General features: G+C 41.3%; 4 protein-coding genes across 5 annotated transcripts in view; 2 read left to right on the top strand and 2 right to left on the bottom strand.

Annotated features, from left to right (window-relative positions):
* The window catches only part of spata18 (spermatogenesis associated 18), a 5,054-nt gene extending 838 nt beyond the window's left edge, over positions 1-4,216 (top strand). The window contains exons 2-12 of one of the 2 annotated variants that reach the window (XM_040129176.1): positions 57-162; positions 297-412; positions 591-709; positions 975-1,070; positions 1,157-1,291; positions 1,422-1,653; positions 1,794-1,952; positions 2,062-2,237; positions 2,687-2,810; positions 2,937-3,011; positions 3,305-4,216. In XM_040129176.1, coding sequence (XP_039985110.1) covers positions 57-162; positions 297-412; positions 591-709; positions 975-1,070; positions 1,157-1,291; positions 1,422-1,653; positions 1,794-1,952; positions 2,062-2,237; positions 2,687-2,810; positions 2,937-3,011; positions 3,305-3,361 — 1,395 coding nt within the window. In that variant the 3' untranslated portion in view covers positions 3,362-4,216. Of the gene's footprint in view, positions 1-56; positions 163-296; positions 413-567; positions 710-974; positions 1,071-1,156; positions 1,292-1,421; positions 1,654-1,793; positions 1,953-2,061; positions 2,238-2,686; positions 2,811-2,936; positions 3,012-3,304 lie in introns of those variants that run through there. The other variant, XM_040129177.1, reaches the window with a different exon arrangement.
* A 15,814-nt stretch (positions 4,217-20,030) lies between these two features.
* On the bottom strand, positions 20,031-31,204 carry usp46 (ubiquitin specific peptidase 46). The gene is made up of 9 exons (XM_040129296.1): positions 30,825-31,204; positions 28,501-28,581; positions 27,935-28,148; positions 25,022-25,260; positions 23,122-23,198; positions 22,921-23,004; positions 22,649-22,846; positions 21,711-21,789; positions 20,031-21,601 (listed from the first exon to the last, which is right to left on the bottom strand). The coding sequence occupies exons 1-9, from the start codon at positions 30,858-30,860 to the stop codon at positions 21,500-21,502; spliced, it is 1,110 nt and encodes a 369-aa protein (XP_039985230.1). The 5' UTR covers positions 30,861-31,204; the 3' UTR covers positions 20,031-21,499.
* Positions 31,205-43,200: 11,996 nt separating this feature from the next.
* On the top strand, positions 43,201-45,591 carry rasl11b (RAS-like, family 11, member B). The gene is made up of 4 exons (XM_040128520.1): positions 43,201-43,506; positions 43,631-43,687; positions 43,788-43,864; positions 44,424-45,591. Exons 1-4 carry the CDS (start codon positions 43,392-43,394, stop codon positions 44,919-44,921), a joined length of 747 nt encoding a protein of 248 aa, XP_039984454.1. The 5' UTR covers positions 43,201-43,391; the 3' UTR covers positions 44,922-45,591.
* A 1,352-nt stretch (positions 45,592-46,943) lies between these two features.
* Positions 46,944-138,657, bottom strand: scfd2 (sec1 family domain containing 2). Its single transcript, XM_040128519.1, has 9 exons — positions 137,717-138,657; positions 137,304-137,472; positions 127,533-127,660; positions 121,649-121,824; positions 98,806-99,100; positions 64,847-64,992; positions 58,502-58,636; positions 52,357-52,476; positions 46,944-47,247 (listed from the first exon to the last, which is right to left on the bottom strand). Exons 1-9 carry the CDS (start codon positions 138,528-138,530, stop codon positions 47,155-47,157), a joined length of 2,076 nt encoding a protein of 691 aa, XP_039984453.1. The 5' UTR covers positions 138,531-138,657; the 3' UTR covers positions 46,944-47,154.
* Between the last annotated feature and the right edge of the window lie 5,522 nt (positions 138,658-144,179).

Raw genomic sequence — 144,179 nt, 5'->3', positions numbered from 1 at the left:
AGCAAAGGTTCGTCTTGTTTACTGGCATATTTTCTTTGCCATATTCATCCTCCCAGGTCAGTTCCTGTGACCAGAATCTGAATAGATGTTGTGAGCTGATTGAATTAACCGCCAAGATCCAGGGCCAGCTGTTTGCTATCCTCAACCTCACAGCTGCTGAAGGTAAGCCTTACGGTAAGCTTGACATTTGCAGTTTAGGACTTTGTTTTCTTCTATAAAGCATTATCCAGGTTATAATGGCACATGAATAATTAAACACATACTCTGTTTTTTAAATATCTGTCCTCATGAATCAGGTGGACACTATGCTGGAGTGGACACTCTCAAAACACGCCTGCTGCCATGGCTCGGAACCTGTTTCTTAATGGCAAGGTCCTCGGTCACTGATGACACCAGTCTACAGCTCATCCAGGTGATTTTATATCTTTTATATGAAAGAATATCTCATTAACATGCATTGAAATAATATTAATTTAGTGTAACACAACTTCTTAGAAAAAAAAAAATGTGACTATGTTAAAATAATTCAAATCTCTTTTCTTCTATCGTGGCATTCTGTTGTTGTAGTTACTGTACGTGTTTATTATCAGGACTCAGTGGAAAAGGACAGGAGGATCAGGGAGCTCTCTGCCTCCCATGAGAAAGACATGCAGAAGATGGAGACTCAGCTGTGCTCCACTCGCTCGCAGTTGGACTCTGTTAGAACAGAGTGAGTCTTACAAATATAGACAGCATGTGTATACTGACTAGGCACAAAACAGGAGAGTTGTGGTAATGGACTGCAGCCAGCCAGAGTTTCCTAACTTAACTTGCACATCTTTTGTATAGATATAATTGATAGATGATTGGTATGGCTACAAGTCCATGGACACACGTTTTTTCTCTCTTTACATCCTATCTCTTTGAAGCCTGAATTACATGTATTGAAATACATGAAACATACTATTACATTTTCTGATCATGTGTTTTAACAGATTGGTTGATGCGCAGAAGGAACTGGATGAGACAAAGAGCAAATCGGCAACCACTCTGCTGGCCACTGAAGATGAAATATTACAGCTGAAGGCAGAGTGGGTGTTACAGTCACAGTAATATACTCATTTTCAGATGCAATATATCTACATTTCTGTTGATTTGAAGTGTGTCTGTGTGTCAGTTTGCGATCCGCACATGAGCAGGAGGAGATTTATAAGAAGAAGCTGGATGCTCTTGATGACAACGAGCATCAGATTCGCCTGCTGAGAGATGAAGTGTCCTACCTGAACACAGAGAAGGCCATGCTGCAGGAGAGGTACTCACGTATACCAAGTGCAATAATGCAAATACTGGATATACACAAACTGACACTGCCACACAGAACAATGTCTTAAATGATGATGTAGTTTTTATGTTTCTCTTTCCTTTCTTTTCCCTTCTTTCAGGCTGGTGAGAAGTCGTTCTCCGAGCCCCTTGCCCAGAATCAGCCGCTCTTCTAGCCCCATGAGGAGTGAGTCACCCACCAGAGCCCAGCTCACTAACTCCTCCCGCCATGCACGCCTCGTATCTCGCTTCAGTGACCTGTATGCTGTGGAGCGTCTGGAGGCCCAGACCCTGCTTCGACGCTACATTGTTGATTTAGAGATGGTCCAGAAAATTATCTTCATTGCTGTCGTGGTATGCTTGTAATTATTTTGAAGCCACCTGTAGATATGAACAGAAAAAAATGAAAGTTAGATCAGGGTTGTATTTGATTGGTGATGTAAAGAATGCTTTGCTTTAAAGTGCTGCTTTTTTTGTGTGTTTTCATCTCTTAGGAATCCTTTAAGACAGCAAAACTAGCCTACCGTCAGTTCAAGCTGCGTGTGAGAAAGACCTTGTCTCCATCCCACTTTGGGCCGGAAAGTCTAGAGGATGCAGCTGTGGACTACATCGTCAGAAATTTGGACCTATATGATGTGCAGGACAGTGTTAATGTAAGGCTAAATTCCTCTCTGATTTGTCCTCTGCATGAGTTATGAACCAATGATATGTACTTTGACACTTAACAAAAGGTGTATCTGACTGTGTATTTCCTCTCCCCAGGGTGTGGTCAATGCCATGAATGTGAACCCTCGGATCTCCTTCCCACCAGAAGTGGACTTTGTCCTCATCAGTACCTTGATCAGGGAGTCATGCAGGGTGGCCTTTGCCATGCAGACTCTAGACCCCCCACTAGACTTGGCCTTTGCCAGTGATGGAGAACTTTACAATGACAACAAGTCAGTCCAATATACAATACTGTGTCTAAATCCTGTATTAGGGCTGCCCAGTTTTTTTGTTTTTTTTGTTTTACAGCAATTTGGCCCTAATGAAAGTCTTTAGAGAGTAAACTGTGGTGTTCATTTGGTCAGTTATGATGTACTTTAATTATATAGTGTTTAAATGAACTTATGTTACATTTCCAAACAATCAGTTTACAGCGGCGCCTTATGAACTGCAGCCTATCACCTCGGTTATTTGATGTCTGTACCAGTAGATGTCACCCTCAACACACACACACACACACACACACACACACACACACACACACACACACACACACACACACACACACACACACACACAAATACAGACGCGCACGCACACACGCACACACACGCACAGCACTCACACATACACACTCATAGCTCTCCCTCATAGTTTTCCCCTCCCTCTCTCTCTCTGACAGGTATTGTCGTAGCTATGACTCAGAGTTCACTGCTCCTCTGGTGATGTACCATGTGTGGCCGGCCTTGGTGGAAGGAAATGCTGTAATAGTGAAGGGCGAGGCTGTCACTAGAAGAGGTGCTCTGGTACTGAATGAATATTACATCAGAAATAGCATTGTTAATTCAAGTGTTGCTCTAGAGATTAATGTAAGAGCATGACATTAGATGGAAAGGCTCATGCATCTACTGGTGATGTGCCTGTTTTTGCAGTGGAGTAGAAGCCAGAGCCGGAGCAGGAGTGCCAGCCCTGCGCGCTCTCGCTCTCTCAGCCCAACTCGCAGTCTTGTAAGTCTTTATAATATCTGACAGTCCAACCAGCCACACTGAAACACAGGCACAGTTTGGGGTTTGGTCACAAAAGTAATTTCCTTACGTTTCGTTGGGCTTAATATTGATCAGATACGCAAATTAAGTTTTATTTCAAATTCAAATGTATCATTTTCCACTTAACAACATGCATTCACACCAATGGCGCTAAGGGTATGTACCTCCAAATCTCTGTTTTATTTGATTGAATTTTTTTAAGCTTAATTTACTCCACAATTGTAGGTATAATCAACATTATTATATTTTTTTAGGCATTTAACAGCAAAAGAAGCCTGTCTCCTGAACGTCTCACAGCTAGTCGCCTGTGAACTCTGGCCTCTCTTTCAACAGGACAAGAAACTACACCTGTACTTCATGTCCATAACATAAGGTCTGACATATTTTCAATTCTGGTTACTCCTATGTCTGCTTCCACCAAATAAAGCAATCAAATCCTTATATACTGTAGTGTACCAACCAAAGACTGTTCACAGTTTACATTGTCAGAGGGCAGTTTTATGGGACTCAGACAACTACAATACATAAGTATATTACAGATGAAGCAAAATAGCCTGGCAGCTAACTGAACAGTTGTCTTAATTTACTATATTTAGTCTTTGACTAGGTTTTTGATAGATACTAAGAGTGTTTTAGTGATAATCAGAAACTTAAAGTACATTTTTCAGGGGAAAACTAGACCAGCACAGTAGCACTTTCTTAGTCTGACAGCAAATTATAGCAACCATATTCAAAATGTAGCCCCTGTCCTTTTCACCAAAACCCAACACCTATGACCTACAGTATGGTGCTAATGATCAGTGCTAACTTCAACTGTGACTGATATTTTAGTATTAATGGTTGCTGTGTTTCTTTTCTTGATTTTTTAAAATTTCTTATTTTCATTTATTGGTGCTGTTGTTTTATATTTTGAGAAATGATATGACATGACCTCGTGAGGCTTCAGAACTTTTATTGCGTCCACAATAACTAGAGATGGTAATGCCTTTAAACTCTGGAAAAGGTGTTTTTTGTGTGTGGTTTTTTTTTCAATCAGATTTTTCCAAACAGTAGTTTGTCATTGTGTACAAGAATATGACCAAAAACTGGTTATTTTGCAGCAATGTCTGGATGCATTCAATAGGACATGCTATATACATTTCTCATTTATAATTCATGTATTGTATATCCCCAGTTACATTATCATATCTGATACTACTGTACTTAATCTGCCTTTTAATGGCTTGACTTTACAAAATATAATAAATTTGATTTCACTATGATTTAATTTGTGTTGTGTGATGAATATATTCTTTGACTGTGCCGTCTATGATTGCTTTTTCAGTTTTGGTTGAATATGTGTTTTATTGACTGGATAACAACACCTGTCAATACCTTTAAACACTGTTCAGAAAGGCAGCTTTACTAATGCTGGTATGGCATCGTAGTGCATCAAGACCAGTTAGAGTTGAACACATGCAGGGAAAAAGAACTCCACAATAGGCTCAATAAATCCCCCAATTCACATTTCCTGTAATCACAGTTTTACTACTATTCTATTTTTACGAAAGATGGCGCTGCTACTCCATCATTAAAGAGAGCCCAAGTGCTAAAACCACTGCAGTGGTTGCATGTAGCCCTCTGCTAGTTAAGTTTCTGAATGTTTAGTTTTCATTTCATAGTCATGTCAAACATTTGGTACATCCCTCATGTTACTACAATACACAACTATATACATGTATGAAACATCAAAAATATAAGAAAACATCTTATGGTAACATATATAAAACCAAATGTTACAACATCGTATATACTGCACAGAAATGCTACAAGCCTAAAGTATATCCTGATAGAGGGCTTTTTTAAAATATGAGAATAGCTAACTTAGTATCAGTTGTGCGCACGAGTGCAAGGGTATGTTTCCATTTGAATGAGATCCTTGAGGGACTCCCAGCAGCAACATCCCTGTCACAGTGGCCTCATAGGTTGTCTTAGCATTCTCAGCCATCTAATTAGGTCTAGCTGTCTCCAGGCCTCGCCAGGCAAAGCAATCATACTGTCAGCTCTTCAAACCATATCTAATATCTGAAATCAGGCATTCGTTCTGTAGAGCAGAAACTGAGCTGCACTATGCCTCCAGAACCCCTGAGTCCTCTTGATTATCAAGAACAGTTTTAAGGGTTCATTCACTGATCGCTGTTGTAGATGAGATATGGTGGTGTTCATTTGTTATTTACTGCTATCCAGGTTCATATCTGTCCATTTATCCATTCCCCATTGTACTGTTGTTTTCTAATTCAATGGCAATCATATTCCCCCACTAGTGGTTACACTCAGCTGGACGGTATTTGTGTTCTGATACTGATTAAAGATTACATGGTTAACTGCTGCAGTGATAAGCATCCCACATCAAAGAATGCTGCTCTCAATGTGATTTTGTGTCTAAAACAAAATATTCTGAATGCTACAGATGGCATAGCTTGCATAATATCAATTTATGGTTTTACCCACAAAACGGTCAAAAATCTGTGTTGTGGTTTCAGGGTCTCTCCGGTGTGAACATGAATCCCACGCTAACGTCTATGCCATTTCTCTAGAGGCAGCCATCAAAACAAAATATATATACGTATCGTTTGTTACCCCTTGCATTAGTGATACTGAGAGATTCAGAGAATACGTGGGAAAAAAAGGGGCAGATTATTCAGAAACCCATGTCATGGAAACTTCGACATACCTCCTCATCACATTCCCACACAATGAGCGTCTTGTCTGATCTGCAGCAGTTCAGAGAGGTCTTGGCTCTTGGGCCACAGGCCCGGTCCGGCTACCATGGTGTAACCGGGAGAGAGCCTGTAGAGCCTGTCTCAGCTCAGTTGTCCTTTTGTGAGCCTGGTGGGGGAGAGTGTTTACTCAGGTGTGCTGTGGTCAACTGTGGTCATTGACAGAGTGACCGGAGACTGTGGACGGATAGAGATGAGAGAGAACGTCACAAACTGTTTTACTCTGTCTATACTATAGACAACAATGATTTAAAGCACCATCACCCCTGTCAGGTCACTGGGACTTCATTTGACAGAGAGAGAAGAGTAAGCCTCCACATCTAGACATAGCCATCTTCTGTCAGCAAACTAGACTGACAGTAGTAGTTGAAGCTCACCCTGAACAGACTCAGAGCTGCAAATCCAGCTAAAATTTCCAGTTTTGTGGCAGAAGCCTGACTCATCGCTGCTGGACTGTGTGTTTCCTCTGGCTCTTCTTAATGTGCTCAGTACTGGCAAGAGTTGAGTTTGTGGAGCTTGAGCATGATGAGCACCCGCCCTGATCCCACAGCCAGACTAGAGGGGGAATATTAATGGGGCTGTATATCACAGCACATGATGACATGGTTATGGGTTACCAGACTGCAGTGTATAAATCAAAGACGATATTAAAATAGAAAGAGGGGAGAAGGAATGAAGGGAATCGAGATGAATGACACAAAAACACAAATCAGGTAAGTGGGGATGTAGTTGGTGACAGAATCACTCATTCCTTGCAAACAGCCACTAAATATGAAGACTTGTCACCATTCTTTCTTTTCTCTGGTAGAGTCACCCTTCAGCTGAGGAGTCAATGAGCCACTGCAGGTCAATAGGGCCTCTGTATTTCAGTGCTGTCTGTGGCCCAGAGAGGCCGTTAAACACATCTGGAACCGAGCAGGATGCAGGTTTTGCAAAGAGGACTTCAGAATTTATGACAGGAGGGACAAAACAGAGGTAGAGAGAAAGGCAGAGCACTCATGACTGTGGTGTCATACATCAACTCAGTGTTGTGTGTGAATAATTGTTAGTGCACCACATGGACAAACCTAACCCCACCCTATTTATTCCAATTCTAAGCCGTGCTGGAACACCCAAGGGTGATCTCCTTGGCACTAACAATGTGTATGAGGTCATAGCGAGGAGCTGGCTGCAGGCATCATCCCGGTGGGTGCTGGGGAGCAAATAGGCACGACTGCTGATCCTCTTGTCAGCTCCAGTGAGATCAGACATCAAGTGACCAGATCCTGTGCCAGAGATACCACGGATAAATACTTCCTTCCTCTCCCTATGACGACAGTCATATCAAATACAGAAAAATGCCTTAGAAGTTGGACTCTCTTTTTCCCAAATCAGACATTTGTCCAGACTGTTTCCTCTTCCTCTGTCATCCATTGCACATCTGGGCTATCACAAACGTTAGCCGGTTAAGAATATTTTGAAATCAAGTGATTTTATTGTCTTCACAGTTTCTCAGAAACTGTGATGTCTGTGTTGATGAACTTCTGATTTCCTGACATCAGACAGATGGATTAAATGTCTCAATTACCACTTTAAGTGCAGAAAAACACACTGTCCTGCTCGAAAATTAATATATTTCCCCCGAAATCAGCTGGACAATGCATTCTACGAGACGTCCAGACCTGGCCTGGTAATCATATGCCCTGCATTTCATGATCTTGAAAGAGCAGTGACACAAAAGCAGGGCCCATAGTGAAGTGATTTGGTTCATGATTTTCCGCGGAGTCGTTTTAAACACATCATTGAATTCTTGGAGTCTGTCATGACCTTTTTCTCTTTCTTGAAGATGGAGGAGATCAACTAGATGTCAGCTTTCTGGCAAAGAGAAATCTCTTTACATTTTCAGATGGAAAATCTCACAGCTAGGATGTCAATCTGAGCTATAATTTCTTAATGGTTTGCTTTGTCAGTTGATGCACCATGCTGAACTTGACCTGCCTCTTGTCCTTAGATAGACAGCCCTGCCTAGATGCTAGAATGCTCCATGTAAAAGCACATCTGGATGATGTGATTAATGTGAATAACAGCCATCCATTTACATTACAGAGTAGCACTGGCAGGGTAAAGGGCCGTGGATGCAGGTGCGAGCTTTGAAGATTACTGCCCCGCCGGGGCTCGTTACACTTAGATTTTCATACTCTGACAGAAACAGGCGATCAAACCTGGCGCCAATCTCGTGTCCGACTGGCCTTGGTGCTGAACAACCCCAGCCTGAACAGGGATGGTGATTAAAGGGGGGAGAGAGAAAGAAAAAAGGAAGAAAGATCTGGTGGATCTAAGAGCTGTAATAACAGCGACCTCGCCGAGATCAAGTACAACTATTAAATATATGGAAACTTTCTTGTGGCTGTGGTTTGAACTCCAGTGGTGTCGAGTCTTTACAGCTTGACTTATACTGACTGAACATACTAGCGTGTCTTTGGATGGGTCTGTCTCTTGTCTTTTGTCTATTTCTGTCTCTCACGCATAGAGGTGAAGAGGTGAAACTGTGATTGGGGGAAAGCAGACAGAAATGAAAACTGTTTTCTGCAAAACAGAAAAATGTAGAATAGAAAAATTTAAGAGGCTGACAGAACAAGTAGAACACTACAATAAGATGTCAGTATGACAACATTTTGTTTTATGATTTCAGTTGTTTGTGTTAAATTATGGATGATTAAATATGAAAAGGTGATTGGTTTGGATCTGACTTTTTAACCCACGGACTTGCAGAAACGTACTTGTAATTGTAATTGTATTTCCCCACTAGATGGCAGTTCAACGCTATATATTACCTCAGTGTGTCCCAGTTTCTTACACAGTGAAATGTAAAGTGAAATGAGAAGTATTCAGATCCTTCAGTCAAGTCAAAGTAGTAATTCCACAATGAAAAAACACTCTATAACATGTAAGAGTCTTAGTAAAAGTTTTACTTAAGTGAAAGCATTATCAGAAAACTGTACTCCAAGTATCAAAAATAAAAGTACTTGCAGAATAATCCCTGTTAGAATGTTATTATATTGTGCACATTGTTGGATTATCTTATGGATGCATTAACAATTAACCACGTATGCATTTTAAAGTTGTACCTTGCTGAGGTGGAGCTAATTTTAAATCTTATATATACAGTTTGGTAGATGGTATTTTTTATGTAAAATCCTGTAAATTAACCGGTAACTACAGCTGTCAGATAGATGTAGGGTAGTAAAAAAGTACAGTATTTGCCTCGGAAATGTAAAGGAGTAGAAGTATGAAGTAGAATAAAATTGAATTGCTCAATAAGTACTGCTCAAGAAGTTGTTTAAAATTGTGCTTAAGTACAGTACTTGAATAAATGGACTTTCTACCACTGGAAATGCAATGCTCACAGTGAGCACGACCTTGTGAATAAGAATATTTTCTCACTTATGGCAAATCTCTTAGTTAACATGAAACTGGCAATCGTACCAGTGGGACAAACATTTTCCAGCAGATCCCCTGTGATATATATGCATGCCTTTCTGCACGGGGCCCCTGAACCAACATCGGGCTGTGTGGGGACGTTCAGTACTTCGCTCCTACCAGATGCCCCTCTGTGTTGCCCAAAAGTCACTCCCCAAGGAGAGGCAGAAAGAGCCATATTTCTCTAGTATGTAGAGGTAAAAAACAGAGGAGGTAAGGAGAGGGAATGATTAGTATGTTGGCTAGAGCAACCAAGACAAAGGTCAAGGTCAGTTGTCACGACTCTGGTCATCAGCAGTCTCAGACTAAGGGCCAAAGCTGCTCTGGTGGTGTGGAAAAAAGTTTTTCAGCTTTGCTGCAAACATAATCCTCTCTCTGTGTACCAGTTTGTTGCCAGTATTTGCGAGTCTTAGTGTTCACCCATAAAACATGTTTTCAGACAATATGACACTATATAATGTTTATAATGAGTGTCTTAACTTTAAAATTCGGTCTGTATGAGAAATTCTGCAGTATGTATGTATGTATGTTGTGTATATGTATATGCAGCCTCATTTATAGATTTTTCATGAAGGACCTTGAATGGACAATAAATATATTTGTGTGCCCACATGGCAGGATTTTAAAATAGGCTGGAAAACAATAAATTAGAATGATTCATAGCAGAAAAGGTTGAAGGCCCAGTCAAGTAAAAACACCTGAATGAAAATAATTCAAATTCTTAACGGTCTAATTGCCCCTGTGAACATCCTGATCTTTTCTCTTTTATTGTTAACAGTCATTCACAGCAGGAGGTCAAGAGACACAACTTACACGTGTTGCCAATCAGAAAAATGCTACGCAACAATAAACAGCGCCAGGGCAATGATGCATCTCAATCTCAACAGATTAATCTTTTTGGCAAAATACTGATTCTTGGTGTGACATATCTCTACTTAGCGCCTTCATTAAAGGCCTTTTCTTGAACAGTAAGCTTTCCTGTCTGACGGCACTGCTCTTCAGTGCCTAATTCGCTCATCACGCTTTGCACTAGTTCCATTGTGCAGAGTGCCTGACTGTGCATACATGTGAATCACAGAAATATAACTCTTTCCATGTCTCAGCTTGTCAGTAGCTGGGCTATGGGTTGCAAGGCTCAGACCATTAAGTAACTTGCTTATGGCTACGGAACCTTTTACAATATGAATAAATCTGTGAAAACTTAACGCATAAAAGAACATTTACTTTTGAGAAACAAGGATCTTAGGATGATGGTTTCCCGCCTTCTCTTTGGAAAATATATATGAATTTTAATTTCATACACACATATATATGTGTATATATATACATATATGTATAAAACTTAAAGGTTACAAGAATAATAGATGACATAACAATAGATAGAATATGAAGAGAATAATAAGTGTGAAATGTGTGATATGATCAGAAGGATAATTGGAGGATAAACTGATAAAATGACAGCAGCCAATACACCGTTATAAGGAATGGAAAATCCGATATGTGATTGCTCAACATTTAACCACAGTATGGAAACACTGAGAAACAGAAGCATACCTGTAGGATTGTTGGATTCCAGGATGTACAATATTTCATAATTCATTGTAATGGAAGTGAAGTGGGATTCTTTTTCTAGTCTTTAGCTTACTCATATTACATCTACACTAGTGGATTCAAGTATTAAAGTTACTATTTAGAAATGAATATATATTGGTAAAATACTTGTCACAATTTTTTAACAACTACACAAACAGATCATGCGTTCAAGATGTTCAGTAGATTCAATCTCTTGCATGTGTTTCTCTAAGTTACTGTAGTTCCCTGCTACATATTTTCTACAAGATAATGTTGTCCTTATGGTGGACTAAAAGTTACGAGCTGTTTATGCCTAACAATGTCCCCTTCTTGATTTCTCCCGCAAAGCAATTGGTCACATTTCCTTCAAGTCTGACTCAGTGGTGAATCAAAACTCAGATTTCTCTGGTACCAGACACTGTAAGAATAATGCTGTTTGGCTGTCCACCCATCTGTTCTGAGGACAACTAGACAGTAAGAAAATAAGCCTCAATATCTCCTATGTTACGTGTTCAGCATTTCGATTTGAAAAAAAATCACTACCAAAAGATATCTTATTAATATCATACAGCGGATGACCCAAAAAATCGGACTCTTCTTTGCCATAAACAAACCTTGTGCAGAGCTTAGATGATTTTAGTGGGTATGCCAAAGCAGAGTTACTTGTATAAATAGAGGATATTTATCCCTGACACTTTGCGTAACATGTTTTTCTTATCCAATCAGTCTACACTCTGAGCCCCACCATCTGGTTCTTGGAATCACAGAGTAAAAGAAACAGGTCAAATCTCCAACACACAGTCAGTCAGGTGTCAGATAGAAAACTAGACCAAGCAACAACAGAGACAACTGTTTATTGACTGACTAAATCATGTGGAGGTAAGGAGGGCATCTGGCACTCATTGCAGATTTTATGCAGCCTAAATGTCCACATTACGACAGCATGAAGTGAGAAATATGCAGTTTACCACTTAAACTGTTTTAAAGACATTTGTTTTAGCATTGAACATTTCCTGCACATTGAAGTTCTGTGGTGATTTAGACTGAAACTAAAGATTGGGTCTGTAACTGTTGCTCACTCGCTTGAACTGTAATGTCATGAAATGTCTTTTGTGAGGTATGTAAGGGACCATGGAAGAAAACATGGCTCATAGTAACAGCAGTAGAAGCTGGTGATCTACTTGGCAGATGGGAACCCAGACTAACTGGAAGTTACTGAGTCCTTCCCTCTCTGGGGACTTTGCAAAGGCATTTGCATCAAACATTTATTTTTAGAGCACTGTCCCAGTAATTAGTTAGAAACACTTGGTTTATTTTGGTCTTTTTTCCTATACAGCTCTCACCAAAATAGCCATGACTGGGGACTGAGGCTTGTGTTGCATGATTATATGGTATAAAGTTATAAATGTTGAGTCCTTTGTACATGCACTGCTTTTCTTTGGAACTGAAGTGCAAATAAGGATGGTGCTCACTGATGCATTGTGAAAATGCTGTTTCTTTTTTATTTAACTGACTTGTTTTTTTATAATTTGAGAGCAATGTATGAGATGATTCATCAGTCCAGTCCAGTTTTAGTGCATCTACACAGCCTCAAAAACATGCACAATGAGGCAAACAAGACCAAAAGCAGTCAATAATGTCAGAGATTGCACAGGTCAAACTAGGATAGATATAGGCCACTTCATGTCCTTTGGGACATCACAGTAATGAAGAGGTTGCACTCATTTGAAAGTCTACTAGTTACTTTGTTTTCTAGAAATGACCTTGTAAAAAAATAGAGCTGAAACGTACATAAATTGTACATTGTCTCATCATTGTTCACAGAGAGTTTCCTGGATTTCTGTTGGTTCACATCTGCTGATAACCAGGATGCATGTATCCTTGTGTACAGCTCTCTGTGGGAGATGAAGTCTTTCTGAGAAGTGCCTGGGATCTTTTCACAGAAACAGAATGAGAGGTCACTATCATGTCCAAGACCACCTGTGGCTTTTCACTGAGGCTTAATTTCTAAATCCTACAACAAATTAGTGGAAAAGACAAACACCCTCAGTCACCCCTCTCCTTGTTGTGCCTCAGATTGAACTAAACACTGGAGAGGCACATTGGGAAACACTGTGATCAACACAATTCCACTCTAGTCATACAGTAGGTGTCTTTATTATTAATGTTACATTGTGATTCCCGCTGATGCCACAAATCACATCCCAAAAAGAGAACACTTTCCTAAGGATGTTTCATGACTGTTGTTAATGCATGTACTGTATCTACTTCCCTGCGCTGGGAGGCAAAATATACAGTAAGCCCAATATCAATGTACAGCAGTAACCTATATTAGCAGTATCTAACTATAAATGGAGGGATATCTGTCTGTCTGTATCTGAATATTGTCTGTCTGTCAAACTTTTTTGGGTGTAATTGAAGAAAATTTAATTTTTTACGTGTGTACAACTGTTCAGAACTATGCTAGCTAAGCATGCGCTGACCAGCATCTTTGAGATAGGCTCAAAATAATCTAAAATTGTCACGACCGAAACGTGGTGAAGTTTCGGTTGCAACATAATTGTTAAAGTAGTGTCAAAAGAAAACACTTCATTCTTTATTTAGGAGAGATAAACAAAATTTTAGCACGTTATGCAAAAAAAAAAAAAAAAAATTATTTTAGTAGAAACTCCATACCAGTTAAAACTTCATAATGTTTTGTGGCTTGAAATCCAGCTGAAATATAACACTTACTTACAGGTGCAGTCCATGAGTCTAGCGAAAGGTTGTTGATTTGAGCACAACAGCAAATCACCCCTCTCTTCTGTGCTCCTGAGGCAACGTGTTGATTGGCTGGAATATTGTAGGGTTCGGTCCGAGTCACTTTCTTTCCCATTTACAAAGCCAAGATTGTCTACGAACACCAGAAGGTTTTCGAGTGCACACACAGAACGGTCAGCTGGAGGACCGTGAGGAAATAGTCGCTGAAATTGACAAAAAGTGTATAGACCTTTTCTTTGTGTTTGTAAACAGCGATGATGTCTTTTGTGGGCTGAGCTGAACTGGTGGCAGAAAGTGACAGTTAGTGGTATCACGTGTCAATTTACACCATAAGAATATGAATCAACTATCAACTAACTCTCTGTAGTGTACAAACACAGGCGCTGGGAACGGCAAAATGCAGCTGTACGAGCAACATAGGAGGAAGGCGCGTGCATTGAGCAGAGGAGATGAAACATGGCTTCCTCCTCAGAGATGTGAGGAGAAAGAGAGAATCCATCCAGAGTTATCACTCTTGACCTGAAGGAGCTAGTGGAACTTTTAGGCGTAAAAGCCGGGTTAGGGCATAAGATAGCCAAGCTGCCATCCCCTGGGATGAAAGGGCCACAGAGAGGGCAGATAAGTCACTGGCTCTCTTTGCTGACATAAGAGCCAACAGCAGAGCTGTTTTAGCTGACAGACTTAGCGAAACCTGATCCACAGATTCAAAGGGGACTTTAACCAGTGTGCGTAAAACCAGCACTAAATCCCAATGTAGGGTGAGGGAGCAAGACACTGGCTTATGTCGCCTTTTAGCGAAACGTTTCATCAGAGGGTAACTAAACACCAATTTGCCACCAAAGCCCTCATGACAGGATGAAATAGCAGCAGTGTAAATTTTAACCCTACTGAATTCCACCCCCCTAAAGACCACGAGCTGGGAGGGAAGAGGACAGCTCCTTCTCCAGTGTATGGCAAAGCCCAGGCTCGACAGATGTGTCACTAGTTTGCTCGTCTGTAAAGCTGCTCATCCCTGGAGCGAGCCAGCAAAAGCAGGTTGTCCAGGTAAAAAAGCACTCCATACCCATCCTGCGTAACGGCTGCAGAACTGTCTCCACACACTTGGAAATCGTCTGTGGAGTCAGGGAATAACTGATTGGCAGGCAGTTGTACTTGTACGGAGTCCCCTGGAACGAGAAGTGAAAGGATTTCCTGTGTTTTGGGTTGATGGAGATGTGGAAGTATATGTCTGTCAGATCTATGGAAGTGAACCAGTCACCCTGGTGAACACATACAAGCACCTATCTGATCTTCAGCATATGAAAGGGCCTCTCCATTATCAATTTGTTCGAGGATTGGTCTCAATCTGCCCTTTTTCAGAACCAGGAAATATCGGGAGTAAACGCCCTGATTTTCCTGTCCCTTAGGAACCCTGGAAAATACTTTCTTCGTCACGAGTTCCTGGAGCTCTGATCTGAGAGCGAGAGACTGCTCCTTGAGTGATGGGACTGTTTTCAAGAATCGGGAAGGTTGAGGCGAACTGCAGTGTGTAACCCCTGCTGATCAGCCCCTCCATCCATCTTTCCATTAAACATATGTGCCGCCACTCTCAGTAATGTCTTGTAAGTGGGTCTGCATTTACTTGATTTGCTGCGACTGCCATGGAGATGAGCCAAGCCAAAGCTCCTGCTGCCCTTGCCTGTGTCAGAGTGTCCCACCTATCGGAGGGGAGAAGCAAGAGGCGACCGACGTGGAGAATCGAGAATCGGAGTTGACTGAATATATATTTTAAATACTCTAGGTTATACAAGGTTTGCAAAGATGGCGCGGTTGTAGGTGGTCACCTTTTTTTTGCTCTGCAGCAAAACTGAGATTGGCTAAAACCTAAAGCCTGCCTTTTATTCGGGTATGTACAGGGGTGGAAGTAATATTTACTCTTGTTACTGTAACAAAAAAATCAGTAATTCCCTCTTAAAGAGGTACTGCACACTTAAACATGTTTTTCTGACCTGTAAACTAAATGATATGACTGTACTGTGATGAAACAAGTCAATGCCGGTGTTGATATTGACATTTCTTTCCAAAGTTATAAAAATTTGCATTTCATGGGTTGAAAATGGCTCAACACGCCACCTACCTTTTGGAACTTATTTAAGTCATTAAAAAAAATGTTAACTCCAATCCAATCAGAGGTGGGCAGCCCACCTCCCCCATCACCCATCCTTGAGTGGGAGTCTGTAAAACCAGGCCCATTTTCAAATATATACTGATTGAGACTCATCATTCACAGGAGTTTACTATATTTTTTGCGAACCCTCTACCTAGTACATTTCAATTTTGGCGCAGTGGTTTAGACTTGTGTTTTTGACGGCTGTAAGAGCACCACTGGACTGCATCTTTCTCTTCAGACGCTCATATGACAAGGCAATAGTTGCAGATGGCAGCAGGTCCCTCGATTGCAAAACACTGCTATCTACATTTGCAGGCAGCATTTTCTTGACAATACTTCTATTTTAACTACATGCTCGACTCCGAAAGGTCCGGCTGCATTAGTGGAGCTGGAGCCAATGGCTTGAATTGGTGCGGCTTGGGACCACCATGGTCCTCCACCACGCTAATCTCCACTTCAGGGGATTCTGGAGGGGAAAAGACCTCCACATCAGAAGAGCCCTATAGCATAGGTGCCTTGAGGTCACAAAGCAACTTCTGCCTCACACATCCATGCCAACCCCCTTAGAGCCCCTTTCCAACCATTTAGCATTTTTCAAAATTATGGTGTGGGTGGAATTAGTGTCAGAGCTTGGGGTGAAGTTACACTGTAAGTAAATTTCTAACTCAAGTATTTATTTTGCTATATTAAATCTAAATCATTACAGAGTAAAAACAAAAGTCACATGATGAAGTTATGATTAACCCTGTGAGAAATGCAACAAAGGAGCCAATTATCAGCTACAGCAGAAGCTGTTGGTGAGTCTCCAGCATCACGGTCTGTGGACGCTGGAGGGCAGAGCTCTGTTCAGAGCGGAGCTGCTAACAGCTCTCAGTTTACACTTTCGAAATGTCCACAGTCGCTGACCCAGGGTCAAGGGTTGTGAGGTGATTTTTAGCATTACCTCATAGATAAATCACCTTAATTAATCACCGATTCAATGCACCACCCGTCGTCCACGGCAAGTGTCCCAAATCAAACACACCTGCGATTGCCTGAACAACAGCTGCATGCTGTTAGCAATGTAAGCAACTCTTAAATACTGGATCCTTCAGCTATGACTTCTTCGTCCACGTTTGCTGCTTTATCCTGCTGTTAATTCTGTAAGAAGTAGCAGCTATTTTATTTATGTAGCTTAATATTGCTACATAAAGTCTGGACACAAGCTGTGGTGATCAGGTGTTACTATTATTTTGTCCACCCTAATTATATCAGTGAAGGTGGGCTAAATAACAGAAACACGTGTCTGTATAACGCAATACAGTTCAACATCAGCAACACACTACATCTTCCAAAATGATCCAACAGTTAAATCAACACCTCTCTAAAACAATTTTAATAAAAACTGAACATTATAACCTTCATGAAGGGAGGATTTATTGCAGGACTGTTGCATTAGACTGCATTAGTTTTAGCTAGTTTGTACGTAATAAACTGCCAACTGAGTGTATATTTGTAATTATCAGGTGTATGCACGGGCTGCAGATTGCCTAACTGGAGTTCACTGAATTTGCTTTCCACGTGTTTCTCATCTGGGAACAGTGTATATGCATTGAAATACCAATATGCCTACTTGAAAGCCTGGTAGCCTAAAGATGGCCTTTAATGTCATAGTTTTATCATATATCATTATTATCACCATATAACATTTTTACCCCTCCCCTTTTAAAAAATGTAACAGTAACGTTTACTCAGAGTACGATGTAACTGACTATGTACTTCTATCTGAATGCATTTTTACACAAGTAATTTGACTTCTACAAGGGTAAAATTTATTTAAAGTAAAAGTACTTCTACTTACTCTGTCCACTCCTGCCCTCTTTAAAAATCACTTATCTTTTCCTCTTGCACAGTATTTTTTGTTCTGTGGGATTGGCTGAGGTTTCAGGGTGACTGAAAGGACACACGCTGATAGCTGTGAAGATAGACATGTCTAATATTAAGTGAAAACCAAAGCAAACAGGAAGTTCCTTTTAGACAAAGACATATTCTGGGCAGACTTGGATGCTGCAGAGTAAACAAGTAGTCTTGTTATTATTCTTCTCTGCTCAGTCTCTTATTGCTGAGAAAACTTTGGCATAACAATGTTTTCCAGGGAATGAACTTGTTTTCCACAAAAGCTGTTACCAGGATGCTCTCATACAGAATGGACACACAGTAAAAAGACAAAAGCTATGCCCCAATTTCTAACTATGTAGTAATTCTAAGCAGATTTTGAATATACTGTGTTCATACTGGAAAACTGAATAAATAAAATACATCCAAAAAAGTCAGTATGCACAATGGAAATTGAGCTGCTAACTGCCGGATAAAATTTAAAAATATAAATTGTGGATAATGGTAAGAGAGATTTGTGAACCCTCCAGAAAACAAAACAAAATAATTAACAAAAATAAAGTTTTGCCAGAGACATTCCATAGTCACAGTTTGATTCACATGCATCGGTGCATGCGTTGTAAAATTTCCTTTTAGTATAAAACTGCAAAAACAGCTAAAAATACTAAGTCAATTAGCATATAGTATACAGTGTATTGTATACAATTACTATGGCATTGAGACACACTAAGAGTTTACAGCATGCCAGCGGCCCTGTGAGCTAAATGCTAAAGTCAGCATGCTAACATGCTATTGATAAGCAGGCATAGTATTTCCCATGTGCTCTACCTTAGTGGGTAAGCGTCCTAATATTTGCACATTTGTGAACCTGTAGTGGAGCTAGAGAAAAATGTCATGGGATCTCCAAAATCATTAGGAAACATCCTCTGGGAACCATGAATGTCAAAATTTTGAGACAATCCCTTTCATAAATGGCGAAATGGGATGAACTACAGAGGACAGGTCAGGGGTCACCAAATCCAGCAGGAGTCACTCTAGGTACCATGAATGTCTGTTTAAAATTTCATTACAAACCATCAAACAGTTGTTGAGATATTTCCATGGGGACCAAAGTGTTGAACAGACTAACCAACAGTGCCATTCCTAGATCAACAACGCTAGCATGGCTAAAAATTAAGGGAGGAAGCCCTTGTGTCTTTTTTTATGGTTCATCCTCCCACTCTTTAAAATAACAGGAAGCAAGCAGGGGACTAAAAACAAACAATCTGGCAAATTATTTGAGTCATTTTATTGAACAGAAGAAAAAAAACTCAAAATGAGTGTGTTAGACTGTGGTTCTTCATGTTAAAGCATTGAAGCTCATCACTAATAAAGTGCACTTTCAGTTTACAGCCAAACGGAGACTCTGATTCATCTCCTCCTTCCCTCCCACAAGCTTTGTCAGATCCCACCTGGTGCAGGACTCTCTGCACCTGAGCTCTCGATAGAATACTATCACAGTAAGATATATAAGACCAAGTGCAACGACTGAGCATCACAGTGAGGGCAAGTGCATAAGTGTTCATGGAAGATCAGCACATAAAGAGTCTCTTCTCCCCTGAGTCTATCTCAGACTATTCCTGCTACTGTTTTCTATCCTGGCTCAGTTCAACCCAGTAATAGCCATAACATAACAGATGTTGACCTCTGCACAGTTCTGATTGATTATGTAATCGAGTGATTGTAAAACAGCACAGTATTTCTTAACAGGGTTTCATTAATGCTCAGCGTTAAGCTAAAATCTTTGCTGTGAGTGTCTTTACATTTTAAGATCTGCACTTTAAAAAAATATTTTCCTATTTCCAGATGTGTCTTTCTACATAATATATATATACACAGTTGTATCTTTACAAAGAAAATAATGTCCTGTTAAAGACCGTTGCGAGGTCAGTATCGATTCCAGTTTGGCACGTAGTACTCGTGACTTCACCCGGTAACAGACTAAATGGAGGAGACAGCAGAAACAAGCGCATACACCGCCCCGGGTTTTGCTGTTTTCACTTTAAATTCTGCCTCTCCTGTACGGACACAGACACTAAACTAGCAAATGAATCCTACTCCTACTTCTTACTTAGATGTGTTTGAAATGGTAATTTCCTCTGATGTGCAACAAATAGGAATGTCATTCACATGAAAACAAGTTCTTTGATGTGGCACTATTCTACATGGCATGACAACAAACCCTGGGGAAAACATCCACAGTACAAGGGATATTGTATTAATTAACAATGCAGCTTGAATTTTACCTCTATGGGATTTGGGATTCCAATATGCTATGTACTGTATGACACACAATTTACATCATCAAAATGAGACAAACCAAGAGAAAACTAATATGCTGTAGTTCAACATAGGAATGGAAAAAAAAAAAAAAAAAAAAAAAGGACAATCCTGTTTTTAATGGTTATAAAAAAGAAAGATGAACATTGTAGCTAACATCCCAGCAGGTAGTGTACATTGCACGTGGTAAACGGGGGCATTTACTTTGATATCACAAGCAATCAAACACACAGCACTGGGAAAAGATCAGCCAAAAACAAACACATCTACTACTAACATTTAAACTTTCTAGATATTAGTCTCACTGGGAAATTGCACGTTGGATAACTTCTCCTCTTATTGCACTATTTTCACTTTTTTCATGTCAATCAAAAGATTGGGCAGTTAAGGGATGTCTCTCACTTGCATCATGTTAATCTGTCTTATATTTTTTATTTAACATGCATACTACAAAATTATACTGATAAAACCCTTTTTTTTTTTAGCTGTCTTATGAAGCTGTGTATTACATATACAATGTCCTTCACACTGAGAACTCAGACATCAGAGTCAAACTACAAAACTCTCAAAAGAGCCATGTTACATAATCACTTTCATTATCTACCAGTCAGTATTACAAATAACAGTAATAAATATGTCGAGTTCAATAAATATGGGTTTTCTATCAGAATAAAAAATTATAAAGATTCAGTTTTGAATGGAGATCCATCTGGCAGAGAAAACTGCAGGGTCTCCTCTCATGTGTAGTGTTAGAGCGTGTGGCTCAGTTTGATTAGGTTAAAGTATTGGATCATGTCTGGTTACACTAACATGAGCTGTCACATTGACAGAAAGCAGCTCATAGAGCGATTCTCTACAGCTAAACAACCCCTATACTGTCAACAAGTTACTTAGTTTAGGTAGTTTTAAGCTTGTGAGTTCTATAATTAATGCTCAGATATTGCTTCAAAATCTCTCATCATATTAATATAGTGTTTATCTCCAACTTCATTCACTTCTCATGCATCCACCAGGGATAAGAACACATCCAAACGACTGGACAGTGATGGGTAAACAGCCCTAATGAAAGGAATATTGAGGGGGAATAAAACCTTATATACATATAAACGACATTTCTGACAATTGTCTGTATGTGCACCAGACCCTTCATCTCGACATGTTCCTGGTAGAGAATCACTTCGATAGGCTTCTCCCGCTAGTCTACACCAGGCATGTGGGACTCGGTGTGGATGTAGACTCCATTTTGTTTCTGTCATGCTGTAGAGCATTTTTGCTTTCGTTTTAAAGTGCAGTCCAGATGCAGGTGACAAAAAGACAAGAAGCAGATTACACAGAGAGAGATGAAGCACAGGTAAACCCAGTGGCGGACACTGGGACTGGCAGAGGATTGGCACATACGTCAGAAAGGACTGGCGTTGAGGACTGGAGCAGGATGGGATGGAGACGGTAGGAATCTGGGGTCTGGGGTCTGGGGTCTGTTAGGCTGAAGGTTAAAAAAAAAACAGAAAAAGGTCTCTCCTATTCAGTCAAAGCCTCTGTCAGTGATTGAGCTCCAGTCACTCCCTGGACTGGTAGAAAAGGATGTATCCTGACTCAGAGTTCTTGGAGATGTCTGAGGTAAGCCCATAAAACTCCTCGATGGCCTGGGCGTCAATTTTCTGCACAACAGAAGTGAGACATGGTTTACTGATAAAACAAGGAAAAGTAAAAGTACAGACAGATGAGTCAAGGGACATTGAGCCGACCACAACAGGCTGAGTGACGCACCTCCACAATGTCATCATCAAACAGCAGCCAGAAGCCATGACTCTTCACTATGGTGATGTAGTGACCTCTATTTGGGCCACTGAGGAAACAGAGACAAAAAGTGACTCTACTGTAGAAATGCTTTAATCTTAAGACCCCCCCCAATATACAACATTCTTCTGTCTACAGTATAAACACAAAACTGACGCTGATAATCAATGATCAGCAGTTTGCCACATGGGTACCTATTGGTATTTATTAAAGATTCTAAAAGGTAGTTAAGTTTTTACGGTAAAACAATCACAAAGTAATCTTTTTTCTTTACCATTACTTTGTGATGCAACGTTAAAATAATATATCGCGCTGCATCTAATCGTCTCTACGGTATCTCAATGTTTGGTGCACACATTTTGTCTCTTAACAATTAATATTCAGTCAATTGACTAAATTCATTTTTTCTATTGCCAAAATCTGCAGAGAAATCTTCAGCAATATGGTGTTACACTTCCATAAAAGTTGGGAGACTCAGCAGAGAGACAGATTAAAAAACAGAAGGGTCAGAAATGAAGCAGCAGAGGCTGAGATATCCCAACTTTTAGTCTCTAGTAAGGGTCAAACTCCAAAAATTGCTGGATCCTACTAATTTGTTGAGTCAGGTATAATCTAATTCACTTCTGCCATCCGACTTGGTTGGAAAAGACATCGCACAAACTAGTTCTTTTCTAGCATAATCTGGCCTTTAGAACGGACCCGCCTCCTAAATGCCCACTTCTTTTCAAACACCACACCTCCGGTTTCTAACGCGTGCTTTAGGTTTAAACTTGGAATCCTCAATGCCAAGCCGGAAAAGCTCCCTCCAGAGTCACAGAAGACATTATGCAACTGAAAGTACGCTGAACTTCATGTGAAAAATGGGTGGAGTGGCCCTTTAATTTGTGCTTGTACTCAATATACCATACCTGCCACAGTGAACCACCACTGCAACTAGATCATACATGCGATCCAGGTTGACTGCGTCTCCAGACGTGTTGAACAGGCGGAGTTCTAGGGGGAAAACCACTCTATAGGACAGCTTGGTGTAGCGGTGCAACTGCTCCATGTACTTAAACCTCTTCAGGTGTAGCGCCAGGATCATAGGAAGCTTCTTCACACGCATCCTGCAGAGAAGTATACATGCTCAGCGTGTTTTTGACACATCACCGCGGCGATGTGAGCTCAGTGCTTTACTGACCGTTTCTGTGCTTCCTGCTTGCTGCAGCACGTCTCACAGTAGTATTTGTACTCGCTGCACAAAGTCTCTGTGTTGCTGAAGTCCCTGTAGGGGAGAGCATGCCACAGGAGGCTCGGTTACTCGATTTCAATCAGACCAAAGGGAATATGGTCTACTGTCAGCCTTTTAGCTGTGAATGAATATGTAAAAACTTGATACTACCTGAGGCAGTGTGTTATTGATGTGTTCTGCTCCACATCCACAGAAAGATCCAGAAAATCCTCATCTTTGCTGCTCACCTGTCAAAGAGAGGGAAAGACACAAAGGAAACTAAACTGTCAGGATAAGCCTGCTGCGCTGTGACAGAACACCCACCCACCCACACCTATACACACACAGCCTGTTTTTGAAATGCTTATTATACTGAGTAGCTTTTGTCTGTGCACAGTGCAGTGTCTTGGTGTTTGCAGGGGTTGTTCAGGGCAACCCGTTCCACTCTTCGCACTTAAAATTGCAAGGACAAAGCCTCTAGCAGCCCTGACGTAAAGTGGGTTGTCAGAGTCCGAGGGGCGTGCTCAGTAAATCTGTTTTGTTCTTTGGTTTTTTTGCATCTCTCAGCATCTCTGCAAAGGGCTAATCCCTTTTTCAGACTTATTTAGGAGGGATCTCTTATTCAGGGTGGGACAAGGACTGGCAGGACTGTGGACAGATAACAACATAAAATGTACTACCCTTCTAATACAGAAAGATTTCAGAAAGTAGTCAGACCTCTTCACTTTTTACACATTTTGTTATGTTGCAGCTTTATGCTTAAATTGTTAAATTTTCCCTCATCAATCTACAGTCAGTACCCCATAATGACATAGTGAAAGCAGAATTTCAGATTTTTTGCAAATTTATTAAAAAGAAAAAACTGAACTATCACATTGGCATAAGTGATAAGACGCTTAGCTATGACACTCTAAATTTAGCTCAGGTGCCTCCCATTTCTCTTGATCCTCTTTGAGATGTTTCTGCAGCTCGATTGGAGTCCACCTGTGGTAAATTCAATTGACTGGACATGATTTGGAAAGGCACACACCTGTCTATATAAGGTGTCACAGCTGGCAGCTGTATATTAGAGCAAAAACCAAGACATGAGGTTGAAGGAACCGCCTGCAGAGCGTTAAAAATAAATAAATAAATTAAATAAATAAATAGAAATTAAATAAATAAATTCTGCTGCATTGAAGATTCCCAACCGCACAGTGGCCTCCATGATTCTTACATAGAAGAAGTTTGGAACAACCAGGACTCTTTGTAGAGCCACCCATCTAAACTGGACTGGACTAAAGGGCCTTGGTACGAGAGGTGACCAAGAATCTGATGGTCACTCTGGCTTAGCTCCAGAGATCCTGTGTGGAGATGGGAGGAAGTTCAAGACACAAAAAGGCCACTTGAGTTTGAAAAAAGCACCTAAAGGACTCTTAGACTGTGAGAAACACGATTCCCTGGTCTGATGAAACCAAGATTTAACTGTAACTTAACTGGCCTCAATTCTAAGCGTCATGTCTGGAGGATACCAGGCTCCGCTCATCACCTGCCCAATACCATGCTAAAGGTGAAGTGTGGTGGTGGCAGCGTTTTTCAGCAGTAGGGAAAAGAAGACTAGTCGTGGTTGAGGGAAAGCTGAACGGAGCAAAGTACAGAGAGATCCTTAATGACAACCTTTGTCCAGAGCACTCAAACTGGGCCGAAGGTTCACCTTCCAGCAGGACAATGACCCTAAGCACACAGCCAAGACAAAGCAGGAGCGTCTTAGGGACAACTCTGTGAATGTCCCAGAGTGGCCCAGTCAGAGTTCTGATTTGATCCCAAACAAACATCTCTGGAGAGACCTGAAAACGACTGTCCACCGACGGTCCCCATCCAACCTGACAGAGCTTGATAGGATCTGCAGAGAAGAATGGCAGAAAATCCCCAGATCCCCAGGTGTGCAAAGCTTTTCGCATCATACCCAAGAAGACTCGAGGCTGTAATCGCTCCTAAAGTACTGAGCAAATGGTGTGAATACTTATGTCAATGTGATATTTCTGGGATATTTCTGATATGTGATATAGGCAAATAAAGCAAAGACACACACCGTCTCACAGTTGAGGCAGCGTGTCTCATTGGTCAGTGTGCCTTGGAAAATATCGTGAACCCATGTGGGCTCTGTCTTGTTCTCCGTCTCAGTCTCCGTGGTGATGGCGGTGCCATTGTTCTTGAGGCGTCCATTCTGCTTTTCCTGCTTCTTCTCCTCCTGCAGGATGTCGGCCACCGTGTTCAGCAGGTAGTTGAGGAATTCGTGGGCATCCTGCTGCATGTAGTTGTCGAACAGATCTGGAGGGAGATGCAGAGACACCATAAAGGGAGAGGACTCATAGAGGGGGACTGAGGATGTCCCGGTCATGGTTTTGGGCCTCTGATCTTCATTAATTATAGTGATTATTTTCCCATTGTGAATCTAATATTTATATTTTTGTACATGACAATTCTGCACCAAGCACACTTAGCCTAAAGCAGGCCTATACTAAAGATATTAAATATACAGATAGATATTTTAGTAGAGCCGAAAAGCTCCATGTTGAAAATATAAGTTTGGCATTTTGGGAAACTGACTTATTTCCTTTCTGATTGAGAGTTTGATGAAAAGATCGATCTCTTTCTCACATCGGTCTGCTAAATACAAGGCTACAGCCAATTGCTGAGCTTTAGAGGTGCTGGGAGGTGGATTTTGCTACTTTTGGACAGAGCGAGGCTAGCTCTTTCCCCCTTCACCCAGTCTTTGTGCCAAACTAAGCTAACCAGCTGCTGGTTATATACTGCATACAGCATACACTGTAGGTTAATGATTTCATACGTTATTTTGTATAGTGTCCAGTCGTATTTTATATAATATCTGTAAAGAGAGAGGTGACAATGTGGATGGCTAACAGTCCTTTTCCACTGACAATATTTGTGACAAACCCAGTTGTTATTAATAACATTTCCTGCTGGCTCACTGGCAAACTGACAGCCAGCATGACTGTGGTTAGTTACATGCGAGCTTTTCCTAATATGAGAATTTTTTTCTGAGAATTTCTCTCTTGAGAAATGTAAATAAAATTGACAGGCTACACCGATGACATCAGCATCCACACACGCTCCTGTTTTGACAGATCTGTATGTGAAAGGTGAAAACTGAGAAGTGGGGGATCGGGAAGGGGGGAAGAGACAGAGAGAGCAGAAGGAGGGGGGAAAAAAAAAAAGAAAGTCCAGAGAGGAGACAGCTGACCAAAGCTGGATCCCAACAGAGATTGCATTGTTCATTCACATAAAGAGCTTCCTCAATATGGCAAGCAGAGAACAGTCTACCTCTCTGTCAGCTCCACTCCAGATGACCTTACCACCAACAAGCACCTGTCCTTCACCTCAAATATTCAGACCATATTAAAGCCAACACAACTACCCAAAGATAACACAGAACCACAAACCTCCACTCTCTGATTGTTTAGGAACACGTATGTGGAGAGGTGCACTTAATGGCTTTGGCAAAAACGAGAACAGAAAAGGGAAAAGGTCCATACAGAAAATGTTTCATGTTCACAGATGTTTTGGTACGAGCTGCTCTTCCGAACGCTCTTTGTCAGACACCAAACTACACACAGAAATACTTTTTTCATGGGACACAATTTAGCTTGTAATAGGATCATTCCATGTCAAATTAACAGAGGCCTCTCGACTGACCATCTTGGATTTGCTTCATACCTCACATAAATGTCATTGTACCCAACGACTAGTGTGCAAACTTTTCAGTTTGTATCTCCTTTAGGTTCTGAGATATGGAGACTTTAAAAAAAGGGGTGGTGGCTCTAATAAACAAGTGCTGCTAAAAAATTGCAAAGTTCCACAAGTCATTACTTTTGAACCATTCATGATACACGCTTGAAATTTTCAGGGATTGTTCTATACTGTTAGATGAACTTAACTTCTAAATGGTTGGCCTACAGTTATTTGCCAAGTCATGGCGTGCTGAAAATTGGATTAAAAAGTTATTTTGTGCTTTGGAGGCCACTATATCTTCACACTGAGCCACATCAGATCTTTTAAATTCTTATTTTTAATACTTGTTATAGTACTTTCTTAGAAGCTATGTGTATGTCTGAAAGAGATCAAAATTTCTGATGAGGCATTAAAAATGAAAAAAAAGATTTCACGTCTAAATTTCAAGTGCACATTGCTCATGTATGACAAAGTCTACCCTAAAAACAATCACACTACTGGAAAGAGCATGTTGTACTTAGTTAATGCACAAAGTACGAAGTTGTTACCTTGAACCAAACTATATTTATTAGGGTATCAAAACGCACCATGTTTTACTACAAACGGACATTCTGCAAATTTGAACAATGCAATGATGTCCTTTTCCAAATCTGGTGGAAAAGGTTTGGTGTAAGTGGTGCAATTAATGAATGAATTACCCAATAGCAAGAATACCAAACGTGCACAGTACCGGGACACTGAAACTGGCTCGCCTGAATGCCAAAACGTTTGCTGTGAAAACTATCCATCGTAGTGATTTACTATGTTATATCAAGCAAGTGTCCTTCTTTAAATCTCTTCTTAAAACAAGATTTTATCTTGTGGCTTTCTGTTATCTGATGGTAATTTGTTGGAAGAGTTTTAATCATTTTTTCATCTCACTGTATCTTTTCCGCTCTTTTTTTATCCCCTTGTTTACTGTAAAGCACAACACGTTTTCAGATTTCGTGATACGCTGTGAACTTTTTCATGATGCTGTTGCTCTGTGCTGCACCAGGTGTATCTTGTCAATTAATTCATCTATTTATAGCTAACAGCTGAGTGCAGTATGTGTGTGTCGACGAAAGGCTGCAATATCCATCCACCACGCAAAGAGTTACTGTTTATCTGGCACATGGCTCATATAATTGTAAGCAATTGCTGAGCTCCAGCAGACTTTTTTTTTTTCCCTCCACTAAATGTAAGGGGTTTTATAAAAGGCATGGACTCTCACCATTCTCTTTCCGTAGGCGGGAGATGAACTTCTTAGGCGGGATGACGCCCACTTTCTTCTTCTGTGTGGCAATGGAGTGGAAGAGGTCAGCCAGGCACGTGAGCAGGTTCTCCTTCTTCTTCTGCTGGGCTTTGTAGGCCAGCACGTTCTCCCGGAAAGGCCGGCAGAAGTAGAGAGCCTGGAGCACTGAGTTACAGTAACATGTGTTTCCAAACTGAGGAAGGAAGGGACCAGAGGTACAAGGACACAGAGCAGGACAAAAAAGGGGTTTCAGTCCGTTAGTCAGTTAGCTGGGTGAAAAAACACCAATGTGCTCTTTTGTTTTCATTCATTTGGCAGGCTAGGGTGTTGAGAAACTTGGGTGTTTATGTAAATGCCATATTAAGAGGCAAAACATCCCTAGACTGGCCTACAGACTCACAAACAACACTGTTGCCTTCAATACCAGCTGTCCAGCAGAGGACATAACTCACCGGGATCCTGTGGCAGTTTGTTCTGAAAAATGACACCAGTGTTTTTTTGGCAATGACCTTTGTTAATGTATGAGAGGATTTAGTGATACTCACGTTGACCAATCCAAAGTAGTGTTCATTGATTGGAAATTGCTCCGGGCCGATGTCTTTCTCCAGAGCAGAGGCATTGGTGCCCTGAAAGGACACAACAGGAAAACATGGGATTCTGCATTTAGTTGTTGTTGTTATCATCACCATCGTCTCATATAACACAAATTTCTGTTTACAGAGAGTCACAAGGCTAAGGTGAAAAGCTAATTTGTTTAGACGCTGTGTATATATATATATAGCCAAATTAATATGGAAATTTGGTATAGTCAGCTAGCACCAACAGGCTAACAAAGCTCTAAAGCCACCGTTATGAGATAAAGCAAAATGAGAAGTCTCCTTTTAATGCAGTATAACTGAAAGAAATGATCCTTTCTGCCCAATTCCAAGGTCTCCGCTTCTCATGGAATGTGAAAAAATCTTGCTCATCTTGATTCCTTTTAGTTTTTACCGAAAAGAAAAACTTCCTGCCAAAATAGGAAAAGGATATGGTCTGAATAGGTAGATCCATGTCAAAAGTCAGGAGTACTTGCACCTGATTGCTGAGACAGACCACTTATCTCGTCAGAGCCTTTTCACTTGTCAGAGCTCAAAGCTTTTCCAAATGAACCACAGCTTTGTTGAGCGAACACAAAAGACAATTTAGTTTGGGGAAGGCTTTGACTTTCAATGACTGTCATTTCCCTCTGTCAAAGCAGACCGAATACCTCTCTGTCCGATTTACCGCTCCCGATCTGAGATACTGTACACGCACAAACAGATTCTTCGAGGACAAGACCGACTTGTTAGTTTTTTTTTTTTTACTTTAGATATAACTTTAACAATCAGAGAAAAATCAATGTAACCCCGACAAACTTTCATTAGTCTAAACTATGGCTTAATTTGTCTGTGAGCACAAGTATCTTTTGGGTCGTGCAGTGTATTAAAGCATTTCTCTCTTTACTTGGCACCTGACGCATTAGCTTATGTGTCTGCAGGCTCATTTCATTTCCTAACTAACAAAATGATTGACTGCAAGTTCTGTTTTTCACATGGGAAGAGTTCTGTCTGATGCAACGCCTCACAGAAGAACACCAGTTGGATTATTTTCTGTCAATTTGCATACTTTTGACATACTGCGATATGTCAATGATTGAAATAAAACTAGAGTTGCAACAATTTCTTTGTTAATCGACAGGAAATCAATCGGCAACTATTTTGACAACTGATTAATAGTTAAGTTAGCCAAAAGATTAACTGGTCACAGCTTCTTACACGTGAATATTTGTTTGTTTTTTTTCCTCTGTTCTACGATAGTAAATTGAATGTGTTTATGTTTTGGACTTCCGGTCGAATGAAATGGGCTGTCTAAACACATCATTTTGGGCTTAGGTAATATTACACTGAGCATTTTTCATTATTTCCTCACATTTTATAGACAACACAATTAACGCATTAGCTGAGAAATAATCAGCAGGCGAATCAATAATTAAAAGAATGGGTGGCTGCAGCCCTAATTGGAAAAATATTCACATTTAGGTTGTGATTTCGACCATATCAGCCAGTCCTACAGTGGACCGGAGAGGCTTACTGTGCAATGAGACACTGGATGTCACAGAGCCTTTCAGGACTGCCTGTGTTCACCATTTAGACACCCTGCTACGTAATAGCGACCAATGTCCAGCCATGGTGAGTCCATTCAAACTTGACTTGATTCACCAGTTCTTCTGCGGTGATAGAGTATATGAACTCAGTGCAGTGTGTGTCATTAATGCACTAAAGCAGCACTGACACAGGCTGCAGGAGCCCTGACATTAGTAACCCGGGGGGGGGGGGCGTTGAAGTCTGTTCTTGCCCACTCTTCTTCACGGCCCCTGAACACAACGTACACACAGATTAGTGCAGATTTCTGCTCTCTGCTAGCGGGATGTGACCAGTCCTCTGCAGCAACGCCACATTATGCAATCACAATAAGCCGTCGGCGCGCGGCTTCATTCACCTGTCAGTCATCGGTGACGGCTAAACCAACCGCACACTGTGTGTCGTCTCCGCGGGGCTGCGACGCACAGTGTCTGCGCCGCCGGGAGGGAGCTGTCACGGAGGTCCACGACACATTAATGTCAAGGTTCGGGATGCGGGCCTGCCTGAGCACCGGGGCCTGCTAAACCAGCCACCGCCAGAGTGAGATTTACTGTGCATCCCTGTCGGAAGGAGCCTGGAGCCTGCACCCTGCACGGAGTGTCGGGCTGCTGGGGGGGGGGGGCTCACTCATGTACATCCTCACACACCGGGTTCAACACAGAGGCTGCAGGCAGATCGACCGCAACGCGCACGACCAGCGAGTTACTCACCATATTACAAATGGAGGCGATGTTTCTGACAGTCATTTAGTTTACAGTGTCCCCCTCACCGCCATCTTTATGAAATAAACATGACTTCAGAGCAAGGCGACGCTGAGAACTGAAGTGAATTCGCAGCCGCGTCTGGAGGCCGGACCGCAGCCCCGAGCGTCAGAAAGCAGGCGAGCGGGACGCGGAGCACCATGCAGCCGGCACGGAGCTGGGAGTCAGACCGCACTCAGTGTCGACGCGGCTTCATCCTCACACACGTCTCAGCAACACTACAGCTGGAAACCCGCCAATGCATGAGGGGACGGCGGACTGGCGAAGTTGCAGGCAGCAGGTTGTTAGCAACGACCAGGAAACAGGCGTGATACGCGAGGAAGAGCAGTGGTCCCGCCCAACCGGGGGAAATTCCGGATCGGATTGGTCCAGAGTGTTTTTGTTTGATTGACGGGATGACAGGCCCGTGCACAATCCTGCACGCTAAAGATGAGCTGAGCTGCATCCAATCAACAGCGAGTACTCGAAGCAATGGCTTTAGGGAAACGTAGTTCCTTTTTCGGACGCGTTTAAAGATATGTAGGCTTTATGCAAATCACCAAAGATGCTCATTCATTCATTCATTCATGATGAATTTGTTGATTTAAAGGTGATGATTCAATATAAATGTATTTATTTTAGTCTATAAAATATCAGAAAAGACTGAAAATTGTGCCTGACAACAGATGTGAGCCCAAAGTGCTTGTTTTGTCTGACCTACATTCCAAAATCCAATTAAATTCAGTTCACAATGATACAAATCACAGAAAAAAACAAAATCCTCACGTGACAAGCTAGAACCAGCAGAATTTTTGCTTGTAATGTAGTAATGCACTGCATAAACAACTAGTAGTCAATTTACTGATTTGTCCATAAGAAAACAGTCTTGGTACTCAGGTGCAACTAATTCAATTAAAGGTGCCCTTCAGTCATTTCGTATTGTATTTCCATAAAGACAGGGAATTCAAAAGGCAGTTGAAAAAAAGAGTGTTGACAATTGAAGCAGCATAAGCTGAGATGCTGATTCCCGCGGTGCGTTCACACAGACGGATACGAAGTAGCTGGCAGTATCCGGCCTCCCATGAATCTTTAGTTCTTGGGTTGAGTTGTGTTGAGCACATACTTTACATCCTTTGCTCCGACTGGACAGTTCTGTTCTGACGTATCCGCCGCCGCCAGACACAAAAACAATGTTGGTGATTTGTTTCCACACGTCGCTCTTCATTTTTATGTCCCAATAACTCCACTACCACTACGTAGAGATTTGGGAGGTCGGAGACCGCGATGATCAGTTTTTTCCTCCATTATTAAAAAGTAAAATAGTTTAAAGTTCCTTCATGTGGTGCTTGCGTTTCCGATGGAATCAAGATGATCACGACTGGCTCTCGCCTGGCTTTCAGTCGCATTGCGCATATCATCAGGGTTAATTTTTCAAAATTGAAAAAGCTGCAGAAGACTTTATAAATAAAAAAATTGGAGTGGCCCTTTACTGCTTACAGACAGCCCTTTACACTCTGGTAGTATATTGGTGGCCACTTCTTATCATCCTTGACATTTTGTGGACTAAAATTAACTAATCCTTTAATTTGCAGGTATTCTGCACTCTAACCTCCGATTAGCTGACCATAACGAAGGGGGGGCATTAAAAGGTAAGTGTCCCCGCTGCAGAGCTCTGCAGGACTCCCGGGCCCTCAGGACACTTCCATTCACCGCCGGCTTTGATGATGCTTTCACAACAATTCCCCAGCAATTATCTCCTTAGCATGTGAACAAAAATAAAGGAAAACAACGTATAATTATGATTAACATACTTCAAAAGGAATGGGAAAGGAGAGAGGAATAAAAGTATTCACAGAAAAACAAAGAACAGAATAACAGGGTTGCCAGTCTGAGCTGTTGAGCATGGGAGAGGTTCATTGTTGATCAGACATTTGGTATGCACCAGGGGTTTATTGGGAAATTTGTTGATTGACGTGTTCTCATAGGTTTATTTATGAATACTTTTGATTGGCAGGATAACAATTACAAGTGTTTGGTGGCTTGTGGGCTGTAGATACAAAACACTCCCAGACTTACTTTCTATTTGAGTCCAGTCAGTACTAACAGGGCTAAGGGGAACTGTGGATGCAGCTGCCCTTTTCTTGACTCATGCTGCTTTTCATTATTGCAGCTCTTCGTGTGCTTACCGGTGGATATGCGGAGATGGAAAATGTGCTAACTGTAAACAGCTACAGTGCATACACATTCATTGTCATCCTGAGACCAAAATAGGCACGAAAACCCCATGAAAAAGCTTCAGTTCTCTACATCTGATGTTTTCTTCCCAGCCTCGTTTATGAGAAAAAATCTGTTCTGTCTTTTTTGTCTCAGGCTTTGTGGGGCAGCTTATGTGTTGACAAGAGGCTTCATATGAACAGAGAGGTTATGTGAATTCAGTCTGTATTTGGAGTTTTCATCTCTCTCATCCACTATGTGTTTTCTTTTGACTTTTGCATCCACCACATCTTTTTTTTTTCTGTTTTTTTTTTGTTCTCCAGCCAGTAGGTGAACCTCAGAGGACCCTCCTCTGTTTGCCTCAGTTGAGATCCGAAGTGGGGCTTAATGTTTGGCCTTTCATGTTTGTGCACATGCATTACACCCAGACAGACAAACGCACAGAGAGAAAAAAAACTCGAGCTGAGAAAATGTTTCCAGTAAATGAGGCTGGCTGCGCTACTAAAAAGCACCAATGACCTTCCTGTCGTTCAGCTGCCACAATGAGAGGTAAATGAATTATGCATCATTTCCGTACCTCAGAGAAAATAATTCTCCAGTTTAGAGTCTGTGATTTATTGCAGCCTAGTGACTTTTGGCACAGGCTTCTGAAACATCAAGGTTAGGAACAGTCTGTTAAGGTTGTTTTATAGGAGTTTACATGCAACAGAGAAACCATTCTTCTTTCCTGTAGCAGAGCTGGTATATGTTCTGGGAACCGGGTGGGTTGGGATTGCTGCAAATTCTAAATGACAAAATTAGTCATAGACCAAGTCCACGTGTTACATTTTTAAACATTCACTTATGAATGTTTGCTGTGGCTCTTTATTGAGTTGCATTTTTTTAAGTCAAAAGTGAAAAAGTAATGCGCCGTTTGACATTTTTACTTCACTTTTGTTGTTCAAAACTTCTCTCCTTCTCAGTGCTCTATAATACAAAAGTCATATTAAATTGACTAATGATCACAGTCCCTACTTTTTTCTGAGTAAAGATTATTACTTGCACACACCAGTTTTGGCATGCTCATTGGCTTTTGGTACACACTGTTCCAAACAGACTCATCTGCACTCGAGTTTACATGTACGGTATCCAAGCTGCTATAAACAGAGGAACAGGGCATGTTGGGAACTGGCAGTCAGTGGTCAGTGGATGCACAACAGGCTCACCCTCGTATTGACACATTGGCATGCTCATTGTCAGTTTTCTGTGTCACCAGTGGCTTAACATGGAACACAGAGAAATAATTTGGGGATACGCACGTGTTGAGTGCATTCCCACTTCCTCTTTGCTAAATGCCACAAGTAAACACACAGATACTAAGACTTCTGTTCATTACTGATTAATCCATTATTTTTTCAGAATAGTCGATTGATTGTTAAGTCTTTATAAAGGTCAGAAAATACAGTGCCTATAAAAAGTATTCACTCCCCTTGGGAATTTTCATGTTTTCTTGTCTTACAACATGAAGTCAAAGTTGATTTAACGTGGCTTTTTTGACACTGATCAACAGGAAAGGGGCCTTTCATGTCAGAATGAAACCAGATCTCCACAAAGTGATCTTAATTAATTAAAACATAAAATACAAAATAGTTATTTAAGTAATCATCCCCTCCGAGTCAGTATTTACTCGATGCACCTTTGGCAGCAATTACCATACAGCCTTGAGTCTGTGTTGATAGGTCTCTAGAGCTTTGCACACTGCAATTTTGCCCCGTTCTTCTTTGCAAAACTGCTCAGGCTGCAGGAGGATTATGCAACCTGACACAGTCTTTAAATCACCTTTCATGAAACACTCCAAAATGAATGCTTTTTATAGACGGTGTAGTGAAAAATGCTCAATACAATTTCCCAGAGCCCAAGTGATGTCTTTAAAGTGCTTGTTTTGTCCAACCAACAGTCAAAAACCGAAAGGTGTTCAGTTTATCATAACATTAAGTCAGAAAAACAAAATCTCTTCACGTTTGAGAAAGTGGAAGCAGTTGATGTTTAGCATTTTGCTTGAAAAATTATGATTAATTTGCATAAGTACATGTAATTGCATTTCTACATTATTTCATTACAAATATATCAAGAGGACTCTACAGACTACCTGATTAACAGACTAACAGTTATAGCAGAAACTCAAACGATACATTTCACAGCAACACACGTATCCAACCACGATCATTCACTTTGATGCGACAGCCCTGCTCACAGGCTCCTCTGCCGTGTGTCTCAACTACCCCAGAATACGCCTGTTCTGCTCAACAACCATTTTCAGTCGGTGAGACGGCGACGAAGGCACAATAGCCGTATTGTTCTTACAATACAAAACAGGGAGCAGAAGAGTTCACTGTGACCATTTAATACCGGCAGCCCCAGAAACTGTATCTGCATGTGTGCGTGTACACGTGTGCAGTTGTGGGAATGCGTGTTATCACATGTGTGACTCATACTGCGATAAAACTGATGTTCAGCACCCAAATGGAAAAAAGGTCACAAATGATGTTTATGCAACATTCACTCAACAGTTCATTGAAACACTCAGGTATATAAAAGGAGGTCAGGAGTGTCAGTGGGTAACAGATTCAGTCAGGCTATATAAAGCCAAGTTTTTATGAACTTTCAAACAATTCACTCATGGACTTTGGCATTCACAGAGCTGTCTTACTATCAGGTCATGGGTGTAGGCTGTGACTCCTTATTTGAAACAATAAAAGGAGAATAAACTGTGGCTCTTCGTTTAGAACTGATTAATGTGTCATTAGCATGTAATGACATGAGAGAAACAGATCTCGTGCTACAGGAGTATTAGCACAAAAGTGACCATCTAAATGGACTAAAATGGGGCGTATATCAGAAATCTGCGTGCCATTTGGAAGACAACACTGCCCAACCACACACACACACACACACACACACACACACGCATACATGCACACGTGCTCATGTAACATATCCCCTGCATATTTTCCTCCATCTCTAACCTCATCCAGATTCCTGGGCTGCCCTTCTCTGGAGGCTCAGAAGCATTTTGTCCTGATCACGGTCAATAACAATAGATCTGTTTGTAAAACTGGATGTCTAGAGTGAGCTAAGATGGCGGCAGAACGCAATGGAGCTTGACCCACTTTCCAGTCCTCTGAACCTCATTAATTCACTCAGCCAGGTGCTTGGGAGACTGGGGGTCTGGTAAGTGATCGTAGCCGTAGCCCTTATCTGCCTTCACGCAGCACAGACCTAAGTTTGAGACTTTGATGTAACTGGGTAAAGGACCCGGGAACAAGTTTTGTTGTAAAACTATGTTTTAAGAGAAAAAAAATAAAATGCAAAGAGTTTGAATGGATGCAGAAGTGCAGTGCTTGAATAGCACTTTCTGATTTTGAGACAGCACTCAACAGCCGCGTTGGTCAAGTACTTGTAAACTGTGAATTGTAATCCATTACCCATTTCATATTACTCATTGAAAAAAGAAATTACATTACTTTACTGACTCAATAGTAAAATTAATTAGTTACATTATTAGTACATTATATTAATTAGTGACTTTTGTTTCGTTCGACAACTTCACATCCGCACCCTGACATCATTCTCTGTATGTAACATGTAGAAAGAGAAAACAAGACCCTAGGTCCGTTTCCGTCAACCTGTTTTTATGCGCATTTCAGTTTGCGCATCAAGAACCATTTATCAGTTTTTACACGTAATATTGCGATCATCTTCTTGCACCACAATAACTTCTACACTGAACAGGCTTGAAGAGTCATTTTCAGTCTGTCAGTGTCATGTGTCAAACATTAGGCAGGGACAGCTCTTTGTATGTATTCAGCTGGCAAGTGGCACACGATGCTCCAGTACTCCTTCCTTCGGGATGTCTGACGCAAATTATTTTTTCATTGTGCCTGGTGCCAATTTTTTGCCTAGAGTACAGTGTGTACCTTTCAAGAACACTGAGACGTATCCTCCATTACTGCCCGAGGCAGTTTGACCTGTCTGTTTTCTTTTTCTCTCTCTGTGGCATCCTAATAGTCCAGCTACACCACAACTCCTCCCTGCAGCAGACATAAAGTTTTTCTGAAAGCCAGGCTGGGGAATGTGGAGGGGGGAAGCAGAGGCATGGACCCTCACAGTTAGCTGCAGTCAACTCGGCAAAGAGGAAATGGGATGATCACATCATGGGAAGCAACACTGAACCACGACACACACTTTACCAATGCGACTGAACACACCTCTTAAGTGTATGGGGGTTTACTTGAAATTTGAATGTCGACAAACAATGTCCATGTGGTTATTAAAAAAATTATCATGTCCCCAGCTACATTTTTCAGAGTCTGCGTGGGAATGTATGTGCATATGAATGAATGCGGGGCACTCAGTCATGTGTGTGTATTGTCATAATGAAACGCGTTGGAAGATGTCTTTGCAGCAGCCCACTGTTCCTGAGTCTGTCTGCACATTCGCAGACTGATGGGGCTTGGAAGACAGTTCTAGCTGTTTTAAAGGGCAGTAAAGAAGAATAAGTCACGATAAACTGTACTATAAACTTCACAGTGTGCAAACTAAAACAAAAACCGACAGAGCTGTGAAAAGGTGCAGGTCAATTACAGGTCACTGGGTAACGGTTTTGGCACAAGAGCATCAGTAATTAAGTGTGAATCTTATGAACAAGGTGAAGACACTCACACTCATCAGTAAAGGCCACATGTGCAGTTTCCTCACTGCTTCTCCAAAACGACTGCTTCAAGGGATCTCTGAGTCAGAGCGCTCACCCCGAGAAAAAAGACAAGTAATTCATCAAGTGATTCATACGCTCTGAGCCTTCTGAAGAAGCACCTCAGGCTTTATCTCATAAAAACACTTTCTTGCCAGGTCAAATGAAAAAAATACTAAAAGGGAAAGCAGATAATAACATTTCACAACAGGGCTGCTGACTGATGAAAAGGTTCTTTTGTTGGTTTATTCCGTTTTCAGCCTTACTTAACATCTAATGCAAGATCTAAACTACCTCTGTGTTGTTGTTTATGTGCTTAAATATGCTTCTCTCATCCGTCTGTCTATGGCATGTTGATGGAAAGTCCTTATGGCACACAGAGATACAAACACACTGTTAACATCCTAATGTTTTTCAGTGTTTTCTATTGGTTTAGACGTGTGTATTCCTGCCATCAGATTTGTGTTCACAGGTGCCTAATCCACCAGTATTCGGGTTTATTCTTCCTGTGAGAGGTAGTGACAGGACTGAGCCTGTTTGTCAGTTTGTGCACAAAACCTTATTTAGACTTGAAGACACCGAATCGACTGAGAAGGTGCCTCAGGGAGGACAAAGGATGACAGACACATGGGTGACCCATGAAAATAACACGGTCATTAAGGTTATCGATATAGGATAATGATAAAGACTGCGGGATAATGACGCTGATATGTTTCTGACGGTGGTCTGCGTGACTGAAAACATAATCACAATAAATATTTGAGAGGCTTTTTTCAGGGTGCACAAAGTCTTCTTCTCATTTTCTGTGTTTACTTTCATACACACCTCAACCTGAATCAGGCAGCACATGCACAGCAGCATTTTTTTCACCCTGTTCATCTCACTGGGCTCTTGTTACTTGTGAGCTGGCGAGCTGAGCGGGTCACTGTGTCCCGCTGAGGATAATGAAGAGGCCAGGGAGGAGCTGTGATAACAGTCACATCCTAGCTGACAGAGCTCGGGCTGGAGTCACATCTGAATTTCACATTTCATTTTCCTCTTTGCTGCACACACAGGCCAAAAAATTCCGTTCCATTCCTCACACATTATTACACGGTACACACAGTATTACTACTATGCATAGACTTTCTCATACTGTTTGTATAATTGCCAGAATGCGAAGCAGGGCTTGGCGACAGCTTCATTTTGGCCACTCAGTAACCACATCCACAAATCAGAGCTCCAGCCCTGGCCAAGAAGCAGCCTCCAAGGAAGCTGTCTGTCTGTATTAAACCACCACAGAGGCCCAAGTCTGAACCAGCTCCATTCAGGCCGGGCAGTAAAACAGGCTAGACGGACAGACAGGGCCCCGGGGAAAGTCTGAATTACCGACAGTGGCCCAAATCCATAAATCTCAACCCATGAACCCCGTGTCCCAACGTGATCTCTCCAGAACAGAGTGTCCCCATCTGTCTGTGTGCCTGTCAAAAGTCTCGGTTATTTTATCTCATTACAACTCGGCTCCCAAGTTTTTTTGTTTGTTTTTTTTACATAGAAATTACATAATAAAAAAATTGTGTGTGTTTGTTGCCATGGATGAACAATAATTATATATAAAAATGAGGCTGAAGCTGAAATGGTTTGTATCAAAGATATCTGGAGATCCATTTATCCACTTCTCTTTAATAAATTAAACAATAATTTGAATTTGATTTTTTAATACAAATCGAAAACTTTCTATTCTCGATTCTCAAGCTCAGTACTGTTGTCCCTGGTGTCTAATGGATGTACTGCTAGGGTCAACTTTGGGCTCCCCTGTTTTAATTTTGACGCCCTTATTTACTCTACACCCAGTGAGGAGGGGCAGAGGATGTTGCATCAAAATTAATAAGTGTCACGGCGAAGGGGGATGCTAAAAAAATCTATCTCTATTTACCCAAGCAAATAGAAAAATGCCAACAAAAAATGAAAACTTAATATAATTTAATTTGTTTTAAAATTATTATTTGGCACCACTGGTATTTAAGAATTGCTACTGGTATTCATAATTTGGCTCTAAAACAATACAGAATGACCTCCATCCACTATCACATCAAACCTTCCACCTAATCTTCCACTTAAGATGGTTAAAAACAACTAAATAAGCACTGCTCAATCTAACTTCACTTTTTTACTCACAGGTTTTGCACGTGATCAGCAAAAACAACTTCTCACTCAGTGAAAACAAGGATAATCCCAGAGTTTAAAGTCTTACCTTAAATACCTATGTCTATGGTCACATGTATGCCAGATGGAAAACAACCCTATCCTCTATTATTACTGCAACACCCCCCCGCCTGTCTCTTCTACATGCACACAGCCATACATGTGCGCATCCTCAGAAATGAGAATGGAAACCAATTGCCCAGCGTTATGCCAGAGATCAGCTGTGGAATGTAAACAGGAGAACGGGGAGCATGAATGAGAGATGGAGAGTCCAGATTGAAATATTTTCCATCATGTTTGTTAAGAAGGCAGCTATGGATAACTGGCTAACTTCAATGTAGAAGCTCAGAGCTGGCATTCCTTGAGGAGGAGGAGGAGGTGTGGTCGGGACTATTGTCATTCAGAGCCAGTGCCATAGCACACATAACACCCCCCCTCAAAAAAAAAAAAAAAAAAAATACCCACCAACGCCACCCCCTAGTACTGTTGACATTCAGAGGTATGCAAATGCTTGAACATGTTGGAAGGTTTGCATTTCAATAAGAAAAAACAACCTCTCTTCCTTTGTGTGGGCCAAGAGCTGCTTGTGCCGGCAGGCCAATACAATTTCCATTGGTCACTGGAAATGCAAATGGTCTTGTAGATATAAACAAATAAGTGAAGAGCTCTATGAAAAGAAGCGTGAATAGATCGGCTTTTCACAGCCGTTTTTCTGCATCTGCATTAAAATCCCGCAAGAAAATAGAACGAATGAACAGCAACAAGGTGTTACATTGCATTATTACTTTATTTCTTCAATAACGGATGAAAATATGGAACTGCCAGCATTTAAAAACTCTACCTGCCTGTCAGTGGATTCCAAATTTGGACGATTAAGCAAGTTTGTTTCGGTTGCATTCACACAGCTTTGAAGTTACTACATGATTACAAAAATCAAAGAACAGAGCCCAGTGTAAAATAATTGTCTCCTAATAAACACCTTCACAAACAATGATTCAAGGCAATGAGGATGATAAGCATCTATCATGATTCTGGTAAACGTAGGACTGTGGCTCATCAGGTTTTGCCCCCAGGGAAGCCTCTAAACTGCCCCAGTTTCTCTGATATCCCAAATGACTGTCCTTTGTGGGATCAGGCCTGGGGGCAAGTGACGGCTGTATGCCTCTTCTCAGCTCCACTGCAAAAGGTGCAGCCACCTCAGGAAATCAGCCCTCACTCCTATGTCAACAAGGACATCCTTCTGAGAACAGCCTCCTCCTCCTCCTCCTCCTCCTGCTGCAGATTTCACCTGCCCCTCGTCCCCTCCGCCAACCCCCAATTAACTCGACATTCCTCTGTTTGCAGTGAATACCCTGAATTCTCCCTGACAATTGTCCACACCCCAGCTAGAAGATTACCCCCCCCTCATTTTACCCTCTGTAACTATCTATTGTCACCTCTGTGTGAATGACACTCTGATCCCAAGTCAGGCCTTGTTCTGCTCTGTTGCAGCTGTAATTGTCAAAGGTAGTTTAATTCACCTCCAGCCCTCCCTCAGGGAAAATAAAGGCAACGCCGACCTGTGGGCGCAACTAATCAGACAGTAGAGTCAAGTTTATTGGAGTTGCTGCGTTGCAGTGTGAAATGTATTATCACCACACAAACATTATTTTTCAGGTATGAAACAAGTGATGTTGCCCTCCATCCGTCATAATGAGTTTAAAGTCAGTGTTAGTGTTAGTTGACTTTTGGTGTGACTCACTCTCCATTTCTGGGTCTCTTGTGTAACAGATGAATGAATCCTGGCCCCTTCATTAAGAGCACAGGCGAAAAACACCTCCACAAGCATCCTCCCGTTATCCGTCATCAATAGCTTTCTCGCCTGGTTGCTACAGGAGGGAATGGCTTTGACGCCTTTTATCTTTCTGTGTCACAAATATGCTGCGGCGTGGGCTGAGGTTACAAAAATGGTGACGCCTCGCTCCCATCGTTCATTTAAAAAGGCAGGAGCTTGAGCTTGATTTGTAAAAGAAAACTCAACCGCAGAGAATCCAGTCATCAAACATGTCATCAAATGCAAGTATGTACAGTATTTACTCCCTATTAGCAAGAAAGCAGGCTGCACCAAAACGCTGCTGGGGTGGAGTTTGCCATGTCGGCTGTGATGTGGTTACAAGGCAGCTCTGTGTGTGTGTGTGTGTGTGTGTGTGTGTGTGCAAACACCTTGCAACCGTGTGTGCTCACGAATCTTGGGCACAAATTTCATATTTCAGCACAGCCGCCTGTCATCGGCGCTCTTATCAAAAGTACATACCAGACCATAATCACAGAGGGACTGCTTGCCAAAATACCTCAGAGCACATGAGCACAAATGAAAGATGGGGAGGGGGAGAGGGAGGCATGTGGGGGCTGTGACAGAGGAGGCGAAAGAAAGTGGGACAAAGAGATGATACAGGTTAAGTCAGAGCGGAGAGCAGCTGCTGAACTGATTAAGAAATGTTTGCTTATGCTGCAGTGCGCCAACAAAAATAGAGTATTCTACTGCTCTTTGTTGCTCTTCGTGGATAGCTGTCTGAAATGTTGTGTTATTCCTGGATGTTGAGGGCCAGTAGCTCTCACGTCCACAGCATGAATGCTTGGTGTTTGTGTGTGTGTGTGTGTGTGTGTGTGGGTGGTGGCGGTGGCGGGGGGTTATTTGTACAACATCACCCCCTGTGTGGAAGATTCACAAGTTTAGGGGCATGTCGGAACAGGTCACCAGCTGCAACGCAACACTAGGAACAGGATTCATCCACATCCCAGATAATTGCACAGGTAAAACTGATTTATCCGACATAAAAATGAAATGAAGGACACAAGCAGTGGCTTGAATGGATGAGCAGGGGATTTGTTGTTTCCTATGAGAGAATAATAGTTTTCCTGTTTACATTCAGGCTTTTCTTTTTAAAGCACGATACCATTCTCTGACAACAGTCATGTCGCCATGAAGCAAGAAAGTACCTTTCTCTCTTTTCCACCTCCAAACGAAAGCGTGTTTGGAGCTCGAGCTCCCACCTGCTGCAGGAGCCCTCTTTTCTTCGCTTGTGTATAAGCTGGCATGTCCACGTTTCGTCGGGGGCGCACAGGGGTGGGTGGTGGTGGTGGTGGTGGTGGGGGGTGGCGGCTTACCAGCGTCCAATCAGACGGGACTGCCGCTCGAGCTCTATAAAGCCCGCGTGCGCTCCTCGCCAGCTACGTTGAGTCCGCGCGCTTCCTCAGCTCCAGTCACCTCGCGCCAGTGTCCACCGCTTCCCCCGCAGCCACGTCGGGAGTGTAACACGGGATTAACGTCAACCGAAGGCTGTGTCCGCGGACTCCTTAAAGACACGGGAAAGATAAGTTTTGTCCCCACTTTGGACGGAAGCGACACACGGCGATCGAGGGGGATAAAAATGCGTCTCATCCAGAACATGACGACGATTGCGGAGTATCCGGCACCCGAATACTCGGTCCCGAACCGGGTCATCAAAATGGCAGTGATAGGAGGCAGCGGAGTTGGGAAAACGGGTAAGGAAATCAGAAAAATGCTCGTGGTGCACTTTACTCGCAGCGGAGTCGTCGCGTGGTGTCTCTTGTCCTGTATTCTTTGACATGTCATCTCATATTCCGCTACGACTGTGCTTTATTTCAGCGCTCGTGGTGCGATTCCTGACGAGGCGCTTCATCGGAGACTACGAGAGAAACGCCGGTGAGTTCCTGGGCGACGGGATATTCGGGGGTGAAACGGGCACAGCGGCGAAACTGTCGGTGTCTAATGGTTATTTCTTTTCCCTCCCGTGTGCGCGCAGGCAATCTCTACTCTAGAGAAGTCCAGGTGGACGGAGAGCAAGTGACCATCCAGGTCCAGGACACCCCTGGTGCGGAGGTGAGATCTCTTTTTTTTTTTTCTTTTTCTGACGGAAACCAGACCCGTTACACTTTATTGTCTCCGTGCTGACTATGAGGTAACAGAGCTGACAGGGTTTTACACACGGAAATCTCTCTGCAAGCTGTGGCTAATCCAATACAAAGATAATATAATCAAATTCGGTCCGACTGTTAAGATCATCTAAGCCTCTTCTGGCTGGGCATCAGTCCAACACTGAAGATGTGTGACTGTATTTTTTTTTTCCCCACCTGAAGCAGAGCCCATCAGTCTGGATGTCTAATCTCCCATTTAGGGTAATGGATGTCTGAGGCCGGGGTAAACGATACTCTTGTCCACATCCACACTCCTCAGTCTCCCACAGCTCTCTGCTCTGGGGGAGTAACCCTATAGCTCCTGTCTGCCTCAGTCAGCATTCCAGTCATTACAAAAGATCAGCTGCATAAAGCCAGGGGAACGTTTAATCTGGTCTGAATTCAGAAAAGTGCTCAAAATGTTTATCTGAGTAAGTGTTCTGGGGCGTGTTTTAATCAGTCTCCCTTCTCTCTCCGCTCGCCAGATGACCGATAATGGCGTCGGTCTACCTGACCACGTGAGCTGCTCCATCCAGTGGGCCGATGCTGTGGTGCTGGTGTACTCGGTGACAGACCGGCGCAGCTTCGACCTGATCGAAAAGTTGCACCAACTGGTCGCTCGTGCCGGCGGTGCCAATGTGCCGCCGGTAATCCTTCTGGCCAACAAGGCGGACCTGCTGCACCTGAGGCGGGTTGACTCCCAGCAGGGCCCTCTGCTGGCGGGAACGCTGGGCTGCTCTTTCTACGAAGTGTCTGCCAGCGAGGACTACAGCCAGGTGCACGGGGCTTTCCACAGGCTGTGCTGCCAGCTAGCCAAGCAGCCGCCCCCTGCCCCCAACTCCTCGAACACCTCTGCAGGCGCTGCCACGGAGAAGAGGCGCTCGCCCCTCATCCCCAGGCCGAAATCTCCCAATATGCAAGATCTGAAGAGGCGTTTCAAGCAAGCACTGTCTGCAAAAGTCAGGACTGTAACTTCGGTGTGAGGGTTGGAAATCGAAAGTGGTCCAGAGCGAGCACAAAAAGAAAGAAAGCATTGAAGGTCGAAGAGAAAAGAGAGCAGAGAAGATTCGCACTTCTCCACTGAAGTCCTGTTCCAGTCTGGCTGAAGAAGGCAGTTGTGAGATGAACAGCGGTGGGCTCTCGATAGTGGGAGGCAGATGAATCTCTACGGAGGTAATGACCTCTAAGTGAGCAGGTGTCTGTCCTGACAGATACCACGAGAGAGGAGACGCAGTGAGGAGGTTCATCGCCTGTTCAGGAGTCGAAAAGACAAGGGAGGACACAGAAGCATCTGTGTGAGGCTGACTGAGCCCCGGACTCTCTCCATGGAAAATCAAAAACTGTAAATCAAGCTCCCCTGGCAACAGCAGCTGTGAGGGACTCTACTGCTTATTTTTAGCTGTGCGGCCCACTGTGGCAGCTCTGTGTTTAGACGGCCACTACATGGCACTGCTAATTGCTGGTATTATCAAACCAGCCACTTGAGCCAGGGCTATGTGCAGCTGTGTGTGTGCGCGTGTGTGTGTGTGTGTGTGTGTGTGCTCAGCCTCTTGTATGTCAATATCTGCAGTATTTTTTTATTTTTATTTTTTATTTTTTTGGAGTATCCAGAAGCATTATTGTGCATAACATAGTGATGCGTAGAGGTGGGAGTTGTGGGGAGGGCGGTGTAGGGGGGCAGCAGACACAGTATGTAGCATGAAGCAGTTATTATCACTGATGCACTTTATAAAAAGGAATAGTCCAAAGGGCCTATTGTTATTTATTTGCTACGAATTCTGTTTTTGTTCACAATAAAATGATGATGAATTTGACTCTGTCTCTGGTTTTTCATTTATTAGTTTGCATATGCGCATGTGACAGCAGGTACTAGCAAACATAGATCTGTGTGGTACATTATTTTTTTTTTCCTTTTAAAACAAACTATAGAATATGTGGAGAGTACATTTCAAAACTTTCACTTCTAAGTCTGTCATGTCCTTGGCTCCATAAGACTCACGACAAATATCACTCCCACTGGGAGGGAGATGACGCACACAGAAAAAGGTAGTCTGACCCATGAATAAACCAATTCTTACAAAATGCTTTGATAACAGCAGCAATGAATAGAACTGGAGACAATAGAAGCCTTGACTGTATAGCCGCTTCTCAGATCTTTAGATATGTCTAAAGCCAGAAACCCAGCGCTATCCTTGACCCCAGAAAAGCAATTTGATAAAAAGAGCTGTTGAAATAGCCTGAGCTGACAGCGCGGGAAGAGTTCATGTTAGTTTTCTCAGAGATGACCTTGTTTCACGAGGGACTCTTCTGAGAATTGCAATCTCCCTGAAGCTGAGGACAAAATGATATGAAGCACTTTTCCAATACAACCTAATTGTGTGTACATTAGGGACGAGCTTATTTACAATTCAAAATCTAATTAGTGAATCCTGAATATCCTGTCCGGAACTGTCGGGCAGGCTAGTGCACTACAGAACACAGGATTTACTGGAATACCACGCTCCCTGTGTGTTTGACAAAATGTGGGAGACCATTGTTTTGCAGAACTAATGCAGGTGCGTAGGTGGGTGAAATTGCTGAGCTCTAGCTACGGTGATTCATGTGGGAGAGAATAGAGTACGGAGAACGAGGGGGGGCCCAGGAGGGTCTAAGTGAGCTCTAGGTGTGAGCGAATTATCAGGCGTATAGGAGACAGTGTGAAGCGACTTGTCAATTATTCTGCTCTTATTCGCCACAATATGATGTGGCCAGGTGAGAGTGGACGCTAACGGAGAGTGTGTATTCTCTCCACCACGGCGGCGGGCCTTCCTCTGTTCACACCTTCACTTGTAATGAGTTCACACATATGGACCTGCTTTTCACGCAGCCTGGTCGAAGCAGCCCACTACTGAGCCTGATGTGCTGCACATGCAAACAAACAAATGATGCAAGCAGTACCTGACACGTACTGTGGTAATTTTACACCTGGTGCTCAGAAAGACAGGGGCTGTTGTCTGTCACACACATTGATGTAAAATTTCTTTACTGTTTCCAAGAAAGATAAAACCAATATCGATATAATTACTTTACAGTTCTCTTTAGAATTAAATTAGGTCAAACAACTGAGCAGGGATGTTGCATTTGCTTATCATTTCCTTGGTTTCCATTTTCAGCTTTTGTTTGTGGTGCACCAGTCCTTCCACGTGTGCAGGTGTGTGTTTCCACGTGATGGCCTTTTTAGACACCGATATCCGGCGCCAGTCTTTGGGTGGTGAAGAGCAGCTCGGGCATATCCGTCGGCCTCAGCAATCTGGTGGACAGAACCAGCACCTGGAGTGGAGAACAACACAGTGTGTAACACGACGCTGATAAATGTAGCAGACATTAATGTACGGGCGAGTTATGTGCGAATTGGCAATTAACAAGGTGCATGGGAGCTGGTTTATTTGCTCAGTTTGATTTAATTACTTCCACCGAGGAGGTTATGTTTTGGTCCCTGTTTGTTTTTAGTGTTTTACTGCTTTTTAGGTGGCGTGTTATCTCAAAAAAATACTTTTTGGCTGGTGATAAATGTGGTCACATGATAAGATCAGGCAGACGTTGCGTTGGAACAACTGTGAGAAAGTGGTTGCTATTCATTCCTTTTCAAACGTAGCATATGTAACATTGCTGGCTTTGTCTTTCTGTTAAAATGGTGGCTTTCTGTCATTGAGACATAGGCGTAAGTGTTGGTTATGGCACTATGCAGACTTGACAGAACCGTAATGGAAAGAACCACAGTGGTTGTCATATTTGGTACCTGGTGTGAAAGATGAAGTGCATTTTTTAACAAGTTAAAAATGAGTGATTTGAAATCAGACAGATGTTCTCAGCTTTCTCATAGGCTGGATGGATGTATTTTAAAACCTATTTTGCTGTTAAAGCCTTAAATTTTAAATGTTCAAATACATTTTTAAAAATCACTTTACATAATTTATTATACTATGTACATCATTTTGCTACATATTATAAAGTCCAATTAGTGCACAAGCGTAGAATGTCAAGCTTATGTAATGAAGCTTTATGGTCAAGCATTTTGCTGGATGTTCTTTAATTCATTCATGTAGCTGGAACGGATAAAAATTCAATACACAGAGAGGGAGGAAATAACGATTACGTAACCTGATCTGAAACGAAAAGAATCTCCATAACTTCAAACAAAAACAATTTTGTTTTTTTGTGCGTAAGAGATCATTTAGGGATCATTTTGAAGGTTTTATTACAGCTTTTAATATGTTTAGAACAAGTATATACAAACAGTAAAAATAAAAAAAGGTTGCCAGAGTAGTAAATAGCTGCACTGGTGGAAATGTCCATATAGGCTGCAATTGGCCATAAACATCACATGTCCCGTCACAGTCTGGGAATGTCCAATGACTATGAATTAAAAGGTAGTTCAAATGAAATGTACATTAAGCCAGACACAAGGTGTCAATTTATAGATACAGTATCAATTCTATTCTGTTTTTCCAGGGAGTCCTGGGCACATGTTTTAAATACAAACAATGAAACCAAGTAAAAGTGACTTGGGTGCCTATTCAGACCATCGTGTAAATGATGTAAAGGTGTCACTACAATTGTGTAAGAGGTGCATGTCTGAAAAGGGCTTAATAATTCACTGGGAATTCAAGCTGTGCAAAGAAGCACACTACTGGTACAAACGTTTTACATTCATCTGTGATGTCTGGGTGGGGGGCTTAAACATTAAAAAGATAGACTTTAGTGAGGGTCACATTACATTTAGGAAAAAAAAATGAAATTAAGTGGAAAGTTTGGCAATTACCCAAGGAACAAGTGAATGACTTTTGGTGTGGATCCACACATTTTTAAATGCTTTTCTTTCATTAACTGCTGCACTTTCTTTGAATGACACAACTCTGACACACAGCACACAGTATACCCCATGATGTACATACTGATACAGGTTTATTTGGATGCAGGTCTGGGCTCAGATGCAGATTAAAAAACATACATCTTGTGTTTATAAATGACAGATTTTGAAGATGTTACAGCATTAGCTGAGACATTCGCTCTCTTAGTAGTTTCTGGTTAGAATCAGAGCTACAGCTTTCTTATGTTGTATAACAGAGAAGCTCTGTTTTTTCTGCAGCAGTGTTGCTTTAACTCTGGGTCAGCACCTAAAATTGGCAACTGGCCTGTTTATAATGGCAGACTGAGTCTGTTTCAGAGGAATTTTGTCCAAGTGCAGTACCAAAACTTTGTAGTTTGTTTTCAGTGGAATTTCAGTGGAAGATGAAGTGGGACTTCATGAATATCTTGTCCACACACAGGCCTTTCCAAAGTATGTTGTGCATGTCTGTGCTAAGGTTAGAGTGTGTCTCCTGAGGTCTCTTTGTGTGTGTGGGCCATCAGGTTATTATCTGAGCTCGTCTTTATTCAGTTTTCCCGATTACAGATGGAAGGCTTTGATCCTCGCCAGACCTTTTACTGACCCTGGCCTCCTTCTAAAAGCCTTTTATTAAGACAGACCCACATCGCCCAGCCTGATCCCCCTCTTCGCTTTCCTCGCACTCCTTTCACCCAAAGAACACGCATTCATATGTATGTTTTACATGTCACTGTGGACTGCATATGTGATCAGCACTTACACCACTCAAACACACAGGCAGACAGACACATCTCAAATATGCAATTAATTAGTGTAAAGACCAGATGGCGCTTTCACCTCTACACCTAATCTGAGCCACCTGTGTATGTAGGTCAGTGTTTATGGTCGTTCATTCTTTGCCAGGACCCGTCTGAATCTGTCTGAAGGTGGACAGTTTGTAAAAGTGCCCTGAGAGAGTCACCTAAATGTGCCATGGGAGTCTCTCCTATGTTTTATCTCTGACCATTTAACTTTTGATGGCTAAAGAGATGACTCAGTTCAATTCAATGTCAGCTGAATTCTGTAGACTCTATTTTCATTTTTTCTGGCTGAATGTATATTTTGATGATCGCTTTACTGGGTTAAACTTTTACAATTTTGCGTTTCTAAGGGAACATGAAATGCTTCTGGAGAAAATTTTAATAACTGACTAGCAACAACTTGTAGCTTCATTTAGACCGTTTGCGATATAATAACACAGATTTATCAAGTGGATGTTGATGATTCATCCACATATAATCTTTGTCTGCAATGTTTTTAAGTGGATACATAATAATGTATCCATCCGGTGGTAAAATGTAATAAAATAGAAAAACAGTGCTCTGCTATTGAGTGACTGGCCTGTTGGGTTGGACCTCTACTGGTTAACAAAACAAGAGCTCTATCAGTGACATGACTTAGAGTATATTTGCCCTTTTATTTATACAAGTCAAACCCTTAAGTATCACACATTGCTTGCTTCTAATTTTGTAAAGTTCTGCACTGGCTGATTCTAATAAAAAAACAGACTGACACATAACCTGCCACAAAAATTCCATTATCTTTTTTTGTCCTTCTAACATTGTTTCAGTTAGTTTGAGCCAGTGGTGATAGAAATTTAGATATTTTATTTAAAAGGCAGGAATGCACTTCCTGTGCCTAGTCTGCCAGAAATCAAAAGAAGAATAAGAAGAAGAAGGAGAGGGAGAAGAAATCAAAACAATACAGACTGGGTCTATTCTCTGACATGTTCAGACAAACCAAATTGCCCAAGATGTTCACTTGTAAATATATCTCTATGAGCTTTTTGAAATTTTCAGACGTCGTGGACAAAGCAAGGTTACGAGATAGGTCGTATTTGTTTGCGAATGAGTACGTACGTCCGCTTATGCAGAGTACGTCCGTTGAGTAGGTGGTCCCTCAATGTGGCCCAGGACACATTGGCGTACACACTGCTAAAAGAATGCGGCCTACACTACCTCTGAAGGTGGTCTAAGCGATCGGATCTCAAAGTGTCCTCAATGCGTCTTAGGTGCATTCACACCGGCACTTAGAGCTGTCCACTTGTGATCGGATCACCCAAGATGCATGTTACTACCAGGTATGAACAGGCCTTTCAAAGTCCTGCATTCAAAATGTTGCATAAACTATCGAGCTATTATCACCAAATGTACTTAATTTAACAAAATTAAAAGTCATTATGCAGGTAGAAACTGCATATGATATATAGTACCGTAGAAGCATAAAGTAGCATAAAATTGAAATACTCCGGTAAAGTACAACTTCCTCAAAACTGTACTTAAAGGGGAACTCCACCAACTTTACATATCAAAGTCCATTTAGAGGTATTGGGGGGTTCCACTGTGTATGTCAAAAAAGTTGTATAAATTCTTTTGTGGGAGCTGCTTGAAATCTGATAGATTTCCTCAAGTGATGTCACTTGAGTCAGTATTGGCTGGGGCGGAAGACTAAAGGTTTGAAAGTGAAAAAAATCAGGGGGTGTGGAGTTAGAAAGAAGTGAGCTCACCAGATCTCTGTAGCCCGTTCCTCATCTCTGTGTGAGGCTAGTGGCTAATAGCTGCATTGGCCGGCACTAGCCTAACACACCCAAGTCTTGAGTGAATGGCGGGTTTGCACTGGGGATAATGTAGGCCTCAGGTGTTGACAAGAAGAAGAATGCGTGGAATAAAAAGGATGCTGCAGGGATTTTGATTTATCACGCTAATGTGGTGGGGTACTCTTGTAAGTACAGTACTGGGGTAAGTGTACTTAGGTACATCCCACTACTGCCTCTCACAGCTGGAGAAGGGCAACAATGCTTGGAATGTTATGCTTTAAACTCAACACAGTACATGCAGGCCTAAGAAGAAAATCTATTTTCAGTACTTATGCTAGCATAACGGAACATACAGCAAGCACATTTAAAACATTATTTTAGCACACTAAGGTACATTACAACTTTTATCAATATAACTTTACATTATTATCTTCAGGATTATTTAAATACGACTTAATTCAGTTAAAAGACAACATACTGTACAGTAATACTTCTAATGCTTTCAGTATTACACCCTATCTTGTTCATGAGGAGTCTGATCATAAGTTGTCCAAAATCTTGGACCTAAAACATTAAAATACAATCAAGTCTTACATAGATTCAGTACAATTGCTCAGAGTTCCTTCCCTTACACCAACTCCACAGGCCTTTCACTCGCACAGTTAACATCCATAAGAAGCTCTGAAAGACTTCACCTGCCCTTTTAAAGTAAGAGTTTGAGAAATTACCCTTGTGTTTAACATTTGCCGGGTTTTTTTTATTTTTTATTTTTTGTATTTCAGGGGTGATGTATGATTTAAATTCTTTATCAGAATAATAGAGCACACGTACAGAGCCCTGTTGGTGTCATGGACATTTACTTGTGCACACAAAATAAGCAATTTGCATTCTCAAATTAACAACAACCATGATTATTCATAAATGGACATCTGTTAGTCACCTGGTGGTAAAAGACAATTGGCTTCTACCTACTCACCTGAGTCCCTGGTTTGTGTGTGGTGACAATCTCTTTGATAAGACGAAGCTCTGCGGGTGTGACACCTCCAACCAGAAAGAGGAAGAGCAGAGGGTTGTCGCTGGGATGTGGACGACTCACCTGGAGGCAAGACGGGACATTGTGATAGGTCAGTGCAGTGTTAGGCTATCTGAGGTTTTGATACGGTTTCCCGTAATAGAACAGTCTGTGATAAACAACCCACATTGTCCAGGGAACACTTAATCATTTCCTCTCCATATTATGTGTCTTGTTGCTGAGTCACTGCTCGGCTGGACCCCTGTGATATTGTGGTGATACTGATGAAGGCAGGCTCTACCAGGAAATAGGTCGCTGCCAGTCAGCAGATGTCCTCTCACCCTGGTGTTAAGATGGCTGACACATGGACATGTAAGCAGACACATAACCTCATACAACACATACAGACACAAACAAATGTCCCAGATCACCTGTGTCAGGAACGTCATACGGACTCAGACATTTGCTACTGCAGCAAAAACAGACTATAAACTGTCAGTCAAAGATGAATTTTGACAGCAGGACAAAGTCTTATGTTTCTGCTGATTGTGACTGGCTGTGGGAGAATAACTGCTTTGTGCTATTGGGTGGCAAACATGCAGTCAGGACACACCTGCAGCCTGTGAATGGTAACCGAGCAATCAGAGCTGCAGGGGGCGGACCCGAGGTGTGAGTGGCTGTACACGTGAAGCGCAAGCAGGCTGGGGTGAAGCGTGTCAAGGATGACTCAACATGTGTTTTTCTTGATAAAAATGTGTGAACAAGTGCTTTTTAGTGTATCTGCTCGTGTTAGATTTTCCAGACAGATTTGGTGGCACTTGTCATCACAAGGCATCACAGACACACCAGCTCCATGTGCAGTTAGATCCACCACCTGTGTGTTTGCTGGATCCAGACACACTGCAGCTGTGAGTGTCTGAACCATGTGTACTGGCATCGGTCAGACGGGGAGGGAGGGGGTTACAGAAGTGTGCGGTAAGGAGATGTGAGATGAAATGTGCTGCCATGTGTTAGTGTGGAGGACAAAACATTATAATTTGTCCTGATGATCGAATATATACACAGGGTTTCTTAAAATGCTGTTCACAAAAATTCTTGGTGTTTTAGACCAGATACCCAGTGGTTTGATATGATATACCAGTGGTTTCCAACTTAGATATTGGATGATGGTCCATACACTTCTAATGAATCTGCTTCCCTTTTTATTTTATTTCAATGAAATAAGAAGCATTGCAAAAAGCAATTAAAGGCTTAAAACTAACATTTTAAAAACAAAAGCAGTGCAATAGCAGTTATAACTAATTCAGGTTGATTCAGGTCAATAAAAGTATTTTGACAACATAAAATGTAAGTTGGCCTGACGGAAAGAATGGGGCAATACAAAAGCTGCAGTTGTTTTCAAGATAGGTTTCAGCCAGGCCATTACTTCACTGCATAGAAAGTTATAATATTCTGTGCAATACCTGCGTTCACTCTGTTGTAGAATGAGCTTGCATACTTATTATAAGGTCTGGGTATGGAACTCAAAAATAGCGCCCAGTAACTTGAATAAAAACTGTGTGCCGAGAGCATAAGATGGAAAAGTTTATCACCAAATGTACTTAAATTAACAAAATTAAAAGTCATTAAGCAGGCAGAAACTGCATATGATATATAGTACCGTAGAAGCATAAAGTAGCATAAAATTGAAATACTCTGGTAAAGTACAACTCCCTCAAAACTGTACTTAAAGGGGAACTCCACCAATTTTACATATCAAAGTCCATTTAGAGGTATTGGGGGTTCCACTGTGTATGTCAAAAAAGTTGTATAAATTCTTTTGTGGGAGCTGCTTGAAATCTGATAGATTTCCTCAAGTGATGTCACTTGAGTCAGTATTGCCTGGGGCGGAAGACTACAGGTTTGAAAGTGAAAAAAATCGGGGGGTGTGGAGTTAGAAAGAAGTGGTTTACCAAGCTTTCGGGTTGGCTTCATTGTGCATTTAATAAATATAAAATCTTTATGCATTAAAAATTCACAATCCAATTGTTTGCAGTCCAAAGTACCCTGTTACCAGTTTCACAGACATCTATATTATAACGGTAGTCTATGTGGGAAATGCTTTTTTAGGCTGCAGGGGATTTTTTCGTTGCAATACCGCGCGTGGCCACTGGGGCGGATTGGTGGTACCATATTCAGCCTTTTTAAAATCATCCATGGCTATAAGCAGCAGACACTCCCTAAAGACCAGTACAGTCAATGGATGTGCAAGTAGTGTTGTCACGATTCCAAAATTATGACTTCGATTACGATACCTGCCTAATTACTTTGATGTGATACTGAAATGATTCCTCTAGCCTTTTCTCATCTATTATCATTTTTTATCTAATTTCACTTAATAGAAAACTACACAATGCACTCAGTAGACTGCAGACCTCCGCACAGGAGGTGTATTGAGTCATTTGTGTTCAGTCTACTTTAGTGCACTACTGAAGCGTGCAAGTTAATGTCATTAAATCCTTATTATTTTCAGGCTCAATAAAATTGTAGTTTATGTGTCGTTAAGTGTTTTCTTGTTTGTTATCTTGCTCATACACGTAGATCTGTTTTTGCCAGTGAATTCATAAATTTATAATATAATTGGATTATTGTAAATAATTAGATCAAGGATCAAGGTGGTATTAATGCTTTACACGGTATGCAGTAATCTGATGTCCCCTATACTACTATATTTTATGTGATTTCTTTGAGAGTTAACTTTATAGTAACAACCAGATGTCCCTTATTAAACAGCGTTTAATAAGACTCAACATACCTCCCTGGCGGACGTCTGTTCTTTACTTACCGCATTTTTCTAGTGACACAAATAATTATTGACAGAAATGTACATGCCATGATTACAATTACCAGTGGTGACTAGGTATAAATTCATCATTTATAATTGCTGTTGTTGATCTGCATTCTTATAAATGGCTGATTTTTAGCAGCTTGCAAGTTATGGTACAATTAATGTTACCAGTCTGAATTTTGTGTTTGCATATAGAGATGTTTGCACATTGGTAAGTTAGCTGAAAAGATAAAACAATTTAAACGTTTGTTTGTCACAAAATAATAAACACTCATTTGACTTATAGTTCAGGGCATGGGCATGATGTAATTACATTATCTATCACATTCCCTTACCTGTCGCTCTTTGAATTCTCTGAACAAGTCAGCATGTTTGTCAGCAAGATGCTTTGCCAAGTTGGATGTGTTGGCTTCCTTGGTCTGCGTAGGTTTTTTTTTTTTTTTTTAACAGACGGGCTTTGTGTTGTGCGAGGGCTTGCCCTGACATGGTTGCTATGTAAGCAAAATGATGTCATATTTTGCTTTGTGCGTCTGCTTTGTCGACAAGCCGTGGACGGTCGTATCTGCAGCCATGCCTCTCGTTGTGTCGCTTTCATGGTGAGTGGAAGCAGAGCGCTGCAAACATACACTGCCCTGCTGTCGTACATCAATTCAACTCAGGAAATACGGCTCTTATTAAAACAATGTCATTCTTAAAGTATCAGCACTAATAAAATGGGGTAAGGTACCGTTCTTAACGGCAGGGTATTGCGATACCTTTCTAGAATCGGTGTATCATGCACCCCTTTGCAAGATGAGGGTCACACGACCGTCAGAGCCCACATCGATAGGCTATTTGTTCAGTAAAGCTATATGTTGTTGTCCTGTTCTCCTGATTTCCTCATGTTGGACATCTTAAAGTAAGTTACAAAGAAACATGCTGCACTGTCAATTTCGGTGGCACATTAAGAAAAACCTGCCTTCACATGAAAGCATCAGTAGAGTGCTAATAAGCAAATAGCAAACTGTGCTCCATATATGTGAGATATCCTGTGACTTTAGGACTTTAAATATACGTATATGTGCTGGTGTTAGCCAGATGGAAGAACTGCGGCTGAATTAACGTTTGAGAGACCAGGAGTCAGATCTCCTGCACAACTGGGAATCTGTTAAACAAGGACTAAACATGGCACACCAGACACACAAAACTTGGTTACAGACAGCTAAGCAACAGTTCACAAGCTTTCAGTGGATCATAATCCAGACCGGGGTCCAGTGTGTTTAATGATAAACTCTGAGTGTGCATAGGTCCTCTGTTTTAAAATAGAAGTTTTATTGGGGTGTTTTATTGCATAAATGGTGTGCACTGTGCTACTATAGAATTTTTCAAGTTCAGGTTTATAGGTTTAGTCTGTCTGAGTTGGTGGTTCGTGGGCCAAGTTCCTTAATTGTGTAAAAACCAGGCCATGGTTACACAACCAGTCTAATTCCTCCCCCTGGGTAATCATACCTTTAAGCAGGCCCAGATGTGGAATAATCAGACCATGGATAGTGAGCTGCTCTGTGGTGGAGATACATTACCCACAAGCCAACGACATGTCTGTTTAAGAAAACAATTTGGCCAAAACATTAGTACAACCCGAAAATTCTGATCTTTTTGTTTCCCCCGATACAATCAGAACTTTATAAGAATGAATAAATACTGTTACTAAATGAATGATTGAAAGAACAAATCAATTGATCATTCAATCAAGCAGGCAATTAACAACAAATGGTGTGCAATTTCTGCCAGCAATTTTCCTTTCTCTGCAAGTCCAACTGCATTGTTTTAAAAGGTGAAATTTTGGTTAAAATGGATGAAAAAGTAATTAAAATATTTTTTAAATCTAAATCCTAGTATTGACTACTGGCTGGCCACAAACAGTATTAGTTTCTCTTCTAGTGTTTCTGTTCCTAATAAGCTTTTGTTCCAAGACCACATACTGGGATGGTGTCATCTGAGGATTATGTTTTGCCTACAAAACAAAACAAATTCTTCATAGCTGTAACCTGGTGTAATGGTTACATGCATTTTATTATCGATAACAAAATATGTTTGATTAATGATTCAGATGATAGGTGCTAGAATGTATTGCCCCCCCACCCTTTTTTTTGGCTGGGCCGCAAAAAGCAACACCATTGATTGACCGGCCGAGTATTGGAGTTTCCCCATTGACCTCTGTTCATTCAAAATGAATTGGTGCAAAGAATTTCTATTGCGTCGTCAGAGTCATTAACAGGCAGTGCTGCCAACTTAGCGCCTTTGTCACTAGATTTGCCAACTTTTCACAACCTTTTAGTAAGTGTTCTTCACAAAAGCACCTAGTGACAAATCTAGCGACTTTTGGACAAACCTTAGCTACTTTCCGTGGAGGAGAATTGCCAGTATTGTCCCGCAAGCGCAAGGTCGCGGTTTCCCTCTGCAGGCACACCTCTCTATACATCTCATTCAGTTGACTGCCGAAATGGGCACAGCGCAGCCGTTGTCTTTAACTTATGTGTGTGGAAAGCGGAGATATATACAGACGTATACAGTGACATAATGACAGGGCTCTATGGTGGCCCTCTGGCCCGTGGAAAGGCAAACCGTTTCTTAGAAAGTTTGCAATTGATCCAACTCCGAACCGGCACTAGCACCTAGGTTTGCGATGGTGGTATGGGGCATTTAATTTAATGAAATTTGGAGTAAAAAGAAGCAGCAGGTGACTCCGTGTGGAGAGACATGGCTGTTTGTCCTATAAAGTGTGATCCTTTTGAAAATGGATTATGTATTGTCTTTTTCTTTCACCTCCCGATGGCAGAATCAGTGAATATACTGTATTACCTGACAATTTTGCAATTATGTTTGATGTGAAGATTCTAATACAGACAGGCTTTTGATCTGGGTTATATTACTGTAAGAAGGGCTGTACATCAAATATAAACATCTATGTGTCTAAGGGCAGAATTCTGGTTTAGGATAAAAGCGGCAGGTAAATACAGGTCACATAGTGGTGCTTTTGATTCTGTAATTGTCCTGCTAGATTAAACACTGAATATGTGCAGACAGGGGCAGCTTAATCAGCAATTTATGAAATCAGGTCAAGTTCAACCTTTCGATGAAGGCACTTCATTGTCCACAGTGGGTGGATGGCAAAGGTTAAGAGGATGTGGCAAAGTTGACCCCATAACATACAAATGTTTGTGTGTGTGTGTGTGTGTGTGTGTGTGTGTGTGTGTGTGTGTGTGTGTGTGTGTGTGTGTGTGTGTTTGAGTAATGTCTGACCTTCATGAACATACTGAAGCCGGTCTTGAGCAGGTCTGTGAGACCTCCGGACATGTGCTCAATGTCGGGACATTCAAGTCTGTCAGGGTGGAAGACTTCCTCCAGGATCTGTCGCAGGAACGGACGATAGGTCGCCTGCAAAACACAAACACCACACAACACACTTGAACGTATTGATTAGTTAACACCCAAAATACCTCCACTCACAACACTGTTTTAGTTTTAGATATACAGATGCATTCAGTGTAAAATTTTAAGGCAAAAAACAAACAAACAAAAAAAAAACTGTATATGAATAATGAACAGCTGTTGGCGCCTGAGTGTTTTCCAGAGTACCCTCCTTTTAGTCCCTGCATTTTTGTGTGAATGGCAGTGGGTGTGAAAGACAGTGGAGTTATAAACAGCTCTGCTTGACCAAACAGGTTGCTGACTTATGAGTCACTTCAGGAAGAGGAGCTTAAACACTAGTGCAATTAGGACAAAAAAATCCTGCACTGCTGGATGTGACTATAGTATTTGGTATAAGTTGTGTTTGGTTAATAGTATTTGGCCAATCAATATCAGGTATTAAGGGGGATAAATCAAATCCAGAATCAAGACCCTCCAGTCTTGCAAAGCCCTGTCAGTATTTCTGAACAAAGCTTTCTTCAATGATACCAAACATAATCCAAACTAACCTTATGCTATGATAATTTTTAAAGTTGTATTGTTGTACTTGTAGATGGCTTGTATGGATTTTTTTTGGCAGTTGTGATGTTTGAGAAAAACACTTTTGAACGCTGAAGGGCAGTCATATTTCAGCTTGTTTTTGATGTAACTGAGCGTGTGTATGTGCTGATGAAAAACATATTTTCTAAAACACAAACAACTGACATCACCATATGACCATGTCCCATTTCTTGGAAACAGTCAAAAGGACAACTGTCTCACTTCTTCGGAGTTATGAGCTGTCTAGCTTTCCCGATCACAACAATTTGTTGTTTTTTTCAATAAAACATTGAAGTCTTCGAAGGAGCTGAAGTGCAGAATCTCAACTCAAGCCTCACAGATGCCTTTTAATATTTTTAAAAGCTTTTTTTTATGAAAAAAACCCTTCTATAACAGTAACAGGGAGTCAGCTTTTTCTGCCCGGCTGCCCGGGACAGAATGTACCATTTATAGCCGTCAAAGCTAGCAGATCAAGAATTCAAGACAGATTTTTTTTTTTTTTTTTTTAAGAGGAATTGCACTGTCTCTGATAACAATAAAGGCCCAGATAAGACTTGGCAGAGCTTTATATGAGTACTCTGAGTAGCAAAAGTCTTTAAATAGGCAGGCTGAATATCTCCCAGCACTGGAGCTCTAGATAACTTTTCTCATTCTACATATGGCTAGAGTTAGTGACACTTTGAAGTTATATGCCAAAATGTGAGTGAGGTAAGAACCAAAACCTTTCCTTTGGATATTGTCAAAGAAATGTCTGAACACTCAGCAAAGACTGCACCTACCAAACTGTTGATTCAAGCATTAAATACACACCTACACACACATAATGTCCAAATACTAATGCATCCAGGTGTTTTTGCCCACAGGCATCTTTTCACCTAAATATTGATTATCAGTATGTATCATTCTTAACAGGAAACTCGGAGCCTCCCACTCCTTTAGTCCCTGGGGAGTAGTCATACTAGGAGAAATCCTGCTCTCCAGGCTGTATAAATCCCAAATTATATAATCTAACATATGCCTCCACCAACATGACTTTGCTGCATGGGTCAGCCTGCACAAACTAACCTGGGTGTAAACACATTAATGATTCACTTCTGGCTAAATAAGCCGCTCACGCACATAAACAACCTACAGCATCACAGGCATAAGCGACAAATCCAAGCCACAGTCAGGCACACTCCAATTTCATCTGCTTTCCAAAAAGCTGAAAGCAATCCCATTAAATCACCACGAACGCCCACATGATAAAAACAATATTAGAATTAGTCATATGATAATGCCAGTGCTTAAATATTCCTCTGCACACACAGACAAACACACAAAAACATGCCAGTATCATTTTCCCTCAGAAGGTTTTCATGGTGTAGAGGTGGATGAACATATTAATTTTCCAAAACAACACAGTGTCAACCTAAATTGATATTGAGTTACGGCCAAAAACTTATTTTGTGGGTTCACCATGACCTCTGATCTTTGACCTCCAAAAGCTAATCAGTTCATCCTTGAGTCCAAGTGGACATTTGTTCCAGATTTGAAGAAATTCCCTCAAGGCGTTCTTGAGATACTAATGAGACGGATGGACGGACCGTCAACGTGTAAACATTATGTCTCGGCCACGGCTGTAGCCAGCGTGGAGGCATAAAAGCAGACACGAAGCTGAGGGCAGAACAGACTGAAAGGTCTTTGGAACTAATCCAGGCAAAAATATAATTAAGTTGTACTGTGCATCTCATTTAAATCCCTTACAAAAAAAACATGCTAAACTTTAATCAGCACGTGTACTGTGTGATTGTCTCAGTTCACTCAAAATATAAAAACACATTTCCTAACTTACCTCTAGTGGTATCTAACCAAGTAGGTGGTACAACTGCCACGAAAGACACTGTCAAAAGTTCCTCCGTGTCTTTAGTAGATAGTATTTGCCATGAAAACTGATTATAGCATATTCTGTGGCTTAACTAGTAACTGTTAATGTTGAATTTCTTCATGAAATATAATTTCTCAATGCTGTAAACTCTTGGAATGAAATTCTGTTCACCACTGCATAAAAACCTCAGAGACGGATATCTCAAAACCTGGCCAAATTCAACCACAACTGTCGTTATGGCTAAGTAAAACTGCAAAAGCCCGACCGGTGCTTGATTTTTGAGGCTGATGCTGATATTGCTAATTGGGAGGTTGAAAAAATCAGATAATTAAATCTATTTTCCAACAGTAATTTTTAAGAATATAAATTACAATCTTGATACAGATGCATTAGATTTGTTTTTTTTAAATAAGAATTGTGACCAAGGTACGTACTGAGTGAGACATTTACCGTTGAAAAATCAACTTGTCTGTGCTCTCTGATGGACAGACTATATAACAAAGACCCCTTTTCTAAATTATCTGGAACCTAGTTTGGTATTTCTTTACTGACATTTTTTCTTACTTTATTGGCTGACGTATACACTACTACCCATATATTTACAATAAGCATATATCGGCCTAGCGTATTTATCAGTCTCGCTCTAGTCTGCACATTAAGTATTAAACTGGAGCCAGGATGTGGATAATCTAGTTTAGCATGAAGACTGGGAAACAGCATGGGGAAACAGTTAGCCTGCCTCTGTCCAACGGTAAAAAATTCACCCAACATCATCTATGTAGCTCACACATTAACACATTATATATTGTTTGTTTAAGCCATACAAAAAAAAATGTGTAAAAATGACAGTTTGTGGTTTTTTTTTACGGGTGATTATGTGCTTAACTATTTCTTGGCTGGGCATAGAGACTTCCTGGACTCTCTGCTGGCTGCCTGGTAAAGTCATGGTGAAGACACGGCTCGAGGGAGTCACCAGTTTGGACAAAAAAAAGTCAAACTATCCCTTTAAAAGATTTAAAAGACGTCTGCAGTACAATTTTATTTTAAATTTGACAAGATAATAGAGGTATATGAGAAAATATGTTTTTTTTTGTAATTTGGGTGAACTGGCCCTTTAGTTTTGCCTCACAGTATTCACAGTTGAACTGTGGTGGTAATGGTTGATGTCTTCAGAAGCCATATTGATGTGTTATATTATATGTATGAAATTAAATATTTTCCATAATGTGGAGAGAAAAGTTATTATGTAGATAAATAAACACAGTCAGAACCTTATCTCAGTACCCTCCTTTCAAACATCTGTGCAGTTTCATGTTGTTAGGTGAAAAATGTGTAGACATAGGTGTGTATGCTCGTCACAATCTGTCAGTGCGGACTACAATGAATCATTTTCGTCTTACTGTGTCTTTTGATTGGCTACATAACTAACTAGTCTTTATGAACCAAAAGAAGAGAACGAAGGCACGCTGCAATGAAACTGCCAAGTGCTCCTCATACGAGCAAGAAATCAAGCCCCTCCCCTCCGGCAAAGTCAGTAGAGTCCAGCTGTTACAGGGTCTGTCACTCATTGATTTCATTGATGTATTTTTTCCAGGAAATTCTGCAGCGTTCAGTTGCTCACAGCATGACGTGTACAGGAAATGCGCGTTTTTCATGCAGCTCTACGACGAGTGTACATGTGACAGTAAAGGCGTACGATTGCTGCTGTCTACCGGTCCGATTGCTTACGACTGAATAAACAGAGCATGATTGGAGCCAATATATATATCCATTGTGAAGCAGATACATCCATTTGCTGTTGTCAATATAATCCCCACTTAAATTAACAGTGAAGGCTTGATTGCTGAACGGTACACAGTACTCAGTGGTACTCATACAAACATGGAGGGATGAAAACATATGATCCCACTGACCCATCACAGTGGTGACAGAGTCTTATTGCAGGCTTTGTGAGAAAAAAAAAAAAAAATCAGCAACTTACACCAGTTACAGTAAAAAAAAAGACAAGAGTGAGAGGTTCTGACCCATGTCAAAACCTCTCATGTCTGACGCTAGGGGCGGGGAGCCTTGCACTTCAGGGAAAAGCTGCAGTTGGAGGAAGACATCTTGACCGGAATGTGTCGGCTTCATAGATGGGGGGTATGCGTGCTGGGAGAGTCTGATGGATTTCTGACGTTTCTCAAGAACAGCCAGTGGCTGGCAGATGTGCTGACATGCTGTTCTCCTTTTATATGAAATCATTCTCTTAATTCAGCAGGGATGGGGACAGACAGTTCTGTCCTAACGGAAACACAATAATGCTCACATCCATGCGCACGCACCCATACAGGCACAGATAAAGGCATCGACCCATTTTGGCGAAGATGATATTATTTGTTCAGCTATCGTTCGGCTGTACTGAGATGGAGATGTGGTTTATGAAAAATCATTACAAGGTTACAACTTTTTGAAGATTAGAAAAAAGATACCACTCCTTTTGCTCCTGAGATTGAACAGAAAATGTAACTTTGATGGACTCAGACTGCATTTATGACCTCACAGCTGCACAGAGTTAGTAGTGTGACATTTTAAGAAAAATACTTATTCCCTTCCCTATTTCTGGGTTGGCACCAGTTTCCCAGCAACCAGCAGAGACTCCACGAAGTTGATAGTCCCAATCTTTGAGCTAAGTTAGCTGGGTGCTAGCTGTAGCTTCATTTTCACCATACAGTCTTCAGAGTGATATCAGTCTTCTTATCTATCTTTCGGCAAGAAAGCTAATAAACTAAATAAACCCAAAAAGACAAACTTTTACTTTAAAGATTACTGTAATTACTGAATACAACATTTAATGTATCTGGCTAAAATAGGATGGAAATGGATGAAATGATCCTAGAACTTATTAAAACATTTTTATCTCATTATCCTGCTGAACACTAGAGTTTCAACTCCTCCACTGAGAATAAGGCTTTGTACCTCATGGCTTTATGATAGGATAAATTATTTATGTAAGAACCGGAAAAAGAAAAAAGGAAAAGGACATTGAAATCCCGACTTTTGCAAAGCGATTGTTCAAGCTCAACTCTAGTTCCAAGAATATTTCTTTCACTCTGCTGCCTGTTTGTCTTTTATTTACGTCCATGTTTTTGGCAAAGAAAATCATTATGACCTCCAAAGGAAAAACAAGTGCCTTTAACTTCCTTCTGCTAACCTTTATGCTCCTGGCCTATAATTCTCTGATAAAAGCTACCCAATCAGAGAGGACAATAGTGGCGGTGAACCTGCCACTGTTGACTGATTTTAAGAAAAGGTAAGAGCCTTTCCATGAGGGCAAAGCTTTCAGATACAGACAGAGACGCCTTTCTGTGTTACATAAGCTCCAAGACACTGAGAGTTTATGAAGAGGCTTTCACAGTGAACTCCTTCTCTGTGCTGTACGCCTGTGTTACGCAAACTGGATGGGGACAAACGCAACAAAGGCCAGAGGTCCTCCGCTGCATCTGTACCTGTGTTACTGGCACAGCGAGAGTGCAAGAAATAGGTCAATCAGACAAGAGAAAGCACTTGTGAGTTATGTACAATTTTAGTTAAATATTCTCCTTTTTCACTTTTTCTGGGGAATACTAATGTGTTGTTTAAGATGTGATGGTGAATGGCAGCTAGCATGTGTGTGACTCATTACTGAAGGGATCAAAGAACAGACCTTTTGGATTTGTCGGCTGAGAGGGAACCGCCTTGCAACAAAAAATGTGTGTGTTTTGATGTTGATGGTATGTTTGTGTGTCTCTGACCTGGTGAACTCCATCGCTGGCAGTGTAGACGGAGCGCAGCTGCTTGAGGTGATCTCTGGCGTGGCTCAAACCTCGGAGGGTCTCAAACATGTCCTCCACTGCAGAATGGGCAACCTCCATGGTCAGCTCCTCGGGATTTGCACAGCCTGACAACACACATATATACAGACACACTCTCATTAAATGAACAAATTCTTATAAAACCATACATGAATGTAAAGAGTGTGACCTAATAGAGGAAAATCAAAGTAGATATTAGTATTTGTGAAAATGCATCACAGTTATGACAATAGTTTGAACCCTACATTCACATAAAATCTGACACGCTACATGTTCTTTCAAAACTGGCCTGAGAGGAAGGCTAATTATGCAAGAAAACATTTGTATCTGCAAAAATTCAGCTGTAAGATGTAGCATGTTGCTTTTTGCAGGTAATTTTCTCAGCTGGGTGCACACTGAAACCAATTATCAAGGTAAACGCATGGGAGCGAGAGGACAAGAGCACCTTTATTCGAGCAGAAACACTGCTGTCTAATCAAAAGCTAATGTTCCCTCCTTTCTGAGGAAGTGAGCAGGGAAGCAAAGACTTGCTTTGAAATAAACCTGAAATGACAGAGCATAAGATCTGGGGGGATGTGCGGGAAAAACAGCATAGGACACAGGAATGTAAAAGAGGCGAGAGATTGAAGGAGGATAGAGGATGGGAGTCAAACAGGCAGTTTCCAGTGCTGTTGGCAAAGTAGGTCTTCTGGCACCTGCACTTCTCTGCTCAGGAATGTGGCTGCCTTTTTGTTAACAAGACGGTCAGCTGTGTTTGAGAAAATATAAAACTGAAAACTGTATCAGCACAGCAGGGTCTGAGAGGCTCTCAGCTAACAACGAGAACATTGATGACTCTGCCATTAATGCTGCAAAAACAGCAAATTTACATAAGAGGGTAATTTTTACACAGCAGTGTTGCATATGTGTCTTTTAAAAGTATAGTCCCATATTCTCAACCTATGAGAGACTTTCATAGACTTGAACTTTAAGCTTATACTTCCTCTCAGTCAGAAACTGTGAACTGGTTGCTGAGTTAAGAAGATTAAGCTGCAGGAGCAACTTCCGGTCTTCTCCTTCTCAGCGCTATGCTGGCTCACTCTGTGATATAACTAGTGTACAGCGCTATTCCACACTGCCTATATGTTTATGTATTTAATTGTCTGTAAGAAACCATGTACAATAATAAACACGAATATTGCATTGGAGTTTCATGGGAGGTAGCGGTTAAAACACAAATGACACAGAAACCTACAACAGTCATGCACATTATTGCATAAAGCCCAGTGATGATTTAAGCTAAAAGCTAATGTCAGCAATACAGCATACACACCATGATAATGCTAATATGTCAGTATGCTGGTGCAGGACCAAGGAGTACTTTAAAAGTAATGAATAAAACCTTAAAAGCACTTCTAAAATCAACTGGAAGCCAGCGCAAATAGGTTAAAATGGACGTTATTTGACCTCTGGCAACCCTGAATGTCTGTACAAAATTTCATGGCAATCCAAAGCAGCATAGTCCAACTATATTGTAAAATGCAGACTCAAAGATTAGCTGCTTATGCCCAATTTTTACATTTTGCTTTGAAGCAAAATGATAAAAAATGTATATTTTAAAATGTATAAGTACGACCTTTATACACTATTGACTGTAGAAGATGGAATATAACAAACAAGGTCACCTCCATCGCTCAGTAACACACAACACTGTAGGCCATTTTCTCAGTAAAAGGTAGCTAGAATCGCCAGGCACTCAGACTTTGATTAGACTAATCAGGCTAGACTGAAAAGGTCATGCATGACTTCTGCCACCATGGGGGTAACCATCAAACCCTGGAAACTCAATTAAAGCTCTTACTTCAAGATTCTATAACAACATATGAGCTCACATATTATACAGCCCCACTTATGCGTGAAAGCAAAGACGGACACATATACGTGAGTTTTTAGAGATAAGATCTAACATTCGCAGGACATGAGGTAAAAAAACTCCCTTTAAGCCCAATGATACACTGACTTTACCTGTAACATACTATAAACTGATGGATTGTAAGGACAGCCATGTCACTCCCACTCCTTCCACCTCAGGACTGTAATGCCAAGATATGACTTTCACAAGGCTGAAAACTGAACTTCATAAATACCCTGCTGAGTTTTATCTGACACATTATATACGTTGAAGAATACAGCAATGTCAGCACAGTTAGATAATGTACATTGAACAGCTTGACTATGTCAGGCCTTAATCTCTGTTATTTGTTCTCCCTTAGTTTCTTTTCCTTCTCCTATAGATGGTATCAAATTTAACACAAGTCGTTGTTTTGAGTCATCGTCTGGAGGAATGTAAAGTGTCTGGCCTGGCGGTTTGCTCTCCCGCACTGCCCTGGCTGTGAGGTAAACTCTTAGGAAAAACAGCAGGGCTATTTGACGGAGGTGAGCGTGAAGACTCAGTCAGATGTGGGTCTTATCTTTCCAGACACCTGCAGAGGGGCATCCTACAAAACAAACTACAACTGAGGTTCGTCTCTGGGAATTTACATTGTCTAACAACTCTATGATACAAAAACATGTTAAATACAACATGCATCTATGCAGTAAATTCAGTCAGCTGATCTGACAGCAACCATCCGTCAAAACCTACTGCTGAGCATGCATAAACACACTGTGCAGGCTCAATGTGTTTGTGGCAGGACTGCACTGGAAAGGGAGCGGCCTGGATAAATTATAAGGGCTGGGTAAGATGAGATGTGCAAATCTGTTTCGAGTGCTTGCGTGTCTGCCGTGAGAGAGCTGGTTGACTTGATGCCAAAGCATACAGTGAAAGTCCCGGGGCTAGGTCTGCTGCTGTGGTCGGCTGTTGGATGCAGGCCCCCAGCCCCCCCCCTCCTCCAGGCAATATGTGGTTTAGATGTTGATCGTGGCACTGCAGATCCTAAACAGGAGCAGGACCAGGTGCTGATCCGGGGAACATCCAGCTTGGCTGTGAGGCTGAACACCTGTATCTGAATTCATCTCACGCGACGCTGCCACGCCACCCACCATAGCACCACACCACATTTACAACACCACACACTGTCTGATGTCTGTCACGCAAACATGTCAGGAGAATTCCGGTTTGTTCAAATCAAATGCATAATAAATGCTTGTGTAACAGCCACCTGACTGTCTTCTAGCATAATTTCTTGTTTATATAATAATTACACTCTTTGTAAAACTGATGGGAAATGCTGAGTAATTACATGTCATTTGAACAGCTCTGCATACTGAGTGCAAATGCCATTTACTTCTACAAAATCACACACATTTACTTCCTGAAATGACTCAGTTTAACCGTCAACAAACTTGTGCAGAAAATTACAAAGTAATATCTGAGACTGACTCGGCACTGCACTGCTAAAAGAGAGATTAGGGAGGGGGATGAAGCCAGAGGTGAGAAATAGTTACTACGAGACGCTTGAGAGAGGGAACCAAGCAACCAGAGAAGCACAGAGAAATGTATCACTGATGAATGGAGCCGGATTGACATTGAAAATAACATAAAGAACTGAGAGAGAAGTGACGCAATCAAAGACAATGATGAAGACTTAATGTTGTCAATTATAAAAAACTGTCAAATTTGTAACTTAAATGAGCATCAAAGTTATATTGCTGTGAAGCTGACATAACTGGTGTTGGTGAATTTCCGTCAAAGATGGTCCAGCTTGCTTCCGCTCCCCCTTTTAGAGACTGCATAATGCATAGATTAGGATTTATATAACCAGCCTTCCAACTAATTACAGCAAAGTAAGGAAACGTAGCAGTATTGTACTGCATTGCTTATTATGCCGCACAAATTATGCACAAACCTGGCTTGATATAAAAGTATAACAACCCTACTTGACCTGAGAAGAGTTTTTGTTCGGTAAGTGCAAACTTTATACGGTAACAAACTGAAACTCCTATAAACAATGTCAAGGGAAAAAAATATTTAAAAAGTTTACTTGAAATGTTTCGAAAACAGCAACGTTCAGTGAAGATTAGGTAGATCTAAAGAGCAAAAACGTAATCAGTGTTCTTGTCTTTAATGAATAAGTCTTGTGTCACTCTATATTTTTGTGATTATAAACAAATTCCATGAAAAGATCAAAACCAACAGTGTGTTACTCTGTCTCTCAGTGCCCTCAGCCCCCACTAGTTCCTCCTGAAGATGTAGGTCATTGAAATGAATCAAAAACATATGGTTTCATTGTTTAAAAAGCCTAAAGAATTTCTAAAAACAGGTGAGCACTGTAGTTTTTAGCATATGTTACTAACACAGGAGTAAAAGGTGTATTTGTTGGGGACTATTTTCAACCACGGATTGATACACGTTTGGCAGTTATTTCAGGCTCACAAGACCAGGTCCCTATCTAAATGAATGGGGAGAGAGCCATAGCTTCACTTTTAATGGTCACCAGTAAATAAAAACTGCATTATAGAATCACCAGTGGAATCTGATAAATTCCGATTTAAAGATTTTGTTTGCGTCAGTGCAACAACACAATTGGCTTGATATGTTTCCCGCTCGGCTGTTATGAAGCAAAGACAACTGGCTTCGGGGGTAGGGGCGAGATATGTGTCATACAGCCGCCATCTGTGGCGTTAAGGACTTTTCTATTCGAAATGCCTTAAGTGTTTTTTTTCCCCTCTTATAACATCTTGGACGGTACTGAAGACACATGTCACCCAGTGCAACAGTGTAGCTCACTGATGTGTTTTTAATAGTTTTTCGAGACAACAATGAAGCTCTATGGCACAGAGGAATACAACATATCAGGCTTTGGCTACACGGACACTTCTTTTTGACATTAAGATAAAGGGAAAACAGAATGTTGCCAGCCATATCCTTTGATGCTATAATTGGATCTTTATTAACACTGAGGCCATAGTGGTGCTGCAACTATATAAAAAACAAAACAAAACAAAAAAATTCTGTCTAGCACTTAATATTTCACAACAATTTGAGAAAACAGAGACTGAACATACAAAAATCATTAAGTTTAAAAAAAAATCAAACAAATGTGGAATAAAAAGGGCATTTGTGTCCATTACCACTGCCACACCATTCTGCTTACAGGAAATATGGCCTCTGCTAAAGAACAAAGGCAACATTAACACAGTCTGTTTCCTCAACAACCCTCAAAACACTGCAACAACTCACCATCTATTCCTGACCCCACAATCGAAACTAATCGCTCCTTACTTATCAGTGGAATGTAGACAACGAGACTACTTATAAATATCCCGGCTTATTTTGAAACCTGATCAAAAATTCTATTCTGGCCTGAGAAAGGAACGAGAGTATGGGATTTTTAGAGGGAAAGAGAGGGACGGTCAGACACACGGAGAGAGGGAGCCATGTAGCAAAGTGATTTTTACAAAGATTTTCTATCAGATGCTCTAATCCTGTGTGGAATGCTGGGGAGGAAAATCTCTTCTCTACTGTACTTCAGGATGAGAGGAGAGAGACAGAAGCGGTGGGTATCCAGAGCTAAATGCTTGTTATGTCCCTTGTCCCTTACATGATGCTCACTGTAACCATGGCAATCACATAATCTCTAGGGCAGGAGGAAGCCACTTGTGCATGGCCTTACCATGAGACTGACATAAGTAAAGCACAGCTGTACTGAGGAAATACGGACATATAGGTTTCTAAGAAGCTACACTGCATTTAGCTTTAGCTCTTGTACTTTCCCTTGAAGAGCCAAACCAAACAAGTGAATGGAAAAATGAAAAACAAACATTGTGTGTTGCAATGTTAAACTTTAACCTTAGATAGAGCTGCAGATTAAAATGCAGCAGAGCAGGGCCCCATAAAACCCTTCACCACTGGTGTGGGGCTGTTATTATTTTGGAATAGGCAATTTTCACACAGTAATTAGTTTTCTTTTGTATAAATACTGGTTGCATTTCTAAAAGGTTCCACAGCCAATTTCACAAATATAGCAAAACATTATGAGATTTAGAATTTCTGTTCATCAGCATGTGCGATGAAAGGTTCGCATTGAAGAGGAGCTGTGGACTAGAGCGCATAAATGCATGCGCATGTATATGCATACAGATAAATTACAAAAAGTGAAACAATGACTGTGCATTAATTTACTAGATCAAGGTGGTTGGTACTGCAGAGAAAGACATCTCCACTCAACAGATGGGACTGTCTCATTTTCACAACATGGGGATGACATAACCCTTTCACTCTTGCCCCAGTTAGTTGTATAACTAACTTAAAAGCCTCTTCAGCTAAAATAAGCCCAATGACTTATAAAAATAACAACTTTAAAAGATTGATATATTTCTAGATACCAAATATAGTATATACTAAAACAGCACGTTTTTGTTTGCACTTTTTGTAGCAAAGATGTGAAGAGCTATCCCATTACCTTCCAGTTAGATCATTTAAAAGAACCTAATGCCTACACCATAACAACCTCATACAACAATTAACGTCAAGCTCCAACTGATCAAACACGATGCCTCATTTCTTCTGTTAAAAGTTGCACTTAAACACACTACAAAGGCTACAGCTGAACTCTACGATGCATGTAAGTTCCCCGTTCATGAGAAGAAATAATTAGTCAGGAGTGTGTATTCATATTCCACAAAAGGGTTGCAGACACACAAACTACCATTTTTGTGCTAAAGTCAATTTCCATCCAAATTTAGTGCAAATTCTAACAGAATCACCAGAAAATCTGTGAAACAAAATGCAAATTAATTCACATTAATTTCCATCCACAAGTGTTATGCAAATATTAGGAGTCGGGCACCTAAAAATACACAGTGGGTGGTGCTAATTCTCCAGTCGGTGCCTTTAAACCATTGAGGGAGGTTTTATAATGAGATGACGTAATTAAAAGCGCGTCAGTCAAACCTCAAATGATGGAAAACCATGTGGAAAACATGTTTGAAATATGGCATTTCTGTTTGTTTCATGAACTAAGGGTATAATAAGGGCCAAACAGCGTCAAAGGTGCTAGAAACTGGAAAAACTAAGTGCAATGGTAGGCCGCAAATGCTCAACGACAGGCAAATGGCAGTGAGCGGTCGGCTTGCTGTGTCAGCGCACTAGAAGTTGTCTGAATTCCGGTGGTGAGCCTTAATCCTCTCCAGAGAGGCCCGGTTGAGAGAAAACACAAGACCTGATAATCTGGGCTGCTTCATAGACGCTTTAGGAAGTGCAGAGCAATGCCCCTCATACGCTGAAACCTCCCTCACTGTTACAAGACCTCGCTGAGCCCTCCCAGAACATAGCGAACGCAACGCAGGGCCAAGTGTGGATGTGTTTCTTCAGAGAATGAAGACAAAGGAAAATGTTAAGTGAAAAGGACACACACACACACACACACACACACACACACACACACACACACACACACACACACACACACACACACACACACACACACACACACACACAGTAGCCACAGCATGCCAGCATCCTAAGCATCAGTCCTCTGCTGGATGTCATTAATCACACGCTGAAGAGGGTGTGGTCTCAGCCCTGTCACTTGTCAGAAAACTTTTCATGGTTAGAGTAGGCCACAGGCAGCATAACTGTGGAGAACAGAGGGATCTTCATGTGAAACACTGTCTCCTGACTGCTTTCATGTCAGCTGGGTGGTTGTGTTAGTGGATGGACATGTGGGCTGCACAGTGGCTTGGCAGCAAGGCGCTCAGATGTTGTGCTGTCTGCTAATAAGGCGTGAGGAGATCAAACAGCAGGCATGTAGGACTCACCCACTGAGGGGGAAAACACCTTGTCGCCACAAAAGGAAGTTTCTGCCTCTGTATAGTAAATGACAAGAATGAGGGTACACGTGTATTGCCATAAGTAGATCAAAGAGCTCTACGTGTGTGTTTGAACGTGTGTGTGTGTGTGTGTGTGTGTGTGTGTGTGTGTGTGTAAAAGAGATGAAGGTGGGGACAGTGGCTTAAATCATAAGATAATGATCTGCTCAATTAGAGAGTGGCAGCCGCTAATTTCCCCATTTGACTTAAAGTCTTTTAAAGCAGATTAGGTGGTATGTATACACACACACACACACACACACACACACACACACACACACACACACACACACACACACACACACACACACACACACACACACACACACACACACACACACACACACACACACACACACACACCACACACAACTGCACACACACAAACATACAGCACACAAACCAAATCAAAGTCTGAGCAAATCCTGACACAGATACTAGATGATTCTGAAGAACTACTGATCATAAAAAAGATGTGGCTGACTTATGACTGAAACAAACTAACCTTAACCTAACCCCCCATTTTTCATTTGAAATACCTCCATTATCCCAGAGAATGGCTGGTTCATGGGCGCAGTATTAACTGCAGAAATGAAAACTTGCATCACTGGGAAAGAAACTCATGCGTCCCGATGCTAACCCAGGGTTCACTCTTTGATATTGTTCCTCATGAATTGTGTTTCACCTCGCTGTCGTCTACTATTAGCTGGACTATCAGACTCGCTGAATTTCACTTTGATCCTTTGTAATTACAGTGCTGTGCATTCGTGAGTGTGTATTAGTGTGTGTGTGTGTGTGTGTGTGTGTGAATGGCGGTGTGTGTCATAATCACGGTGGTTACAGTGTTTCAAGCATGGTTTCGAGGTAGATCTGTGAAATCTGGCAAGGCACAGAGAATGCCACCGACTCCAGACAAAGACAAAATTACAACTCTGCACGCAATGCAACATGAGTCCCCTCCTTCATATGGGATAAAGAGGGGGAGCAGGGGAGAGGGGTTGTGTGTGTGTGTGTGTGTGTGTGTGTGTGTGTGTGTGTGTGTGTGAGAGGGAGAGTGAGAGACAGTGTGTACTATGGTGGGACGTTAAACAAACCCCTTTTCCACATCACTTCTACTGTGGCTGTCTGGCTGACTGGATATACAGTGTTAGCTCTCCTGTCTCATAAATTTCCCAGTAGTTATATAACTACGTCCGAGTGGAACACAAGGTTCTTTTCCATAAGTCTGCTGCAACATAGGCTCCAGCAGATTGACTGGATAGATGGATACAAATCCTGCATACAAATGGTACACTCATACTCAGTGCGAGGTTGCATATAGAGAAATGTGATGGTTGACTGTTGTCACAGTGGAGATACTTAGGCTAGATACAGATTGTGAGTAAATGCCGGGCTCTCCCCAGTATGATGGTGCTATCAGGGGTAAAAACTTTTGGTTCTATAGTGTATATTAAAACTGCTTTTAATCATTCATTCAACACTTTACTGTATGTCGGAGGCAAAATGACTGTGCTAGAAAAGTATTATGGTTTAACAGTGATAACAGTGATATTCCATGTTTTAGTCCAGTTTCTATAGTTTATAGTTTCTATAGTTCTATAGGTTCTCACCTCAAGCAGGTCAAGTTGCCTCCGTAAAGGTCTTAATAAGAAACTGTATAACATACATTTGATAATGCCCAACAAAATATAAAGAAAAATGTTTGTAGTTAAACCTGCAAAAACAGAAGTTTTGTCCACTTGGGGGCAGTGGAAACAAGCTGTGTAAACACAAAACTGACAGATTATCACCTTAAAAAACTTGTTGTCAAACCTTTTCCTATTTATACATTTATACATATATACATTTGGCAGATACTGTGCGGAGCAACATCAGCATTCTGTTGGAGTCGTGTTTATGGTGTACACTAACGGAAATATCTGGATCTTTAGCTGAAATCAGCTGCCTGCCGAGGCCAAAAAGTTAGGCTGATGAGAGCAGTGCGAGTGAACCAAACAATAAAGTTGCGGGCCCAAAAACCAAAACAATATGCTGAAAGAAGCTATTAATCTCTGTAGAGCGAGGGGGAACTGCAGAGTAATAATTCTCTTGAGGGTTTCTCACTACGAGCGACAGTTTTCACATTTTACATGGTTATTTCATCCATTGGTAATATAAAAATATTGATTAGAGCAGCTTTTAAGGATGATAACATTGCTTTTTTACCTTTTAGCCTTTTCACTACAAATCTGGGGAACCATTTTGCATATTGCCCTGCTGTATGTTACAGATTTGAACGTGAGTTGTGTTATCATCACAGCAAACATTAAGTATGCATCAACTTTGTCAAAGCTACATTATCATTGAGCGGTAATACAGTGCAGACTTTGCATTTGTATAAATGCAACTAAAACATAATCATAATGTAATGGCAGGAAAGATTCAGCCAAAATCAGAAACTTTACAGCGTACAGCTGATAATACACATCAACTTGTAAAGAACAAATGTTTTGTATGTAAATGGTTGTAAGGAGCTTTAACTTGCAAAACCCACTGGTAGGAAAGCTACCAAAGCAAAGCTCTGGAAAGTATATGTGCTCTCGTGTACTTTGGGTGTCTTGAGTTTATATAGTGTGTCACAAGGTGCTTATCTGGCCAGTCTGCAGGATTTCTGTTTGTGCGGGTGAGAATGTAGTTGACATGGTAACCCAGTGCCTTCACGAAGGCTGAAAAGGCTTCTGAAAGTACGGCTCATAAAATCTCGGGTTCTCTCTCTCTTTGTGTGACTGTGTACATTAAAATGTGTAAGTGTTTGGGGTACCTTTGCATATACACACATGCATGTGTGTATGAGCATCTGGTATGTTTTGAATTAGCAGCAGTGGCTTTTTTCTGCTATGTGAAATAAGAGAGCTTAAATTAACATGGAACATTCAGGGTGATTTAATTACATTTTAGGAGCCAGGTGTTTTATCATGCAATTGGCTGGCCATGAGGATATTATGTAAGAAAGAAGAAGAAAAAAAGAACCATCTAACACCTGTTTATACAGCAAACCCTTACATAACTATGAAAGAATTAAGTGACGATACTGAAGGTCACCTTGACGTTAAAAAATGAAAACTCAGATTCAAGAAATATTCAGTACACCTTCACCTCCTTTTTTTGAAAACTTTGAGAAATATTATTGTATATTAAGTGTAAAAGCAGAAAAAGTAAAAGTCAGTTCCCTGACGTCTAGCATTGCAGCCACAAAATCACAGTGCTGTAAGTATGTCAAAGACTAACAGATGCTGCTGGAAAAAAGCTTTCTTCAGTATAGCATTTTAATCTACTGATAACCCTATCAAATAACAGAACTCATATTTATAAACGCTGTAAAAATACAAAAACCACTGAAATGACCTCGATTTCAGGAAAAACATCCCTCGCCAGTGGGTCAGGCACTGAACCCAGCTGAACCTGCAGAGTGTTGCTACACAATCATGCCTGCATGTGTGTGAAGGAATGTCATTAACACTGCGATGACTGAATGTGTGTATTTGCTGGGCCAGGACGGAGAGAGTGACTTTTTTAATTTGGTGAAAAAAACTGTGGTTGTGTGCATACGCATGATTAATCGGTGTGCATACGCCAACAAAAGTGTGAATGTGTGTGTCTGTGTGTGTCCGAGTCGGTAAGGAACAGTTTTCATCACTACTCAATTCAAGATCATTCCTGAGACCGGGCGTCCGCGGCTGAGGACACCAGGCCATTCCTCAGAAAAAGTGCTAACAGTCTTTCCTTTTTCTAATCTCCCAGTGGGATCTGGCGGCATCTGAGCTCCTCTAACCGCTGACAAAGACCTTGACTGTAGGACTGTGCTGTGAGAGTAGACATCTCATTTAAACAAGTTACAGTGTGCAGACCCGCCACGAGATAATCACGCTGAGATGACCAGCTCACTCTTCTTTACAAAGAAAGATGACGGGCCATTCAATTCTTTAGGCAACCTGAGGTGGAGACACGCTTTGAGGAAAAGTAGAGTTATTCTGCCCCCTAAAGAACTGCAGTGACAGTGCAGGCAGTGAACTGTACACAGCAAATTGAAGGTGGAATATATGGCAGCTTGTTTTGTAGTCAGAATACAGTATAGCTGAATGAATGGTGTCTACTTTCACTGTAGGACTGCAGCTCCTTCAATAGTCTAAACAGTATAAAACTTTATTACAGTGTATCTGTGACAGGCAAACCTTTATTAGAGTAGAGGGTTTTCCTCTGAGACTAGTAAACATGTTGGCCACTGACAGAGAGCCCTCTGTTGGTCAAATGCAGACCAGCACATAGCAAAGTATGTTCCCTGCCTCTAATCAATGACTGAACTATCTAAAATAAATGGAAAACTGAATCTGTGTGTTGTAGAGCCATTACTCATTAGGGCAAGCAATGGACTTTGGGGAAAGTTGCTTCAGACAAATGTGTCAAAAGAATATAGTTTAGCGCTGATGTAATAAGGCCCTTTCAAATAAGTTCCTCAGCTGATTGAGAGTTTAAATCGATGTAAACCAATTTGTACTGACACAACCACTGCACACTCAACAACACAAGTGGTAGAGGCGCAGACGGTTTTCAACTGTATGGTGATGTAGCAGACCAAGCTTTTACAACACACAGCTGGAGATGCCCTGGTATTCTGCTATTAAAAGACATTGATTGGACACAGTTTTATAGAATTGAAAATACTACACCTACATTACTCAAATAATAAGCTTGCCGTCTACCCCGAATGCCCGAGGTGCCACCTCAGCCCAGCCACTGTAGGTCGTATGTTTTGGTCGAGCCACTCTCTGAAGAGATTTTGGGAGGAAATCTATAAAGCATTTTCACATACATTAAGGAGACCAAGAGAAGTCAGTTTATGACTCCTATGCATATCTATTACTAAATATTTGAAGTTCTCTTATCTTTAACATGATTTTCATGTGAATACACAACTCTTCATTATCCTAGGCAAACACACATTACGTGATCCTAAAAAAAGATGCTGAAACACCTGCGTTGATGTCATAATGCTGGGTTAGTTTACTAGCCTGAGAATAGAGTGAAAATGTGATTTTTGGGTTTTCTTTCTGACGTCATCTTGAGGTGTGAACATGTACTCACTAATTACAAACATGCCGGTACCTGTTTTTTTCAGTGTTTCAATGTGTATCAGTGGGGTTGTTATAACAAAGTCAACATGGTGGAAACCAGTGGAGTATCTCAACAGTTACTGGACCAACGTGACTTCAATAGCACAATGTCTACAGGGTGATAAAGCCTAAAGAAAAGGGAGGTCAGAAACAAGGTTAAATATGAGTAAACAAGGACTTCCTCCCCGAGGGTAAAATCTGCACCTGGACTTCTCATTACTGCTCTGCTCTGAGCCTGCTCAGCACCAAACAGCACATGTGGCCCAGAGGAAACAAGCTCATAGCACTGCTAGTCTCCAAAACTGAATCAAACACACACAGAGACAGAGTTCTGGGAAAATGTACCGGCCAATAAGGGTTCAATGGACCACCTTCAAAGTTTTCATGAATCACTATAGCGGCATTGCATTCTGTAAAAGTGTTAACAAAAATCCATATACAGCTGCTTGTGCGCGTGCATACACACACACACACACACACACACACACAGACACAGACACAGACACACACACACACACACACACACACACACACACACACACACACACACAAAAACACATACACACACACACACACACACACACAGAGGGAGATAGCTGGTTGTTTGGTGTGTTCTTATGCTCACTGCTGTTCAGAATTTGTGTAATCCAACATTGGCTCCATCCATCCACAGAGAGGGACCAGGATTTATTTATGACTCACTGACACTTTGATCCTCTTCAGTTTTGCTTCCCCTCTGCTCCGACTGTCACATTCATCTCCTACTATCACCACTGATACAAATGACTTGCCTTTTCTGTGCCAGTATATGCTTTCTTTTCTTGTTTTGCATTCATCTCTTGTGCAAGACTGATGCGTGTGTGTGGTTAGAACAACCCATGTTATCATCATTAAAAAGCCAGAAGACAAATGTTTGGCCTATAACATGTGTAAAAGCAAATGGGATAGCACTCGTTCTTCACGTGTTTCTCTTATTTTCCTCCATTCCCCTCTCCCTGAGGTCTTCCCATGGGGCCTTGCAAGACATGCATGTAGCTCTGCCATACACTGTGGGGAGCAATACATTCATCAAATGTGTAGCAGAAGGAGGAGGGCAGGAGGAGGAGAGGGTGGTAGGTGTGTCCTGCTCTCCCACCACGTTTTCTTCAACCCGTCCCTCCCTTTACAGGATTTTAAATCTCTTACAGTCTGAGGGACCATCACCCTCAAAGCCCCTTCCCTGTGCTCCACAAGAGTAATGTATGGATGCATGTACAAACACACACATAAAAACAGAATGCGGAAGAAACTAACACCGGATATATTCGAATGCAGGTAAAAAAACATCCTGCAAAACGTTTTTAAGACAGAACAGGTAGTGAGCTGCATATGAATAAGAGAGTCACTGTTGGAGGAGGTCTGGGGGGGCAGCTCCTATTTTGACAGTCCCTGTGTCCTGGAGGAAAATGGCCTCTGTTCTGTTTGTTTTCCAAGGAGAAACATCTGAACATCTGTGGTGTTCCTCCGAGCAACATGCTGGGCTAGAATTACAAGCTGCACCGGTGTACAAGAACGCATAAACACATCTGCACTGTCGGATACACAAAGATGCGCACACACACACATGCACACACACACACATGCACACACACACGCACATAAAGGAGGGAAACATACACGCAAGGATAATGTTAATCTGAAGATGATGTACTGTATGTCTGCTGTAGTATATAATTGCTATTAATCCAAAGTAATGTAAAATCTGCATGTTTTATAATCAGATGGAGTGGAAATACCACAAAACTTCAAAGGCAGACTGAGGAATGTCGCCTAACGTTGGGGCTGCTGGGGCACCACTGCCAGTATGTGTCTGTGGCAGATGTAAGCTTCTCTGAAAGTCTATATAGCTGCACGGACAACATTATTGTCTTCTGGCTGTGGCTAGAGTTTATGTTGTATTACTATGTACTGAACCAAGAAATCCAAGGCTCAAAAACAGCTCTTAAGCAAATATTGTGTAAACGCTAACATATTTCACTTGGCAAGAACATCTGGCCTTTGTCACAGAGCTACTTTTTAAAAAAAAAAGTTCGGTCGCCCAGCACTTTTGGCTTTGGGAAATGCTGGTGAAATGATGGTGTTGTAAAGAATTTCACCTAAACCACAGAGGCAAATGGATTCTAAAAGAAATATTCTGATCACAGAAAGGATCGTATCTGCAGCCTGTCCAGTTTCACACTCGACACTGATGCAGTTTTCAACATGGTCACTAGGGTGTACTGTTACACTGCTCACTGAACCCTGAACCCTACCACACACACTTGCACAGACACAAACACACACATACATCAGCCCCCACTCCTAAACACGCTGCTGCCACGACTGAGCTGTTTTCTCTCGCTGTCCTGAGGGAGATCTACGTCATTTTTTTTTTTCCTATGTCCAGCTTCTCGATCGCAGATAATACAGATAATACAGAGAGGTTGTGGTAAAGATGTGAGGCACAAACCCTAAACCTCCTAAAAACACAGACACTTTCCCTCCTCCTCTGATGTCAATGTGTTTTTCTGTCCATTTTTAACCTCTACTACTACTCCTTAGTTTTTGGTGGTACTCCTTTGCTGTCTTTTGAAGCTAATCACATATTGCAAGAACCACAAAAACAGAAATTAAGCTTTCTGCAGAGCAAAGTTCAGATATACATTTCAATTATATGTGACTAAAATTTGCCCGACAACATAGGCTGGAATAGAAGAAACATAGAAAAGTACAGCTGAGGCAAATACATTTGATTTAAATGGAAGAGGATTTTTGGTTATGACCAGTCATATCAATTCATCACAGACAGTGTTTGACTTTGTTCTGTTCTCTTGCCGCCAGAAAACATGTCAGTTTAAGTGTAGAATGAAGTGACCGTACCCCAAAATGTATACAGCCATAGCCTCAACCTCCTGGATCTTCTCTTTTATTATCCTGGGCTTCTCTCAGTTTACTCTGGTCAAATACTTGGGTTTGAAATGTAAGACGGATAAAGTACAGCATTTTTCAAACCACATTAGGGAGGTGCTTTGCATCATGCAGAAATTATGACCTGTAAACTGGTAATAATGCTTGAAAATAGAGGCTTCACCTGATTTGCAATAGCATGTACAGTACTAATAGACTATCATACTGGACACAGGTTGACATTTGAGAGAGACACTGAGGCATTACAGCACACCCAACCCTTGGAAATAAAGACAGGGTAAACGCAATACTATATAAAAGCCTAATGCCACTCTGTTATACAGATTCAACATGTGAATCTAAATGTTTCAGCTTGTTGGAAGTTTTATAGTTTGTTTCCATTAAGAGACTGAGCTTAATCCAGTTTAAACCAAAAAGTTTTTGAGCAAAATACTGCTGCTGCTGCTGGTCTACAAATCTCCAATGGCCATCAAAATGAACTAAATGAGTCTAGTTATCAGTATCAGTACACAAAGCCCCGCAGACAGTGAGCATGCTGCCTGAAATCTGAAGGGGTATTCAGGTGAAGAGAAAACAACTTTTACAATGAGGCCTGCATCCGACCATCTTAGTAAAGAAACTCTGCATGCTCTGCAGTGGAGCAGGGAAACGTGGTGAACATGGAGGGCTACCTAGTTTCTAGTGCAGCATGTATGAGAGTGTTACAGAAAGGGAGATTGAATTACATCATGTTAAACGTAGTTGGATAAAGATGTTTTATTAGGGTGAAAAGGTGGCATCTCACACTTTGAAGGAAACCTTGTAGAGCTTTTTGACCACTAGTAGCACTGTGAAGAAATGTTTGAAAAAGTGAGTCCCTGTTAAGTTTGTGTTGTGCCCGCCAGCGACACAGTCCTGCTGCAAGTTTCATGCTATCCCACTGACTGACAGTTGGTGGTGGTACCAAGCGAAGAAGCGTAGCAATATGCCAACTAAATGCAGCAAAGAGGAAGACTGCACATTAGCAAACATGGACATAAACACCGCACGATTTAAAATATTTAAAAAAATCTGCTTTGCAAATGTTTTATGAGGAAGGAAATGCATTAAACATCTTTGCCAGGCCTCATGAACACAAATATTGTGTTTCTGTTAGAAACACTGAATGTACCATAAAAACTCCACAGGGCACATTTAAAGGATTAGTTCAACATTGTAGGAAATATGATCATTTGCTTTCTTGTGGAGAGTTAGACGGTAAAGTAAACACCACTCTCATGTGTATATGGTAAATATGTAGCTATAGCCACTAGTTAGCTTAAGTTGGCATGTAGACCGGAAACTGGAAAAACAGCTAGCCTGGCCGCTAGTCCCTAGGCAACCAGGTGAGACTCCAAGAAGTTATTGGTCCCAGCCAAGAAGTAGTCCCATGTAATTTGTATCAATTAACCAAAGAAGATATAATGTTCTTTTGTTACCTTTGGACGGAGCCAGGCTAGTTGTTTCCCAGTTTTTCCAGTATTTGTGCTAAGCTAAGCTAACTGGCTGATAGTTGTAACATCATATTTACCATACAGACATCAGACATGGCATTGCTCCTCTGATCTTACTCTCGGCATGAAAGTGAATAAGTGCATTTCCCACCCTTCTCCTTTAAACATCTTCATGTTTGGAAATGGCAAAGTAAAGCCCACAAGTGTTAGTTAGTGTCCTCCAAATCTGAACGATGGCCCTCCTCCATTTAATCACACTTGTACTATCAAGAGACATAATTAAAACATTGCTGCAAAATCTACAAATCCAACAAAAGGTTGAGCCGAGTGTTGTGTTGTTATGCTACACGAGGTACACATCAATTCTAGTGGAGAAAATGAGCAGTCATCCACAGGAGAGTAGGACTGGTAGCATCCCTCAGGAGGAGGACATCGATGGAAACAGAAATATTAGCTTTTATATATGTTCTGTCGGACTTGTTTGTCAAAATTGAGGTCGTTATACAGTATAAGCAATCTTTATTAATGTCTGTGTGGTGTCATTTTTTAAAGAAATGTGTGTGTAACAACCCTTCCCCATTTAAGTCATTTGGTTGACATACATTATATCTGCCATTTTAAACACTAGAAATATTCCAATGAACACAAGAAACTTTTAGAATATCCAGTCAGACAGACCATAATATATCCAATACACCAAACCCCAAGAGATACACGCTGCTTGATTTATGAAACACTGCACTCATGTACGTTCCAAAGGCATCAACAGCTCTACAACTGCATGTCAGATCAGCGGGTGAAAGTGGTGAGCCTGATGGCAAATGTTCAGTCCTGCACACTAGGAAGCATGATAATGTGGTAATGTGCGTGGCAGCCCTGACTGCTGCGAGTGTAGCCTGGCTGCTCTGACTCTACACCACCATGTTATAATGAAGAGCTGGAGGAGCGGCACGGCTCAAGGCCAACCTCACTGCTGGGGTTATCTTTAATGAACTATGGAGCAGGGGTGCTTTAATTCATGGCAGAATATCATTTCCTCTGCCAAGGCTGCTTGATTAGCCACTGAAACTCAGCCAGACACACTGAAAAACCAACATACAGCAAATGATGGTGGATGTAACTCTTTTTGGTTTGTGTATGACAGGTTAAAGGGACAATCAGTAAAGTTTAATGGCTACACTGAGCGCAGACGCCTATAATTACAAAAATAAGAGGGAAAGAAGCAAAAGGGTAATAATAATTGTAAACCACTCTTGATAAATTCATTATTCACTAGAAGGAAATTGTTAACCTACTTGGTTTCATATCCTCAACTCCTTTCCAGATAATGCATAATTAATTTTCTATTTGTTTTACAAGCACACTGCCTCAAGTGATGATCTGGAAACTCACTCAGAGGAATATTTATAAATATCAACTCATGAATAACTATTATGTTTGAAAACTATTATCGTGAGAGAAGGGCAGAACACAAAACCATAAACCAAGATGTCAAATTATTCACACAGCTATCTCAGAAGAGGAGGAGCTTCCGACAGTCAATGCTCAGGCTGCAGAATCACATCAAATTCAACTGGAGTAAACATCTTTTACTTTTATATCCTTTAAACCTTGAATGTAATACACTCGTTTCCAGCTCTGTAGTATTTCCACAGCCATTTTGTGGCTCTGACCCACTTCGACAATCTCCATTTGAGCGAGCAGAAGAAGGTTGTCTGTAAATGTACACCTTGTGAATGAGTAAGCACTTCCTGTTTCAGTCAGGGTTGGGGTTCACGCAGGGGAGTTAGACTCTGAAATGTCCCCTTCTCTCTCTCTCTCTTTATTTCTCAGCTCCAAAAGAAAAAAAAACTACTCTGTCAAAAGCAGGATTTTCAGTTCACTTGAAGACTCTTAAACACGCAGCTAAAGTCCCATATACTTATCAAATTATAGAAAGGCTCTATTACACGGACTTTATTGGAGCGTATATCAAATTAATAGCCAATTTTACAACAGAAATGCTTGTTCCCATTAAATCAGCTAATGTAAACACAGAACTTTAATTTCACAGGGGGAAAAAAAAAAAAAAAACCAGCCAGGAGATGGAGAAAGAAGAAAACAATGTCAAGAGGAGGACAGGTCTGTTTATTTACTGTGCGCAAACAAAAAAAGTCTTTCCAAAGCGTCCACTTGTGAGGACAGAAATGGTCCCACAACCGCAGACAAACGTCTGCTCTCGTATACACGTACACACAGCCTCACACACACACGCACACACAAACAACCATTAGACAGGAGGAGGACAGATAGAGGAGAGGGTGGTGCAACTGATGAAAAGACATGATTAACTTTTGATCTTCTCTCCGTATCGTGTGTGTATGTGTGCGTGTGTGCACGCAGGCATGTCTCAGAGAGTATGAGCGAGTGTGTGTGAAAAGAAAGAGGGAGAGGGAGAGTGTGTGTGTGTGTTTCTTGAATGATAACTGTGCTATGTGCTCGGCTGCTCCCACAGGAGACAGATAGATAATGTTGACGCTGTTCAGATCTTTTGATAATGGCTGCAGGGATGGAGCAGGGAGGAGGGAGGATGAGGTGGAGGATGGTGGTCACGGCTGTGTATGTTTGTGTTAGTGTGTGTGTGTGTGTGTGTGTGTGTGTGTGTGTGTGTGTGTGTGTGTGTGTGTGTGTGTGTGTGTGTGTGTGATGAGCAGGTGACAAGTTGGTTGGTGTTTGTGTAGCTTCTAGGGCTGCTGGTCTGAGTTACACGCTGCAGATGCGGGGACTGAGCGAAACCAAGCTGACCTGGGACAAAGCATGGGAACATAGTAGCCTTGTATATGTAGAGTGTCAAAATGAGATAGGCAGAAAAAGTGGGCAATGACGGGAAAAAAAGAGGAAAAACAGGAGTGTGTGTCTGTGGGAAAGCAGAGAAGAGAGATTAGTTTCTATACATGCTGGACAATGAGTTGTGTATTTGTGTGAACAAGTTCATGCATGACTGTTTATTGACTCTGCAAAGCTATTACTGCACGGTCAGACCGAGGGAATACACATGTGATTGTGAAAGAGAGTTGCGGGTTTCATTTGATACCTGAAAGCCAAATAAACAACTCAGACCTGCCTGATCTGAACGCAGAGCAATAAACTCCTCTGATATCTGAGACGCTGGGTATGTTTACAGGCTCATCAGTCAACACACCACAAGGGCATACACACACACACTGAGACATCTCAATTTGGCCACTCTTACAATAATCTTTCCAATTTCACAATTTTCCATGAAATCTGATTCTTTCGCTTTTGAGTTTTTCAGACTTGCAATGGTGTAAAAAAGCGAGTACACATTTGATGTGAAATTTAGTCAGACATGACTTGTTTTCAACCACAAAGACGTCTTCGATAGTCCCAAGTCTTTGTGAACGGTAAAAGAGGGGTGGGACGCAACAGAAAGCAGAGATTGAAGCCACATGTTGAGGCGCAGCACACATTACACACACACTATACACAGACAGATTGATTGATTAATCTGGAATGTTTTTTCTTTTCTCTCTAAAAGCACAAAACTATGCAGCAAAGCCAGAGCTCACGACAATGTCCTGCTCATATACTGTAACACATTCAAAAGATTCATTTTTTCCCCTTTATATGTTTCTTTCATGTACGCTCATACACAGTACTGTGACTCACACTCGTCTACTCATTCAGACACACACTATCATGCTGTGGGATGACTCACATCTTCTCCACACAGGAGAGTGATGAGGTGTTGAGCAGGGCTTTGCTCACAAACTGAAGCTCCAGAGAACAAAGAGAAGAAGTCTCTCAGTCCCACTTCCACAAGAGCACTGTAGTAGCACACAGAAAACTGTATGATCTCCCCACTGATAACTGCTTTAAGAGAGGAACAACTTTCTGATGTTGCTGTAAAGGGACAGTAGAATGTAGCAGGAGGGACAGGTTGTATCAGTGTGTAATCCTACAGTGAGGGGGAGGATGAGGCTGCAAAGGGATGAGAAGAGCTTCAAAAAAGATCTCTCAGGTCGTGACGGGCATCATGGGAACTAAAAATCGGCATACTAAGCCACACTTGTAAAAATATAAAAACAGTTTTCATAGGAACAATTTCTTCAGAAGAAAGCAGTTCAAATTACAACTGTTTGCAGAAGTGTCTCCTGATTTTCTGGAGTAACTGGAACATTGATTTTGGAAAGAGGGGGCCTTTCACCTCTCATTTCACTTCACCTTCTCAAAGATCACCTGTTATGAGGGGCATCATGGGAACTGAAAATGGGAATGTAAGAGCACTATGGCATACTCAGTTGTGCCTGTGAAAATATAAAAACCAGCCGCAGAACACACAAAGAGAAGTTTTCATAGGGACTATTTCTTTGGTAGAATGTGGTTCCAATAAAAACTGTTCTGTGTTTTTTCCAGTGTAATGCGGACACTCAGTTTGTTTACATGTTTTTACGGTCAGCTTTCTGCAGTAAGCAGGAGTCATATTCACAAAACATCCTGAGGCTACAAGTGCCTCCTAAATGGCAGAGTTAGGAGAAACCCCTAAAAATAAGGGGCGTCAGTCCTAACTTTATGATTTAATCCTGTTTTATATCATGTTTTTGGTCTAAGAGTAATTTAGAAAGCATTTGAGTGCTAAAAGTAGTTCCTAAATCTGAGAGAAATCGGACCTGCTTACAATAACTCAACTGCTACAGGTAATGGACATCATCATATCAGCAATTTGGAAAATTACAATGGTAATAAACATTTAAAAAGCACATATAGATGGCATTCAAGATAATAAAGAACCAGTCAGCTCATCAACCAAATGAAACAATCCAGTACCACAGGAGTTGATGGTTTGTACAACTCTCCACTACTGCTAATCTGGAAAAATACAGCGCTGATGAATTGGAATATCTCAAATATCTCAGCTGTATGTCAGTATTATTCATCAGACAAAAACTTTAAGCGTAAAAAAACATTAAGTGTACATTAAATAATCACCGACTGAAACAAATAAAGATAATAATGAATAATGATTCTTTTTATTGATTAGTTCCTTGCTCTCATTTATTGATAAATGTTTTTTGTCATATTCGCTGACACAGACCAGACAATTGTCAGCCAATCAATAAGGACATAGTGAGGAAGTTCATTCATTAAAAGTGATGTCCCCCTACCAGTGAGGTCCAACCCGCCCCTTCTCTTAGTTTAGGATCTCTCCCAGTTCTTCGGTAACAGTTGCTCTCAGTAGCTCTTACGGTTCTTACGGCTCCACACTTCTTAAACGTCATGTACACTAAAACCCAGTTTCTTGGGATTTATAAAATCTAGACAAATTTCGCAGCATATTTTATATCAGTGTTTCCAAACTAAGGTTCCAAACTATCAGTGTTTCCGAACTGTAAAAGAGAGTCGTCACTGCCAGATAGAGAGCGGGGGCGAGATAAGGTGGTGAGTCCCACAGACACAGAGGAAGACTCCTATCACAGGAAGCTTCTCTTGCAAATGTCAGATCCTCCTAATCGCTGCTCTGCTTCCTGAGTCCCCCAGAGCTGGACTACATCACACGAGCATTCACAATGATACCCACAACCAATCGGGATCATACATATACTTACCCATCCAGGCGGGCATCCTACACAAACATCACGTCTTGTTGGTGTTGAGGTTCACATCAAAGTGGATTATAGGGTAGATGAGTCCAGTGCTATGGTGAGCACTAGCAGACATACCACGTATTATTTCTGACCTGGATATGTTGACGCCACCCATGGATTAAGGGAACATCTCAAAACAATTTGTCTGCTTTTCTCCTTTACTTTTACACACACAGAAAACACACACAAATATGTAATCTGTTCAATGACCAAATCCCAGCAGGCCATTGTTTTACTGACGTAAAATAGTTTTAAACTGAAGAGTGTGTGTATATCATATTCCAGGCTTGAAGCAGACAGTGTACTCACAATAACCTCTGCTGAATAGATGTACTGCTTACAAATAAGGTTATAATAACATAACTAACACACTGCACTCTTAGTAACACACACTCTTCATACACACCAGCCCCTATAGAAACACAAACGTCATAATCGGTCAAAACACACAACGGGCTAATCCCTTCCCACACTTCGCAACGGAGAGCTGCCACAGATGGGTCAGGAACAGTGTATCACAACTGAAAACATTTGAGGTTTGCTAGTTTTAGAATTATTTAGATCAAGTGAAAGTGTGAAGCAGCTGCTGATGTGTATGTGTGTGTGTGTGTGTGTGTGTGTGTTTGCTCGCTCAGCCTCTTGACTGGTGCAGTGGTGCAAGGAGGCCTACCAGAGGGCAGTTGCTCCCACCTGAGTGACAGATGTTTGCGTTAATGTGTGTCTGTGTGAGTCCATGTGTCGATACAAGCAGACAGGAGAGGGCTACACCTGCCACAGTAATGCTATAAAATGCACATTAGTCTAATAGCACTTCAGGGCAAAATAAAACCCTATGAGCCACTTATATATTCTGATTCTATGATTATTACAGAATCCACTCACATTTCAACAAGTCGTGCCGTATCTTAATTGTAATTCTCAGTATGTTTAACACACTGTATGATCCGCTTCCAAGATCTGAATCAGACATCACACAGCTACTGTCACTTTGTCAACACTTGGTTATAAATAAGTGAGCGTTTCATTAAAGGTTGTGCACAACTACGAGACTCTGGAGTGATGTAGCTAAGGAACTATGAACACCTCCAGCAAAATGTGAGGAGAGAGTCTAAAAGGGGAGGGAGGCATGAAGGAGAGAACAGGAAAAGGAGCAAATTAAAACCTTACATCCCATCCTGGAAATAACACATCCCCTACAGTGGATTTTCTTAGGATTTGCTATTGCTACAGAACGGAGAGGGAAATTAAAGCATGGCCAAAAATAGTGAGTGTTTTCAATGAGGGGTTGCTCTGGCCTTGAGGCAAGGTCCGACAGTTATAAGGGACGTGCGTATATGTGTGTGTTCTATTGTGCTTATTTTCTGGGGGGCTGAGTTTACTCTGGCCTCACTGCAGCAATCCTCGCTGCAGACAGTCATTATCACCATATATATGCCCACGCTGTGCGGATGGCGGCGATAACGGCAGCGACAGTTCTCTTTGCTAAAATGTTTCTCACCTTGTGTGAGACCACAGAGGAAACGTCAACCAGTTCATTCCAGTTCATTCATCCCTCCGTCGCTGGACCATCACAGAGAGCAGGTTACCTGTACTTAGAGTGGGCTGAGTCGGATGCGATAGTGCTGAGCTCATAGACATGGTGCAGACAGCAAGCAGCTGTCTGCATCAAAGCACAGCGTGGTGTGTAAATGTGTGTGTGTGCGAGGGCTGAGTGAATGAGGGAGAGAGTGTGAGAGGCAGCCTATGAGGACAAAGAAGCAGACAAAACTGAGAGAAGATAAGATGAATGAAGGAGAGGCAGACAGAAAATGTGATGGAGAAATACAGTAGCTTCTATTGATAGTAGGATTTAAATGATAGCAACAATCTTCCCCAACAGTCTGTACTTTATCAGACCACTTAGCACTGCAGGAACACTCATCTACCACAGGTAGCCAAAATAGCTGGAAGACCTCACGGTTAAGGCTGGGTATTGAACCTCCAGACTTTTTGATTACCTACCAAAATTGGCCAGGAGCACGGAGTATTAAAAAGTTGGATCTGGAGAGATGATGGTGTAAATGTTTAAAATACCTGGGCCCAGGTAATAGCCGTACACAGCACATAATGACATCACACACATCATATATTTTAGCTTAAAGTTGGCTGATGAGTATTAAAAAGTGTCGAGTGTATAAAGCCGGCATTTAATGACTGACCGAATTCTTAGCCATGCCTATTTATTCTTTTAATGGGCTATTTCCGGATTTAAATCTTTAATTTGTTTTCTTTTTGGGAAATATTCTTTTGCAGCTGCGTTGTGTTAAGACAAAATTAAACACTGAAGCATTCTGGAAGTGTAGTCTGACAAAATTCTTCTGTTAAAATGAAGAAATGGTTTTGTAACAAAGCATGGTCATATTCCTCCAAGTTTAGTATTAAAAAAGTATTGTAAATTTAATTGACATTTAACGTCTACTCTTTCAAAGTAGAAAATACAAATCTATTGCAGTCCGAACAAAACGTGAACATTCTTAACCGTACAAAGACTGCGTTTATTGCAAGGGGATTATATGAAATTACATTATATAGTAGAATAGTTTTGTCCACTTCATCTACACCTTAAGGAATCAGAGTGGCTTTGTACAGTTTCTACAGTATCCAAAAAGACCTGTTTACTGGCTTTACTGTCTTGTTACTGTCTTGTTAAGGTTAAGTGGTTAAAATTAACCTTTGAGTTTTTATCAGGATGTAAAAGTCCTTTTTTAAAGAACAAGCCTAATGTCTGTCTACTGTGATGTTGATGAGGATGTTAAACATTAATGGCTTTTTGTATTCACTTATCGGTGTTTGTAAATGATCGATGACACGTTAAACCTGAAATCACGGTTGCTGAGAAGATGACAGCAGTCATTTGCTTTCCCAGCCATTTGCCTGTTCATCGCTTCTGATATGTGTTGTTCTCCTGCCGTTTCACCGTTGAAACTTTGGGATATGTAAGAAAATATGGTCTATGTGAATAATTGACAATTACGTTCAGATAAAAGTTATTTTTTTCTTAGGTTGTGACCTCTATTAGAGAAAAAGGAAAAAGGAAACAGTGATAGTTTGAACTGCTTGCAGTTATCAAAATTAAATCAATAAATCTGATAATACAGCTACAACTAAAACCAAAACTAATGGAATATTATGTTTTCATGTCAAAGTAGTCCCAAGTATGAGTCCAAGTCTCATACTTGGAGTGATTTTCATACTATGCTTGACTGAAGTTTTTGTGATTCAATTATGTTTTTATGCATCAAACCGAAACTAGGATGCATGAGCTACACATGCATGAGTCAAGAGCCTCCCTGTATGTACTGTAAATAAATCTGCAGAAGAAACACAGCTTGGGCAATGTTTCACCATTGAACACTGGAGATAAGGCACGTAGACCATTAAGTGATTAAGACAGACATAGGAACACTAGGCAGGAGGGATGGAGTCCAAACATTCCCTCTCATGGCCCCCCTCAGTTTGTAGGCCTGCGTCTGGTCAGTGTGGAGGTCAGCTGAGTAGGAGGAGCAAGGAGATAAGCCTATCTTTACCAATAGACACAACAGAAAGTGACCTGACACCAGACCCTATGTAAAGAAAGACTAATTTCTCCTCATTCCTTAGTATCTCCTTCTATCTATAGGCTGGACCTGCAGTCCTCCATGGATACACTTTGATAACACATGATTTACGACCACCTAAAGACACTCAGAGTGGAGTATGACATTTATGAAACAAAGCAGGGGTATGGAATGGAAGACAAAAGAACAGAAACTAAAGGGGGGAAAATGGGGGAGGAGAGAAAAAAAATTGTATTTCTTAGCTTCTCTGCTAGATGAGGGGGTGTAAGAGGAGAGGGGCTATTAAAAAAAAAAAAGAAAAGGAGGAGGAGGCAGGGGAGTAGGGGGCGTTCCTGCTGGCTCAGGCCCTTGATTAACACCAGGCCTCCTGACAGGAAATGACCCGGCCAGCTCATAGCGCCAGGAGAGCTTCCATCTGGTGTCGAGGCCATGGAGAAATTCTCCACCCAGGAGAACTTGGAACCATACAGGAGAACTTCGAACTGAATGAACATGTTTCATTTCCAGGACTGATAGATTAGTCCCACTGCTCATACATGATTCTGACACAGAAACTATCATTCTGTTCCTGTTGTTGTTTGAGGGTGTAGAAGCCAGAAGCAGTGCTGAGCTGCAGCCTTTCACTCCAAGCCTCGAAAATCACAACCACATTGCAAAATGCTAATGACAGCTCATATCGCAAAGGTTAGAAATGGATATTCAGTGAGGTGTATGGGGTAAAAGTTGGTTAGAGACTTTACTCAGATTTTTTTTTTTTTTAAATGGAGGTTGCTTGGGTTGAGGGTGGGAGAGGGTGGAGAGAGTGAGGGGACAGTTTTGGGAGGAAATCGGGCACATTAGGACAGGTCATCTTTCACTGAGGACTGGAATCCTAAATGTAAACAAGTTCTTCCGCACCAACAGATAAAACACAGATATACTGTAAAAAGCAAGGGGGTCTGGTAAAAAACAGACTCACACACACCACGCTTATACACACACTTATGAATATTGTTTGAGCCAAGTCATATGTGTCTTCAGCCATCAGATTATAGAAAAAGCAGACAGAACCATACATCCACAAACAGAAATGGGTGCAAAAACCTTCTTTGAATTCTTTGTGTCTCGGTCTAATTGCTGCAAAGACTGTAAAGTAGAAACTTGTGTATGCAGATAAAGAGGGATTCCTCCCCAAGAGGAGCTAGGGAATGTCCCAGGCAGAAGAAGAGAGAGGCGAGCGGGTATAGCGTGTTGGCTGGACTCCTCTCCTGACCCTCCTTCGAAGGGTCTCAGGTTGACCCCCGCCTACACTGACGCGTGTGCAGGGGCCAGGGGCCGCTGTCTCAGTTAAGAGTCCCTCTGGAGCCGGCCTGTGTGTGTGCCTGGTAAGTATATCTGCCTTTTGCTTTATTGAGCGCACGCGCGCGCGTGTGTGTGTGTGTGTGTGTGTGTGTGTGTGTGTGTGTATGTATTTGCAAGTCTGTGTGGGTTCGTGATAGTGTCCTTTTTCATTCTACAAGCGTAATTCCCAGTGGAGATATAAGTGCTTACAAGCCTTTTATGATGTGCATTTCCTGTCATAAATAAGAAGCAGAGGAATTCTCTTCTGAGCACTAACACACTCCATAAAGCAAACAGAGGTGTAAACTACACTCTGGGCCAGCTCTGTGTAATCTACCCGACAAACCATGGCTACTACTGACTGCACTTCTTTGACAAACTATGGTTTGCTTCTGAATGATAGTACAACAGATTCCTGTATTTTTTTCTGCATACAGTAACACAGTATTTGACAGTTTGAACTGAATGGATGCTCATAAAGAAAAACACATAACGATAAATTCAAGGATTAGAAGTCTCTTTCCCTTCCAGGTTCTTTCATACTTTTTCATTGCCCAGTCAAAATGAATCCATGGACTGAAGTTGTAGAATTGAGGTTTTACTACTTATTCAAGTGGCTTCATCAGTTCTGTTTCTGCCGTGTTTCAGTTCCTCAGTTTAACTTAGACTTGACAATGTACTCTGGATATTAAAATGGACTTTAAAATGTTATAACATTTGCCCAGGTTGGTGCAAGGACACGCCTGTGGTAGTTGAAAATATTTTGCATATAATTGCATAGAATCCTAGGGCTTTATGAATCTAGCTTCATAAACGAGATGAGAGGAAAAAGGAGAGAAACTGGAGGGAATTTAAGAGAAAGAACCAGAGTTTCTGGTGAGTTCTGTGTTCAGTCAGTCAGTATGAGCTGAATATACACACACTCCACCAGACATGATTGCTGTGTATGATGCTAACTAGCCTACAGCTGACATACAGTCGGTACATTGGCTGTTTGGGGAGGAATAAAACAAGCTGTCAAATTTGCACAAATAACGGGAGGGGAAAGTTTTTGCTTTGCATTTTGTCTAAACACACCTTAATAGACATCATTCTCCAAGCCTCATCTTATACTCAAACTAAAATACATCAACAGAAAAACATGGTTTAGTCGAAGTATTTATCACTGTGCAGTAAGAACATTTGTGATGGAGACTCACAATTATGTGTCTCCTTATTTTAAGGGGTGATAGGCTACCTGCACAGTCACCATCTACTTCTGAGTTTGTATCCATTTATCTTGCCTCCCTGTTACCTGCTATCACACTGTCCCTTCAGTCCAAATATGTATAACCTAGAAGAGAAGAAAAAAGAAGGTGGGATGGATACAAGGAACAAGGGTACAGTATGGAGACCCACTGTAACTGCTGACTTTGGAGCAGACATGGAGGGGTGCGAGTCTGGGGGTCTGATCGCGACTCTGTGTGTGGCCCTGCTTGTGAACCCTGCCTGTCTGGCCCGGCAGTGAGGAGTTGATGAGCCTGTTAATTAAAGCCTGAGCTCCATGTCATCAAGCTTATCTGATGAAGCGAACTAGAGAAAGCAATGCCACTGGCTGGTTTGTTCACCCTGGGGTCTACGGTTTTCACCTCATATATCTATGTATGTGTATGTGTCTGTATGTTTGTGTAACAGGGGAGGAAGTAAAGAAAGACCACCAATTAAAAATAATTGGGACTAATTTCATAAACACAGTGCAACAGGGGAAACATAGTTAATCAGGCGCGATCATTAGACTAACTTACGCTCCACTTCCCCCTGTAACCAGCTTCGTGCTTTAGGGCCTCAGAGAGAGGAGAGGAAGAAGAAATGCAGGGAGGTAAAAAGAGAAAAATGGGGAGAAAGAGAGAGAAATGGAAAAGGAAATTAAATAAACAAAGAGAAGAAAAGTTTGAGAAGTAGGCAGACAGAGAGTTGGTGGCCTGAGTTATGTGTGATCCTTTTCATGGCCCTCGACTGTCCCATGTTGCCGTGCCAACCCAAACAGCGGTGTTGGGGAGGTCCGTCTCTCCCACTGCTCCCCTCTTCCTTGCCCTGTGAACACCCCACTGACAGGATGAAAAACAAACCCAATGTGTCAGACATGACATGAAACCACTGTAATTCCAGTTAAAATTCACGTCTTGCTCTAAATCTTATTTTGTTACCTTCTTCCCTTCTTCTGTCACTGCTGTTGGTGAATCACCATCATCAACACTGGGACCGGGGATTTCACATTCTCACTACTGGAACTGTACACCCACACACTGACATAAGTGCAGAAAAACTATGATCCGTCATCCTGAGATAGCTAGATGTCCTAAGATGAAGAATTAGGAACATTTGGGTTGGCCTGCTTTCTTTTTTTGGTTTTTACTTCACCCCAATGCTGGGAGAAGAGATTAAAAAAACAGAAAGAAGAGGGAGGAGCTTTGAGTCTGCACCAACAAAAACCAAAATCCATTAGGACTGACAGGAAACAAATCCATAAAGTAGTCTGAGGAACACTCATTTCTACTCTCTTACCAGCATCAATGTAGTTTTGCCACAACTGAATGAGGGATTAACAGTAACTGCTCTGAGCTATTTACAACCTGCACACATCACACACACCACCCATGTACACCACAGACTGTCTGGCAGCAGCCAATCACACTCCAGGTTTCAGGAGCTCAGTGGGTTCCTTGTCCAATCCCATCGTTCGTTCTTCCTCTACTGCGTTTCTCACGACCAATCCGATCCTTTCGACATGTGGTGTTGGCTGTGGAGGGTTCGGTTTAAGAGCTCATTTCCCAGTCTGCAATAAGTGGAAACATTTTCTTGGATAGATACTGTTTGACCCTTTAATCAGTGCCATACCCTGAGACAACAATACACAGACACACTGTATATTTTGGGTGTTCATTTCACATACACAGGCACACACACTGATGATAGAATTAAATTGAATACACAAATGCAAACATATAGACATAAAAAAATTTTTTTTCTTGCCTTGGAAACGAAAAACCTATTTACACTTTATAGTGTATTAGTACATTTTCAGGAGTCTTAGCTGCTCTGCTGTCCTATCTGCTGTGAAGATGCAAGATGAAGCATTGTGATGAGGCTGGTGATATTCTATATTTTTTTTTATTGTAGACAAATCCTATGATATAACCAAAAGCAATGAAATGATCCTACTAACAAGTATTGTCTGAGGAGCCAAAGTGTAATATATCTTATGTATATGTGCAATAAAGCGCCGCTGTAGTCCAAAAACATTTTAAACAAGCCACACTCTTGCACTGGCTAACATGTTCCTTTATTACCCCAAACCTGGGTAAACATGTAGTTTTTTTTGGGTCAATTCCATATACACTGCCCTGCTGCTGTAAATATTCACTACTGCGCTGAATCTGCCACTGAAAATAATCCCCAACAATTTCTATTTACTCCTGTTTAAGTACTGTTTGCTGAAACTACAATGTAAAGCTGTTTTAGCCATTTAAAAAAAATAGAATAAAAGTATATGTTCATGAGTAATTTTTAAAGATTTCTGTCTACAGTAGGAATCAGTTGGCTTGGGGCTCAGTGTCACAGACAAGGGAAAAAAGTCAGAAAGTATAAAGAGACAAACCAACACATCTCTGTTGATGGTCATTTCATAGGATTTGCTGACAATAAGAAAAATATGAAATAACGTTAAAGTTAACTCTGTAAACCATTACTCTTCTGTTGAGCCGTATATACTCCGACAGAGGAGCCTAAATAAAACTGAATTGTGCAACAGCTATCTTTGCCAATAAGCTATGCTAGCTACTTCCATTTTGGATTCTCCAGCTCTCAGTTCGCTCCATTGTCTATTCTGCTTGCTACTGGCGAATTTGCGGGTCAATATTCACCCAAGTTGAAATTAAGGTGAAAAATGTACTTTGTCCCCATAGAAAAATCCATATTTCTAAATCCATAGAAATTCCACCGGAAAGAATTGATTTCGCCTTGAAGTTTCATCATCTTAAATTCTGGTTTGAATGGGCCTTTATCCTTTAAATATTCCTATAAACAAAAGTAAATATCTACCTCATGGATTATGCAACAAACCACTGCTTGCTGCATGTCACTGTGACAGCAAATTCTGCCTGCGGTATTGTTTAAAATGATGCATTCATGGAAATTTGATGCTGCACTAAAGAAAACTAAGGTCCGCCAGGGCTGACAGGAAACATGGAATACAAACTAAATCTGCTGTGTAAAGTAGTCTTAGGAACACCATTTCCTGAAGATGCTCTTTAATTAAGTTCCCAGAAGGAGGTAGTTATGGAGGCTGGGGTGTGTTGCCTATGCCTGTCCTGCATACTGTCCTAAACTCGCTCGTCCGTGTTTCTTCTTTTCCTTTCTGGCATTCTTGCCTGTGTATATTGTCCTTGTGTTTCTGCACCCCCCTTGTGCTCGAACTGTGTGTATCTATGTATCTGTGGTGTGTTAGCTAAGCTCTGGCTACGTACTGTAGCCAAGGTGAACAAAGTAGAGGAATTTGTAAAAACATTGTTCTCATGGCAACCAGGTTTCATTCAACGTCTGTTTTCAGTTTGAGCCTTTTAACTGGGGAGAATGTCACAATCAATGTTTTGCTCTGGATGCTGAGAGAGACGACCTCCCGTGTCATGTTACTCCAGCCAAGCACTTCATCGGCTGCCATAAAAAACCCTCACACGGGGACTGGTGCGTGCACACACACACACTCGAATTTAAAAGAAAGGTGCACACACTGTTGAATTCCCCTGAATGGGCAAGACATGCGCATGTGTGCACACACACACACACACACCTCGTTTTTTCTGTCTAAAACACACCTGGCACACCATGACAGGGTAATTTTCAATGATGTGTTTATAACAGAGAGTCAGGTTTTTAACATCAGCCACATCTCTCGGCCTGTGCCTGCCAAGAGGCCCCTCACGTCCAAGCTGCACTTAGCCAAGTAGAACAGGAAGAGAGGGAGACAGGGTATGAGAAAGAAAAGTGGGAGAAAGGGAGTGTATAAGAGAACAAGATGGATCAACAATCTTTATTAGTGCTTTTCATAGATTTACCAACCCTATATATACTATATGAGCCTATGTGCAATGATGAAAACCCTAACAGCAGCGTATTATTTCAGGGTGTGTGCTAAGGTACGAAGCGGGCAAAAACTAAAAGTAGCTCTAATTATGAACTATGTGGCAGGGGAGGAGACCATGTGTGTACAAGCTCAAGGTTAAAGACGCTATTACTCTGGGAGGTACAGCTGGCTGTGGTGTGGAGGTAGATGGTTAATTCATCTTAAGAGCTGGCCTTGATCTGCTCTACCACACAGTTACCAGCTCAGCTAAACCAGCAAAGACTCACAAAGGAACCAAAGAAACCAACATGCACACACACGCGCAAATACACGCGTGCACGCACGCACACACACACACACACACACACACACACACACACACACACACACACACACACACACGCACGCACGCACGCACGCACGCACGCACGCACACAGGTGCCATTTCACCACAAATAAAAAGCTTCCCTATATCTGTATGCTTTTCAGATGAAACACGTTGTCATGGCAAAGGGGCTGTAGAGATTAAAGTGAAGGGTAATTTCTCTCTCACACTATTTTTCTCTCATACTTATCCAGATGCACAGGTTCAAACATTCCCACACTTGACTATTTGAGTAGCTGCTTGCCAAACTGACCAGAAAATGTGTGTGTAGGTGTGTGTGCATGAAAAAGTGTGATACAAGGAGAGCCGGAGAAGGATGGGGTGTGAAGAAATCCTCCCATTTACAGCACTGGAGGCAGAGAGAGGAAATAAACATTCAGCTGTTCCCACTTTCTTACTCTAATTTCTCTCCTCTTAGACCATCAGCAAATCTGGCAAACTGTGGATGCTCCTGGAAGTAATCATGAAGCTGTGATTGCATTAACTCTCTCACCGGTAAGTTTCTGGAGCAAAGGGCTGAGCTCTGTCTCTCGGGTGATGAGCAGGGTGAGTGCTCCTATCAACTCCCTCTCCAGCTTCTCCAGCTCCTCCGCCTCGGCGTTCTGCTCTGCAGGCTGCGCCTCGTCGGCCAGGGAGTACAGGTAGACCAGCAGGAGGATCAGCTCATCAGGCCTGCAGTCATCCTTGCTGGACCTCGACCCCGAGGCCGAGCTGTCCTCGCCTCCACGGGGCTGCATCAAGGGCAGCAGCTGCCTCAGCACAGCGGGGAAATCAGAGTCTCCAAGAGCCTGTGACAGTGAGACAAAGCACATGTACAAAAAGAACACAGATGGTTAGTCAGAAGACAGCAATTTTTGTACCTTGTTGAGGTAAATAAAAGGTGCAGTAATATTGAAACTACTCTCATGTCTGTACAAAACATAGGAAATCAGCAACCACTTAGCTTAGCTTAGCACAAACACTGAAAATAAGTTATATCTTCATTTAATCGTTTACTCCATCGTTTGTTGGCGCAGTAACTTCCAAAACAAGACTCCAGGAAGTCAATGCACTCAGCTAAGAAACGGTCAAGCACATACCTCTGTGTAATTAGTGAGATTTGGAGATGCTGGTAGGAAAAGCCAGGCTAGCAACCCCCCCCCCATTTCCAGTTTTTATGCTAAGCCAATTGATTGATTGTTGGTTATAGCTTCATATCTACTGCACAGCCATGGAAGTGGCATCAATCTCTTCATCTATCTCTCAGGTAGAAACCCAATAAGCTATTTTCCAAAGGAAGACTCTCAAAAGATATATATGAACGTGAGGCAAGGGTCACATGACCAAAGGGGGTAGCTGAGCTAGCACTACTGCTTGCAACCTAATCTGTGAGCATGTTTACTGCTGAATGTGTGAGCTGTTACAATGTTATCTCACAGACCACACAGGCTGTAGGCTTGGCAATCTTGTTTTATAGGTTTTTATTTGAAAAAAAAAAACAAAAAAAAAAACTACAACAATTACATTGGCATTAAGCTGCTGGAAGTCTTTAGCTAGTTAAGTGATAGCCCACAGATTTTGAAGAGAAATTCTGTGAACAGAACTGCAGGACAAGTTCACCTTGCAGGCTGTAGTGGTCGTCAGGAATTTCCAATTTTCCAAATTGTTGTGTTCCTCCTTTAAGACCAGTTACTAAGAGTTGTTTAGCTGTTAAAAGTCACTTTTTGACCAATCCCCTTAGTGGAAGACAATGCACAAGCGAAAGCTAAGAAAGGAAAATGAGGAGAATATTGCATTATGATGCAAAGAGTATTTACATCATTTGATGTTACCTATTACCCACTAGTCTACATTCGTATTAGTTGTCTTACTTGTTTCTGTTGTAAAAATACTGTAAGTGTTTAAATTACATGCACAGTGTGAGTGAGCTCATCGTTCCATTCGCTAATTTTATAGCTTTGAAAGTGGCTGAGGTAACGCTTAATTTTGTTTGATTCTTTTGTTGGATTTTTCATGGGTACTGAACGGTTTTCTCTCCCTTTATCTCACACACACACACACACACACACACACACACACACACACACACACACACACACACACACACACACACACACACACACACACACACACACACACACACACACACACACACAAAGTCAACATTTGGGGCAATGTTTAGGTGCAGTGACCTGTTTTAGTGAGTCTGTCTGAGCAGGTCTGAATATTCCCTCACAATTTTTGCACTAGTCCGACATGCTGTGGATCACAGGACCGTTTACAGAACACTGGCCACTCTCACAACAAGGGTGAGCTCATAGACCTATAATACAAGGGTGTGGAGCTAATCTGTTTGATGAACAGCATGAAAATTTAATAAAAAATAGGGCTGAAAAGGGGGGATGGAGTCAACGGGGTCACAAGGGGGAGGGAGAAACTTCAAAAATAAAGTGGGGAAGAAAAGAAGTTGATAAAGATACAGAGATATTACAAAAGGAATTAAGGTTGAGATTATAGTGTAAAAGGGAATGATTGTTGACAGAGGACTGTATGTTTGTCAGGTGGAGCTCAAAATGCCCCTGTGAATATATTTCATTTTAACGAGGGATTCCTCTGGAAAGAGCTTTGTGTTCCTTTCACCAAGACAAACAGGCTCTGAGAATAAGGGGCTTTGGACCTTGTGGTGGGCCCATTGGGGGGATCCAGTGTCTCACCCAGAAGAACTCTTGAGTGAGCCAAAGGCGCAATACAATGAGACCCAAGAATCTTCTGACTGTCCCTTATGAAGTAGTGGCTGAGGAGAAATCTTTTTGGGAAAATGACTATCCCTCATTGAGTGTGTTCATACTGCAAGGTAACCTTTAGTGACTCTGTTGTTATAAAATGAACCTTAACATCACAGTAAAAGTGGCATGAACAAACACTGTTGAAGTCCTCCTTACATGCAAGGTATCACAGGAACACACTCTCCTGTTAGTCTGTTCACTCAAACGAGGCCTACAGCCTGTTTCAACCACCAGCCAAACACTCGCCCCCTGGGGACCGTTCAAACACAATATCACCACACATTTTTCTTCTTAAACGTTGTGAAATCAAATACCTCTCCAAGCTGCACTCATTTGAACTGGCAAACAATGTTTGGGATATTTCCCTTGCTCATGTTGCTGGTGGATGGTAATGAGGAGAAAAAGACAAAGAACATTAAGGGTTTCTCATTGAAATGCAAACCGATGAACACTTTTTCTTTCAACTCTCACTTTAGAACTATTAATCTCCTACATTTCTGTCTGCACACGTCCAGAAGGAGAACATTTATATGATCCTCAAGGTTCTCAGAGAAGTATGCCCTCTGCCAAGAAATTACATTTTCATTTTAACCAAAGCTGGCTTGAGACGTAGCTGCTGCCATGTAAGTTTGGCATCAGAAGCTCCTAGTAAGGGTCAATGGAGAGAGGAGGAGCTGAAAGAGGAGACCTGGGCCTCCTCATCATTTGTCAAGAGGTACTTCGCTCAAACTATAACTAGTGTTACGACCCTGGGCCTCTGAGCACACCAACAGTATATGCCCCCAGCTGTAGGAATTATTTAGAAGTGGTTTGTTAGAATATCACTTAATGTATTACCATTACAATGAGAGAAAAAGGATTTAGTTGAATATATCATTTGAAGCGATCACTTTTTTTCCCCAAATTTAGTTTTCTGGGCCAGTGGTGTCCAACCTATTTGCCTTGTGATCCTTTCAAATGAAGCAGTGTCTGCTTGTGATAAGTATTCACATGTCATGGTCAGAGTGTGGGCATTAAGTTGTGAGCATTTAAAGACAAGATTGAGTTTTCCTTGATTCTTTTGAGGGGTTTTTGGAGGGACGAAGAGGTCTAACACCATGGCTACAGAGAAGGTGTAGCATGAGCAGCACATTAGCAATGCGGTAGCAGCAGCAGCTGATGCTCCGTGTTTGTATTCTCAGGAGATGCTCAGGCACCGTATTGAGTAGTAGGTCACCCGTGTTTTGGAAGCACTCAGAATCCAATACGCAATCGTTGGACTTACGTGTAGAAAACGCAGGAAAATGGACTTCAGGGCTTATAGCGAGAGTAAAACACAAGCCTTCAGATGGCCCGTGTAGACAGCATGATTGATTAAAATAGGAGCGTATCTGTTCCGGCAGACATGCATGAGACAAACGACTGAAAAAAAATGCGGCTGAAATGCTTTCTGTGTTGACACGCCCTAAGTGTCCAAGATTTCACAAGAAAAAAACAAAACACAGAGAAAAGTCAGAAAAATAAACACTAATTTTGTGTTGCAGCAATATATATTTTTATCTCATGATCCCATAGATTTATCTAGGGATCCTTTAGGGGGGCAGTCCTGACCCCCCGATTGGAAAACCACTGACCCACAAAATTAGTTATTCATTGCTCACTTCATAGCAAAAAGTTTTAAGCTGACAAAGTTTCTTGTCAATAGAACAGTCAATTTTATTTTTATTAAGTGTTACTTCTTTATTTTGTTCTTTTCTATACCTGGAAGAGTGAATTTGAAATTGTGGGCAAATTTTTAAATTTATACACTCTAGAAAATATTTTGTGAATTAACATGCAACTCATGTATAATTCCTGCCATCATCAAAAAATCTTTTCATATCTCTCTTTCTGTCTTTTTAGTTAATAGCCCCTTTTTCTTTCATCGTTGTACAAATGCACAAAAGTATACCTTTCTTAAAACTTGTATGTAGTCTAAACTGTGTACTGTTCTGTTCGTGTATATGTCTTCACATGTGAGAGGGAGCATGCACTATAACTGGGTCCCTTCAGGAGATCCATAAAAGCTGCTGTCAGCTGCATGCCATGGCGCCAGAGCAGGAAATGGAGGTCTTTGGTACAGAGCTGAGACTGAACTGAGTGAAGCTGAGTGGGAAGACTGACTAAAGCTCTTTCCAGCACTGAAGCTAAACTCAACAATAGCCAACTCATGGCGCTGGCACACAGGCTCACTGGAACGGTGGTGGACTGTACAACTCGGGGAACAGCATGGAGCAGAATACAGCATGCTTCCCATGGCACTTTGGGTAACACAATCAGGGCATTACACTGCAAAAATTGCTGAGTTTTAACTACCCAACAATAAACTGAGTAGTTAGACTTTGTGCCAATTGGACGACCTATGACATTTAAATACTTCTTACAGGTTTACAGGTTAATGTATCAACACTGTGAAAGGAACCTTTCAAAAACATTTTACAATTAATACTTTCATAGTTTTATTCAGGTAAACTGTAGGGGATATTCAGGATGTGAGTACTTTTTTCACCGCTTTTTTCGTATCTTTCTAAAACCCCATCTAGCATTTTCCCCAGGAAACCCTATAAAAAATTCTCTCAATGACAGACCCTAAAAAATGCAGTTAAATTCCCGTGACGTTCAGGGTCTACTCTAAAAACTGTGCATTTTTAGAGGCAGTGCTTGCGGCCCGAACTACAGCATTACTGCTGTAATAACAGGAAACTAACATTATTATTACACACCATTACTGAATATGCTGATTCTGGTGCCATGCTCTAATGTGACTATTACACACAGTTAGAGAATCACAATGGCATTACTCTGTCAAAACAATGCTAATTTTAGAGCTTGCAATTACTCAAATAATGCCATTACTTTAAATTACTTGAGACAATATTTTCGAAAGATGAAAATACAGAAAATACGCCTTCTTTGTTCTTTGACTAAGCAGATTGGCTGATGCTAAATTTGCAACTGGATTATTGGTATAAGACTGAAGCATCACTGGCTTCTTGCTCAGGCCTTTGCAACAATCATAAGATCTCTCTTGCATTATGTTCTGGTTTGAATCTGTATGCCAGTGATTGACAGATTACTGTCTGGCAATCCCAACCATACTGGGGTCCACAAAGGCTCAATCTCGCCCAATCATAGAGCCGGGCCAAACTCCGCCCCTGCTCAACACAGCCTGAACAGGAAACCAGCTCCAGATGCAACCCCTGGAGGAAGGTGAGTGTTTCAGATGCAGCACAGCTAACCAGAAACAGGCCTCGCTTGCCTCGCTCCCTGCCTGCACAATGAACCTTTTTCTGGGCCCCAGGGCTGGGGGAGGGGCGCGTATTGGAGGTGGAGGTCTTTTTGGAAGCATGAACAAAGTTGGCTATAGGTCAGTTATTCTAGCTGACCAACGACACACTGTCCAGGAGTCACCTTACACGGATATCAGACAGTTCATCATTACCATGGCAACCAGAATAAACTTTGCATTCTTTTGAAAACGCACACATGTGCTTCATTTGTAAATATGTAATCACATCCAATTTGCATTCACAAATAACAACACACAAAGCTGGAAGGGAAACAAGCAAACTTCTAGAAACAAAATATATAAATCTTGTAGTTATAAGACAGCAACTAAACTTCAACTCTAAATTATGTACAGCAAGCTTACTATTGATTTGTAGCAGAACAGCTGGAAAACAAACACGTATGTCTTCACCTTCAGAGAGTCTGGCATGATTTTGAACATGTAAACAACACCAAAACTCAGAGCAAACTCACAAATGCTTCGACAGACCTTTAGTAAATGACTTATCTGAGCCTGCCAGAGCACTTGCACATGTACAGTATCTCAGCAGGGACACATGCTCATTGTAACCGGTGGTGGTGACAATGAAGAATCTTAGAGCGGGTTCACCGGAAAATTTCTGTTTATTAAAAGACGGAAATTTGCCTTAAGTTGAGCGGGAACGGAAAAATAGAGTTTATCTCTGGCACTCTTTTTACTGCCATTATTCTGTCTTGTGTGAAAGGTGTGGACAACGCATCAGGTCTTTAACAAGGAGAGAGGAAATGTAACTCTAAGCACAAAGAAGAGCATATCTGCACACAAGATCATACAGTGGAAGATCACCAATTAATCAAATAACTCAACTTTGTGCCACATATATATTCACATTTCTTTTTGTGTCCCTCATTTTTCCTTCACCCTTTTTCAGACATAAACAATAGATGATTTTAAAGAAGCTGGATAGTTATGTGTGTGTATATATATCTTTCACAACCTGGGAACACACTGGAACACTTTTAAATTCCTATCTGATTATCACAGGACTTTGATTGTCCTTTAACGGCTGACAAAAACAACAGAATCACATTTGGATTTCTTTAAAATTCCATTTATAAAATCACCCTCGATAATCATACAACACAACTGCTGACGGATCTACGGCTGAATTACAAGATGAGATATGTTTATTCGTACACAGTAGAAAATAACTCACTACAGCCCTCACACAACAGCAAAAGGTCTGCAACTGTCATTGCAGCCCTGCCCTATTTTACATCATATGGTGTGTTTGCATCTGTAATGTCTGTCGCTGGTCTTTCCTTTCGAACAATCATCATCCAGTTGACCCGAAGACTAAGCAAAACACTGCTTCAATGCACAGGGAAAACACACCGGGATTTTCTTTTCAACAAATCTATTAATATAAAGTAAACTATGGAATTTACTGAATGTACTAAATCAGCCTTGTGCATGTCTCAACATACACATAAAAAGTTAAGGAGCCAAGTTAGAAAAATAAAAACACAAAGAAAAAAAGAAATTGCAAAAGACAAGACTTCTTGATTAATTGATTGATTGATTGATTGATTGATTGATTGATTGAACAGATAATTGTAAAGCTAGAGATGGAGTGGTAGACAGCGTCTGGCTCCATCAGCGTGAAGGCTGCTATGTTGGGGGGACACCAAGACATTAATCTTTCATTTTAAATGAGGCCTGAATTACCACACAGAGTGTGAGGTGGGTCTGTTTTATTTCTGCCCAGCCGAGCGGCCTGGTCACAGCTCTGCACGCTGGACTGCTGGGACAGAAATCAATAGCATCCTGCACACGGAGACGCACAGCTGAAGATCAGCTTCGCTGGAGGAGGGATGGACGGGCAGCTTCCTCTCAATACATGCAAAAGCTTTCAATACCTTTTACATCACTTCTCCTCCTTTTCACCCTTTATCCCTTTTAGGCCACTGTCTCCACAAGCATCTTTCTGTCTTCTATCTGTGTTTTTTTCCTCCGCTCTGTTTGTCAAAGGTTGGCTTGGCGCAGAGCTTGAGGGCTATAATTTAGAAGAGACGTGGAACCCAATCACAGACGCAAACACACAGTCCCCACGCTCCGCCCGTCACCGCCAGTCAGCCACATGCTGGTCACTGTGGCTGGACTCCGTCTGCCCGGCACACGACATCCTGCGTCCTTATCACACTAAGGCTAAAAGCTGCAGTTCCCTTGGTACTCTACTAGTTGGAAAAATGAGCAAGATAGAAACCTTAGGAGCTTTTAATGGGAAAATTTGCATTAAGGTGGTACATTCCAAGTGTTTGGTAACATAAGGGAATTAATGATCGTTTATTTTTGCCTCATAGGCTGCAACAGATTATGGTGTAATTGACCAAATGAGAGTTGATCTGCAGCCACAAACCCCAAGGCCATGTAAAACCTCCTGCACTTTTCTCACACTGAGAGAATCTGAATCATACGCATTCATGAGTAGGCTAACTCACGCTAAAACACACACATTCCTCTAATACTGCCAAGGACAGTGCATTACATCCACTACTAATTGACCCAGGAGGCTCCAGCAGGGAAAAACATCCTGAGGTAAACAGACGGTTTGTAGACGAAGCAGAAAGCAACAACCACAAGTTATCCGATGGGACTCAAAGCAAAACAACTGTCTTCGACATTTTGCAGTTGCTCAGTTTCATTTTTCACTGTAGCCAATCAGTAACATGGTATGGACACAATGCAAGAGATCTCTTTTCTTTTCTTGTTCCTATTAATTTTATTTTTTTTTTGAAGAAACTAGTAGTGTGAAAGATTAAAGCAGCCCATCTGATTCCTGTTTTTTTTCCCTCACACATGGAGGGGAGGGCACAAAGATGGGGTGGGGGGGTACATTAGTTTAACAAGCACAAAGGAGGCTATTTCAAAATAAGAGTTCAGCTTGACTTAGTAGAAGTAGCCTGAATGCAAATTAGTAAATGTATAGTGGCAATTCCGCGTGATCCTGATCTGTTTTTGAGTTTGATTTATGTGAAGGGAAACAATTTTTTAAGTTTATATGAACATGTTTGCTTACAAGGGAGATGAAGTTTTGCAATTACAGATCCAAAGCCTGTAGAGACTATAAAACATTAGGGGGCACTGTTGCACCACACCAAGCCAAGGGAAGCTTGATCTCAGCCTGCGTCTGCCTTTCTCTTACCCTCCAAAACTCCATCCCTACATCCTGGACAGAGCTTCAACAGACAGGAAATGGGCGGAAGTTGAAGTGCTGGATATTTTTAAACAATTAGCTGTATGTTAGTTGGGTCACGGCTATGCAGTTGTGAGATCTGCATCGTTGACGTCATCTCTGTCTGTGTCAACATTTCTAACCTGGAAGGGTATCATCATAGGCTGCTGTAGTGGATGCAGAGTTCTTTCATAGGTGAGTTTGTGTAGTGACGTTTGAATAAAACATGGAATTCATCATGAATAAACTGAGAGCTGTGTCACTGACTGGTCGACTCAGATGTGAGTCATTTTTCTGAGGTACAGCTGGTACGCTCGCTGTCTCTCAAAGGAGGAGGGTGATATGTGCGTGTGTGTGTGTGTGTGTGTGTGCATGTGTTGAGGAAAGGCTCTTACACTCTTGTGATACATATGGAAGGAGGCTTTGTTAATGCCCACATTAACAAAGAGGGCACAGACTTAGTACTGTATTTATGTGTAAATGAAAAAGAGGTAATGTGGACATCTGTTTAAAGGCAAATGGGTTTCTAAGCCTTAGCAGGGTAGGAGTGCGTATTTGCTGAGTTTTTCTGTGTAAATACGGTTTACATCACAATCTGCACTGTCCCAACAACATGCATCTCTATCATAGACACTGACAAATACGCCTACACATGGCTGCTCTTCCCCAAACATTTAGAAAAACACTCATTACAGAGACGGGAAATGGAAAACAACTAATCTCCCTTAATTTCCCTGCACTCATACACACACCTGTGAGGATGTAGAGATTAATTATGCTCAAAGTAAGAAAGTACTGGAACATGTTAACTAACAAAAAAAACAACCTGAAAGACAAACAATAAGGGGAAAGAAAGGACAGACAACACAAAAAGAGGAAACATGGGAATAAAGTTTGGAATGATGGGAAGGGAATAAAGTAAGATCTGCACCAAGAGTTCTTATCGGTGCAGTGACTGTTGGTGTGACTGTCCTATTGAGCCAGGGGCTAGCATGAGACATAGCTATGTCAATAAAAATCCAAAAAAGTTTAAATATAGATCTGTAGCACTCACACACACACACACACACACACACACACACACACACACACACACACACACACACACACACACACACACACACAAACACACACACAAACACAACCACAAACACACACACACACACACACACACACACACAATGAAATAAAGGCATTATTGGGTAAAGACCACGTAATTATAAGTTACAGGCATATTCTCCTATCCATTTCTTACTGGAAACCCATGGTTCACACATAAAGGAGAAAGAAAATAGTTAGGAAATAGAAGCCACAGTAAGGGGTAGTGGTGGCAGGGGGAGGAAACTTTCAAAATAAAAGCTTAGAGGAGATAAAAAAGATTATTTGCGACACTATTTCCTCCATAATTTCAAAAGTCGTATTATCACAGATAAGACCTGGACCTTTTCAAAAGTTTTACCCACAAATGCAGCAATGCTGTACAGTTAACGATATTATTTTAACAGAGTGACTGGTTCCTCTATGCTTAATGTATCAGAGCAGTGGACTGTGAAGAAAACACTCTTTTTGTGAGTAATCTAAGACCTGAGACAGGGTGGCATTCTGCACACACAGCAGTCCTCTGTCACACATAGAGTACATACAAGCGTGCCACCGTTAGCACAGGTTGTGCTCGTCCTACCAAAACACTCCAACCCCCCCCCCACACACACACACACACACACACACATACTTGAACAGGCAACAGAAGGAATATGTGTTACATTTGTGTTTACTGAAGTGTCATGGCGAGGGCTGCACACAACATGCAGGCTAGAATGAAAGAGAACACAGACATGCAGTGATCCTTCTGCAGACTACATGTCTGCACACTAACACCCATCGCCCTGCATGGATTCCATCTGTTATAACACTTTGAATATCATAGGGTTTTAACAGGATCTCTTTTTGGCAATTTATTTGAGCATTGACCCACATTTCATGAAAGGGGCAAAGACCAATAGATGCAGAAACAGAGTTAGGGGTCTGGATGGAGACAGACAGGGTGAATGTTTTGTGTGTGTGTGTGTGTGTGTGTGTGTGTGTGTGTGTGTGTGTGTGTGTGTGTGTGTGTGTATGTGAAAAGAAAACACAGACCTGGTCTGCTAACACTGGTCTGACACACAGGCTGAAATAGAACAATACAAACAACATCACCCAGGGTTTCTACTGAACAAACATTCCAAGAGCCTTAAGCCCATAGCTCAGCTAAAAACACTACCAGGAGGGGCAATGAGACAAGCTCCAACCATTAATACAGCCTAACACCTTTTTATTTCAAACTTTGCATTGGACACAATACATCATTCTTTCTATTATTGTCTCCATTCTATTATTGTCTCCCAATTCCCCAGTGCATCCCTTGCTCTTCCTCTCATTGCTCCTGCCAAATCACACAGGCTCTTAATCTCTTCTGACGTGACAAAAAATTCCTCCAAAACGATCATAACTTGGATAAATCACAACTTATACCTTTAACAAAAATCAAAACTGCTAGAACTCCCAAGTGCGATAACAAATCAAATAATGGCTCCACTGAGGTTTTGTGAAGAGATAGTGTTGGAGGGAGAGTGATGCATCAAACTCCATTTTTCTACCTTATTCCATCCCACTTTAATCCTAAATTTATCTCCCTGGGGGCTAATGGATCAACCGCACTTCCCAGAATTCGTGGGTCACAAACTATGTACCCCTCACACATTAAGCATCCTTCTCAGCAACTGAAGGCAAAAGCTTGATGATGTTACTCACAGTTTCTGACTATTTGCATGGATAATTTCTCTATGAGGACACCTAATGTGAGGAGCTACATTAGCTGGGTGTTATATTTTCAGTCAGCAGGGCGTTTCTAAATGCTGGCAGCTGTTTCCAATGTGTTTATCTCCCTGTCACCTTTGGAGTCCATAACCAAGGTGGGTCTTGTATTATAAAGAGAGCATCATTGATAATATCTGGCCTTTATTCTAAATTAAGGGTGACAATGTGCCACAAAGGGTACAACAATGTTTGACTGGCCTCTCTGATAAGCAATGGTTGATGTCTGGCAGTAAATCCTCAGACGAACCCCCACCCGTCTCTTCGTACACCGTGAAAATGTTTCTCTCTCTTATCCTCTCCCATCATGTCTATCCTTCCTGAACAGATGGTAAACACATCGCTAATGCTTCGTCTGTCTGTTTGTCTTTCTTGTGATCCACTGCAGAGCCTCACTGCTACACAAGGACTAAACACATCACACTGGCAGAGGGGTCAAGCTTTTTCAAACACCACTAAGACTATGAGAATGACATTGTCACTGTGCACTTGATGGTCTAAGTGAAAGAGTGTATACCACTTTGCTAATATAATTCATTTATTTCCAGTGTTTAAGATGTAATTTGTATACACTAGTCTGTTGTGGTCTAACGCTGACAACAGTGGTCGAAGTGCATTTACTCAGGTACTTCATGTAAGTACAGTTTTGACATACTTGTACTTTACTTTCACCTCAAAACACTTTACACTTCTACTCCACTACATTTATCTGAAAGTTATAGTTACTAGTAACTTCACAAATTAGTCACATTTGCATTGAAGATGTCACTTTGAGCTCTGGGTAATTATGGTGGGCATATCTCAATAGATTCCTAAGTTTAACAAACCATACAATTATTGGATTGATCAAAAAAAAAAAATCAGATTAATCCATAATAAAAATATCATTGATATCATTGTTGCAGCCGTATACTTAAATTTTTTTTAAATCAATTTATCTTTTATCATTTTCACTGCTTGTGTGTATTAGTCTCAAAGTGCAGTTATACTGCATTTGTACTTCCTTATCATCAGCTTGTCAGTAATCGGTAAAGCACTTTGAACTGCAATAACATTAACAACTGCATTGTATGAAAGGTGCTATAAAAATAAAGTTTTTCTGATTGAGTGAATGATATAGATTAAAATAGTTAAAAACCCCACTAATCACCTCCATCCATCTCAACCAACAGGAAGTGCTAAACGCTGCTTAAATACTAATGCATGAGTAATAAAAATCTAATATTCACAGGGGCACATTTCTCTGCAGTGACCACTTTTCTTTTGACTATTTCAAGTACATTTTCCTGATGGTACTCACTTGCTTTTCTTAAGAAAAACGAACTCAGGATTTTTATCTGCAATGGATTTTTTTTTTTTAAATGCGGTATTGGTACTTTTACTTAAGTAAAGTATCTGAATTCTTCTTCCAGGAAGGTTATTTAAAAGGGAAGATGGATTTGAAAAACAATAGGACATGTGTTTTAAACAACATTCGTGGAAGTTTAAAAAAAAAAAACTAAAAAAAAAACCAACATAGTAGTTTAATGGTTGTTTGATGTTTTCGATTCAAAGACGCTAGTGGTTTTCAATGTCAAATTATTTAAACATATAAGGATTTATTGACTCGCTGAAAAATTAGTTCATTTAAATAATGTATCTACAGTATAGATAATATGGCATGATAAGCAAAACTTCTATACTAAACTAGGTGTTTGTAGTAGTTTTTCCACCCCCACTGACATTATTGGGAGTGGACAAAATATTGAAAACAACTTTCATTATAATTTAATGCATTGCAACATCCCCACGCAATACAGCCTCCAAAATGACCACAGAGTTGAGTCAGCACCTCTTTGACACAGTATCAACACAAACTGAGTATGATGAGCTTCACAAATGAAAGATTTATTGCAGGACTTCGTCATTGGATAAAATTAGATTTAGTTGGGTGTACCTAACTGGCAACTGAGTGTAGTTTGTAGAATTTGTGTTTATTATAATCAGTCTTGTACAACATTGTTTTATTTTGAAACATATAAATACACATTTGAGCAAATGCTTCTAGCAAAAGTTCTTTTTGTTCAAAAAAATAAAAAAAGAAACAGAGTATGACCAGAGTCAGCCAACTGCAGACTAAAATGCAAACTTGCAAAAATAAAAATTTGATTCTGCAGTTTAACCTCTGTATTGTTATGTTTTATACAGGATGTGGAGCAGTGGTTAGTGCAGTGTGAATGAGGACATCTGAACTTTTGATCCTCACAGCCAGATGTGCAGTATGTATTTAATGTGTCATTTGAGTCAATGCTTCATTTTCTCTACAATCAGCTCCTAATAACCACAATAAGCAACTGAAAATTAGTTGAAAGCTTATGACAATTTCAGTACAAACATGACCACCCAAACTGAACACACATTAATCAAATCATAACCAGTATGATTTATTTATGGCTCTCAAACACACAATACACAGCACGTAAAAGGCCATAAACCTTTTCGCCGTTAATAGTGCCTGGAGATATCAGATGATGGGATGTTTAGACACACGGCGCTCAGAACACAGTCATCATAACTGCAAACATGAAAGAGACAGTACAGAGCATCTTAAATAACTTAGAACAAAAGCAAAAAAAACCAAAAAAAAACAAAAAAACAGCAGGGTGGAGAAGATGGAGAGTTAAGGAGCAGGAGATTTTGGAGGAGGGGGGTTAGGGGGCACATGGTGGATGTATGAGTGAGCCTCCTCCTCCTCCTCCTCCTCAAGCCCCCCTCCATACCTCCCCCCGCTCATAATTAGCGGTTCGGCGTCGGTGCTCGTTTTGGGTTAGTTTCATTCCTTTCCCCAATTTCCATGAAAACAGCAGCGGGACAAACAGGCCTGCATGTGTCTCCTCGTATATCAAGCTTAGAACAATAGATGAAGAAAAGTGGGGCATATGAGTTCACTCCAGATGAAAGCTAGGGCGGGAAAAAACAGAAATTAGTGAAGTTTCCCCTAACATGTCTGCAAATCAAGTTTTCCTATTGGGTAAAATGTAGCGTGGAGGGCTGGAACAGCTTAGTTTTGGTTTTAACTGGTATACACTGAACTGGTGTGACAAGCAGTGGAAACTTTTCAACAAAACTCTGAAGGCCAATCAAAATGCACTGCTGTCCCATAACCCACATGTTCTAGTTACTTCAGCACATTCTATGTATTTAATGTAAGTCATGTGTAGGTCATTGAAAATACATCTTCGTGTGTGCCGTATCTAGCAAACGTGGGCAATCGGTCACTATTTGTCATAACTGCAATAAACATATCCAGTATTTTGGCAACTGTTCTGAGGCATTTATAACAAATCCATTTACAAATATTTTGTCGATGCGGACATGTTCACATTGCCCGCTCTGGTTTCAGTCTCTTACAGGATGTTTCAGGATGTGGCTACAGTCCTTCTCACTGTTGTACCAGATACTCCCTTCTGCCCAAAATAGAGACTACACAGATATAAGGAGACACATTTCTACGAATCAACACATGCCCAATCATATTAATAATGAGAGATAAAAAGATTAGGGGAGGAGAAAGAGATATACTTACAGGAGGAAAAGTTACAAGAATAAAGACAGCAGAGAGGCTGGGGTCTGGATGTATTTTTTGCACAATGATGTCAATCACGTTATAAAGGGAGCGGAGTGGTCCCCTCCCTAAAAATCCTTCCAGTTTTATTTGTAGCTCATACAAGAAGATTCCAAGAACAACAAGAGGCAACCTTGCCAAACACAAAAAGAAGAGAAGCTGTATGCATTTTTCTCTATTCAAAATGCTCTTAACAATTGCAAATACCAGTTCAAGTTGAAAGCTGAGCTCAAAACCAGATACAGCTAAAATTGTCACGACCTATAAACATTGAAACATTAAAAGTTAAAGCAGACTGGGGTCTGTATGCTCTGGTTGCTCAAATAGAAAACTGAGCTGCTGCTGGACTAGATTGCTCTGCCATGAACTTCTCAAACATTTAATCAAATAAAGCCTTCCTCTAGAGTCAAAGGTCTCTCTAACACCACACAGGTCAAAGGATAGATTTGAGTTATTATTGCTAACAGGACATATCCATTTGACACACCAGTTTCAGAGGTGGCACACTCACCTTGTTGGTCATAAAGACAACACTGACCTTGTCACAGATGCACATATGCAACAAATGGGGCGCTTCACCTGATCATAAACTCGAGCACCTTGGATCCAGCCTGTTGAGCTATGTAGTTACACATGGAGTAATGCCCCAGGGAAGTATGGGTAATTAATGGCAGAACAAGGGTGGCAAGAGTCTGTCTCTGATTGACCTGGTTTGACCCTCACTGCTTAGTTACCATGGTGATTGGTCAGCCTCGTTCCCTCTGGGTGACTGGTTGAATCCCTGGGGCAACAAGGTGATCTGGACGGTGGGCATGAGTGAACAGAGGGGTAGAGAAGGAGGTGCAGAATGGGGTTTCAGATGGGTACAATTACATGTTGCAGCAAAGAGGAGTCCTTGTCCCACCTTTGCTTCACGACCTAAGGGGGTCACTCCTACCCCCCCCCTTACCTAATTCATCTCTGTCCACAGGATAAGTCTTTGCGCATCCTTGGCAGTAGGGGGCACTACCAATCTACATTGTCCCTAAATGTGTAGGCCAGAAGGAAACTGGCCAAGTAAATACTGAGTGTTCACTGTCCACTGGCTCACAAGGCTGAGCATTCATCATCAGTCAACCAAGAATAGAGAAACTGGACTGTCATGTGTCCATCTGGAGCTCTAAAAACATGCCAAATCTCTTAGGGATAGCGGTAGATTTTCTCAATTTGTTACTGCTCGCTGAAGTACTCTTCACCCTTAACTGATCAATCACAAAGAAATCTTCAATCTGCCTAAAAATCTCTAAGGGGTCAATCAGTATCTAAAGAGGACACTCAAAGGTCCTGGAATGTGTCTTTGTCTCCATTTCAGATCAGACATACAGACACAAAGACACATGTCCTGTGGGCTGTGACCTTCCCTGGCCTGTGCTCAGCAGGTAGTGACAAATGACCTGATAGTTAATCTGTCCTGAGGTGGAGCTTTTCTACAGAGAACAGAGAGCCTGTTTGTGACAACAGGAAGTTGAGACACTGTTACCAGAATAAGCACATTAAAGGATGCACATGCATGAACGCATGCATTCACATATGGCCGAACACACACTTAGTCGCAAACAAATCTGGCTATAGTTTCAGATGCAGTACATGATTTTAAAAAAAAAGGAGCAGTGACATGTTATACTGAAGGAAGGGGTGGTGTGCCAGTCAGAGGAATAAAAAGGTATGAAGTGGTACATTGGCCATCTCTGTGTAGGACACTAGGTCATTGTTTGGTCTCTTGTAAACCCCTGCCATCTTCCCTGATGGTCAGCTTTTTCTACGGCCTTCCTTGTTAACAATCCAAGGGTGAATGCTGGGCATTGTGGGATTTTCCCCAGTCTGTGGTGTCTTGTTGGAGCATGCTCAAATGAAGTCTGACGCCAGGAGGCCGAGTCAGCAGACCACACTGACCTGATTCACAAGGGGTGGAGAGTGTCATTGGGAGCTCCAAGAGCCCCCTCTGATCATGTTCCCTAGACCACCTCACCCAAACACTACAAGATGACAATGCAGCTCAGTACAACAGAGATCTGGAATACTAAAAGTGTGCTTAAGTGGAGAGAGCAGTGTGGATGATCTCCAAGAAAGATCAACCATTTCATTCTGCAAGTTAGGTCTGAGCAAGTGAGAGAAAAACGTTTGGCTAAGGCTGTGAAAAACATTCAGTTTAAATCCTGCAGAACCCTCAAAAACACACATTTGTGAGGGAAAAAAACACTCCAGGCCACATGAAAAATCCTCCCGATGTGAAGGGTTTTGACTCCACAGTTAAACAGCCGCAGTAAACAATAGAGACCAAAACAAAAAATATCCGCAGATTCACATGTGCAGCGAATGCAAATCTGACTTGATACAGAACAATGCCAAAACAAAAAGACCACTTTAAGTAAAAGAGAAAATGTTTAGTGTATTATTATATAACCCTTATGAGCCCATCCTACTCCCTTGGCTTTAACACTGAGAGAGCTGTAGCTCTATAATTCCGGAGCTATTGACACCAAAGCAATTCCTATAAAGTTTCAGTTCAGTGGTCTGAGATATAGATGTAGTAGAAAGATGCTTAGTAGAACATTTAAAATGCAGCACATGCAAATTACTACAGAGCCGAGAAGTAGAGTCAGTGATGTTTAATAACAGGCAACTTGATTGAGCCATGTTCCTTGATTTTCCAGGGCAAACAGATTGAGCACAATCATAGCCAGCATGATGGCGAGGCGATTAAGAATAAGTAATGCAGAAAAGTGGAGCGAGCCAAGCACCTATCTGTCTGAGAGAGGAGAGGTAATGATAACAGGAAGTGAGATGAGTTGGTGTTGCCCTCTGGCCTACCAACCCATCACCTCTGTTAAAAAGGGCCTTCTGTATAAACAGGCCTCTCTCTGCCTATTAAACAGATAGTACATTAGTCCTGAGCTGCGCAGAACAATGTAAACACAGCCGTCTCAGGGTACCAGCACTGAGAAGGGGGGAGGGGGGGAGGAAAAGAGCTGGAGATCGGGGCTATTCCTGGGTCTTCCTGGGAGTGAACTCCATCACTGCTCTTCTGTCCCACTGTAATCCTCTCAAACTAAACACAGGAAGGAAGAGATAGGTAAATAACTCACTCTTCTGATAAACCCAACTTTTTTCCAACTCTGCATTTTCCTCTAGTTCTAGTTTTTGTTATGCAGAGGCACGGATTTTAGCAGAGCACAAGAGTTCATGGTGTACAGTACATGTGTGTATATATTATAGTGAGGCACATGTTTGAATAACACAAACAGAGATACAGGGTAAACATGGCGTATTTAAAACAAAGTGCAATATGAAGTATAGTTTGGAGAAAAAGGATGAACAGGGCATGATGGGAGAGAGACATACAAGAGTTGATCCTGAACCTCTTGTGGTTCATTCTGTGAGCGGATATGTTGCTCTAGGGTTGAGGAGGCTACAGATAGTAAACACAGGGGCTGGATGAGGGAGAATGTGGTTCAGAGAGTGAATGGATGGGGAGACAGTCCAGGTCAGTCCAGATGTGAGGCTGTTAAACAGTGGGGAAGTGTAGGAGGTCAGTACTGCATATCTCAGGGCAGTGCCCCGGAGTCATTCACACCCTTTTGTTACAATCTTCAGCAAAACACAGCAAAATCCTCCCCTGTGGGGACAGCAGGGACACAGCAGAGATTGAGAATATGGGGGAATGTCTGGGATATGGGGACAGGCTCCATACCCTGGGGAAAGGCCAATTACAGGCTTAAAGCCCCCTGTCTGTCTGTGGCATGCAGCTCAGATAAGATGAAAGTTACTTGCGACCAATATCAACATTTTCTCCCTCTGTTGCCACAAGAAATGATACAATCCAGATGTTATATATGCGAATATATAAATGCATGTTAAGTATTTGGAGGATTGGTGTGCCTTCACATGGTTTTACATAACAAGAGATGACATGGGTTTCATTGTCAGGCTCCTGACATACTGCAGGCCAGAATGTTTGAACCTCTAGAAGTAAGTTTATGTCCAGCAGGGGTCAAGGGATAGAGGTGAAGGGCCATGAGTCTTTAGGCCAGCACACAGTGACACTGTCCTTGGTGGTGGTGGGGTGGGAGCACAAAGACAGAGTAAAAGATCAGTCTGAAAAACACTTACTATATATTCAAAAAGCAGCATAAACTGTGGTTCTTGCAGAATTATTTTTATTGATGATGAGGTCCTCTGAGTCCAAATTTTTTGACTCAATCCGAAACGAACAAATGGAAAACCTACTCAAATCCAAGAGGGATAAATTATTTTTCCAAAAAAAGATTTTGATCCTAAAGGGACCCAAAGACAGTCAGACCCCATTGGAACAGATGCAATGGATAATAAGACCTGAAACAAAATGTGATCGACCTGTAAAGACACAAATACAGAGAGAACACCAACACTGGCAGCAGCCTGCTGGTCAACCATTAAGGAAAAGCCTTGGTTGAAAAGCCTAGTATTACATGTAATTTTTCTTGAGCTTCACAGTTCACACTCACACAAAATACAGTTTCCTCCTATGATGTCTATGATGCAGCACATGATTAGAGCTGGACATGAGTCTACTTGGACGCACTCAGGGATACACATATTGACATTTAGATCCGAGACCCATGAAATACATTAGGACTGACCACACCTGGATAAGAAAAGTGAGGACTGGGCCAGCTCTGACTCGTGGTCGCGTCTCGGTTACTAATAACCCGACTAAGAATTGAGTAGACCCATGAAACCCTCCAATTGGTTGCCGTAGTAAAGTAGTTTGAAGTAGGTTCATCAAGTCCATTCTGGCAGATGCTGATGTTTATATATATATATATTCCACTATTGTAAATTAATGCAAAGGGCAGTAGGTTTGGGTTCAGTGCTCTATTTTAACTTACTGTATATACTGTATACAGCAGATATGATGAGATAAGGACCAGGCAGGCAATTTGTGTGACCCATGGGAGACGGGGACATACAGACTAGTGCAGCCTTCTGTCTGAGCAGCGCTGTGACTAGTAATAACTCGGAGCTTGAATGTTTGCAGAGGCATGCCCTGGTAATCCCAGCGGAGTAAAGCAACAGGCTGGGGTGAGAGAGGTTACTGCACTGCTGTCATCACTACCATGTTCAGTGATGTGACAGAATAATCAACAGTAGGCTGCACAGCACATTCAAAGACAATACTGTCATTAGAAAAAATGTAGCTGCAACTTCTCTAAAGTCAAGTCTCTTCCGGAGGGATGTACAGCAGTAGTCTGCATTTTTAGTTTGGTGAAGTAGAGGCTCTGGCTGGGCCGTTGATGGGAGGGCAGTGTAGTGCGCCTGTGATGTTCTGGGAAGCGGTGAAAGAGTGACTCTGTTGAGTTTTGCCTTGGCCGCACCAGCAGTGAGCATGCCTAGCATACACATTCTGTAACTGTGGGCTGGAGCTGGACCAAGCCTGCTCAATCTGTCCCATTCAGACCAAAACCCAATTACATGCCAGACAGCTAGGGCCCAGGGTAGCAGGGGTGGGGTATAGGTGCAGGCAGGGTGGCAATGCCAGCCAAGATGATATGTGGCCATCTCACATAAATATAAGTAGTATATTGAGGTAGTAATAAATCCAACGGCAGTATAAACACCATGTATCACACTACCCACATTTATATCACAGTTCAACTAACATGTCAGCCTCCATAACAACATCTGTGACGCTATCTTATTAATGTCCCAGCTGCAAGAAGTTCACAGGTAAATTGCCTAATGACAAAGGTTATCATTAGAAATCTGAAAGAGCACATTTCCATTACATTACCTCATGAGTAATACACTACGTTGCAGCTCAGGAAAAGTTGTTTAGGTCACAAAGTAGCTATTAAACAGTATTTCGTACAGACAAAGTGTCGGAAAGGCATGAACTAGGCTGGTCCCTGAACTCAATGGCCTTTTGCCTCAGTACGGCCACTGCCCACTTCGAGGCCCCAGTGCAACATAGAGAAATTGGCCTGAATGAGCTCACACTGTCCACGAGCGATGGAGTGTCCAGGTCTGCCCAGTCATACCCAAAGCAGCCCTCACACACTCAGGCAGAGCAAACACAGCCTTGACCGCCAGGCAGAGCTGAAAGGCGTTTCACCCCGCCATTTTGTAATGTAATTAACTTCTCTCTGTCCATGTTGAGCCAAAGCAAAAACCTCACATGGAAATTAAATAAACAGAGGGGGCACAGAGGACACACAACTCATTTCCTTTAATACCTCAATAAAACTCAGGCCCGTTTTGATTGCAAACACCAACTCTCACATCGTGCTCAAGGCCTGATTGTGAGATTTGATTCTTGAAGAATGCCATTTTGAACCTGGGCCAAGTGCTATAGTATGTTATCCTGCTTCTAAATACAACAACAGTCTGTTATTAACACAGTAACCATCACTTTAACCAGCCCCACTTCTACCTGAGAACACAGTCACCTCAAAAGCCTGGTGGTTCTGAGACTGAAACTTAAAAAAAGAGTGGTGAGAAAGTTGTACTTTTGAATTATCCAGGTATAGTAGACAACGATGGGGGAGTGGATCAAAGTGGAGTCATGAAGTAAATGGATACTGGAACTATAAGCCCTAGAGTCTTCTTCCTTTATTTAATAAACCAGCGATGGCCCCAGCTGAGGACCAAGGTTTATGAGGTTGTTTTCAAATTCCAATTAGGCATGGGACACTGCTGTGAGCTTGTTTTATTTTTCCGTGATTTAGTTTAATAAGTTCCTAAATACTCTGCTATCCTACTGCTTGCTTTACAGCTTCAGGAATATGAAAAGACTCAATGAAAATAGCAAGGTAAGAGATGGAGGAAATGGCTTTAGTATTAGTATTAGTTAGCTCATAGTACGGTGCTGTTTAGCTTGGTACCCTGGTGAGACAAAGTTTTTAGAATACCCGCTTATCACAGGTAAAGAGCTGAAGTAAGAGGTGAACAAGTGATGACTGGCTGGTCGGACTTTTGATTTATTCTTATGCTCCACCGCCCCCTCGTTCCCTCTGTCTCTGTCTCCCTAGCAGATTTGCCCTTTGACCTTTCTAAAGTCAAACGCACTTGTACATCCGCCTCTGTTCACTCCCGTAAACTAGACTCCTTCCTCTTCTAAATAACAAAATGGAAATCTGGCATTTTCGGCACTGTTTACTGGATCCAAATGTTTTCCCTACAAACATAACTGACCTTGTTTATGAAGGAGAGGAATCCGTGTTTTTTCCTGTCTCTGTCAGTTTAACACAACATTCTGGCCACCGTTTAGTGAACCACAAGCACCCACTTACCTGCAGAGCACTGGCATACAATATTTACCAAAGGAAAAGATGTGAAAGAATAATCAAGAGGTTAATACAAATTACCAGTGAATGTGCTGTTTTCCTGCTTAATTCTGTCAGTGGGACATTGTTTAGGATATAATTTAAAAATAGCATGCATCTGAAATACTGTTTTGTAGTTTCTGTCAGTCATCACTTTTTTAAGTGGTGGACGTCCCATTTTAAAAGGAGACTTTTCAGTTTTCATCACCTGTGACAGATATGGATAATAGTTTTGTGTAAGAGGAGTACGGACCTGCAGCAGCAGCCGCTCAAAGGCCAGGCAGGAATCCCAGCGGGGCAGGCTGGGGTGGCAGAGAGTCTGGGCTGCAGCCAGGCCCAGCTGGAGCACCCCGCAGTGACTCTCTAGCGCCCCCCAATTGCTCCGGAACAGCTGCACGTAGGAGCACAGCTGCTCGGGGGTCACACGGCCTTCGAGGAGGGAAGAAGATACTGTCATAATCTTGCAAGAAATTTGGAGCAATCACAAAGTCAATCAATCAATATTGGTCAAAGCACATCATATAGTATATACAGTATAATCCATAATTGTACACTCACTGTTGGGCTACTGGTCTTTTGTGTGCCATCTGTTACAAACTAATAAAAATGTACAAGGTTGAAAGGGAAACGCATACACCCAGTTATTCCTCCTGATGGGAAGAACAAAGCGTAGGAAACAGAATAAATAGACAATCTTTTCCCAAGCATAACAGCCTTTTTAATAACTATCATACACTCAGCTTAGGGCAGAGGGGAATGACTGATACCAAAGCAGACCATAATATTATCTTAATGAGCAAAAACTCCACAGGCTGGAAGAAAGCACAAGCCGTGCAGAAGTGTGTATGTGTGTGTGGCTGTGCCAGTCAGCAAGCAATATTCTCTATATGTGCAATACCAGGTGGAGAGTTACCGTCAGAGTTTTCAGTGAAATGTTAATATGAGTCACAGTATGTGACTAAACATCACTGAGTATGTGTGTGTGTGTGCTTGAGCCTGTCCACATATGGCAGAGTTGCAGCAACACTGATAAGAGCTCTTGAGAGCCTGTCTTTAGTGTGACTAATAAGTGTAATTCGGAGAGATATTCGCTGATTATTTATAGAGGCAGCAGAGAGAGGCTGGACTCCTCACACTGTTTGGGACCCTCTGCCTCGCCCCGCCCCTCCCACAAAGAATCACAGAGAGACAGGAAGAGTGGTGTAAAGGGTGTAAGGACCTCGGTTGGGGAGGGGGCGCTGGTGGCCTGGAGGTATGAGGGGCTGTGTCAGGGGCTGGGATAGAGAAGGGGCACACATTAACTCCCCATAAAGCCTACTTCTTCATGTTGATGTTCCGAACCAGCACCAGATGTGGGAGTATTTCCTGTTGGACTACATAGCCAATGTTTTCTTTAGCGAGGCCAAACACATGACTAGAGGAGAAACAGACAGGCGGAATAAAAAATGGAGCCGAGAGTTTCAGAATGCTAAATACAATATGGAGTCATGGCACTTAAAATGTAGAGATAACACATTTTTCAACTTAAACTGGATGACAAAATCTACTGATCATCCACTGAAGCTAGTAAAAATAATAATAATTTGAACTGCAGCTGATAAATTAACCTGACAGCGATATAGATTTTTGCAAGTCCATCTATTGGGAAGCATATTTTCCAAACTGAACTGAAAGAGTCAGTGTGTCGTGTGGCATTTTTGGTCAAAAAGGAACAAATGTATACAAAAGGGAATCAAGTTTCTCTCTGAAATTAAAGCATTTTTGAGGAACAAGCTGCAGTCCAGGCGTATTCAAAATCCTGAAAAGCTCTATTGTGAAGATATCCAGCCATAAAAATCCAGGCAGTATTACCAAGGTTTGCTGAGCTTGATGTGCCAACCATAATTCAGCACAGACCCAGGAAATACATCCAGAGCGAGGGCCAAGTATAATTTCACCCAAGAATAGGCAATGAGAATGGTACAGTGTAGGCCAAACGTAATCAGACTTTACAGTTTGGGCAGACCAGATGAGACTGAGTGAGAAAATGTAAGACACTGGAAAAAGCAAAAAAAAAAAAAGAACTTACAACAAGAAAGCCACCCAAAAGCCTGTTCTCTATTACACAATCAAACAGCCCTGGCTGAGCCTTAGCCCTTATCTATGTCACTAAACTTCCCTCAAAACAGTTCTGTGATTCCTCAGGCATCTTGTTGCCAGATGCAAAATGAATCTCAGGGAGACGATCTGTGAGCTGAGCTCTAGTTTCAAACTAGGGTGTTTCTGTCATAAAAAGCAAGACTGGAAAGGTTCTAATTTTCAGACTCTAATAAAAAGGGGTGTACATGGAAGAAGACACTGTGCTTGTACCTTAAATTGACTTCTCCATGTCAGCTTTATCATTTGATTAACTGTTTTCACCGGGCAAATTAGACATTGTATGCCTAAAACTGTACACAACTGAATTCTGTTTTTCAGTAAAATATAATGCATTTAAAGATAAAACAACTTTATTTCTGGTGTCTGAAAACATCAGAAAGTTAATTATATATTAATTTGTTGTTTTATGTTAAAGTGCATGTTCAATCTATCTGTGTAAAGTATAATGTAATTAAAACATTTCTAATACAGCATGGTGTTTCATTGATTAGATCAGATTAGATTAGCATGAAATATGGAATTATTCCAGGTAATTGTACCTTGACTCATAACTTGTACATGTCTGCTTTGTTCACCAACTGTTGAACCAAAGGTTTCGGGTATTTCCTATATAATACTGCAGTTTTTGTCAGTCTTCGCATATCACCTAAGATAGTGGAGAAACCTGAACCCTTTGGCAATTTCATTGTTCTTCTGGGTGCATTTATTGCAGGACCAGCCATAAAACAAATCCCATTTTTCAGTCGAATGCTATAAACAGTTAGAAGCTGCTGCCCTTTTTAGCCTGATGTGCAGAAGTGGCAATTGAGGCTCGGTCATGATCAAAGTCCTGAACAATGCAAAAAAGGGGCAGGGGTCAACAATGATTTAGTCCTGTTACTGGAAGATGGTGTACAGGGTTACTCAGAGGCTATATGATGTCTGCTGTCAGTGCGGAGCTGAGTGGTGGCCTGCCTCAGCAGCTGGACAGACTCATAAGTAATTCTACATGGATGGGGGACCCAGGAAGGCTGAAAGACTTTTATTTATGCTCTCCAAGAGGAGGTAAGTCCTGGAACTTTTATTTGTGGATGCACGTTGGGGCCCCTTTCAAGACTGTACTGTAAAGGACTGGAGAAGACAGGGTTCAACAGCACAGCTACACTGCCAAATTAAACAGACTCTCCCTAGGATCTCTGTCGTACAAATGTCGTTTTTATCTTTGGTTCCTCTTCGGTTAAAAATGTATACGAGTGACTTGGGGACTGAAAATCTACACAGTATGTATGAAGCCTGTGATGATGACACAATTCAAAGTAAGACTTTGTCTCCAGTCACTAGGCTAAGTTTTGATTATCGCAAATAATCTGACCTTATTAGGGACACGTTCTCGTTTTCATGCTGTTTTTGTGTTGTATACTCACGTACAGCATTGCTTTGAGCTAACTGCTAATGGCAGCATACTAACATTCTTACAATGACCACGCTAACATGCTGATGTTTAGCAGATATAATGTTTACCATGTTTAGCAAATGCAGAAAAAAATAGCACAATATCACATCCACTAGACCAAGTTTTGATAATCACAAACAATATCTGATCTGATTAATGGCCTGTTCTTTTATTTATACTGTTTGTATGTTTGTTTTACATGTATATAAAAGACAAACAAACACAGAAAAAAAAACTTGAGTTTAACAATGCATGTGAAGGGTTTTGGAATGACTGGAAATATCATACTGCAACTCAGGCATTTCAAGTTGTAGAGCTGTTACGTGATTTGTATTTTGTGTGTGTATGTGTCTAAGAAATTTCCAACTAAAACACATTTGATAATTATTTGATCATGCTATTACCATAAATATTGTGGATGATCATTTAATTTGCTTATACAAAATGGCCATAAAACCTCACATGCCCCAAAATATGTTTTGTTGTCCTATTAAATTACAGTTAAATTACATCCTTTAACATTAAGGAAAAAGTCATGAATCAGTTACTAGATTAAGTGCAGAGCCATTTTTGTAGTTCAACAAAACACATTGTAATTGACATTTAAATTAAGAGAACATACTGTATATATGAATGCTTATTTGAAACTATTGTGAAATTACACTATTTCACTGCCCCAAACGTCACTGCTTAAAATAATGACTGCAATCAATTGTCTGCTTGAGTTTCACTGCTGTTAAAAGCCCAAACTCCACCACAGAAAGAAAGGCCCTGTCAACACATCTCATTTACACTGCGGTATCAGTGCACACGATATATACACAAACTGTACAACCTCGCGACGCACACATATGCATGCAATCATACACACACCTAGTTGGGCAGATAAACACACATTTACGGACGATGAAACCAAAGCTATGTAACTAATTCCCTGCTAAGAGCAAAAACACCCAAAATAAACACAGGACTGTGCACAACCACATCTATACACACACACTCTCTCACTCTCTCTACACACACACACACACACACACACACACACACACACACACACACACACACACACACACACACACACACACACACACACACACACACACACAAACAAACACACAGAGCAAGGGAATTTCATCATCCTATTGTGCTATGAGAGACCTGATGGGTCATACACAAGCTCTGAGAAATGGATTATTTTCTCTGTCTCTCTCTGGATGAATTTATCCTGTTGAGATGAAAAGAAACCAAGTTGGGTGGTTGTGTATGTGAGAATGCAGGGCCTGTAGTACACGATACAGTATTTTCTCTACGGCTCTGAATAAACCTACCAGAGTGAGAATGTGCTGTGGAAAATTCTACACTCCTAGAGAGTGAGTAGGCACTGAGAGAGTACACAGGTATTAATGCTAAGCATTTTGTGTTACTGGGTTTAGCTTGGTCTCATATGAGCAAAGCATGATGGACTGAAAACTCGGCTGGTGGTGCTGGTGGGTAGGATGGGAACTGTGTGGGGGTGTGGTGGGAGCTCAGTGGGCTTCGTGGAGTCTGGTCCTCTGCCAGTGGGGTATAAAGGTTCAGTGTGTGAGGAGTCTGACGGTGCCCCCTCTCTCCCCACTTTTCTCTTTTTCTCCCTCTCTCAGCAAAAAACATTAAGTCAACAGACTGTCATTAAGCAGGCGGGAACAGTTTTAATGCTACACCTTCTTCATACTTTCTAACTTTTACTGTCTCTCTAATCTCTTTGTTTTTTCTATTTTCGGAGCTCGACCTCTTCTTGTTGTGAATTTGTCTAAATAAATCCACAATGTGGCAGCCATCCAGAATAAGGACTGCTGTTTAGCACAAATGTGTGAAAGGAAACCACCATGTGTAAGCAGTTGCTTGGCAGAATGTGTGGGGTGTGTGTGCATGTGTGTGTGACCTCCAACATATTACAACCTGCTTGTTACGAGACACAAGACCTTCTTTACCTCTTAGATTATAGGAGCTAAGGGACCACACTGCCCCTCCCTTTTTACCTCCCCGTTGTGCCAGATGCTAACCTGCATATTAGCCCTATGTGTGTGTGTGTCTGTTTGTGTAAGTGTAGTACATCCATTACCTCTGTGAGTCAGAGGGTAGCATAAAGGTGAACGTGCATGAGGGCACTGTATACTTGTGCATGTAATGACTTTATTTTTGCGTGCCTACACCTTTTTTTATCCCTTTGCTGCAGCCTCCTTTGCTTCATTAACAGACAACAAAAGTTTCTGAAAGCAGCATGTGTGTGAGGGAGCATGTGTGTGTGTGAGTGTGTGTCATAGAGCCAACATGTGGTTCAGATTTCCTCTGTGGCCACATGGGCAAATACACAGCAGAGATCATGGATCTCAGTAGGAGGCGCTATGGATCTGGACTAAAACACTACTACACTCACATGCACTTCTCTCTAAGAATAATATATTTTACTCATGATGCTTTTACTTGATGTGAATGCTCATGTTTATATATTTTGACTTTCTATATTTTTGTTTGAATTTGTGTTTTATTTACTGGGAAACGAGATGTGTGCTTTGCTGCAGCTTACCCATGCTCATCTTGATTGGCAGGTTCTCCTTACTGGCTGCTTCTACCAGTTGCCGTCGGACCTCCATCACCCCCTCTTTATGTTTACTGGTCAGCATGGCCTCCCACAGTGACTGTGCTGCAGGCGACCTGATAGGTAAAACAAGCAAAAAGGTCAGAACGAGGAAAAGACATTGTAGCAGAAGTTGTGTGGTGATTTGCATGCTCAGAGCATGCAGGCCTCTGAATGTAAACACAAAAGGACAACATGGACGTGATTGAGTGCTCATCTCAGTGACTGAGAGCCTGCTGGTCAGGGAGGGGTGACTCCCCTATGGGACCCCTCACAGGAAAAAGCTGAAATTAGTGGATGGAACATTAGGAATGTTTTCAATCCACCTTAAACGTCTGTGTGCCAACATTCCTCTGCACTGCTCAGTGCTGTCCTTACATCAGTGGCACAGCAACAGAGTCTTGAGACCAAGTCTCCTCCTGATACCATCTCAGTCGCTTGTCTCATTATCCACTAGGTTATGAAACACTGTGATCCAAATCTCTAATGGGAGACTGAAGACAAGGCATGTGTGTAAGACTATTACCATCTGCCATGAGCAGTGGAAACAGCTTCAAGTCTTTCCATGAAAGAATCAAAGGGTGCCACTGAGGACCTTCACCATCATTAACTTCACAGGGAGTGTCATTTGTTCTTATAAAACGTCGCCTGTATTTGAATTCAAGCTATGATCATATTTTACACCTCTGTCCCCATTGGTCTTCTCTTAAATTTTTTATCCTTTTAAAAGGGCACTGATGCTTTGTTGGCTGGATAAAAGAGCATCACCAGCTTTTGACAGCTAAACTGACAAGTGGACATGATCTTTTCTGTACTCTCAAGAGTGACCAGAAACTAAGAAGAGGAGACAAAGAGAGAAAAGGGGCTAAGGACAGAGAGAGGGAAGGTAGGAGGGGGCTCGTTGACAAATCCACTCTGTTTTTCTTTTTTAACTTTTTTCTTCTCTCGCCTTTTCTCCTTTCTAACTGCTGCCATGTGTTTAATATCAGATGTAATCTGTTCCAGAACTTGGGCTGGGGCTAGATGGGGAGGAGAGGGGCTCACACTGGGACGCCCGCCATCTTCACACTAGAACCAGAAACAAAGACCGGCAAACGCGACTCAGACCAACATAAGAGTCTAATTTAAAAACTGATACAGTAAAAAAAAAAATTGCTGAAACAAGAATTAAACCTGGTATTTCATAACAATCTGTTTGTTTGCTTAAATCGTGATTAAGATATGAATAAGAAGTAGTGGACTACAGCTGTTGGTCAAGAGCTACTACATGGTGTCATTTTTGAAAAACACTCCTCTTAATCCTAAATATTTCTACAATTACGCAAATCATAAAGTCCCAGATACTTGTCATGGCTGAAATACCAATGGTGTGAGCTGACCAGCCCATATGTGAGCAGCCATGTATGTGTTTGAGGAGGTGTACACACACATCAGTATATGTTTGCACACAACCCTTTGCATCCATGTGTGTTCTTGGAAGATGGAGGGCCTTGGTAGAGTGCAGATGAAATGTGGTTCTAATTTGGCTCTTTGCCCACACAGCTCCCCTGCCAGCCCATTCCCCTGATGCTTTCCCTGGGCCATTTGGTCAGACGAAGGTGGGGGTTTCGAGCTGGGCTGAGGGGTGAGGGGTGAGGTTTATAATGGCGGGGTGTGAGACAAGGTCCATAACCAGCTGGGAACTTTGTTGAGTAACTACTCTACTCTGGAAGAGGGGGGGCTGGGATTGTGGGGTGCAGTTGCTTGGCCATATGCGGGTGTTAAGTGCAGTGTGGTTCTCTCTGCTGAAAAGGCTGCTCGGTCACAGACTGAAGGGGGCACTCTTGCACTTGACTTGCGTACACAATAGTCAATGTCCTCTCTGGCTTGCTTGGACAGGCTGAGTGGGTGTGTTTGGAGAGTGTGGGCTTTAGTGGACAAAATAAATTCTACTAGAGGTGTAATGAGAGTTGAAGCAATAAAAAGCAGTTAAGCTTCAAATACTGTAACTCGAAGATACATGTGCGTACTACATGAAAGAATGAACACATATGTGCCCGTTTAAGTGATGAAACACCTCTGGTCATGTCTAAGTCATTAATGACTGTGGGGCCGGGGAGGGGGACAGTATTCCTGGAAGTGTATGATGCAGCAGCAAAGAATGGCTCTTACTGTTCTGACTCAGGATTTACTCCTTATTCTGTGGCCCCCTCATCATCTGGCTGACCACACACGTGCATGCATACACACATATTTCAATATTTATTTCTTTACTCTGACTCCCACTGGAAAATTCAGCAGTCATGACATGATTGTAAATCAAGTCATACTACATACACAGGATTGATGAAGCCCCCAGGATGAGTGGCAAAATGTCCTGAATGGTTCAGTTCACTCAAATTGCAAGTAACTATTTTTTATTTTTTTTTAACTAACCTCTAGCAGTATCTATCCATGCAGACAGCTTTGGTTTTATTTGACAGATTTTTGAGATGTGTGCTTCTGAGATTTCAGATGTGAATGTAATTTTATTTGTGGTGCTCAAAGCATTGAAAAATGAAATTCAAAAATTCAGCAACAGCATCTCTTTCCACAAAGCGTCCCAGTTTCTCTGAATAATCCACTTAACAAGCTGTCGACAGCTTTCATGGGGAATATTTCTACTGAGGAAAGTAGCTGCAATAAAACTTTGAGGTCTGAGTACTATATAGAGGTGACCAGGATATTGTTTCTGAGAAGGCAAGCTGCTGTTGAGAGTTTTAAAAGTTATTTTTTAAAGCTTTGAGCACATCAAACGAAATTAAATCAGATTCCAGTGTATTGAGCTGTGGCAGAAATCTCATAAATATCTTAAAATGTCAGCAAATACATTAAAACTATCTGCCTGGCTAGTTACAAGTGTGTCATTTCCATTGGGGATGGCTGGGACACATCCGCCTCACTTTTCAAAATCTTATTATTGTACCCCTAACTGTAATAGCTTCAGGTTGAATTTCGCATTAAAAATTTCTCTGAACATTGTCATTTTACGGTCCAGCCTCCGTAATATGGATGCAGGAAAGAGAGGAATTGATAAAAATGTTGATATGCCCATCTGAGTCGCCTTTGATCATTTCCATGCAATCAGTGCAATACATTTTTCCCTGGATTTCGCCTCTCAGGCACCAAACAGCCCAACCTCACAGGTGGGGTTGTGAGGGCCATATGCAGCCTGAAAGGAGGACTTACAATGCTCCCCAGGGCTGAAAAAATTCCATCCTCTGCACATTTTTTTGGGTAAAAATGCAAAAATTAATTTAATCGAAGTTATATAATTATAAATTAGTAATCATAGTGCAGTTTTTGGTAAAATGCAAATACAGCATTATCTGTCATAAAGTATTTCACATCTCTATCAAGGAGACTAAACCTGATTTAAGTGATTAGTGTATTAACAATTCTGACATTCACATGGCATTTTCATTTTTATCTGTTTAATTATGTAGTTATGCTACTATTATTATTGATTTTTTTTTCACTTCTGAAACCAAACCTATGCCCAGCTATACTGGTTGCCTTTATTTTAGTAGTTTTACATATCCAAGCACTTGGATAGCTGAGAAACGTCATGCTACAGATCATTATCAATTATTTGACACCACTTCTCACTGTATGTAAGCATCTGTACAACTAGTCACATCCACAAACTACAGTACTCTCCAGTGCATGTTAATGTAACTGTAATGTTATGAAGAGTGCCAAAAATTCATACTCAGCAGACTGCAAAATCAGCCTTTACTTTATTCCCGGTGCAGATGATTCAGATGATCTGTGTACTTTCCAATAGGCCTACATGTAAAAGATACAGGCTAATAGGATTGTGCAAGGTCAGCCCCATTCCTTGGTGAGGTTAATTTATGGAGTTTGTTTAATGGGGCAAAAAACACTGTCAGTTTCCCGTAAACATCCCAGTGTAACACAGGACGTGACATGAGAGGGGAAGAGAGGAGTGGACCAAAACCAGACCTGGCCTTGAGTGTGTGTGTCCTGGCACAAGGGACAAATGACCCAGCAGATTTATGGAGAAAAGAAAGAGGGAGAGGAGTTCTGCAGGAAATGTGTGTGTGTGTGTGTGTGTGTGTGTGTGTGTGTGGGGGGGGGGGGGGGTACACAGTAAAAATTAAACTAACCAACACAGATGTAACGGGAGTGATGAATAATAAGCGATGTTAAATACATCATTTGCAATTACAATTTATGTTCTTGAATGAAATGAAAAATGCCATTAACAACAATGACATAATAAATAAAAGTATATGTATCATTTATACAGTAAAATTATGTACATTTACAGTGAAAGCTTGGAAAAACTCCAACTAACATTTGAAAAAGTACATAAATTTGATGTTGGCTGCATCTGTAGAATCCAAATGTAAAGGTAGCAGTACAGGAGTCTCTTCCTCCCTTCATGTGTCTTGGCTACTTTAACATTTCAAATGAAAGACAGCAGTAGGAGTTCTTTGAAGCAGCGGGGCTGGCGGATGTAAAGTCTTTGGGAGTATTTTATCATATTACTGAATAAGTGCGCACACAGTCTTTTCTAAGTCTATTTTGTGTATTGAAAATCAAACGACAGCGCACAGGAAGGCATATAAAACAGAATTGGTTATTTTGTCTCAGTCTTGATGGGAACAGGGAGTACAGGTCTAAGTAGTCTACACCATTGACGTACTGTGGGTTTCCAGAGGAGATGCTGTACATTCTACAGCGGAGGTGAAAAAAGAATTAGGCAGCGGAATAAACAGAGACACAATATTAGAGATGGACCAGTGGACATCAGAGGAATCTGAAACCTTTGTGGCTACATCCCTGAATCTCCTACACTTTACTTTTGAAAGTGACTGATATCAACTCTCTTTTGCAAACAGTTGAAGCTATCATTGACCTTTGGGGCAGGCTGATAAAATCAGTGTGACAAATTATTAGATGAAATTCTTAATCTATTTCAGACAGATATGGCTCAAGGGGGGACTGTCTCTTTTTTAAAAATGATCAGTGAAGGCTTCCACATTAAAAACTGTGACTATTTTAGTTTGATCTTCAATCTGTATTGCAATAATAAAATATACAACCCAAATTGATTCTCACTTAGGTATGGCAAAGTGTTATTTCTTGAGATGAAAAAGCAATTTTCTGTGGCCATGACAACTTCAATTTCCTGTGTAGTGTAACACACACACACACACACACACACACACACACACACACACACACACACACACACACACACACACACACACACACACACACACACACACACACACGGTATAAGTACTCCAATTCATTTTCCACAGATGGAAATTTATCATTAGCTGCAGGTTCAACTATGGTGAGAGTGGAACATGGAAACCAATTACTGTAAGAATTAAGTTTTCATCAAGATAAAATGTCAAGAACCCTATTGTTTGGCCAGAATCAATATCCTGTGTACCACTGTTCAACAGCGCTTATGCCCCTGTTTAAAAAAAACCCCATCCAATCCTGAAAACAAACTGAACTGACAGGCCTGTATGGGAGCTCATACTATACGATTAGTCATGTAGAGTTGTTGTTTAGCCTATAAATCACTTGAAAAACTTTATCTTCATTCAACTGTTTGTACCGCTGTCCACTGTCTAAGTAAAGAATGGCAAAACAATCTCTACCCTATAAGGCACCACCGTAGAAAGAATGTGGTCAGTTTTCATACCCCTTCTTCTTGTTGGTGTGGTAAAAACAGGGTTAGCTGTTTTTCAGCTGTCTGTCATTTGCTCTCTCCTCTCCACACTCTACTATCTTTGCTTTTTTTGTTACTTTTCCCATACGGCCTGAACTCAAATAAGTGTACATGGCACTTAATTCATGCTCATATTTCCCAGCTGGGACAGAAATAGGTGTTTTCCCTCCTTCCTGGTGGTATGCATGCAGGATCTGCTGGGCAGATTTGAGGAGATGGCAGCCTTGCAGTGTTTTCTCATGGCAGGGTGCGGTCGGTTACTCTGCCTGGTTCAAGCTCAGCGACTCCCAAGGCAGAGCCAGAGCACCTTGGCCACCCGTACTTGGTTCTTCCCACATGCACACACTCCCCACCACAGGATCAAGGTCCAAGGCAGCCAGATGACGGGGGTGCAGGGTTCAGTCTGAGACTGAGGGAAACTTCGTGCCCTCTGCCAATGGGGTTCATAAGGCCTACTCAGGATCAAAAGGGCTGTGCAGCCAAGCACAGCAAATTACACAGACTGGGCTGGAAGGTACTTGACCACAAACACACATACAGAGGCGCACAAAACAACAGTTACACTGCCACATTCACTCAACATCCTTCTATATACAGCAAACTTTACATCCCGGTACCATTTAATGGCTTTTAAAAAAAGAATGCATAGTGAAAGAGTGCGGTAACCAAAAACCTGCACAGGCAAAGTGTGTGTGTGTGTGTGTGTGTGTGTGTGTGTGTTTTTTCGCACACCCATACAAAGTACACTCTCTTTCTGGCATGATTACTAAAACCACAGAGTTAAAGTCAGGTTGTAGGATAAGGAAAATTCACACCGGGTTATGAAAGACAATACAACAGTAATTGCAAGGTAAGTGTGGGGTCTTGCCGGGAGAGCTAATATCAACAACCACCCACAGAATGTTTAAGACACAGTAATCTATAAAAATATCCTTGAATTACTGAAGGAAATATCATACAAAAGGTCCAAATTAGGTTTGCACCTAATATTTAAAGGCTTGAGCTGGTCTACACAACAAAACCACTCAAAACACACTGTGGGTTTGGGCTAAAAATAGCTCAACAAATCATAGGCGTATAAACATCCAGTAGGAGGGGACTTATTATATAGACTATCAAACCACATGGAGCCAACAGGTTCTAGTGTTTTGCACAGTTCAAATCATGCAAAGAAAACAATCCCATTAAGAAATGTGTGCTTCTGTATATTTTGTAGAATTAGGGAAGATTAATGCATTAGAAAAGTAAACCTCTAAAAACATGCATTTACAGAGCCCTATCTTGAACACATTAGAGTGATTGACATAAACTCTGTCCGTGCTGTGCACTTGAAAGCAGTTAAGTAAAGTGGGAACCCTTGGCTTCTTTCTTGCTGTGCCTCAGCAGCACTTCAATCTCCTAAACATCTGTGATAAGGCTCAACTGGGCCATCTGCTCAGAGATAGCACAGGCACTAACACTCCTGCTGGTCCTGCTGGCCCCAATTAGATATGTCCCTCCATATGAACACAGTGCCCAGCGCATTATTTATTAAACTTCTTCATCTATCTGTTTGTGTCGCACCTGCTAGAACTTACGTACAATATCTGAATTAGTCATCTAAATGTTCTAAGATAAGGTGTTTTTTGGCTGAGACTCTGGTCATATTTGGTGAAAAGATCTGGAACAATGATTGCAAACATTGCTGCTGGGACCTCAACCTCTGCACAGCCACCAACCCCTCCTCTGGGTTTTGTCCTTTTTACCATCATCATTCACTTAACTTTTTCTTATAGAGGGACAGTGTGAGCAGATAGGCTTGTTGCTGCAGTAATGGGCGTACGATGTAAAACATTAAATCTATGTACAGACACTACTCAGCTATGTTTGTGTAACCGAGATATTCAGAACAGCTATACTGACTTCAGATATTCATTCATGGGCGTATTATAGGTTTCTGGTTGATGAGCCCCATACTTGAACCCTGCATCCGGGGGTCGGCGCAACCTGCCCCTGCTGTGCTCACATTGTCTGCTACAGCACACACTGTCTAAACAGTGTTGACGAGAAAGAGCTAAGCCTGGTTCCATTACAACAGAACCTCCCACCTAGCTTAGACTGGTCCCTGCTGCATTCAGTGTACGTATAACCCTGTTCATGAACTGTGGTCAGACATACTGCATGACAGCCCCAGCCACAAAAGTCTTCTTTTCAGTCAAAGTCTTTTCCTCCTGCAACCACATGAAGGGGCAAACAAGGAATGGAACACATGATGTAGGACAAATCCCTGCCATGTACAACAGCCTCACCACAGGCGCCCAACACGTGCATCTGCACATCCAAGACTAGAGGCAGGCTTCACTGAACCACTGGCACCTAATGCTGGTCATGTGCCACTCAACCCCCTCAATGGGGGATGAGTCTTTGTGCATAAGTGTTCAGCCAGGTGCTAAAAGTATGTAAAATCTATATTGTTGTTATGTCAGTGTTAGGGGTTGGTTTAAATAGTCAGTTTCATTTTGGGTCTTGTTACAAGTTAGTAAAATTTTTGGATTTGTTGATTTCTGTTTATCTCTGGTTTAGGTATGATACTGAGGGAAATAATAACACTACATATTTTAACTAAGCGGTCTTCATTCTCCACCAAACAAACTACCTAAACATATTTGATAAACGGATTCAATAGGATTTGGATTTGATAAGCAAATCTGGAACTGGAGTCAGATTTGATGAAATGCTGTTGAACCCCATTCATAGTCAATGGACAAGAATTAACCCCATTTGGAAAGGACAAATATTCAACGGGGAGGTGGGTAACAAAATGTTTGTGCTCCTCTGCAACTAAACTCATCATTCTGGGTATTTTAACCATAACGTGTATAGAAAGACAACCAGTCATGCTCACATTTACACCTAGTATATAAATTTAAATTCTCCAGTTAACCTAACCTACCTGCCTTGGGAATTTGGGAAGAAACCAGAGCACCCAAGGGAAACACAGACAAGCATAGAGAGAACTGAGAACTACAGAGATACCACAGAAAAAGCCCAACCCAGTTCATATATTTGAACCCAAGACTTTCATGATATTCTTTTTCTTTTGATTTAATTCATATACTATCAAATTATTTGCACAAACGGTCACAAGCTACTCCAATGACTCTTTCGGAATACCCTGAATATGACTTTGTACTAATAAAGGGAATGCTGTCTGTAAAGTGATGCACACATAGCCCACTACACATAAAATCAGCCACAGGAAGGCAAACTTTCAGAGACAGAATGCTCATCTGTAGCAGAAACTACAACACCCCATTTAATGAGCTTGTTGGGTCTTGTCCTCCTAATGGAAACTGCAGTTCTTTAAGCACAAAAACTGAAAAATGCAAGTTTTCTTCCTGGAGGGGATCTTGAAATGAAATGATCAATGAATTTACAGAAAAACAGTATTTAATCGTGAGCGTAATTATTACTGAGGTAGTGATAGAAAAATCATACGCATATGTGCTCCCATTGACATTAAAATCACTGATCACTGTGTGTTTTAAAATCACCCAACCTCCCCAAAGATTAATAAATTCCATATATAGGATCTTGTGTTTGTAAAACCAAAGGTTTTACCTTCATTTTTGCACTCTAATCATATATCGAATGTCATATTGGGTCTGGTATACTATAGTGAGCCGACCAGTCCGAACTCTGAAAACACAAGCATTACATGCATTGCCAAAACACTGTACCTGAAACTTGTAGTTGAGATATATAGATATAGGTACAGTGCAGACATAAAGGTACAGCAGATTACAATGATCTCTGTCCTCTAGAAACCTTGAAAATTTTTGTTCCACCTGATGGCCAAAAGGAGGGGAATTATACCATCAATTAATGCCATCTCAATCCATTTTAGTGTGTGATACTGGCTACAGTGTGTGTATAACAACGCCAATAATGGTAGCTGTATGAATGAATAAATACTCTAAAATTATGGTCAGGTGAGAAGCACTCACTGGTTGTTTGCAAGACAGCCGGGGGCCAGGGTGTTCTGGGGGTGAGGGTTGCGCTGTAGGTTGGTGAGTGCCAGCATATCCACCTGTACATCTGTCAAATGACCAGGTAAGGGTTTGAGCACGGTCAGAATCTTCTCTGCCAGGTTATCACCATGGTGACCAACAGCTCCTGAAAAAAAGAAAATCAAGAAATGGGGAATTTAAAAGACCAAATATCTACTTAGTTTGTGATAACAACTGTTGGTAAAATAGCAACATCAATATGTTCATTTTTATACTACATACTGGTCTCAGAACACTATAAATTACTATAAATAAAGACTAAACAGGGTTTTGATTGTGATGTGTTTATAAGGGTTCTGCGGCATGCAGAACGATGCCACAATATAGTCAAAAGACTGGGGAGATTTCACCTGTAATATCCATTGTTCGGTCGACAAAGATGATTGATGCTTTATTAGGTGCTGTTTTCCTTCGATTTTTTGCTTGAGGGTGACTGGCCAGTTCCCCTGCAATGATGCGGCTCATGGGACCTACAGCAAAGCTCTCTTCCCTGGTACCTGTGGCTTCAAACATTGCATTTAATACTGAAGTCAAGGATTTGATTTCAATCTGTAGTTCAGCAGGGAGAGAGTGTATGTCTATATCTATCAGGCTCCCAAATCTCTTCTTCTCCGGTCGTTTTGCATTTATTGTCTCCAGGTCAGGTGAAAGCAGGGGAAACAGGTCTGCAAACGTGGGTGTGAGAAGTAACTGCTGTGATACAGGGGCGAAGACCACTGGAACATGCAAAACCTCAGCCGTGTAGTTCATGTTTCCCATCCACTCGCATAGTTTTTCTTCAAACTGCTCAAATACGGGGTTTCCTTCCATTTCTGCCGTGACATTATTGGCGAGCAGGTGAACGGAGTGAGCGACGGTGGTGAAGACAACACAATACTGGAAGTGACTGAGAGATATGATGTCTTTAATGATGTCGACTGTTCTCCCCTTCAGCAAAGTGCTCACCACAAACACGGCTTTCGGTTCATTGGCACCACAAGCTTCGAAGCTTGAAAACTGCTTTAAATTTTTGGCTCCTGCCTCCAATAAGGCGGCTGCACCTCCGCTCCAGTGGAGAGCCTCTGCACACTTGTCATCCATAAAAACAACAGCTTTCTTTACCTTCGACAGCACCTTCTCCCACATCTGGAGAGGGAAGTGCGTAAAGTCCTCCGTCGTCAGCATTTTGTCACCTATCAGTGTTAGCTAAATGCAGCGAATTCAAAGGCACATCAGAAATTTCAACTAAAGTAGCCCCAAACAAACACACAAGTCTCTTAAAGGTGACGTGGCAATCACTCGTCGCAGCATAAAAACGTCACCCAAACGTGAACTCGTTGCTATGGCAATAAGCAGCATCCAGAGAACAACTGGCACGAAGTGCTGAAGAAGTGCTAATGTTACAATTATCGATGAATATTTGGAATTTAATATCATTACCTAGTCTGTAGAATTCACTGTCATTATTACTGAAATGGAAAGAATGAATTAAAAGTAGAGTCAATTCTTAAAAACATGTAAATACATTATATATAACAAACATATTTAACATCAGCGGTTAAGCTAATTGCAGCTTGTCGATGCAGCGCGAGACGGTTTCTGACCAAGGTCACTTTGCTTAAATACCTCCATAGAAACCACTCGAACTTTCAGTTGTACTGACACGGACACGACCACAGTGGCTAATATCCCACATTCCTGTTTTCCACGACGACATTTTTGAGTTCGGGGGTGTGTTTGTTTAAAATTCCTTTTTCTGTTTTAAAATGTCTTCGGGGTCCGACTCCAACGTTGTGGCCGAAGATGACGATGAGAAAAAAATATATCAGTGTAAGTTTAAACAGACTAACCACTACATGGTAATGTATTGCTTGTTAACAGCCGATATACACTCATTTGGCAGTTTTTTAGGTCCACCTAGCTAAAACTAATGCAGTCTAATACAGTAGTCCTGCGAGAAAACCCTCACTCCATGCAGGTTATAATGTTCAGTTTGTGTTTCAGAGAGGTGTTGATTCAACTTTATGATCGGAGGCTGCAGATTGTGGTGCTGTTGAATTGTATTGCTTTATACGGACAGGTGTTTCTATTATTTTTTCCACCCCATTTATATCAGTAAGGGTAGGTTAAATAGAAACACCTCTCTGTATAATGCAGTATACAGTGGTGGTAGTCTAACAGACTGCCACCACAAACTGCAGCCTACAAAATGACTACACATTTGAATCAACACCTCTCTGAAACTATTTCAATAAAAACTGAACATTATTACCTTCATGAAGGGAGGATTTTTTTTCAGGACTGTTGTATTAGATTGTATTAGTTTTAGCTAGATGGACCTAATAAACTGCCAACTGAGTGTATTTTTCAAAGGTGGCCTAGAGAATGTAGCACATCATACCGAAGTTAAATGTTCAAATTAGGCAACGCTGATTTAAATCTGCCCTGTGTGTTCATGTGCATTTTTTTCCAGTGATTTATCTCATGGGCACTACAAACAGCAGGGAGAGGGAAGAAAAAGAAAATGCACAAATCCCATCCAGGTATGTGTATTATGTGTCTTACTAGAGCCTATGGTCCCACTGTATCTGTTTCCATGGTAGTGCCCCTCTCACTTTTAACATGAATACCTGCCAATAAATATTGTTATAGGCCTACATTTGGAAATGACCACCATTTCTCGTCTTTTAACCATGAGGAAATTATGATATCATACAGTATGTGAGACTGTTATTACGGTTACTTCACCAAACTCAGTTAATACCTCTCATAGTTTTATGTACAATATATTAAGAAGTTAAAAACACAATGAGTTTGACAGGCCAGTAATGTCAGTGATTGGTGAACAAAATCAAAGTGAACTGTGTTGGCATGCTCTTTTCCAGTTAGAACCAACTGCATTACAGTAATGAAGCATTCAGATATAATACACTTTTCTCAGTACAATAATGACAGTGATCATTATAGCTGCACATTACGGGTGACAGCACCCTGTTTGCTGCCTGAAATGTGCAGCCATTCATGTGGAACATTAGAAGTATTTTGATGTTCATTAAATTCGCTGCCAGGCTAGCAGTGTTTATTTGTGAGCTGGGAAATGTGGATGTAAGCAATCACACCACTGGAGCACTGACGATATCTGTGGTCTGCATTCTCTAGACTCTTTGCCTCAGAGTAAATGTAGCATAACCTGCCAATTATAGTAAGTTACTGAAACTTACACCAAAGCTTCAACAATAGTCTTCTTTTTTTTGTGTGAGTTGAGTCTTTTTTGTGACTTAAACTGAAGGTGTAAGTTAAAGGGTAACGGTCAACCATCTTGGTTGTTGGTTGATTTAAGCGCTGATGTCTGATGGTTAGAATAACCCACCACAAGAATCCATCAAAAGTTGGACAGTTGTTGATAATTGAATATGAACGGTTAAGTTTTTAGTCTTTTACAACAAAACATAGGTTATCTCTGTAATATAAAGGTACGCCTCTTGTCAGATAGCTTTGTGTTTGACTTTGTGCTGTGCAGTATATGGCTATGAAACTGATTTACCTATTACAATAACTTAGTGTCTTTCTCTAAAGAATCTGGGAAAGTGGTCACTTAGCCTGTGACTGTTTTTGATAAGAGTGGTTTGAGTGAAGCACTCAACTAAGATAGCTAAAGAAGTTTATCTCCAGTTCTCATTATATGTAGTATGTACAATATTGTGTGTTTTTGTCCAAGCACCTGCCAAATGAAAATTGTGTGTTTTGACAAGTAAGTCCATATTATTATTATTTTTGAAGTGTTTTGTTTGTTTTATAGGATACTTTGAAATCTGTCCAAGATGATTCAAACAGTGACAATGACAGTGCTGATGAATACAGTGATATTTGTGTAACCATGCAGCCATGCATATGAGAGTACAAATGTTTATTATCCATCTTCTGACATGAAATTTTCAGCCTTTTATTGTGTTTGTTTGCCTGTTGGGCATAATATGAGTGTGTATTATTTGTCAGGAACCTACTTCTGTCAAATTGTAACTTTAAGATAATATTTTTTTGTGATGTATTAGTCTTGTATGTGGAGGCGCCATTCGAAATTAGGTTATCAGCAGTCAAGTCAGACAATAGTCAGTGTTCAAGTTATTGTCATGATAATGGAGATACCCGTGGTGATAATACGTGTGCCTCTTGTTTTCTTGCAGCTTTGTGCACACACCTGTGCGTCTGAAAATTAACGCCGAAGAGACGACACATGCAGTTTGTAAGTATGCGCTCTGGCAACCCTTTTAAGGATGACCCAGACGACAAAATGACACTTAATACAACAGAAGCACAAAGACAGAAAGAACGGGGGTGCCTTTATATTTCTTGATTCGTGATTCAATAAAGAAAAGAACAGTTAAGCATTAAACCTCCAAAAAATGCACAATTCATTCCTTTTTTTCTATTGTTAAAAAAGCCAAGAAACATACATTTAGCCTCCTCGTAATACAGTCTGTTTTAAATATAGATCCTTCTTGAGACAGCCTGGGACTATTTGACCTTAAGAAGTGGACTTTTGCACATTCCTAAAACTTCCATCATTAGTTGACCTCAGTATTGCCTTCATTACTACATGTCAGCTCAGTTAAATAATCTCTTGACGCTAAAAAAAAAAAAAGGCCCAGGGTCTTATTAAAAATGATTAAATAATAATCTTCTACATTGAAGTCCTGGGCAAATACATTTATCAGGAATATGAAGTGCTTGTTTCAGACTTTGAATCCTGTCATATGTTTTACAGTTGATACAACAGGGGGCATAGACATGGATGCATTGGACAATATCCAAGGAATCCCAGTACTGAACGTGAATGTTGAGTCTTTAAAGGAAAAGCCATGGAGTAAAAGTGGTAAGTAGCCTTAGCCTGTAGATGTTATTGATTCCTCCTCTGGTGTTCTCTCTGTGTAAACTCATTTACTGCAACTGTGCAGTCAGTGATTATATGCAGACTTTTTTTTTTTTTTTAATATGCTGTGGTTTGGTTTTAGGTGCTGACATCTCAGATTACTTTAATTATGGTTTTGACGAGGAAAGCTGGAGTGCCTACTGTAAGAAACAGGCGAAGCTCTGTGCAGCTAATAGAAAACTATACACTAAAACCAGGGTAAGACAAGATATTCTTAATGTGATTTAGTCAACAGTCTTTTTTTAGACCATAGACACAAGAGAGAAAACATGAGTCACACTACATACTGTTTCTCTTATTTTAATTTAACTGGAAATGAATTATGAGTAGATTAGAGAGCAGAGTAGTGAGAACTTGTTGTTATTCCACTCAGGTCCATAGGGGGCACACTAGACATAGAGAAAAAGATCCTTGTTGTGCCTATTCTTCCTCAGCCGGTCCATCCATACTAGCTTCCAGGTAGGTGACATAGCGTTTCCTACAAACCCTCATTGTCTGTGTCTTCACTGCTCTGCCCTATATCCCATTTCCTGTCATAGCTCAGAACTCCGAGGGCTGGAGAAGACAGCAGCTGGTTGTTTTTGTTTGTTGTGACACAACAACTATCAGGCTGATGCCATCTGTTTTCTGTGATCCTATGATGGGCTTAGCATAATAGAGTTGTATTGGCAAGGGATCCCAAAGTGTTGAGGTAAACACAGACTTGTTTCCATCTGTTATAGGCTCAACTTAAATTTCATAGAAGGTATGTAAACTCACAGAGTTTGATGATAAACTATGTATTGACATTTAATGTTTCCCAGACTTTTTAGACCCTATTTTACTGTTTTTATATTTATTCATTCAAGTTTTATCTGCCAACAATATTTTGTGACCAATTTGTACTCAATCATAATCAGTAGTGGAAAGTACCTAAGTAAATTTAATCAACTACCGTACTTAAATACAATTTTTGAGGTATTTGTGCTTGACTTGTACCTCGGAATTTATGTCAAGTGTTTCCATTTTATGCTACTTTATACATTTATTCTACTATACTAGAGAGGGAAATATTTCACTTTTTACTCTACTACAATTATTAGATAGTTGTAGTTACTAGGTTGTAGTTATAATCAGCTTATAGAATATGATGTCTTGTTATACATTAAAATTAATATCACCTGAACCAGCTGCAAGATGAAAATACCACTATCAATTTATGCATCAGTAATACTAACCCATAATATAACACTCTGACACAGGCCCCTCCACTGTCTTATGATTACTTTTGAGACTGAAACTATGTTTTGCTATTTTTGTACTGCAGCTTAAGAAAAAAATCTGAATCAAGAGCTTTTACTAGTCATGGAGTATTTCTTTCGTTATTATATTGCTGCTTTTACTTATGTAAAATATCTCAGTAATTCATTAATACAACCAAAACTACTGTATTGAATTAATTTACATAAATTGGAATAATCATACCATTTTCTGTATATTTTCTGATTATGTGTATATGTGTAAAGTGTGTGTATCAAGGGACTGAGGACAGAGGGTGTTGAATGCTGTACAGATTGTAAAGCCCCTTGAGGCAAATATGGGACTTTGGGCTAGATTAATTAAAATGGATTTGTCTTGACTATAAAACATATAAAAATGACAGTAACATAGTTATATAAAACTTAGAGTCATCTCAACTTAAATGGGCTGGCATTGCGTTGTTAAACTGCTCTGTTCCCAGTCCCTTTACAATATACGGAAAGATTTTAAGGGGAAGCTTTGAGCAGCAGAGCAGGCTGAAGCCTGTGGGAGACAGGTTTGTTATACTGGGCCCATGGTGCTTTACAGCCCGGTTACAGTCTCCCATCATTTATGTATACAGTCATGAGCAGCAGATGCTTGTCATGTTAGTAAATAGCATCCAG

Source organism: Xiphias gladius, chromosome 6 (genome assembly GCF_016859285.1).
Source record: "Xiphias gladius isolate SHS-SW01 ecotype Sanya breed wild chromosome 6, ASM1685928v1, whole genome shotgun sequence".
Lineage (NCBI taxonomy): Eukaryota > Metazoa > Chordata > Actinopteri > Istiophoriformes > Xiphiidae > Xiphias > Xiphias gladius.
The sequence above is the reverse complement of the archived record's forward strand: the minus strand, read 5'-3'. Positions and strand labels throughout refer to the sequence as shown.

Excerpts from the sequence above, each read along its gene's own strand:
- usp46 (XM_040129296.1), bottom strand. The coding sequence starts at position 30,860 with ATGACTGTCAGAAACATCGCCTCCATTTGTAATATG. Across the intron at positions 23,199-25,021 it reads GCTGCCTCAACTGTGAGACG|GTGAGCAGCAAAGATGAGGA; the intron begins GTGTGTGTCTTT and ends TCTCTTTGACAG. Across the intron at positions 21,790-22,648 it reads GTGGTGGTTCACTGTGGCAG|TGGCCCAAATAGAGGTCACT; the intron begins GTATGGTATATT and ends CTGTTTCCTCAG.
- rasl11b (XM_040128520.1), top strand. The coding sequence starts at position 43,392 with ATGCGTCTCATCCAGAACATGACGACGATTGCGGAGTATCCGGCACCC. Across the intron at positions 43,688-43,787 it reads AGACTACGAGAGAAACGCCG|GCAATCTCTACTCTAGAGAA; the intron begins GTGAGTTCCTGG and ends GTGTGCGCGCAG. Across the intron at positions 43,865-44,423 it reads AGGACACCCCTGGTGCGGAG|ATGACCGATAATGGCGTCGG; the intron begins GTGAGATCTCTT and ends TCCGCTCGCCAG.
- scfd2 (XM_040128519.1), bottom strand. The coding sequence starts at position 138,530 with ATGCTGACGACGGAGGACTTTACGCACTTCCCTCTCCAGATGTGGGAG. Across the intron at positions 127,661-137,303 it reads GGCTGTCTTGCAAACAACCA|GTCGCCTGCAGCACAGTCAC; the intron begins GTGAGTGCTTCT and ends TTTACCTATCAG. Across the intron at positions 58,637-64,846 it reads CCAGCGATGGAGTTCACCAG|GCGACCTATCGTCCGTTCCT; the intron begins GTCAGAGACACA and ends TGTGTTTTGCAG.